The 139,003-nt window shown below is 45.6% G+C and overlaps 5 protein-coding genes, 1 long non-coding RNA gene, 1 other non-coding gene and 3 pseudogenes across 7 annotated transcripts; 6 read left to right on the top strand and 4 right to left on the bottom strand.

Annotated features, from left to right (window-relative positions):
- Window positions 1-20,838: 20,838 nt before the first annotated feature.
- LOC136518510 (WRKY transcription factor WRKY24-like) lies at window positions 20,839-23,814 on the bottom strand. Its single transcript, XM_066512175.1, has 3 exons — window positions 23,090-23,814; window positions 21,828-21,974; window positions 20,839-21,678 (listed from the first exon to the last, which is right to left on the bottom strand). The coding sequence occupies exons 1-3, from the start codon at window positions 23,575-23,577 to the stop codon at window positions 21,027-21,029; spliced, it is 1,287 nt and encodes a 428-aa protein (XP_066368272.1). The 5' UTR covers window positions 23,578-23,814; the 3' UTR covers window positions 20,839-21,026.
- A 36,188-nt stretch (window positions 23,815-60,002) lies between these two features.
- LOC136517294 (uncharacterized) lies at window positions 60,003-60,881 on the top strand. Its single transcript, XM_066510836.1, has one exon. It carries the CDS (start codon window positions 60,408-60,410, stop codon window positions 60,798-60,800), a length of 393 nt encoding a protein of 130 aa, XP_066366933.1. The 5' UTR covers window positions 60,003-60,407; the 3' UTR covers window positions 60,801-60,881.
- A 141-nt stretch (window positions 60,882-61,022) lies between these two features.
- Window positions 61,023-66,331, top strand: LOC136517295 (uncharacterized). The gene is made up of 10 exons (XM_066510837.1): window positions 61,023-62,128; window positions 62,469-62,772; window positions 62,964-63,029; window positions 63,691-63,765; window positions 63,884-63,946; window positions 64,046-64,105; window positions 64,212-64,301; window positions 65,367-65,474; window positions 65,563-65,685; window positions 65,773-66,331. Exons 1-10 carry the CDS (start codon window positions 61,182-61,184, stop codon window positions 65,899-65,901), a joined length of 1,965 nt encoding a protein of 654 aa, XP_066366934.1. The 5' UTR covers window positions 61,023-61,181; the 3' UTR covers window positions 65,902-66,331.
- Window positions 66,332-66,813: 482 nt separating this feature from the next.
- On the top strand, window positions 66,814-66,886 carry TRNAR-ACG (transfer RNA arginine (anticodon ACG)). The gene has a single exon. It is a non-coding gene; the product is annotated as a tRNA-Arg (tRNA).
- Window positions 66,887-67,781: 895 nt separating this feature from the next.
- On the bottom strand, window positions 67,782-70,693 carry LOC136516779 (urease accessory protein G-like). The gene is made up of 7 exons (XM_066510260.1): window positions 70,527-70,693; window positions 70,223-70,423; window positions 69,680-69,740; window positions 69,109-69,310; window positions 68,457-68,578; window positions 68,210-68,314; window positions 67,782-68,052 (listed from the first exon to the last, which is right to left on the bottom strand). The coding sequence occupies exons 1-7, from the start codon at window positions 70,592-70,594 to the stop codon at window positions 67,969-67,971; spliced, it is 843 nt and encodes a 280-aa protein (XP_066366357.1). The 5' UTR covers window positions 70,595-70,693; the 3' UTR covers window positions 67,782-67,968.
- An 88-nt stretch (window positions 70,694-70,781) lies between these two features.
- On the top strand, window positions 70,782-100,044 carry LOC136516778 (F-box/FBD/LRR-repeat protein At1g13570-like; annotated as a pseudogene).
- A 7,999-nt stretch (window positions 100,045-108,043) lies between these two features.
- On the top strand, window positions 108,044-111,159 carry LOC136518957 (F-box/FBD/LRR-repeat protein At1g13570-like; annotated as a pseudogene).
- Window positions 111,160-113,292: 2,133 nt separating this feature from the next.
- Window positions 113,293-116,429, bottom strand: LOC136518984 (uncharacterized). The gene is made up of 3 exons (XR_010774664.1): window positions 116,262-116,429; window positions 115,437-115,539; window positions 113,293-113,581 (listed from the first exon to the last, which is right to left on the bottom strand). It is a non-coding gene; the product is annotated as an uncharacterized lncRNA (long non-coding RNA).
- Window positions 116,430-117,099: 670 nt separating this feature from the next.
- Window positions 117,100-119,024, top strand: LOC136517483 (F-box/FBD/LRR-repeat protein At1g13570-like; annotated as a pseudogene).
- Window positions 119,025-123,481: 4,457 nt separating this feature from the next.
- Window positions 123,482-125,306, bottom strand: LOC136518818 (cytochrome b561 domain-containing protein At2g30890-like). The gene is made up of 3 exons (XM_066512505.1): window positions 124,619-125,306; window positions 124,308-124,469; window positions 123,482-124,226 (listed from the first exon to the last, which is right to left on the bottom strand). The coding sequence occupies exons 1-3, from the start codon at window positions 124,685-124,687 to the stop codon at window positions 123,765-123,767; spliced, it is 693 nt and encodes a 230-aa protein (XP_066368602.1). The 5' UTR covers window positions 124,688-125,306; the 3' UTR covers window positions 123,482-123,764.
- Window positions 125,307-139,003: the final 13,697 nt, after the last annotated feature.

Here is a 139,003-nt window from a genome sequence, read left to right as displayed (position 1 = left end):
CAGATCGGCCGCAATGTCAAAGCCTACATAGACGATGTGGTTGTCAAGACCAAGACAGCCGACAACCTTATCACCGACCTTGAAGAAACCTTCGCCAACCTGAACAAGTACCGATGGAAGCTGAACCCTTCAAAGTGCGTCTTTGGAGTTCCATCCGGTATACTGCTGGGCTACATCGTCAGTGCTCGAGGTATCGAACCTAACTCTGACAAGGTCTCCGCCATCACCAATATAAAACTGCCAACATGCGTCAAGGATATACAGAAGCTTACAGGCTGCATGGCTACTTTAAGTCGTTTCATATCATGCCTCGGCGAAAAAGGGCTACCATTCTTCAAACTCCTCAAGGCATCCGAGCGATTCTCCTGGTCGGAGGAAGCAGACTCAGCTTTTGAGCAGCTCAAGGTGTTCTTAACAAAGCCTCCGATCATGATGGCGCCACGTCTAGATGAGACTCTGCTAATATACATCGCCACCACTTCTCGCGTCGTGAGCACAGCTATTGTCGTCGAACGCAAGGAGGCCAGGCACACTTATAAAGTACAACATCCGGTTTACTTCATTGGCAAGGTACTTAATGAGCCCAAAACTCGTTATCCTTAGGTACAAAAGCTGTTATACGCCATTCTTATTACGTCACGCAAACTCCGACACTACTTCGAATACTACAAGATCGTCGTGGTCACTGAGTTCCCTCTAGGGGACATTCTCTGCAACAAAGAGTCCAATGGTCGCATCATTAAGTGGGCTATTGAGCTCAGCACATATTCCATCGAATTCAGAAGCAGACCTACCATTAAGTCATAGGCGCTCGCTGATTTCGTCGCTAAATGGACCGAGATCCAAGAGCCCATCGCCACTACTTGCCCCGAACACTGGGTGATGTACTTCGACGGTGCCCTTAACATCAATGGTGCTGGTGCAGGCATTCTGTTCATTACGCTGACCAAGGATAAGCTACGCTATGTTCTCCGGATACACTTTCCAGCCTCCAACAATGCCACGGAATACAAAGCGTGTCTCCATGGTCTCCGTATAGCCATCGATCTCGGCGTCAAATGCCTCATATTGTACGGGGACTCCGTGCTGGTTATCAACCAGCTCAACAAGGACTAGTCTTGTTCTAGTGAAAAGATGGATGCATACTGCGCCGAAATCAGGAAGCTCAAAGGAAAATTCTACGGCATCGAGTATCACCATGTGGTGCATGACCAAAATCAACTCGCCGATCACTTATCCAAGCTAGGCTCTTCTCGCGCCACGATCCCACCGGGGGTCTTTGTTCAAGATCTCCCGGTGCCATCCATCAAAGAAGATAAGGAAGTTGAAGAGGTTCCCCCTGCCGAGCAGTTGGTACTTATGGTACCTTCGCCGATCGCCGATTGGAGGGAGCAATTCATCAAGTACCTCACCAGCGCCGAGGTACCCGCCGATAAGACTGAAACTGAATGCCTAGTTCGTCGAAGCAAGCTTTACATGCTGGTGGATGGTAGCTTGATGAGGAAAAGTGCCAAGGAAGAGATACTGCAGAAATGCATCACCCAAGAGGAGGGAGTAAAGCTACTTCTCGAAATTCACTCTAGTTCCTGCGGCAACCACGCGGCCTTGAGAACACTGGTCGGCAAGGCTTTCTGAGCTGCTTTTTATTGGCCCACAGCCATCACTGATGCAGAAGACCTCGTTCGACGTTGTGAAAGATGCCAATTCTTTGCTAAGCAAATACACGTGCCTGCGCAAGAGCTACAAACCATCCCTGCTTCCTGGCCCTTCGCATGCTGGGGACTGGACATGATCGGGCCTTTCAAACCAGCACCAGGTGGTTTTTGGTATGTATATGTCGCCATAGACAAGTTCTCGAAGTGGATTGAATATAAACCGCTCGTCTCGGCTACTGCAAAGAAGGCAATCGAGCTCTTTGAAGATATCATCCACAGATTTGGTCTACCAAACAGCATCATCACCAATCTCAAAACTATGTTTACTAGCCATCACTTCTGGGACTTCTACGAAGACCGTTGCATCTCCATCAAATATGTCTCCGTTGCCCATCTAAGAGCCACCGGCCAGGTCGAATGGGTGAACGGCATGATCCTGATGCCCTCAAAAAGCGACTGTATCAGAAAGAAGAAAAGCACTCGGGCAGATGGCTCAAGGAGCTTTCAGCTGTAGTCTGGGGACTGCGTACTCAAGCTAGTCGTAGCACCAGCATGACTCCATACTTTTTGGTCTATGGCTCAGAAGCCATACTACTAGCGGATGTTACTTTCTGAGCACCTAGAGTGGAAAACTATGATGAAGAGCAGGTCGAGGCTGTTTGGTCTGAGGACATTGACAGGGCTGAGGAAGAATGCCTAATCACCTATGTCCATACAACTAAATATCTAGAAGGCTTGCAGAGGTACTACAACCGAAACATTAAAGGTCATTCATTTGCTGTCAGCGATCTTGTTCTCCATAGAAAACAAAAAACTGAAGGGATGCACAAGCTCTCTTCCCCTTGGGAAGGGCCTTATGTTGTCAAAGAGGTTACTCGACCAGGTTCTTATCGCCTAAGTGACTTAGAAGGAGTCGATGTTCCCAACTCGTGGCACATTGAACACCTTATACGTTTCTATCCTTGAAACACTCTAGATATGTACTCTCTAATTTTATATTCAGTTAAGTTTTGGTCTCCATAACTTGTCTCCGTTTTGTCTCTATTGTGTTTAACATCCACTTGCGGTCACCGAGCTCCATGCTACTTCATAACGAACTCCAATACGTAATCACCATAACTACGCCGACCACGTTTCTCCAAATCGCCGAACATGTTTTCTCCAAAATCGCCGAACATGTTTTCTCCAAAATCACCGGACTTGTTTTCTCCAAAATCGCCGAACACGATTTCTCCAAATCACCGGACATGTTTTCTCTAAAATCGCCGAACACGATTTCTCCAAATCGCCGAACATGTTTTCTCCAAAATCGCCGAACACGATTTCTCTAAACGTTATCACCGAACACGTTATCTCCAAATCGCCGAACACTTTTCTTGATCGGAGAGCAACATCCTTTCTTTTCTGTTCTCTTCAGAGATGACCCAGTCTCCGATCTCTCCCTACACGTGCTACGGGCTTCGCACTCTGTGATATGGGTGGTCGGCTGTGGTGCCTTGGTCACACCTATTTGTCCTACATGTCTACGGGCTCCGCGCTTGACGTTATAGACTATGGGTCAGCCAAGGCCAAGAGTTCAACATAGAATACATTGCTCAGACGCCGCTTATGCTACCTTTATCACCAAGTTCGTGCAACAACTGCCGAGCAGCACACTTTCTGCGCCATTTTTATGGAGAAGACCTAGTCACCGATCTCTCCCTACACGTGCCACGAGCTTCGCGCTCTGCGTTATGGGTGGTCGACTACGGTTCCTGGGTCACACCTGTTACTCTTACACATGCATGGGCTCCGCGCTCGACATTATGGACTATGGGCTGGCCAAGGCCATAGGGATCAGTAGCAGACCAACTGTTCGGACGTTATTTGAACTACGCATAATCGCGTCAGGATTGAAACTGCGAAGGTTTTTTCGTCGAAATACAAGCAAACTACAAATATTGCATATACATGCACCTTATGACATTTATTCGATAAATAATTGTTTCTTGCGCTTTCACGCTTTCTAATTACACTATCAAGGTTTTACAAATGATAATCTATGAGTAGATTACTGAGCTCCACCATTACCATCCATCTCACCAAACAGATCTATATCATCGGCCAGCATCTTTGCTGCATCCTCCACCTCATCCTCCAGCTACAGGGTCCCTGCGTTGCTCAGTCCTTCGGTGAACCCACCCCCTATTGACTGAAGGTCGATGGTCGGGTAATGGTATCGAACAACCGCGAGGACATGGGTAGCGACGATCGTAATGGTGTCGTGGTTGAAGGTCTTGAAGTTCTCCCATGCTGCCTTGCACCTCTGGATGACGGTGTTAGGACGTTGCCGCCTGCCATTGTGCTGAGTGGCTGGTTCCAGGTTGATGCAGTCAAGCACCGGCTTAATTGCGGCGATTACAACATCGAAGTTCTCCTTTTGAACCTTGGCCTCCTGCACCAGCACATCAAACTATGCTTTGGCTTTATGACGATAGCCTGCAAGCGTTATAATGATCCATTATACAAGGAAGCTACTTCAATAGTAATTCCGACCAGGAGGAATTCACCTTTTAGCTTCAAAGCAAGTTTGTCCGCCCGCTCTGTTTCCTTTGCCTTCTCCTAGCCAAGTTGATCGACAGCCTAGCGTATTTGGCCAAGCTCAGCGTCTTGCTCTACAAGCACAACAGTTGTCACTGAAATGTGGCTGTTTAGCAATACAAAAGTACATTCGTTGATATCCCATACCTGCTTTCTGTTTGGATACACTATTGAGTTGTTTGGTTTTCCTCTCCAGCTGCTCGGAAGCACTTTTCAGTTGGGTGGAGATGGTGGCCAGCTGCTCGGATTGGCTCCGCACTTGCTCGGACACCATAGCCAGCTTTTCGGTTAGGACCCCCTTCTGGTATTCCATGTCCCGCACGTTGGACTCTGCAAGGTCTCGTTCGCATTGGGCCCTCTGGATATTCTTCTTCGAGAGGTTCCTGGCCTCTTTGAGTTTTTTGTTCTCCTCAGCAAGGGGCTCCATTCGCTTTATCAGCTGGCGGCGCTGCTCGGCAACCAAAGATATTTGTTACAAATGAACGATGATAGTATCGTTATCCAATTCCAATAAACAACCAGGACCTTTCTAGATGCAGTATTAACCTTGATCTGTTTCATCACACCAGTAAGGGCAGTTGAAAGGTCCTAATGGCTAGAGGGGGGTGAATAGCCTAATAAAAATTTCTACAACAACACTTAACAAAATGGTTAGACAATTATGAGGCGAAGCAAGTGTTGCGCTAGCCTACTCAAAATGCAAGCCACCTACCACAATTCTAGTTTAGATAGTATCTATTCACATAATAGCTATGACACTACCCTATGTTAGTGTGCTCTCAAAGGCTAACTAAAGAGCCACACCAACCAACCAACCAAGCTCTCACAACTAGCTACACTTAAGAGCTTGACAACTAGTTTGCGGTAATGTAAAGAGAGTGATCAAGAAGGTTATACTACCGTGTAGATGATGGAACCAATCAATCACAAGGATGAATAACAATGAAGACCAATCACCTTGGAATCAAATGATGAACACAATGATTTTTTACCGAGGTTCACTTGCTAGCCGGCAAGCTACTCCACGTTGTGGCAATTCACTCACTTGGAGGTTCATGTGCTAATTGGCATCACACACCAAACCCTCAATAGGGTGCCACACAACCAACACAAGATGAGGATCACACAAGCCACGAGCAATCCACTAGAGTACCTTTTGGCTCTCCGCCGGGGAAAGGTCAAGACCCCTCACAATCACCATGATCGGAGCCAGAGACAATCACCACCCTCCGCTCAATGATCCTCGCTGCTCCAGCCATCTAGGTGGCGGCAACCACCAAGAGTAATAAGCAAATCTTGCAGTGAAACACGAACACCAAGTGCCTCTAGATGCAAACACTCAAGCAATGCACTTGGATTCTCTCCCAATCTCACAAAGATGATGAATCAATGATAGAGATGAGTGTGAGCACTTTGGCTAAGCTCACAAGGTTGCTATGTCAATGTAAATGGCCAAGAGAGTGAGCTTGAACTGGCCATGGGGCTTAAATAGAAGCCCCCACAAAATAGAGCTGTTGTACCCCTTCACTGGGTACAGCGCGGGGTGACCGGACGCTTCGGTCCGATCGACCGGACGCTGGCCCTCAGCGTCTGGTCACGTGATTCATGCCACGTGTCCCCTACTTCAAATACTATTTGTCAGAGTTCAACGGTCATCAGTTGACCAGACGCGTCAGTTAGAAAGTGACCGGACGCTGGACCTCAGCATCCGGTCATTTCTAGTAAGGTTCCAAACACGAATTTTCACGATCAGACATGTCCAGTCATGCTCGATAGGACTCACCCAGTGTCCGGTCATTCAACGTCTTCTCTGTGCGCCTCACATCAGTGTACGTCAGCACTGACCGGACACACCCTGCCAGCGTCCAGTCACAGAGTGACCCAGCGTCCGGTCGTTTGACCGACGCCAGCGTCTTCGCTGATACATCTGACCGGACGCGCCGGTCCAACCGTGGCCAGCATCCAGTCACTCCTAGTAACCTCCGTCTTTTCTGTCAAGGGCGCCGGTGGAACCGTCGAACTGTCCACACTCTATGGGCAGACACTCCTCCAGTGGAGTTTCTTACCCTTGCTCCCAAACTTCACCACCCTTGATCAAATGTGCCAACCACCAAGTGTATCACTGTGGTAGAACCTCCTGAGAAATCAAGCCCACGTGCATCTATCGTTGTCTCAATAGACCTTTGATAGCGTACACGAGTTCCCAATAACTTAACAGGTCTGTCGGGTGTCCTCGGGAAACCCGAATCATCCACGATTCTTTTTCGAACAGGATCCCAATCACAGATATTGCAGATTACAACAGTTTATTCAAATATATACATCAGAGTAAAAGATAGCGGAAGTCTTAAGATAACATATTTTACAAACTAGTTGTTTTCAAACTTACAATACCATAAGTGTCATACAACCATAGTAGGGGGATAATATTACATTAACATTATTTATCATACAAACTAGTGCCTTGTCCAAAGGCCATTCATCATTCCTTATCGTCATTGACTTCAAACACTGACATGCAGCAGGGACCAAAACAAGCATGCGCATGCGACTCACCTGCAACAAGGGTTAACAAACCCTGAGTATGAAAGTACTCAACAAGGCTAACCCGACGTAAAAGGGGGTGAAGGACTTTAGAGATGCAGGTGTTGGGTCAAGGTAAGGATGTAGCAAGATTCAAAAGTTCTTTGCTAAAAGCTTACTATTCTTGATTCTATTTTCAAGTTTTACCCCTAAGTACTTTAGTTCATTATCTCAAACTTAAGTGTTCACAACCCATATTCCAATCTTTCTCATTCCATTCCTTTTTCTCATGTTTTAGTAATTCACTAGTCCTATATTGCTTCTGTAATGAAACGAGTCTCCATATCCGCGGAGCACCGGCAATTCAAATTGATTCAAGTCCTAGCTGGGGATTTCTTATCACACGACATATGTAGAACTTAATCTTGCATATATCAACCTCGCTACCGGATCCTCCAATGCTAAGCCGTCTCCACGCCACCCAAGAGCACAACACACCTCAAATCCGGCCACATTCCAGCCATGAGGGTTCACGCTACTCCCGCCATCTCTCCACTCCCAGTGCGTGGGCATTTGTCTTAGTATCGGATTAGCCGAAGTAGGCTTACCGGAGTATGTGACCAATACTACAAAGTGTCTCGTTCAGAAGATCCACAATGAGTGGCCTTTAAGCGACATAGTCGGCAACATTACCCAACATTCAAGATAAGTCACCCGACTAGTCTCTAGTTCATTCTACCTTCTTTCTTTCTTTGGCCAGTATGCCATCTTTGATTGTATCGAAACTTTTACTTTGAAAGCCTACCATAAAGCATACTAAGCATTCTACGCCTTTGTAAATGAAATCATTTTCAAGGATGGTAAACAATTAACAAGGTAGGCAATGCATCAAGTAGGTAACATTTGAATTAATCAACTTAATGCAATAGGTAACATAGGTGATAAACTTTTCAAAGTAAACAAGGTAATGGTTTAATGCATAAACCGGGGCTTGCCTTCGTTGACGATCTCGGGTTCCGGATCAGTACCACAATTATCGAATCCCGTGACAACCGGAGATTCTTCCACAACTTGTTCAACTAGAATCGTTTCACTCTCAGATTCTACACGAAATAATAGCATATGCTTCAACATGATGATAATGTAAACATGATGCTTTCATGGTGCATGAAATGTAAAAACATCTTGAATACGACTTTCCTTCACGGTACAGTTGCAAGCCAACAAAACCAACTTGCAATTCTACCATCAAGGACCACATAAGTGACTTGACCAAATTGATCTTGAAACCCTACTGGTCACAAAACATGACCAAAATAAGATCAAACACTAATCTAACACTTAGGGTTTGCTTTTATTTATTTTTGAATTAATTTGGAAATAAGCCCAAAAATGAACTTGTTCCAAATGACCTCAAAATTTTATGTAAGCTTCCTCATGACAAAATAGTGTACCAAAACAAATTTCATAATTTTTGGAATTATACAGTGGCCTACAAAAATCATGGAAATTGCATTTATCAATTAATGGACTAAATTTTTGAACATTAAAAATTTATTCAAATTTCAAGTTTCATATTTTTAAATCACAATAGAACATGTACAAAAGCTACACATAAATTTTTAGAATTTTTAGAGCTGTAATTAATTTCCTATAAATTTCCAAATTGATGCACTATTCAAAAATAAAAAATAACAAAACTTCACTGTTCTCTCTCTTTCTCTCACTGACAGCCAGGCCCCGCTCGTCAGTGGCACAGAATAGGGATACGGCGGCGCTGCCATCACCGGTCGGCCAAAACGCGCCGACGATGATGCTCCGGCGAGGCAGACCGCACCTGCATGCTCTACACCACCCCACGGATCCATCCCAGCCCTCAGAACGGCAGCAGGCGCACCGGAGGGAGCTCCACGCCGGCCATGGCGGCGCGGGCACGATGGCGCACGGCGTAACCACGGCTACGAAGCAGTAGAGTCTAAAGCGAAGCGAGCATCACGCTCAGGAGCTCACCACGATCACGCCGGTGTGCTTGGTGAAGACGGAGACGAACTGGAATGACGTGGCCACGGTGAGGTCGACGGTGGCGGAGCTCCGGCCGGTCTCGGGGAAGAACGTGTTGCGCCGAGCGATTCCAGCCAACACAAGCGACGCGAGCAAGCCGAAGAGGAGCACAAGGTCAAGGCGATCACGCTGGCGTAGCTAGGCACGATGGACGCGGTTCGACGGTGGCTACGGCGAGTGGCGGAGCTACGTGGTGGCGGAGCAGAGCAGAGGGGAAAAACGGAGGACGACGGCGGCGGTGCTCCTATTTATAGCCGGGGAGAACGCGCCCGGCGTCGACAGCTCACGCACGAGCTCGCCACGGAGCTTGCTGCGTGTCACCGCACGAGAAAGCGGCGCAAAACGATCGGCGGCGGCAGCTGCGTGGCACCAGCGGCAAGCAGGGAGGTGGCGCTCGGCTGGATTTCAATTTTTGAAGTATTTACAGAATTGCCACTGTGTTTAATTTGCAAATTACTCACAAATATTCTAAAGAAGTTGAAAATCTCCAAAAATGAAAGTTGCTCAACTTTTCAAACTCTACAACTTTGCTTCAAGGAATATTTTCAAATTCTCCCTCCATTTTGAAATTTGAATTTGGGGTGCATTTGAGCATTTGAATCATTTCAAAATTACTCCAAATTTTATATGTAAACTTGAAAAACTTTGAATACCAAAGTTGATCCTTATAAAATAAGCTTCAACTTTGCTTTTTTGTCACAACCCCAAATTCCAAATGTATTTTGAATTAGACAAAAGGGCAAAAAGGACTTTTATGATTTGAATTTGAATTCAAATTTGATTTGTTTACCTTTTTACTTTAACTTTGATTTTTGACCAGTAACATGGCCCATTAGGGTTATTTGAGTCAATTGACACATGGTCTCACATGATCACATGAAATTTGACCCTTGTGGTCATTATCTTTATTTAGGGTTTTGAATCACATCACATAAAATAACAACATTATGAAATAAAGCTTATTTAGTGAATGCATTCAAAATTTTCTACATTATGAATGCTTTGCAATATATATGATGACATGTCAAGTTTTAGTGCTAGGTCAAAACACCAGAGGTGTTGCAATCGCCTTGTGCACATGTGTTAGCATATTTTCACAAACATTTTCAAGGGTGTTAGCATTCCACTAGATCCTAAATGCATATGCAATGAGTTAGAGAGCATCTAGTGGCACTTTGATAACCGCATTCTGATACGAGATTCACCCCTCTTAATAGTACGGCTATCAAACCTAAATGTGATCACACTCTCTAAGTGTCTTGATCACCAAAACAAAATAGCTCCTATGGTTTATACCTTTGCCTTGAGCTTTTTGTTTTTCTCTTTCTTCTTTCCAAGTCGAAGCACTTGATCATTACCATGGCAACATCTTCATCATGCTATGATCTTCATTTGCTTCATGACTTGGAGTGTGCTACCTATCTCATGATCACTTGATAAACTAGGTTAGCACTTAGGGTTTCATCAATTCACCAAAACCAAACTAGCGCTTTCAATCTCCCCCTTTTTGGTAATTGATGACAACCCTTATACAAAGATATGAATTAAAATTCAATTGAATCCATGTTGCTTGCCCAAGCATATTTACCATGTGTAAAAGAATATGGACAAGTTTCATGAACCCCATATGGTAGCAATTGCTCTCCCTACATATGTGCGAAGAGTTTGGATTGTAGCTTGCACATATGCTTAGATAGGAAATATAGGAGACAATGTCTACCAAATGATGCTAAGATATAAAAGATGGACCTTTGAAGCATGATACCAATCGGAGTGCACCATTATATCATCCTTAGCACCATGGTTAGTTCTATACCACTTGTAAACATACTTTGAAAAGATACCACTTGTAAAGACTTACTTGGAAATGAAAGTTATCTAGTGATTTCATTTCATCATTCAATCTTACAACTAGCATATATCACACAAGCATGGATATTTTGAATTTTAGAACTTATGCCATGCAAGCAAACATATGAAATGCACATTCAAATGCACCATACAAGTTCATGAGCTTGCTCCCCCTACTTGTGTGCTCAAAATTTTAATTTGTCCCTTTCCTTTGTCATATCTCTCCCCCTATGTCAAACTCTCCCCCTATTACTTATATCTTTGTTTCTCTCCCCCTTTGTCATCAATGACCACAAAGACTTAAATTATAGATAGGTTGAGATTTATTAATGTCAATCAATGGGGTGAGGATCATATTCTGAAATTGGGTCCAATCTAGATTATTTGCCAAAGATATTTAACTCGGTTTGATCCAAGGACATGCTTCTTCACACCTCCAAATAAGGGTTATCTTGTACCATGTTGAGTTAAACACTTAGAGCTCATATTCTAGATTAAACACTAGGTTTACAAGCCCATAAACATGTCATATGCTACCACTAGATCAAGTCAAGCATAGAAGCAATAGTGATACCATATAGACATCAAAATCATTTTATTTTCATGAATGAGCCTAATAAAATAGAACCACTTGAAAGGTCCTAATAAAATTGAAAATGTGACTAGATGCACTAATCATGTCCTTAGCAAAGATGTATGTCATGCCAATCAACTTTTACCTTGGATTGCTCGAAGGAGAGGCATGTCATATGAGTGGGGGGGTGCATCAACACATATTTGAGAAATCCAATATGTTCAACTCATTCCTTAGCTTGCAAAACCTTTTCTCATCCAATGGCTTGGTGAATATATCGGCAAGTTGATCTTCGGTGCCTACACTCTCAATGCAAATGTCCCCTTTTTGTTGGTGATCTCTTATGAAATGATGGCGGACATCAATGTGCTTTGTTCTTGCATGTTGAACCGGATTGTTTGCCAACTTGATTGCACTCTCATTGTCACATAGCAATGGCACTTTCTTGAACTTGATTCCAAAATCACTCAAAGTGGCCTTCATCCAAAGTATTTGTGCACAACAACTACCGGCGGATATGTATTCGGCTTCGATAGTTGATAATGCAACACTATTTTGCTTCTTTGATGACCATGAAACAAGTAATCTTCCCAACAAATGACATGTGCCTGAGGTGCTCTTCCTTTCAACCTTGCATCCCGCATAATCCGAGTCGGAGTAACCAACTAGCTCAAACTTTGCTCCTTTGGGATACCACAAACCAACATTTGGTGTATGCTTTAAGTACCTCAATATCCTTTTTGTAGCCTTCAAATGACTTTCTCTTGGTGAGGCTTGAAATCTTGCACACATGCATACACTAAACATGACATCCGGCCTTGATGCGGTCACATAGAGTAGACTTCCAATCATAGACCGATACAATTTTTGATCCACCATATTGCCACTTGCATCACTATCCAAGTTGCTATTTGTTCCCATTGGTGTACTAATGGCTTTGCTATCACTCATGCCAAACTTCTTGATCATATCCTTGATATACTTGCCTTGACTCACAAATATACCATTCTTTAATTGCTTGATTTGAAGACCAAGGAAGTAACTCAATTCTCCAATCATGGACATCTCAAACTCATTAGCCATCATCTTTCCAAATTCATCACAAAAGTCTTGATTGGTTGATCCAAATATGATGTCATCAACATATATTTGCAATACAAATAGATCTTTTCTAATCTTCTTGATGAAAAGAGTGGTGTCAACCTTGCCCATTGTGAACCCTTTAGAGAGTAGAAAATTCCTCAATCTCTCATACCATGCTCTAGGTGCTTACTTCAAGCCATACAATGCTTTCTTTAACTTGTACACATGGTTGGGCTTATTGTCATCTTCAAAACCGGGAGGTTGCTCAACATATACTTCTTCAATGATGTAGCCATTTAGAAATGCACTCTTAACATCTATTTGATAGAGCTTGATGTTGTGGGCAAAAGCATAGGCTAGCAAGATTCTTATTGCTTCCAATCTAGCAACCGGAGCATATGTTTCTCCAAAGTCAAGACCTTCAACTTGTGTATAGCCTTGTGCTACTAATCTTGCTTTGTTCCTTACTACTATCCCATCTTGATCTTGCTTGTTTCTAAAGACCCATTTGGTTCCAATCACATTGTGTCCCTTTGGTCTTTCTACCAACTCCCATACTTGATTTCTTATGAAGTTATTCAATTCTTCATGCATAGCATTTACCCAATCAACATCCTTCAATGCTTCATCTATCTTCTTTGGTTCAATGGATGACACAGATGAGAAATGCTCACAAAATGAAGCCAATCTTGATCTAGTTTGCACACCTCTTAAAATATCATCAATGATAGTGTCCAATGGACGATCCCTTGCAACATTGGTTGGTTGGAGGATTGGAACTTGATTGCTTGCACTTGCTTGATCATTGGGTTGAGATGATGTACTAGCCACTTGATCTTATTCATTATCATGAGATCCACTTGCACTAACTTGATTTGTATCATCTTGCACATTTGAGTTAGAGAGCACTTGTACATCTTCATCATCATTCACTTGCCTAGGCCTCAATTCACCAATATCCCTGTTCTTCATGGCATTTGAAAGTTGAATGCCTCTAACATCCTCCAAGTTCTCATTCTCTACTTGTGAACCCTTGGTTTCATCAAATTCAACATCATGAACTTCCTCAAGAGTACCACTATCCAAATTCCAAACTCTATATGTTTTGCTTGTAGTGGAGTAACCAAGTAGAAATCTTTCATCACATTTCTTGTCAAACTTACCCAATCTAGTGCCTTTCTTCAAGATATAGCATTTGCAACCAAAGACCTGAAAATATGCAATGTTGGGCTTTCTACCATTCAAGAGCTCATATGATGTCTTCTCTTTCAATGGGTGACAATAGAGGCGGTTGCTACAATAGCAAGCCGTGTTGATAGCTTCGGCCCAAAAAGATTGACTCACATTATACTCACTAAGCATAGACCTTGCCATATCAATGAGTGTTCTATTCTTCCTCTCAACAAGGCCATTTGATTGTGGAGTATACTTGGCCGAGAATTGATGTCTAATTCCAAATTCATCACACAACTCATCAATTTTAGTGTTGTTGAACTCACTACCATTGTCACTTCTAACTCTCTTGATGGTTGTTTCAAACTCATTGTGAATGCCTTTGACAAATGATTTGAATGTTGCAAACACATGACTTTTGTCCACTAGAAAGAATACCTATGTCCATGTGTATCTAGTGTAGTCATCCACTATCACAAATCCATATTTGTTTCCGCTAATTCTAGTGTATTGTGTTGGCCTAAACAAATCCATGTGCAATAACTCAAATGCTTTACTAGTGTTCATCATGCTTTTCTTAGGATGGGTGTTTCCAACTTATTTGCTGGCTTGACAAGAGCTACAAAGCTTATCTTTTTCAAACACAACATCTTTCAAGCCTTTAACTAAGTCATGCTTAACCAATCTATTTAATTGTTTCATTCCAACATGACCAAGCCTTCTATGCCATAACCAACCCATGCTAGACTTAGTGAACAAGTATGTAGATAATCTAGCTTCACTAGCATTGAAATCAACCAAGTATAGATTCTCATATCTAAAGCCTTTGAAGATCAAGTTAGAGCCATCTACACTTATGATCTCTACATCATCTACCCCAAATATGCATTTGAATCTAAGATCACACAATTGAGCCACGGATAGCAAGTTGAAATTCAAGCTCTCTACTAGCAACACATTGGATATGCTCATGTCATTGGATATTGCAATCTTACTAAGCCCTTTGACCTTGCCTTTGCCATTATCACCAAATGTGATACTATCATAACCATCATTGCCAATGGTGTTGATTGAGTTGAACATTCTTGCATCTCTGGTCATGTGTTGAGTGCACCCACTATCAAGAACCCAATGCCTTCCTCCGGCTTTGTAATTTACCTATAAAAGAAGATCAATTCCTTTTAGGTACCCAAACTTGCTTGGGTCCTTGAAGGTTAGTCACTAAGCTCTTTGGTACCCAAATGGCTTTCTTCTTTGAGCCCATCCATGGTTTACCAATGAACTTAGCCTTCACACCATTTGTACCCTTAGTAAGCATATAGCACGAATCAAGCTTTATGAAGGATACATTAGCTTGTGATTTCTTGTTCATGCATTTTTGCTCTACATGACCAACTTGCTTGCAACTAGTGCAAAACCGACCATTGTTCTTTACAAAACTAGTCTTATGAGGAGCAAAGGCCGCCTTGCCTTTCTTGGGGGTGTAGCCCAATCCCTCTTTATAGAGAGAAGCTCGTTGGCTACCCAAGCACATAAGCAAGCGGTCCTCACCACCATAAGCTTTAGCTAAGGTGTGAGTGAGCTTGTTGACCTCCTTCTTGAGGTTCTCATTCTCAACCACTAGTGAGGTGTCACAAGTGAGGCCATCACTACTAGATGAGGTAGAAATGGAAGTGCTACAAGAAGGGTTAGTGGGAGCAACAATGATAGGCATAGATAGTGATTCATCAATTATATCACAAGTTAAACCTATATTGCAAGTTTCAACATGCTTCTTCTTATTTTGTTCATCAAGCAAAGAGGAATGAGCCTTTTCAAGCTTTTTGTGAGCTTTGCCAAGTTTCTCATGGGCTTCCTCTAGCCTCTCATGAGTTGCTTTGAGCTCATCAAGGGCTTGCTTAAGGGCTTTTACCTCCTTATTCAAGCTCTTTCATTCTCTTCTCTTAATGTCAAAATGTTCTTTAGCATCTTCTAGCATGTCAAATAATTCATCTTTAGTAGGTTCATCATTATCACTATCACTATCATTTTCATTTTCATCATCATGTTCTTCATCACTTTCATCATCACAAGATTGTACCTTAGTGGCCTTAGCCATGAAGCATGATGAAGATTCAAAGAGAGAAGGCTTCTCATTGATAGCAATGCTTGCAAGAACCTTCTTCTTGGTGGTCTTGACATCATCACTATCATCATCATCATCATCACTTGATGAAGCATCGCTATCCCAAGTGACTACATATGAACCACCCTTCTTCTTCTTGAAGTCCATCTTATCCTTCTTCTCTTTCTTTTCCTTCTTGTCCTTCTTGTTCTTCTTGTTGTCATCATCATTGTCGCTATTGTATGGGCATTGAGCAACAAGATGATATTTGCTTCCACACTTGAAGCACCTTCTTGACTCTTCTTTGTTCTTGGATGAAGACTTCTTCCTTCTAGCATGGTAGCCCTTCTTCACCATGAACTTGCCAAATCTCTTGACAAAGAGAGCCGTCTTCTCATTATCATCATCATCCCATGAATCATCGTCTTCAATTGATGTTTCTTGCTTAGCTTTGCCCTTGGATGATGTGGCCTTGAATGTCACGCTCTTCTTCTTCTCATCCTTCTTTTCATCTTTCTTCTCCTTCTTTTCTTCCTTCTCATCTTCATCTCTATATGTATCATCGGTCATGATATCTTCCAACACTTGGTTTGGTGTCATGGTGTCCAAACCACTCCTCACTAGAATTGTGACCAATGTGCCAAATCTTGAAGGTAAGCATCTCAAGAACTTGTGGGAGAAGTCCTTATCCTTCACCTCTTCTCCAAGTACTTTGAGATCATTGATAAGCACTTGAAGCCTATGAAACATCTCTAGCACACTCTCATCCTCCTTTATCTTGAAGCTTGCAAACTTCTCTTTGAGGATGTATGCCTTTGCACCCTTTATGGCTTGAGTGCCCTCAAATGATTCTTCCAATTTCTTCCAAGTCTCATGAGCCATCTCAATATTCTTGATTTGCTCAAATGTTCTTTCATCAATTACATCATGAATAGCACTTAGAGCAATATCATTGTTTTGGAGAAGCACTTCTTCGGTGGCGGTGGGATTCTTTGGATCACCTATCTCAATTTTGGTTTCAACTACCTTCCACACTTTTCTATTGATTGACTTGATGTGTGTGGTCATCTTTGACTTCCAATAAGGATAATTTGTACCATCAAATTGGGGTGGCTTCTTGGTGTTGTTGATTTGAACCATTTTTACACCGAAGGTTGTTAAGCCTCAAATCACGGTGACCTCGGCTCCGATACCACTTGAAAGGTCCTAATGGCTAGAGGGGGTGAATAGCCTAATAAAAATTTCTACAACAACACTTAACAAAATGGTTAGACAATTATGAGGCGAAGCAAGTGTTGCGCTAGCCTACTCAAAATGCAAGCCACCTACCATAATTTTAGTTTAGATAGTATCTATTCACACAATAGCTATGACACTACCCTATGTTAGTGTGCTCTCAAAGGCTAACTAAAGAGCCACACCAACCAAGCAAGTAAGCTCTCACAACTAGCTACACTAAAGAGCTTGACAACTAGTTTATAGTAATGTAAAGAGAGCGATCAAGAAGGTTATACCGCTGTGTAGATGAAGGAACCAATCAATCACAAGGATGAATAACAATGAAGACCAATCACCTTGGAATCAAATGATGAACACAATGATTTTTTACCGAGGTTCACTTGCTAGCCGGCAAGCTACTCCTCGTTGTGGTGATTCACTCACTTGGAGGTTCGCGTGCTAATTGGCATCACACGCCAAACCCTCAATAGGGTGCTACACAACCAACACAAGATAAGGATCACACAAGCCATGAGCAATCCACTAGAGTACCTTTTGGCTCTTCGCTGGGGAAAGGTCAAGAACCCCTCACAATCACCACGATCAGAGCCAGAGACAATCACCACCCTCCGCTCAACGATCCTCGCTGCTCCAAGCTGTCTAGGTGGTGGCAACCACCAAGAGTAACAAGTGAATCCTGCAGCGAAACATGAACACCAAGTGCCTCTAGATGCAAACACTTAAGCAATGTCCCTCCGATGGGTGTCGGATCGTGAGCCTTCTCGTGGAGGTGGAGTATGCCGAGCCAGTCAGCGACAAAGTCTAGGCTTCCGAAGAGGAAGGCCTGGGATGGCTCGAAGACGGGTGGAACCCACATCCAGCGAGTGAGAGTGTGGGAAACTCCAATGAGCCGGGGCGAATCGTATTGCCCAAGCCCGCCACGGCGGGGGTGGCGGAAGTATGGGCCATCCGATGACCAAAAAAGTGTTGAACGTACAACGTCTTCCCCACAGATGGTGCCAACTGTCGGTGCAGAAAGTGACCAACTAGTGAATATTTGTAGTTTTGTTGTACGTTGTGATTGGAGGTGGCCTAGCACTCAATGACACAGAATTTATACTGGTTCAGGCAACGTGCCCTACGTCCAGTCGGGATCGGTCAATGACTTTATTCCTGAGCCCAGGTGCTCGAAGTTTGCTGTGGGGTTACAAACGAGAAGGAGAAAGATGGAGTGTACAAGAGGCCCGGTTAGCTCCGGTCGGAAGGGCCGAGAGCGATGGGGACTCCGCTATGAGCTAAGTGTTTAAGCGTGTGTTTGAGATCTGAACCTGGCGGTTCTATGGTTGTGAGCTATTGGACTAATGAATCTTAAAGGAACTGAGCTTGGATCGATCGGTCCGTCTTTGTTGGAGGAAGCACACCCCCTTTTATAGATGAAGGGGATGGCTTTAAAGTGAGAGGGTAAGGGTACGTATGCTGTCGAGCCTTGTTGCCCATGCCTACCGAGCCTTGTTGCCCACACCGACGGGTACAAGATAGTGGTAGGCGCCTACAACACTGTTGCTGTCACTGTAGAATGTCAGATGCATATGGGAGGTCGTGCTGCCTTTTTTAGGGATGGTGGACGTCAGTACTTGCAAATACTGTTTGATGCCTAGAGTCATATGAGGAGTCTCACTATGTTCACCCGGTACGGTAAATCCTGGTGCCCATACCGCTATCGATGTCCAGAGACACGCGGGAGGCCTTACCGTATGGGAGTTTTAGCGGCCCCTACAATATCGTAGAGGGAGATGTCGGCGCCTACAATACTGTTTGTGTCAGGGTGGTTGCAGAGTACTGTTCCGTGCAGGGTATGGTCCCTGGTACAGTGGTTTTGACTTGTGAGCCTTGCCTTGCCTTTCTCCGCACGTCTTCTGGTTCCTACCGAACGGACATCCCTAGTCGAATGGCTCTAGTCAGCTCTGAGTGCGTCGGTCGGAGAAGAGCGGTGAGCAGGGTTCCTACAAGCCCCGGTCGGAGGGACACGGGGTCAGAGTCAGAAGTAGGGCTTGGGGCAGGCCTTCCAATCGGAGAGGCCGTCCAGAGGCGGCTGAAGCCCGAATCGAGCGCTCCAGTCGGATAGGTGGGCCGAAGTAGCTGACGAGCGGGCGTTGCTCTTCTTGGGCCTGGCCTTCCGGTCGGTTGCTGGACCGTCCCTTTGCCCTGTTATTTTTAGACTCTTGGGCCAAGCCTTGGCGCAGAAGCCGGTCCCCGAGGGACCCCGGGTTTATGAACCCGACACCGAGTGTCCCCTATATGACACTCGGCAACTATTCTTTTCGTCGAGTGTCAGGTAAAAACACTCGGTAAAATAAATTGATATTTCATGCTCCCCCATCCTCCTTCTTCATAGCGTGTTCTACTAAATTTGTTACGATGTAATTTCAAAATACCTTGTCAATTCACTCAACAATGCATATTTGATTTTTCTACGAATATTAATCCATTATTTCATGCAATTATAGCTCAAATTCAATTTATATCAATTAAAATTCTATAATTGCAGTTAATAAGTTAAAATTATCAAACGGATCCGAAAATTTACCAAAATTTGACGTGAACCAATCTATGTTGTCTATTGCCTATACAAAAACTTTTGAAGTCAAACCTCAATTCAACCGTCACTTTGACTCCAAATCTTACCGGATCCTTCTCAACGCTACGATTTTTCTTCGGAGATGCTTCGGTTTGTAAAGGTCGTACGTGACAAATTATGCGAAACCTTCTCATTTTTTTTCCACAGTCTCCACGTATGATATCATGAGATTTTGACAAATCTCGTGATATTCAGACTTCGTTTGCTTTTTTTAGAATTTAAAAATCATTCGGCCACATGTTCGTGGTCGTGTTTCCTGAACAAAATGTTAGAAAATTCTTTTCATTTCCCTAGTAAGGCCCCAAAATGGACTCAATAACATGAATATGATTTCTTCACTCAATTTATTCCATTATTTGAATCACTTGCAGTTCAAATTTGACTTAAACCAAAAAATTCCTCTAAATGCAATAAATTAATTAAATATAGCAAACAGATCGAGAAATTTGCCAAATTTTAACATGTAGTACCACATGTTGTATGCAGAGAGTAGAAAAAATTTGGAGGGCAGGAGAGAAAAAAAATTATTATTTTACCGAGTGCCAATAAAAAACACTCGGTAACAACATCATTTTGCCGAGTGTAAAAAAACAACACTCGGCAAAAATATCAGTTTGCCGAGTGTCAATAAAAAACACTCGGCCAACCTTGGCTTTGCCGAGTGTCTCTAATGGACACTCGGCAAAGTTATAACGGCAGGACGGCGCACCCAACGGCTGTCACATGGCCAACGCACGCCCAGCGCACGTGCATCTACTTTACCGAGTGTCCATGTTTGTCGAGTGTTTCGTTGTAGTTTGCCGAGTGTTTTTTATTAGACACTCGGTAAAGTTGGGTTTTGCCGAATGCTGTAGGTTTGCCGAGTGTTGCATTGAAAACACTCAGTAAATCGTATGTTTGCCGAGTGCCCGATGAAATACACTCGGCAAACCGTCAGGCACTCCGCGATTCTACTGTTTGAATATAAGTTTCGTTCAGATTGAAGTGCGTGTGTAACCTATATTTCATGTCAAATACTCCATGTCGCACTGCTATACATGCATGGGAACTAATCGTCTTCGCATAGTCAAAGCGATAACGCCAATTAGTACTTTGGGTGCGCGCGCCTTACATGCATGGCTCCTTTTCGTTTTCTTTCTTCTTTCATTTTTAGCTCTTCACATTCACGACGACGCATGCCATGACGATATATATATATGCATGAACAACACATGCATGATCATATATGGCTGTCATGAGAATTAAAGGAACTAAATGGCATAATTAGAATAGACCGTAAGTACCAGAATACTGCGACTGCTCAACAGTACAGTACTACATGCATGCATGCCTCCAGCGGCCCAGCTTAATGAGTTCATTAGGAATCAGGTACATGTACAACAAACTCCTAGCTAGTACCGGATAGGTGCCCGTCCTATACTACTACTGATGCTACTACTACTAGCTACCTCAGATCACATCATCGTACAACGATACCACGAACCAAAAAGTTAACAGCAACCAAATCTCTAGCTAGCTCCCGATCGATCGGCCATCATCGTTTAAAGAGTAAAAAACTCTCAGTCATCAATGGTGGTTGTCATGGTGGCCATCGTCGTCGTTGTGAATGAAGGATGGAAACATGTCCTGCAGGAGCCCAGCATAGTCCTGCGCCATGAAGTGCTGCATCCGGAGCGGAGCGCTGGCGGTAGTAGTTGCCGCCGTAGTAGTACCAGCCGTACCTGCGATGGCAGCCAAGCCGTGCTGGTCGTCACCATCAGGCAGCGCCGCGTGGCTCGCCATGGCGGCGGCGGCGTTCACCTGCTCCACTCCGGCGGCGCCGCTAACGGCCAGCGGCTGCATGGCGGCGGCGCCGTGGTGGTGGCGGCCCTGCTGCTGCTGCTGCTGCTGCGGCGGCGGCGGCGGCTGCAGGAGTCCGAGCCCGAGCGCGTCGTCGAAGGCGTTGGCGCCGCCGGGCCTGAAGCCGCCGAGGCCCGCGGTGACGCCGCCGAGCGCCGTCGGCGGCGACAGCGCCATCCAGAAGTGCGGGTGCACGTGGTGGAGGCCGCTCATCGGGTGGTGCGAGGCGGCGAGGAGGTGCGAGCTCCCGCGCTGCGTGGCGGGGATGGGGTGCGTGTGCTTGCCCTCGTACGTGGTGATCACCACCGCCGCGTCCTGGTACGACCGCTCCACCCGCTTCTTCACCGGGCACTTCTGCGTCGTGCACCGGTAGTAGCTCCTGCCCATGCATTCCATTGCATCAGTCAGTACATCATCGTGCTCATTGCAATCCTTGCTCGTCGTGAGAACCCTAATTTGTCGACGCCTGACGCGGTGAATACTTAAAACAATGTACACACTACACACGTGACACATGTATATACTTACCTCGGAAATGGGCTGTTCTTGACGGCTTTCTGGCCGTACTTGCGCCACCGATAGCCGTCCTCGAGGTGGTCGACCTCGCTCTTGGTCATGAACGCGAAGCGTGGCTGCCGCGGCCGCTTCTCGCCCTTGCCCTTGCCCTTCGCCGCCCTGCACACGATCATACACAAATGCCAACTTGCATTATTGATCAATCTATTATTCAAACATGGCGGTAGTGTGCTACATGCCAGATCGAGCTGTGTTCATTTGAATGCATGCGTTTGGTGTGCTACATGCTGCGTTCATACTACCAGTACAAACTAGTACGTACACAAATTAAGATTATATATCAGTTATTAGCCCATTCAAACATGCATGGGTGTCGTGGAAGACTAGCTACGTATGTACGGTCCGGCGCACGCATATACGTGGCTTCAGATTGACAGGTTCACACTGCAACTCAGCTGCAGTAGTGTTCTTAACTTTCGCTCTGCTGGGATTTGGAGATCCGTCATCGTCACAGGTCGCAGCAAAAGGGGAAGTTGCAAAAGCAAGTCTCGACGAAATTTATGAATCGGTTGGGCAATTTATGGCCAACGCAGAGACTACTGATTGGACTGATTCGACTCATTCATCTGCTGATCTTAAATCCTTTCCGGGCGGGTGTGATTAACTACGAAAACGGCAGGCAGTTGGTGCAGTCAAACTGGAGGTAGATGCCAAGACAAGGAAGACGAAATCCAGGAGGAAAGCAAAGCCGATTTATTTGTGAGTGAAGCAAAAAGATGTTTGAAACAAACACCGATCAACTTTTGTATAGAACGTACCCTATACAAAGATCAAGTCCTTTTTTGTTTTCTTTTCTTGGGCGTGCAGCAAGCAGCGTATACTAAATGAGAAACCCTAGCAGGGTTCACACCTTGTCCAAATCAAAGATGGGGATGAAAAGGAACACTAGTATTATGCTATGCATGTGTGAGATGGGATTCACACAAGTGAACAAGCAAGATCGGCCCAGAGAGAAATTACTCCAGATAAACCTGCTCCAGATCTTGAATGATTCATGCAAGTTCTAAAAGATCAACGACGACAAATCCGATGAAAACTTTTCGCAGTGATGAAGCTAGAATCAAAAGCTTGGCGAATCGTCAAGCACCTTAACTAAATGGTATGAGGCTTATATATATAGATCTAAAATAAAAAGAGTCCAAGATCCGGGACAAATAGATTTTCTGATGATGAAGAGGTGATGGAAATCTGATCAGATGAACGAACTAACTCACCCTTTCTTGTTCTTCTCCTCTCCTTCCCCGTCTCCCTTGGCCGCGGCCGATCCGTCGTCCTTGCTCTCGTGCCCTTCCCCGTCGCCATCCTCCTTCTTGCACTTGCCGGCCGCCGACTCCTCGCCCGCTCCAGCCCCGGCGCCACAAGCCTCGCTGGACGTTGACGACATCGACATGCTGTTGGGCGTGAGCGGCACCGCCGACGTCGTCCCGACGCCGCTGCCGGCAGCCGCAGTGTCCACAACCACGAGCTCCCTCTTGACTACCTCGTCCGCGGCAGGCGGCACGTCCTCGAAGTCCCCCACGAAGGCGTCGTAGTCCAGCGGCGACGCCGCCGCCGCGGTCGCGTGCAGGTAGTCCATGAACCACGGCTGCTGCAGCTGCTGCGCCATCGGCGCGTCGGGCCGCTGATGCGCGAACAGCGACTCTAGCTCGTCGTGGAACTGGAAGTCCCCGGACAGGTGGTGCTCATGCCTCGCGCCCGACATGGATGGAGATGGATCGGCAGGAGCGGCTGCTGGCTACCTCAGATCAAACCTCCGATCGAGCTGCCGGTGACCTTGAGCGGCGCGCGGGTGCTGGTCTCTCTTCACATATAGATCGCTCCAGCTAGCGGCGGCCGCAGTAGAGAGAAGGTGAGGAAATTAAGGGAGAGGTGTGTAAGCAAGGGAGCTAGCTTTGTAGAGTGTGATCTTGTGTGCGCGGGGGAAAAGGATCAGGAGAAGGAGATGGAGACGGATGGATGGGTAGTTGGGTGAGAGGGCTGGGCTGGCTAATAAGGGCTCCGGTTGAATGACTAGTGGAGTTGATTAAATTGTGGGATCGCTTAAACCTAATGGATTGATTTGATTCGTCTTGTAACTTTTCTTTTAAGTTCTAGTAACATACCAGACACTCTTTTTTACCAATTCGCAAGAGAGCATAGTTGCCTATGCCAATTCTTTTATACTGGTAGACTTTATTACCACGCACATCTCTTATCAAATGGTTAGACTACATGGAACATGTCAAACTTCCTGTCTTTTGTGGATCACATACCACTAGTTGTACATATATTTGGGAACTCCATTTCCTAGGCTTCATTTCCCTCAAAAAAAAATAATCGTAGGCTTCATTTGAAGCGAACGTGGGATTTATTTGCGAGCGAATTTTGAGCCGAATTTGTCTCCCTTGGTGTGTTTCAGCAAATTAAAAGGGGCCCTTCTAGTAGTAGTATAATCTTGTCATGTGGTGTTCACTGCACCGGTTACCAATTGCGGAGCTGTTTGTTTCAGACAAAGGTTTGTCTTGTTTCTAAAAAGTCATTTATCAACAGTGAAGCAAGCAACACCACAGCAGCGGGGATTGCAACTGGGTCCACGGTCGCATACGAACGCATCTAGTGAGTCAGCGACGGCTACCGGGTGCACCCGGTCACGTAGGTCAAACCACCGCGCTGCGTCAAACCGTTCAAACGCAGGCTCACCGCCACGTGTCCGTGCCGCTTTGACCGTCCCCACTCCTCTGACCCAGCTGCGCGCACCGGCTGACGACAGCCTGACCCCGCTGGTGCCTCACCGAAGCCTTCTCCGCCCGATCCCGATCCGACGGCCACGGTGCGAGGCGACCACCGCCGGCGGCGAGAGATGCCTGGACTGGCTTGCTGGTCACTAGTCTGAACGAAAGCCAGCGGCCGGAGCCGGAGCCATCAGCCATGCCTCGGGCGGCGATCGAGCGAGCGAGGCCACTGTCCCGCTGTCCGGCAGGGACCGGGACAGCGGGACAGGTCACGAGGTTGGTCGCGGGCGGGCCGACCGCGGACCGCGCCGGGCATGCGACGGCGTACGTGTACACCCATCCATCCATCCATCCGTGATCCGTCGGACCACGGCCGCGGCCTCCGGTTTCGTGCGCGTTTCACCTGATTTGACGCGAGGGCTGCCTGGCTGGCTGCTTCTCGCGCGACTTTTGTTTGGCGCGATCGCGCGCGCGGCCGCCGCGACGACGACGGCAATGGCGGCGGCTGCGGCGAGATGGATAGTGAAACCTCTCGAGCCTATCGGTGCGCGAGTGTGTGGTGCTGCATCTCTCCGGCCACCGCACCGCAGCATTTGTCGAGGGTCGTCTGCTCAGGTTTCTTCGTGCTGCTCCTTGCAGATGTTCCATTCCATGCGCCCCACTCCCACCCACGGTTTATTAGCTTATTTGAGTTCACATTATGATTTTGACGCGAGTTTGACCAAATGACGCCTCGAGTTCAAGCAACAGGAGGACTACCGCTCGAATCGATAGATCAGGCAACAATCATGCAGCAGGGTCAGGGTTGGCACCGTTTAAAGATCGATCGTTTGTTTATTGTAATATATAATCGCGTGGACTAATCTAGTTTCCCGTGCTCGTGATGCAGATGCAGCGACCAAGCTAGGTCGTTGCCACGGCGTGCGCCGGCGAGGGGGTGCCACGGCGGCGCCATCTCCTGCGTCGCGCCAGTCCTGGAGTCGTTGGCTGCGGCGGCTGTGGTGTGCAGCGCGGCGAAAAGAGAAGCAGAGGAAGAGAGTGAGCTCTAGGGTTTTGGGGAGCGGCCGGGAGGGGGTTTTGTTCCTCCGATCCTCGTGCACGACCGTCGGATCACAATCGACGGCTCACATCGCTCGGGCCGAATTTGGTCCAGGCGGGAGAGCAGAATCCCGGCCCAGGCCCAGGTTGCAGCTTGGGACGCGGAAACGCGCAGCGCGCGAATAGGCCGTGGGTCGATTTAACTCCCGGACCAAATGAACAGTATATAACAGTTTTAAGTTTTTCTTTTTTCAATAGCATTTTGTCAACATGTTTTATCTAGTTTTTATCTCTATAAATTTGCACCAACGTGTTTAATTTTTAGAGAGTAGATAAGTACTCAAAATGCTCCTGAAAAGTATATAAATTATTTTTCATGTTTTCGCTGCAAAGTAGATGTTTATTATCTTCTAATTAAATTCGAACCAACGGGAGAATTTAATTTGAACAGCAGTTAATTTTATTCAGTAAATTATGATATTGTTATTTTTCTGACCAACGTTGATAATAGCAATATTATAATTTTGTATTCATGAGTTTTTTCATGCATTAATTTTATTTCTGCCCAACGGTGATGTAGAATAATGTTGTATGTTTTAATTTTGACCAACGTTAAATTAAGGCATGCAATTATTATGTCATATTTTTTCACTATATCTGACGCTGTTTTCAGGACTTAACCCTATGGCATTTGTCTCGCATATTCCACCTCTTGAAGGGGGTAACTATCGTGTATGGCGAGAGAAGTATGAATTAGCACTTGCGCTGTGCGGAAATGACCTAGCGCTTACCTCTCCGTGACCTACTGAGCCTGTGGACCCGGTGAGGAAAGAAAATAAAACTGATGCTGATTTCACTGCTCGACAGCGAGATCATACAGAAGTAAGAATGAAATACGATCTTGATCGTAAGAAATGAGACATTTCGAACCACAAGTGCTTGATGGTAGATAAGTCCACTATTTTAGATGCAATAAGGGGGTCAATTCCAGATTGTGACACCACCACTGAGTATCTCAAAAAAGTGGGGAGTCAATTTACTGGCTCTTCGAAGGCTTATGACAGAACCCTAATAAAGAAGTTATTCAATGAGAAATACTCTAGTGGAGAGATAAGAGAACATATATTAAAGATGAACAACACGGCTTCCAAGCTCAAGCCAATGGATTTGGGGCTCAAGGATAAGTTCCTGATTCATTTGGTTTTTGCTTCATTGTCTAAAGAGTATGAAACTTTTGTTGTTAATTACAACATGCAACCCGACAAATAAGACATTGAGAAGCTCATAGCAATATGTGTGCAAGAAAAGGAGAGGCTTTAAAAGCTCACATGGTGACTCTGCTAACCATGTGAAGGACAATAAAAAGATGAATTTTAACAAGAATGCCAAACCTCAAGGGAAAGCCCCTCAGAATGACCACCATCAGAAGAACAACAATACCCAAGTTGATAAGGATTAATGCAAATGGTGCAAGAAGTATGAACATTACCAAAGGGACTGTCCAGATTTCCTAAAGAGCCTTTTGAAGAGAGGTGATGACTTTATTACATTCATAGATGAGTCCTTGTATTTAAGTTATGCAAAATCTACTTTATGGATTGATTCAGGTGCAACTATTTATGTTGCAAATTCATTACAAGGATTCTATACAAGGAGGACCCTGCAAAGAGGAGAAAGAAGAATTAAAGTATCAAATGGAGTTGAACCTGAAGTTGAAGCCATTAGAGATCTCTCTCTAGAATTAGATGATTGTTTTGTACTTCAGCTTTCATATGTCCTTTATGTACCCTTTTTGCGTAGAAATTTGATAAGTGTTTCACGTTTAGACGATGATGGATATGATTGCTATTTTGATGATGGCAAATGTTAGATTGTGTTTAATAATAAGTGTGTTGGTGTTGCCTTCCGACAAGACAAGCTTTATTTGTTATCACTTTCTGAGAATGTGAATGTTGTGAGCACTGAGATTGAGAATATATCCTTGTCTACGAATGCAAAAAATAAGCGGAAGAGAGTTCATGATGTATCGTCGAAATTATGGCACTGTCATTTAGACCATATTTTGAGGGGGAGAATAGAGCGATTGATTAAGAAATCAATTCTTCTGCCATTAGATTTTTCAGATTTAGAACAATGCATTGATTGCATAAAAGGAAAGTTTGTTAAGAAAATAAAGAAAGATGCCAAACAAAGCGCATGAATTTTAGAAATAATTCACATAGACATCTGTATTTAAGTCTTGTTAGACATGCTTAGGGTTTTCAAGGACAATGTTAAGTGGGTTACAAGAGAGCAACCATTCAGATGCCAGCAGACCAGCTATGATGGGATAACATAGGGCACCATATCAATTAGTTGTGGATGTCCTAGTAGAATATTTGAATCTCTTTAAATCAAATTCGTTGTGGTATTTGAATTCCTTGTCTCTTGTTGCAAAAGGAACCCTGGTTGTCTGAATCTTCCCTTGCAATACTCCTCTGATTCTATGGTCTATGACCACACCACCTTCATTGCGTATAAGTTGGTAACAGTTGCCTGGTTAATAGCTTATGGTGCCGCGACGAAACCGAGGGCCCCTATGGAATAGCTGCCACATGGTGATGCTGTTTGGCACGCACTGGTATCGAGGTTGTTGACCAAGTACCTTTACCAAGTTACACCACCGTACCGATCTTGATACAAAATATTCTTCTTAGAAATATTCAGGTGTTCGGATAGAAAATCTATAACGGGTTGATGAAATAGTGTTCCCTCAAAGTAAACAAGAGAATGTGATTTTGGAGGAAGCATATATGTCGCGATGTTAGTTCATACAAAAGGTTGGCGCATATTGTGGACAAGGAAGGAAAGGAAAAGAAGAGAAACAAGGAAAAGTTAGCCTCGGTAGTTGGGAGTAATTGGAAAAGCCATAATGGATGTCATATCCCAAGCCCTATTGAAAGCTCTAGTTTTGTTTTGGTTAATTGATGAAACCCTAAGCGCTAACCTAGTTTATCAAAGTGATTATGAGATAGGTAGCACTATTCCAAGTGGTGGAGTAAATGAAGATCATGATATGATGATGGTGATGCCATGGTAATGATCGAGTGCTTGGACTTGAAAAGAAGAAAGAGAAAAACAAAAGGCTCAAGGTAAAGGTATAAATTATAGGAGCCATTTGTTTTAGTGATCGAGGCACTTAGTGAGTGTGATCACATTTAGGATCGATAGTTGTACTATTAAGAGGGGTGAAACTCGTATCGAAATGCAGTTATCAAAGTGCCACTAGATGCTCTAACTAATTGCATATGCATTTAGGATCTAGTGGAGTGCTAATACCCTTGAAAACATTTGTGAAAATAAGCTAACACATATGCACAAGGTGATACACTTGGTGGTTGGCACATTTGAGCAAGAGTTAGGGACTTCACCGGCGCTCTATACCGAAAAGACAGAGGTCACTATAAGTGACCGAACGCTGGTCTCGGTAGGACCGGCGCGTCCGGTCAATGGTAGCAGTGAGCATGCGGTTTCGGTCTCATGACCGGACACTGGGGCGAGAAATGACCAGACGCTCAGGGCCTGAGTCTGGTCAGTATGACGTATGATGACATATACAGCACACAGGGGAGACGTCAAGTGATCGGACACTGGGTGAGTCTGGTCGTTAATTTTCATTTCTGGTACCTTACTAGAAATGACCGAACGCTGGTGTTGGTGCGTCCGGTCACTTTGAGCAGCGTGTCCGGTCACTACTTAAATGTACTGATGACCATTGAGATCGGGCGATCAGCGTTTGAAACCGATGACACATGGCAAACATCGGGCGACCGGACGCTGGGGTCCTGCGTCTAGTCACAACAACTGGCGTGTCCGGTCGTCCCGTGTTCAGTGCAGTGAGGAGCCCAACGGCTCTATTTCGTGGGGGCTTCTATTTAGGCCCCTTGGCCGACTCAAGATCATTCCCTTGGCCATTTGCATTGACATAGCAACCTTATGAGCTTAGCCAAAGCCCTCCCACTTATCTCCATCATTGATTCATCATCTTTGTGAGATTGGGAGAGAATCCAAGTGCCTTGCTTGAGTGATTGCATCTAGAGGCACTTGGTATTCGTGTTTTGCTGCGGGATTCACTTGTTACTCTTGGTGGTTGCCGCCACCTAGATGGCTTGGAGTAGCGAGGATTGTTGAGCGGAGGTTGGTGATTGTCTCCGGCTCTGATCGTAATGATTGTGAGGGGTCTTGTGCCTTCCCTGGCGGAGCACCAAAAGGTAACTAGTGGATTGCTCGTGTCATTGAGTTACCTCACTTATGGGTAGGTTCTTACGGTATCCAATTGTGTGGATGAGGTTCATGCAACACCTCTTAGCCACCGAACCATCCAGTGTTGGTCGACACAACAGGGACTAGCATGCCGACAAGCACGTGAACCTCGGAAGAAAAATTGATTGTCTCTTGCCCTTTGATATTCTCTCAGTGATTGATTTAGTATTCATCTTGTGATTGGTTCACTCCTCTACATGGCAGCATAATCACCCTACTCACTCATTTATATTCTTGCAAACTACTTGTAGCAAGCTCTTTAGTGTAATTAGAATTGAGAGCTTGCCTTGTTGGTTTAAGTCCATCTAGTGGAGCTCTTTAGTGTAGCAAGTGTGAGAGCTCTTAGTGAATAGTGACATAGCAAATTGTGTGTCTAGAGATCATAACAACTAGAATTGTTGGATAGGTGGCTTGCAACCCTTATAGAGCTAGAGCAAGTTTGCATTTTGCTATTTGTTATACTAATCAAATTGCTCTAATTGATTTGTAGATTTTTAAATAGGCTATTCAACCCCCTCTAGCCATATTAGGACCTTTCAAGTGGTATCAGAGCCATGGTCACTATTTGATTGAAGGCTTAACAACCTCAGTGTCAAATTATGGCTCAAGTTGTGTTCAACCATATGGGGGGCAAACCACTATTCTTTGATGGCATATGCTATGATTATTAAAAGAGAAAGATAAGGATGTATCTTGGTTCAATCAATGATCAAGTGTGGGATGTGACCGAGAATGATTATGCTATCATTGATCCCGACAATCTCACCAATTAAGACATGACTAACAAGCAATGCAATATAATGGCTCTCAACACCATATACAATGCCATTGATTCCATAGTGTTTGAGCAAATCAAGGATTGTGAAAGAGCTAATGAGGTATGGAGGAGATTGGAGGAAACATATGAGGGCACACCGGCAGTGAAGAGTGCCGAGTTGTACATCCTCAAGGATAAGTTAACAAGCTTCAAGATGAAAGATGATGAGAGCATTCTAGAGATGTTCCGTCGGTTGCAAGTAATTGTCAATGACTTAATGACTTTGGGAGAAAAGATCAAGGATGATGATGTCTCTCATCGGTTCTTGATGTGCCTACCTCCAAGATTTGAGATGTTGAGATTGCTTATCATAAGAGGAGGATTGAAGGAGATTACCCCTAACCAAGTACTAGGTGATGTCATGACACAAGAGACATACCGAGTAGAAAGGGAAGTGGTTGACAAGGATGACAAGAAGGAAGAAGAAGACAAGAAGAAGAAGAGTGTAGCATTCAAGGCTAGCTCATCATCCAAGAACAAGGGCAAGTCCAAGAAAGAATCAAGTGATGATGAGGATCTTAGTGACATTGATGATGAGGCCATGGCTCTATTTATGTGCAAGATAGGAAAATTCATAAAAAAGAAGGGCTATGGTGCAAGAAAGAGAAGAGATCACACCAAAAGCAAAGAATATGTGAGAATATGCTACAATTGCAAGAGCCTCGATCACGTTGTAGCGGATTGTCCCTATAATAGTGACAATGATGAGGATGAGAAGAAGAAACACAAGAAGGACAAGAAAGAAAAGAAGGAAAAGAAGGAGAAGAGAATGACCTTTCAAAAGAAGAAGAAGGGTGGAGGCTATCTGGTCACTTGGGATAGTGATGGCTCTTCAGATAGTGATGACTCTAGTGATGATGGCAAAAAATCTATCAAGAAAGCACTAACAAGCATCGCCATCAACAACAACCCCTCCATCTTCGACACTCCATCGACATGCCTCATGGCAAAGCCTACCAATGTAAAATATAATGTGAGTGATGATGATGAATGTGAAAGTGATGCTTGTAGGAGTGATGATGAGGAGGAGTACACCAAGGAGGAGCTCTTGGACATGTGTGAGCAAATGCACACTTGCATTGAGATGAAGAGAAAGGAGTGCAAAGAATTACACAAGAAAGTCAAGTTTCTTGAGCATTCCTTTGATGAGCTCAATGCCACTCATGAGAGGCTAATAGAAGCCTATGAGAAGCTTAGCAAAGCTCACTCTAAGCTTGAAAAAGCTCACTCCTCTCTCATTGAGCATGTCAAGGAGGAAGCCAAGAAGGAGTAAGTGATTATGTCTTGTGATGTGGGACTAACATGTGATATTATTGATGAATCTTTTTATAAGCCCATTGTAGTTGCTCCCACTAACCCTTCTTGTAGCATTTCAACTTTAACTTCACCTTTGAGTGATGGTCTCACTTATGATGCCTCACTAATGGTGGAAAATGAGACCCTCAAGAAGGAGGTGAATGAGCTCACTCGCGCCTTAGGCAATGCCTATGGTGGAGATGCCCGCTTGCTAAAGTGCTTGGGTAGCCAAAGATTTTCTCTCAACAAAGAGAGATTAGGCTATACCCCCAAGAAATGCAATGCGGCCTTTGTCACTCCCAAAGCTAGCTTTGTGAAGGGCAATGGTCAGTTTTGCAATAGATGCAAGCAAGTTGGACATATAGAGCAATATTGCAAGATTAACAAGAATAAGCTACCTTATGTATCCTCAATTAAATTTGATTCTTGTTACATGCTTTTTAAGGGTGTCAATGGTGTGAATGCTAAGTTCATTGGTACACCAATTGTGGGCCCAAAGAAGAAAGCCATTTGGGTACCAAAGACCTTGGTAACTAACCTTCAAGGACCCAAGCAAGTTTGGGTACCTAAAAGGAATTGATCTTCTTTTGTAGGTCAATTATAAAGCCGGAGGAAGGCATTGGGTGCTTGATAGTGGGTGCACACAACACATGACCGGTGATTCAATAATGTTCAATTCAATCAATGAAAACAAGAGCAATGGGATTGATAGTATCACATTTGGTGATAATGGCAAAGGCAAGGTCAAAGGTCTTGGTAAGATTGTAATATCCAATGACTTGAGCATTTCCAATGTGCTACTTATAGAGAGCTTAAACTTCAACCTACTATCGGTAGCTCAATTGTGTGATCTTGGTTTCAAGTGCATATTTGGTGTGGATGATGTAGAGATTATAAGTGTAGATGGCTCTAACTTGATATTCAAAGGATTTAGATATGAGAATCTATACATAGTTGATTTCAATGCTAGAGAAGCTCAATTCTCAACATGTTTGATCACTAAGTCTAGCATGTGTTGATTATGGCATAGAAGGCTTGGTCATGTTGGAATAAAATAATTAAACAAGTTGATCAAGCATGATTTAGTTAGAGGCTTGAAAGATGTCACATTTGAAAAGGATAAGCTATGTAGTGCATGTCAAGCCAGAAAGCAAGTTGGTAACACACATCCTAAGAAGAGCATGATGAGCACATCTAAGGCATTTAAGTTGATGCACATGGACTTGTTTGGACCAACCACATACACTAGCATTGGTGAAAATAAATATGGATTTGTGATTGTGGATGATTTTCCTATATACACATGGGTATTCTTTCTTGTTGATAAAAGTGATGTGTTTGCAACATTTAAATCTTTTGTCAAGGGCATTCACAATGAGTTTGAAACTACTATCAAGAAAGTGAGAAGTGACAATGGAAGTGAGTTCAAGAACATAAGAATTGATGAGTTGTGTGATTAATTTGGAATTAGACATCAATTCTCGGCCAAGTACACTCCACAATCAAATGGCCTAGTTGAAAGAAAGAATAGAACTTTGATTGACATGGCAAGATTAATGTTAAGTGAGTACAATGTGAGTTATTCATTTTGGGCCGAAGCAATCAACACAGCTTGCTATTATAGCAACCGACTCTATTGTCACCCTATGATGGAGAAGACACCTTATGAGCTATTGAATAGAAGGAAGCCCAATATAGCATACTTTTGGGTTTTTGGTTGTAAATGCTACATATTGAAGAAAGGCACTAAATTAAGTAAGTTTAAAAAGAAATGTGATGAAGGTTTCTTGCTTGGTTACTCCACTACTAGCAAGGCATATAGAGTTTGGAATTTAGCTAGTGGTACTCTTGAGGAGGTTCATGATGTGGAATTTGAAGAAACAAATGGTTCCCAAGAGGAAGATGAGAATCTAGATGATATAAGAGGCACTCAATTAGTCAATGCAATAAAGAACATGGACAATGGTGATATAAGGCATAGAAAGGTGATTGATGTTAAAGATGACAAGAATCAAGTGCTCTCTAACTCAAATGTGCAAGCTAGTGGTTCTCATGATCAAGTTCAAGCAAGTACTAGTGATGACAAAGTGCAAGATCAACAACAAGTGGCTAGTTCATCATCTCAACCAAATGATCAATCAAAAGCAAGAAATCAAGTACAAGTGCTTCAACCAACCAATGTTGCAAGAGATCATTCATTGGACACTATAATTGGTGATATTTCAAAATATGTACAAACTAGATCAAGATTGACTTCATTTTGTGAGCATTTCTCATTTATGTCATCTATTGAACCTAAGAAGATAGATAAAGCTTTGAAGGATATTGATTGGATCAATACTATGCATGAAGAGCTAAACAACTTCCCAAGAAACTAAGTATGGGAGTTAGTTGAGAGGCCTAAGGATCATAATGTGATTGGAACTAAGTGGATCTTTCGGAACAAGTAAGATCAAGATGGGATAGTAATAAGGAACAAAGCAAGATTAGTGGCTCAAGGTTACACTCAAGTTGAAGGTCTTGACTTTGGATAAACATATGCCCCAGTTGCAAGATTGAAAACAATTAGGATCTTGTTAGCCTATGCTTGTGGCCACAACATCAAGTTGTACCAAATGGATGTGAAGAGTGCATTTCTTAATGGGTACATCAATGAGCTTGTGTATGTTAAGCAACCCTTCGGTTTTGAAGATGAAAAGAAACCCAACCATGTTTATAAGTTGAGAAAGGCTTTGTATGGATTGAAACAAGCACCAAGAGCATGTTATGAGAGATTGAGGGATTTTCTACTCTCTAAGGGATTTAAAATGAGAAAGGTTGACACCACTCTTTTCACCAAGAAGCTTAGAAATGACTTGTTTGTAATGCAAATCTATGTTGATGATATTATATTTGGATCAACAAATCAAGATTTTTATAAAGAGTTTGGCAAGATGATGGCAAGTGAGTTTGAGATTCTATGATTGGAGAGCTTAGTTACTTCCTTGGTCTTCAAATCAAGCAAATGAATAATAGAACATTTGTGAGTCAAGGCAAGTATATCAAGGACATGCTCAAGAAGTTTGGAAAGGATGATGCTAAAGCTATTAGTACATCAAGCAACGTGGGTTTAATTAAATCTCAATTCATATCTTTGTGTAAGGGTTGTCATCAATTACCAAAAAGGGAAGATTGAAAGCTCTAGTTTGGTTTTGGTTAATTGATGAAACCCTAAGCGCTAACCTAGTTTATCAAAGTAATTATGAGATAGATAGCACTATTCCAAGTGGTGGAGCAAATGAAGATCATGACATGATGATGGTGATTCTATGGTGATGATCAAGTGCTTGGACTTGAAAAGAAGAAAGAGAAAAATAAAAGACTCAAGGCAAAGGTATAAATTGTAGGAGCCATTTTGTTTTAGTGATTGAGACACTTAGTGAGTGTGATCACATTTAGGATCGATAGATGTACTATTAAGAGGGGTGAAACTCGTATCGAAATGCGGTTATCAAAGTGCCACTAGATGCTCTAACTCATTGCATATACATTTAGGATCTAGTGGAGTGCTAACACCCTTGAAAACATTTATGAAAATATGCTAACACATGTGCACAAGGTGATACACTTGGTGGTTGGCACATTTGAGCAAGGGTTAGGGACTTCACCTACGCTCTATATAGAAAAGATGGAGGTCACTATAAGTGACCGGACGCTGGTCTCGGTAGGACCGGCGCGTTCGGTCAGTGGTAGCAGTGAGCGTGTGGTTTCGGTCTCATGACCAGACGCTCAGGGCCTGAGTCCGGTCAGTATGATGTATGATGACATATGCAGCGCACAGGGGAGACGTCAAGTGATCGAACGCTAGGTGAGTCCAGCCGAGCATGACCGGACGCGTCTGGTCGTGAATTTTCGCTTCTGATACCTTACTAGAAATGACCGAACGCTGGTGTTGGTGCGTCCGGTCACTACTTAAATGTACTAATGACTGTTGAGATTGGGCGATTAGCGTTTGAAACCGATGACACATGGCAAACATCGGGCGATCGGACGCTGGGGTCCTACGCTCGGTCACATCGACTGGCGTGTCTGGTCACCCCGTGTTCAGTGCAGTGAGGGGCCCAATGGCTCTATTTCATGGGGACTTCTATTAAAGCCCTATGGCTGGCTCAAGCTCATTCTCTTGGCCATTTGCATTGACATAGCAACCTTGTGAGCTTAGCCAAAGCCCTCCCACTCATCTCCATCATTGATTCATCATCTTTGTGAGATTGGAAGAGAATCTAAGTGCATTGCTTGAGTGATTGCATCTAGAGGCACTTGGTATTCGTGTTTTGCTATGGGATTCACTTGTTACTCTTGGTGGTTGCCGCCACCTAGATGGCTTGGAGCAGCGAGGATCGTTGAGCGGAGATTGGTGATTGTCTCTGTCTCCAATCGTGGTGATTATGAGGGGTCTTGTGCCTTCCCTGGTGGAACGCTGAAAGGTAACTCTAGTGGATTGCTCGTGTCATTAAGTTACCTTACTTGTGGGTAGGTTCTTGCGGTATCCAATTGTGTGGACGAGGTTCGTGCAACACCTCTTAGCCGCGGAACCACCAAGTGTTGGTCGACACAACGAGGACTAGTGTGCCGGCAAGCACGTGAATCTTGGGAGAAAAATTGGTTGTCTCTTGCCCTTTGGTATTCTCCCAGTGATTTATTTAGTATTCATCTTGTGATTGGTTCACTCCTTTACACGGTGGTATAATCACCCTACTCACTCATTTATATTATTGCAACTAGTTGTAGCACGCTCTTTAGTGTAATTAGAATTGAGAGCTTGCCTTGTTGTTTTAAGTCCATCTAGTGGAGCTCTTTAGTGTAGCAAGTGTGAGAGCTCTTAGTGAATAGTGACATAACAAATTGTGTGTCTAGAGATCATAGCAACTAGAATTGTTGGATAGATGGCTTGCAACCCTTGTAGAGCTAAAGCAAGTTTGCATTTCGCTATTTGTTATATTAATCAAATTGCTCTAGTTGATTTGTAGATTTTTAAATAGGCTATTCATCCCCCTCCAGCGATATTAGGACCTTTTCACCTGTGTCCAGCTCGCCCGTACTACGCACGCCGGTCACTATTGCCACATGCCCTACAGACGTCGTCAGTGTCAGGGTCCACTAGTACCCTGTTCTTGTGTAACCACGACATTATTCCACATCCACCGTACTCGTGCACTGTGCACTTCCCCTTTTCCCGTCATCCGGTCAGCTCTCGATCCTCGCCCTCGTCCCCGTACCGGACCCCCCTCCTATTTTCCTCTTTTGGGGACACGGTCGCCCGCATGCCTCCTCGTCGAGCGAACCCCCTCTCCTCTCCTTTTTTTCTCCCTCCACTCAAGGTCACACAGGGAGCACACCATGGCTAACGCTCTCCCCACCTCGTGACCACCAGTGTTTCCCTTCCACGCCGTCTCCAATCCCGGTGCGCTGCGCCCCCACCTCCGTTTGCCACTATAAGATGCCCTTGATCTCTCCTTCATCCTCATCCCCTCGAATCCGAAGCAGAGATCGTAGAGAAGATCCTTCCATCCATGTAAGTTGGAGTAGTTCAGGAAGTAACTAAGGTGAGAAGAAGCAGTCGGAGACAGAGCTACAAGATCATGTCGTCGTTCGTGGAACTAGGGTCGCCAGTCAGAGGTGATTGTGTAATTTGAGAAGAAGAAGGGATCTAGTTTTTATCGAAGAAGTTCAAGTCCATCTCTGGTTAATTTGGTCTTAGGGTTCACGATGTTTTAGTTCTCAGTCTTTTGTTTCTGGATCTGTTAGACATACGCCACATTTTGGATAATCATTTTCTTGTTGTTTCTCCATTGTCCTCGTCTATCTCAACTTCTGGATTAAGCCTTGGTTGTACTAGGTTAAGTCTTAACCATGTATCTCTAAATCCCGGTGTGGTTTAGTGTTCGGTGTCGTGTAATCTTCTGTGTAATTTTAGATCTACGAAGTGTAATCGTATTTTCTCCTTTTTGCTTCTTGTTTCGAATCTCAGGACCAGATTCTTTTAAGGGGGAAAGATTGTAATACCCCTGGTGTGACGAGCTTGCTTAGCACTGATATTTTGGTCCGAGAGAGATTAGCCAAACAAGTTTTCGAGTTTTAAAAATTTATAACACACGTGAAATGATAAGCGAATGTGACTCACTTTTGTGGTTGAGAAAAATCAAAATAAATGTTGTTAACTAGTGTTCTTGAGAGCTCACAAATCAAATTTGACGTTAAGATAAGCTCTTTTTGTTAAAATATCATTTTTGGCGAATTATATTGAGCAAAATAGTTAAATGGTGCCTAAATATTTTGCTCCTATGGGTTAGTATAAGGTATGGACTATTGCATGAAGTATTTGTTGATTGAAGTTAACAAGGATTAGACCTATTAAAAATTGCGACAAAAGAGTTAATGGTTACTTAGCCCTAGCTAAAATCCTTAACTTTTCTAAGTATGAAAAATTAGTAAGACAATAATATTTTGATATTTAATTTCTAACAAAAATGTTTAAACGCTAGCTGCATGTTTTGGTATTGTTGATTGCATCAAAGTGAGTACGTGAGCATGTTGTACGTCGAAGTTGTGTTGGATGTAACATTGCTCTCGTAAAAATTGCCTAGACCTCCTTAGAACACGTTGTGACCGTGTTGTTGGCGCTCTGTTCGTGAACCGGCACTCCAGCGACGAACCCAAGTTAGCATCCTTTTATATCTCTCTGGTTGCTCTTGGGTCATGACGATTGCTCTGCTAGCTAGCTGGTAGTGTTGACTTTAGGTTAGTAGGATCGGCTGAACTTTGGTTGAGATGATCGACATTCTTTGCTTCGCTTTAAAATGTCAGTCTCATGCCATGGCCGGGTCGTGGCCATGGGTCGGCTATGTGCACGGATGGTACCTCGCAGCACCTTGGCCTGGCATTGGTCGGCCCCAGCTGGCCGCGGTCTAGCTCCCATTGTGCCGTGCGCTGGGCCGAGCTAAGCCTATGGCTACCGTCGCTTGGTCGACGTGGCGTCCGCCTCACCCCTCATATCACCTACCGCGTCATGCCCTTGGCGTATGCCGCTGCCGCCATGTCTAGTCGATGGCCTGGTCACGGTGGCGATGGGATGCTTTCCTGCCTCACTTGCCCTCGCTAGCTAGTCTTGTTACCTATGTGCATGAGCTTGCTCTACCACTGTCGACCAGAGTCCCGCTTTAACATGCCCTACCGCTCGAGCTCATTCGCATGCTTTTCTCCACGATATGACCACAACGTTTCCACCGCGCGCTCTGCCTCTCGATTTGCTTAGCTCGGAGCTTCGTAGTTCAATTCCTTGCACCAGCAAGTGGCCTAGGGAGTCGACTAGCCAAGAGACCCCTATCAAGGCTTTGCCGCGCCTCGGCGTGGACGAAATTGGTGTTTCTACGGCCGCTGGTCATCGCGCCCCTAAAACAGAGCATGACTTGGGGGTAAGGCCCTAACCCTCGGTAGGGGTTCAACTAGTTGTTCCCATGAGCTCACCTTGGTCCCCTCGTACTGTTGCTCATCTTCGTTTGACTAGGAATGACACGAGCGAGGACCTGACACATCGGTGTCAACCTTGGAGCGCCGCCGATATCACTGCGCGCACGTGGCCAGGCCACCTCAGCACTCCTCTGCCTCAACCGTCACCGCAGCGTGAATTCCAGTGAACCACTGATGCTTATCCGCCATTTATACTCTGCCGAGCGTACATAGGTTCGTCGGAACAGGCACGCCACCGCCGCGGATAGCCACTTGTTGCTGCAGCCCACGATAGTGTGCCTCCGAGTCCCTAACCGCCACCCATCCTTGCGTGTTTAGTTGTAGATGGTGGTCGGCCCCTTACTTCCGTCGTAGCACGCCTAGGTTGCTCGGCGTAACCACCTTATGCCATCGGCCGCTGCGCCGGCACGCGTGGGGATCCCTAGGGACCTCCCCGTGGTAAAGGTGAAAACATCCGAGGGTTTAGTTGTAAGATTACTGATAGTAGGAATAGCGCGCATAGAAGTCATGTTATTATCTAAAAGCACGGTGGCTTTTCTGCAAAGCCACCGTCGCGCGTGGGTGCCCCCAGCTTTGGGCCGTTGCTAGGGTGGCCTGCTATGCACACCCGTGTTCCACATTGGGTCAAGCTGGGATGCTGGGCCGAATGGTTGCCACAGGCCCTTTTTCTTTTCTAAGCATTTTCTAATTTAGTTTCTAAGGTAAATTTGTAAATTCAATATAAAATTGTGTAGTTAACTAAAAATTATGAAACCAATTTGGTTAGATGCCTAAAATTATGATATATCTGCTAGTATATTTTGTTCACATAGGTTTATAATATTTTTAGAAGTGATCTAATTAATTTGAGATGCTTAATATTGTTAAGATATAAACTTGAAGTAATTTTTGTGATAAATTGGTGATAGTGTTGGTTCTGAAATTTTCGCAATAAATTTCTAACATTATTAGGTGCTCACTGTAATTTTTGTAGCTCTATAATAATTAGTTTGCTAAGGTAGCTAAATGAGCCTTAGTTTGAAAAGATATAGTTAATCAATAAAATGTCGAAACACCTTGGGATTGTAGAACTAAAACACTTGTTGAGAAACAACGCCTTATTCGACAACATGGATACGTAGCCTAGCATGTTAGAGCTATCTCGTTAGCTTGCGAGGCATAATCATATATTTAAGAGTTGCGGTTACCATTGATTAATTGCGTCTCTGCGTTGTATCCACGCATATCATAATAGGAACAACGATGGATCATGGAGTCGACTGAAGTAGCGGAAAGGATAGTGCCTTGATGACCGTGTCACCATGATGGAATGCTAACTTTTGGTTATATCTTACCTAGACAAGCCCCGGTGCATAACCCCTATTATTCTACACTTTATTTTATACTTATGTATTAAGTTTTAAGGAGTTGAATGAAAACCCACTTGTATATATATCCTTATCCTATGAGTCCTACTAGTATGTCAGGATCGTGTAGATTGCTATGCTATAGGATTCGGTAAAAGTCGAGTGATTACCTGTCACTCGCGAGAGATAGGAAATATATTATTGTTGTTATTATATTAGCATCACATGGAATATATATGAAGGATGATTGGAGACCGGGTGGAATGTTACTTTGGATCAGAACTTGGTTAGGCATTCGAACGAGGCTCGGATTGCATTTGTTCCGCCTGTGTCGATTGAGGACCGTCCGTTGCTGTGGATGGTAGTAAGGTCACAGACTTATTATCCTGAGCACATACTTGCTTATGGGAACGGGAAGGCTCATTATGCTCTTGTCGCGGGTTCCGGCTCTTTTCGGACCGACTGATTGGAGGCGGAAAAAGGTGGAGGTCTAAGCACCATACTGAGACCGGGTCTCAAGTGTGGGGGCTTGGAGTCCAAGTTTGGACAGGGACCTAGATCCCATGACAGAAGTGGAATGGGTTGGTCTTGTTTGTGCCTGGGGTACAAACGAGACATGTGTTTCGGGGTACCCAGCTGGGATACATTGGTTCACGAATAGCCATTTCCGTGAGATGGTACGACTTTGCTATGGTCTAGCACCGTAGTAAGAACTGGAATATGAAAGGTGATAAAATGGTTCTGATTGCTTACCACTTGCTTGAAAAGTAGCATAGGTGCTTACATAGAATGGTTAGTTAATGAACTAAAGATGACTGCTAATAAAATTGAATATAAAGACCCATGTTTAGTAATGCTTCCTTGAGATGCAATAATCCACAAGCCAGCTAGCCTTGCATATTTTTGGAGTCTTTTATTTTTTTCCTGCCGCATAAGTCTTGCTGAGTACAAGCGAGTACTCAGGGTTTTATTCCCCCTGTTGCAGGTGATCGGATGATACTTAGAGCTGACTCATGTGTGTGGAAACCTCCTGGTGGGCTCAGAGAGGATTCCTTTTACGCTACGACCGTAGTGTTTATTTATAACTCTCACTAAATATTTTTATAAGAAAAGATGTAAAATCTACTAGCATCTCTTGTATATAAATGATCACTACGTTAATACTCCACCATGTCATTAAATTAATCTTTGCTCCCTCTGTAACTCTGATAACATTGTTATATTCCGTGGTTATAATTAATTGAGGTAATATTCTACTACTGTAATAAAGTGATGTAAGAAATAATTTCAGAACGTTGTAAGCTTTATTCTCTCATTTATGATCCTGATAAAAAAATATGGATTTTTAGTTTTTCCTGGGGGTGTGCTCGACGGAACTGCGTAGTTTAGTATCATCTCTTAAGTACTTAGTGTCTAATGAAAGATGAGTACTCCTAAGAAGCATTAGATGAGACGGTTCTGCCACAAGCTTAGACCAAGCGCACACAAGCTAGCCTCCTTAGTTCAGACTTTCAGACGGAGGGACAAAGATTGTATATATATAGTACTCCTATATTACTACACCAGTATATATATAAGAACACAGTGGAGTAGGAATCTTTGACACTGTTTGTTTTCTTAATAACAAAGTTTTTGGGCCATGTTCGACGCTTTCTGAGAGTCTTTGGCATATATTTATGTCATCATCGTCACTCAGTAGGAAGCGGCCGAACCAAAGTCAATTGCAAATCTGCAGTGTGTATGGAAAAGGACAACTGCTATCCACAAACAAGACGCTTTTGGGCCCAATAAGTTTTTATTTATTTACAAGCTGACAGCAAACAGTAGTAGGAGAGAGAGTACATACACAGCAACCAGGCACGTCAAATGCGAGGCGGCCAACTGCTAACCTACGTACCCAAACATCGCTACCCATTGTTAATACCCTGCGAGACACGGTGACTTTGCGATCATCTGCGTATCTGCCAGAGCTTTGACTTGCTCCAAAGTCCTGTGGGCTCGTCGTACTACGCGATTCCGGGGTAAAAAAAAAACCTGGTCCATCTCTTTGCTTAATCCGAGCAAAGACCTTGTCCTCACCTAACCCGCATCATTACGACAACAAGCATCATCGTCCTGTATGATGAGAAGATAGCTATTTCATCCCATTACTTGTCGTTGCATCCTACTCTACTAGCACTGGCGTGAATTCCCATGCATGCATCTGTGTTTGTACTCGAACTCGCAAAGATGCCCCTCTGCCTCTCAAACATATGCTTTGAGTTCACAGGATATATGTACTTGTAACATGAGATCAAACAAAAAAAAATAACTTAATCTTTTTTTTTTTTGCTCCGTTCGCTGGTCTGAATCTTGACTGAAACTGACTGAAAAACACTGTTCTGGCTGAATTGTTGTGAGAGAAAAACACTGTTTCGGCTGAAAAAATAAGCCGAACAAGCCGAATATGGGGTAACTTGGGTAGTACGTAATTATAGTGAGTAACTGAGTTTTCAATTTTGAGTGAAAGATGGAAAAGACGCATGGAGACTGTTGGAGCATGAGAATGTTGACCGGATCAAGTATCACTCGATGCTGCTACATGTACATAGAAGCGTGCATGCTTTGGCCGCTAATTCCGTCATGGAAAGGTTCGAAAGAAAGAGTGACTAGTGCAGCAGCTTCTTTCTCACCTTTGGAGTTTGAACGGCGAGGCAACTCGTGCTTTTGGACGTACTCCAGTCCACTGCCGTCTCTCTCGCCGGCCGCTCACATCACATCGATCCCCGCCGGCCGACGTGCCGCCGCCGCCGTTCCGGGCGACCAATGTGCAGCGGTAGAACAAATTAAACTGGCAAACTGGAACTGCCACCATCGGATCTCCGACTTGCATTTACATTATGTATTGGTATACTAATATACTAGCATCATTATGCTAGCCGCTAATGCAATTTGCAGCTCTATGCATGGGGAGGTTAGGCTGCATCGGAATGAGTAGCCTGCCAAAGCCCAAGGCCAAAAGGACAGCAAAGGAGTACTAGCTAGTGCTACTATCTTGCTTAACATCTTTGCCCTCTCTTTGCCCCTGAAAAGCATGTCTTTTTGCTTGATTCTTTTTAGAAACCTTTCTGCTTGATAGGTTTCTCACCTGCAGAAAGATGGATCGACATGTACTAGCTGCCTGCTTGTGCATCACATGGATCACAAGGCTGCCAAACACACCACTAGCTACGTACAACATCCAAAAACTAGTTGTAACAAATTTCCTAATCTCTCTCTGTATGGCATCAACAGTTTAAGAAAACAAAGATCCTGCAGTTGCAGGAGTAAATCATGAAAACACTGTATTATATGACAGGCTTGACTTGATCCGATTAAAAAGTGGACTAACCTCACCAAGTCAAGTTCAGCTCTTGGACTACTGCGTTCCAACATGTTGGACAGTGACCCTCGTGTCATTGTCTTCAGTGGTGCTAGTTGTAAATGTTGATTAATATATATCCAAGGAACGCTAAGCATTTCATATTACAGTAATCTGTTTCACCAAAATTTTACCTAAGTATTCGGGCGGTCGCTAATTGTGTTCTCTAATTCTATCAAAAAAAATTGTGTTCTCTAAACTTTAAAATCCTTTGTGCTTGTCAAAAAGAACTGTGGATAATATATTTATGTTCAGGCATCTTGGAATAATATTTGTTTCCACTCTTCTAGACCATATGGTTTATTCGACGTCTTGGTTATTCCTGGATGTCGTATAGGCTTATTTTCCAAACTAGTCCTTGCCTCAGGAAAGTAAAATGGTAGTGATTGGACGCCTCGCTATCCCTCTAGCCGGTTTCTCTAGAGCCACTCTTGTGGTGTTTGGATGCTCGACCAAGGATGTTAGCTGGTCCAACAAATATCGTCGTACACCCAAAACCTGTCTCCACATGGACACTCAAACTTGTCGTCCCCGCGGATCCAACACCGAGCTAGCCACGGTTGAGAGGGTATTTTGGACACTGAAGAATAGATTCAGGATTCTATACAACAAGCCCTTCCATCCCTACAAGACCCAAGTGAAACTACTCCTTGCCTAGTTCATTCTTAGGTTTGGGTTTAATGAGCATGCCCCCAATGAGGCTAGGTGGAATACACATGCATGTTGTTGACGCTGGTGTTAACATTGACAATGCCACTTGGGTTAGGATGAGGGACACTTTGCTGAGCAAATGCTGCTGATAGAGCCAATGTGAGCAGGGCGCAAGCAGTAACGGCACCGATCGAGTGATTTGGTGAGTAGAAACATGTCCCTTGTGGCAACCAAACATGCTATCTAGGCTCCTACTAGCTAGCATAGCTACCAAGGGGGCCATGGAAACCATCCAATGTGTCTTTGTCGGCCTTAGCTAAGCAACAAAACAACCCCACGAAAATGAGTCTGGTGTAGTCCAACTTGAGCCATTGTTGAATCCTAATTGGGCTAGAAATTAACCAGGCAACCAATGGTTATAATAAGGGTGTGCTTGGTTTGGTATCCTCCATGGACTAGGAGTGTTTTGTTCTGGGGCGACTTAGACAAGAATGTCTACTATTGCAGGAGAATATTCTCTATAGAAGTCTGTGCTAGTCAAGCTCGTCCATGTTTTCTAATATTTGTCATTAGTAAATAATAACGAATATTAGTATGTTATATTATTACTTAGTAATTATGATGGCAAGATTAATTTTGATAAGTGCTAATGTGTTGATTAGTGCATGTTTGGTGTGCCAATTAGGGTAGTATTGGTGCTAATTAACATATTTTATTTTAATTAGTGACTATTATGATAAAATTAGAGTTAGTGCATGTTTATTAGTGTCTAATTAGTGGTTATTATTTTTAAATAATAGATATCATTAGTCAGTTATTCTCATCTCATTCACTCTAATCCATCCAACCATATAAAAAATAGTTCGTTTCATCTATCCAACCAAACACATGAGATAGCCATATTCCAAAATCTCATGTGTTTTAAATAATAGATATCATTAGTCAGCATAGATAACTCTATCCCAAAATCAATGGATAGCCATATTCCATCAAACTTTGTGCACTAACCAAACAAACACACCCTAAGCATATTTGAAAAGTTCCTTCGATGAAAACAACATCCCGTTTGCCTCTCCTGCCAAACACATGAGATTCTCAATCAAGCGCATAGTTCCTCGTGGAAAAGGAAAACAGCTGGAATATTTTCCATGTTCAAACGGGCACAACTACTAGAAGCTAGTGCCTAGTACAGTTACTGTATGAATTCCACAGTCACAGCAGTGCAGCACGTTCTTGAATCCTGATCTTGTCAAAAGCGAGAAATGCCAAAGTTTTCATTGACTTGCTTATTCAGTCAGATTGCCTCCGGGAACGAACCATAACCAAGGCATCAACTTGACTGAGTCGCAAAGCCGGGCAGGTTACTGATGGCCATAGGCGAGACAGGCACGAGAAAAGTCTGCAGCTTTCTAGGGCTAGTTGATGGATAATGGGTAGGAAGATCTCGCAATTCAGTATCTTTCTCACCCCACTGAGGGACAGGAGGTAGAAAGGCTAAACTTTTCCAATCTGAAAATCTCACGGCTTTTGATCCTGCTTTTTGTAATCTGAAAACTCACGCCCTGTATACGCTGCAAGCGATTTGAGCTGGGAGTTGGATTTGATGCCAAGGCCACAATAAGGATTAAAGGACACAAAAAGCTTGGCATTTGGATGAAGAATTAGCCATCTGGTTGGCCTATTCTCGACGATCTTGGACCAGGAAAACTACAGTGGCTCTATTGTCGAGAAAAAAAAAACTGCAATGATTCTTCTGTGGCTGAGACAGCTATCCGGCATTACCTTTTTATTAATAACGGGAAAATAAGTAACAAGTACTGACCGGGTAAATAAAATTAGTCACAGAATCGTCCAGGCATCTGCACGAAGGACGGCCCTGGTACAAGCGGTAGAGTCTTACCGTCTGTGACTGGAAGGTCCCGAGTTCGAGTCGTGGTCTCCTCGCATTGCACAGGCGAGGATAAAGCTTACCACTAACATCCTTCTCCAGACCACACACAGAGCGAGGGCTCTCTAAACTTGGTACGCTCTTTCATCGTCCAAGCATCTGCATGTTTCGTTTGACCTGTGTCGCTGTGTCCTTTGATTAACTGTGACGTTCAAACTTTCAGAACGTCAGTTTCTCTGAACATTTGGTAAAAAACAAGTTCTTACTGAGGAAATACTTCCTGGTGAATGGTGATGCGATTAGTCAGCAGAGGCAGATATACTTATACTAGTAGTACATCTTGCAGACATGCATGCTGAACTTTGGTGGCAAAGTCAACCGAGGAGATGACCCCTGCTGTTCCAAAGGGCATTTCTGTGGAGATCCACTTCCCTATAGACCATAGTACTGTAGTTTATTGCTCTTATACTCTTTTGGACCATTCCCATGAGATCAGCCAATAAACATTGGAAACTTTCTCTTGCAGGATTTGCGTCATGCCGTCATGTGATCCACTCGTGAAGGGTTACTATTGTTAAAGGGCAGACCAGGAACCAGCAGGCAGGGCTGGGTTCTTGTTTATGTGGCAGGTGAATGGTTTTATTCCCAAATAAATTGTGTTTTATGCTTGCCCCTTTTGACTTGGTTCTTGTCATATCATTATGTTTCTTTTGTCATTTGTCTGCCTCTTTTTCTGGGGCTAGCTGCAGCTAGGGTTTTGCAGGGAATCTTTGTGCAGGAGCCCATCTCCTTCAAGGTTCACACTGCAATGCTGGGTGGCTTCAAATGATTTGCCTGGCCTAGCTAAAAATGGCTGGATGATGCAGCCCTTTTTTTCCCTCGAACATTGATGTTGCGACTTGAATCTGTGTATATATGCAGGCTTTGCTATCAGCTCTCAGTTCAGCAGAATGTTGATGAAACTGTTTTTTTAAATGGTCGGCAGGAGCTCTGCCGATTTTTTTTTATTTCTCAACTCTTCGAGTACAAGTTGTAGTATCTGAACGTACACACTAACTCACACACAGGGACGTAGCCAGCGGTGGGGCTAGGGGGGCTTCAGCCCCCCCTACCCATCCTGAGCACGTGGAGTTTTCCTAAGTCCTCCTTTAAAATTTTATGCATACATATATTAGGTAGGAGGAGCTAAGGTTAAGAGAAGATAAAAAAACCTCTATTCTTTTGTTCAGCCTCTCCTAAATTTTTTTCTGGCTTCGTCACTGCTCACACACACACCCTAGTGTGCACGCTAGGCCTACACCTACACGAAGAGGCTGCATGTGGCTGAGAGATATCCGAAGTCAACCAGACTTCGCACATGACGGGCACGTCACACTGACCATTGTAACATATCCACGCGTGCAGAGGACCTGCAAATTAATTAACGGGGAGGCAAGCAAGTCGAACCCACGAGCGGTCTCTTCACACCAAGCCAGACCACCCGAGCTATCGCTCGGTCCTCCTCTGCCGAACTTGTATTGATAAAGAAGGGAATGTTGATGAAACTATATAGCCTCCTTTTCTTATCCCCGTGGGTAAAACGAAACGGTTAAAGCTGTAAGATGCAGTGAGGAAAGTGGTTGGCCACCTTTCTCCAGTTTGACATAACTGGATCTTGGAGAATAACATTGGAATTTTTTTCATTTTGATAAAGAGCAACACTGAAAGTTAGTCGGTTAAAAAAAGAACAACGTTGGACGAAACGTACGGCTGGGGAAATTCGATCGTTGAGCTTTTAAATAAAAAGAATATATGAGTAACTGACGATTGAACAAGCAACGAGGAGTATGCAAATCCCACCAGGCTTTTTTTTAGTTCCTGGAGAGCCGGAGAGGCAGTACATTACTACAATTACCAACATTAAGAGGTGTTCTTTTTATATACAGAAACAATGTGTTTTTTGGAGGGATACAGCAGGTTTGGTGCTTAGACAGGCCTGAAGTGCTCACAGTCTGGAGTGGCTCGTGCATGATGTACACTCTGCACCACCATGTTGCCTATGCACGCTCCCGAGTCTACCACAGGTGGTCAGTTTCACACACGCGAACCGGTTTCAGAGATGAGAATGGAGCAAGAACGCAGAGGCCGATCCGTCCTGCGCGCACGCTGTCAGCACGCTGCACGCACAGCATCAGATCAGAGATCACCGGCCGGCACACACGGCCGCATGGCGCACGCAGCAGCAAAGACGCGTTCGCAGCCGCAGCCGCAGGCACGCGGCACGAGAACGGGCGGGGACAAGCGCGCCGCGTGCGTGCGCGCGCCACGGTGCACGGGCACATGCCCAGCCTGCACGCTCCGCCTCGCTGGGCTAGCTAGATTCTTCTCACGTCCGCGCCCCGGCTGCGGCTACCCATGTCCCATCCCATGCTGCTGCTGCTGCTGCGAGATCGATCGCCGAGGTCAACTCTTGCTCGCAAACTGTTCTCCGCCTGTCAGCGCGGTGACAGTGTTAAACAAATGCATGCATGCACACGAGTAGTGGTACTCCATCAAAACATCAACTAGTACTGTGTGTGCTTTCGCTTTTGGCTGTGCTCGTGGAACGAGCAGAATAATGTCATGACGAGAGATGAGACGAAACGAGAGAGATGTCTGGCCCTCCCTCCTCTGTGTTGGCGCCCCCGGCATGCATCGCCGTAATTCGTGAGCCTTGCAGAAGAAACGACAGTGCATTGCACTTGCACGCAACATCTTCGTCTCCCCAAGAGTCAGAGCTCCTCCTATGGCTTTCCAAGGGCCAAGGCACGGCACGGGACGGGAAGCTTTCTAGTTTACCGCCAGCAGTGGAATGGTAGTAAAAAAAAAAGCTACGGTCTCGGCCTAACTCCTGCTGCGGTGAACGGAGACAAATCCAGCGCCGGGGTCAAATGTGCGGCCATGGTGGCGACAGGCCGTTGTCGCTTCGGTCTCAGGGTCAGGGGAAGAAGAGGCATGGGCGCACCGGATTGGATTGGGAGACCAAGGCAGGCACACCGCAGTCAGGCAGCGGATCAACGATGGCCATGTAGTGTAGTCAGAGCGATTGACCGGATCGCTGATCCGCTCGGGCACAGGGTCAGGGCACCTCGCTCGCGCGCAGACTTTTCGCCGTGCCGGTGCGCGAGCGCGACCGATGACGCTGGAGGCTGGACCGCGACAAGCGAGGAGCCCCCGGCGCAGGGTGGAAAAACCCGGGCACGGCGGCTGCGTTCCGTGCGCTCGCTCGTGGCCGCCGTTGCCGAGTTGCCTTGCTGCAGCCGTGCTGCCCGTGCAGAGGCCGGGGGAGATCGTCTCGCGTCACGGCACACGTGTAGCGTCTCGCCGTGCCCACGTTGTCGCCGCGACGGCTTCCTGGGCGGCCTGCGTGCTGCAGCTGCACGAGTCGGGCTACTCTTTTTGTTTCGGTAAAAAAAGATCGGCTTTCAACGAACACAAGTGATGTCTTGTAGCACAGTAGCAGCCCAAGAGTAGGCTAAGGCCCATGACTGAAATAACAGGCTTGGCCCGTAATGTTGAGCGGGCTAACCCTCCTTCGTTGCCGACGTATTGGGCTGCTGGTTTAACTATTCCCTTTTCCAGGACGGAACAGGACCCAGGTGCTCTCATTGTCCACGAAATTAAATGGGCTTCAGGAACCACGAGGAAGTATTTTGTTCCTTCAAATTGGGCCCGCTTTCTGTTCAAACAAATTCCATGGTTTTGCTACCAAAAGGCAAATCTTTTTTTTTTATGTACAAAAAATTCTTCTATTCTGGCCTCTGCAATAGTTTTACACGCAACTATCCATCACTGACACGCCTGTGTTCAAATTGGGCTGGTCGGTCTTCTTCCGAAGTAGTATGATATGAACTAGAACACTTGCGTTGTTCAGGTTACATGCAGATCCATGCAACATCGTCTTCTCATGCCTGGGCGCCGTGTCATGGAACTAAAGAATCCATCTTCTTTCGGTGGCAAAGGCAGCGTCAAACGTGCAGGCTCCATGCCTTGATGCCGTGCGTAGTTTACCACCGGAGCTGGGCCGTATCATTACACAGCTCCATGCGCAGACGCAGTGGATTAATATTTGGTTATTAAGCAGACGGCTGCTGCTGGTTGTCCTAGCAACAACCATCATGATTCTTATCGTGATGCGTACAGGCAGGGAGACAGCACGACAGCGGTGGCCGAGTCAAGTGCAGTCTTTATAGTATTTTTCTCTCTATCTGTAATGAAAAAGTGCATGCATGCAGGGTTTATATATATATATGCCCCGTTTAGTTCCAACCCAAAAACCAAAAATTTTCAAGATTCCCTGTCACATCGAATCTTGCGGCACATGCATGAAGTACTAAATATAGACGGAAAAAAAAACTAATTGCACAGTTCGCCGAGAAATCGCGAGACGAATCTTTTAAGCCTAAATAGTTCATAATTGGACAATTTTTGCCAAATAACAACGAAAGTGCTACAGTAGCCAAAAGCCAAAAATTTTCGGAACTAAACGCGCCCATAGTTCTCGTGTCGTCTGCCGACTGCCGTCATCATTAAACGCAGTATTTCGCTTCGTGTTTGTGTGGGCCGCGTCCAAACTCCGGACCAATGTATACGTGTCTGCAGGAGAAAATCTGCTCACTTGAAGATTCTGAATGTGGCGCTCTGGTGAAAGCTGAGCTCATTTGAACTCTCAACTCTGGATCTGGATGTGCTGCATGTTCAGGTGTATAGAGTGGATGTCGCCGCCTGCGGCCTCTGGCCTAGCCTAGACGGCTCCCGGTCTCCACTCTCCACTCTCCACTCTCCACTCTCCACTCTCCACCACTACGTACTCTGAACTCTGAAGACACACCCAGAAAAGAAAGGAAAAAGGCAGCCTCCAGCTCCAGCGCTGCCACTCCACCACCACCATCCCGCGCTCCTTTTCGCGCCATCCTATGCATCGCCGCGCCGCGCAGCCGTTTCCGGGCCTCTCCCTCCGTGTTCCCGGGACCCGGAGAAAGGGAAGCAAAGGTGACCACTGACCCAGCGATTTTCTAGAGGCATCTAGACATGGCGCGATCGAGAAGCACGAGACGCCGCATGATTTTGAGCCCCCCCAGCACGCACTTTGGATCGAAAGGACGAAAGGTCCCGGCACCCGGAGGAGACAGGAGGGGAGATGGAAGCAACGACTAGTACGGTGTCTGAGTCTGATCGATGGTTCTTGCTACTAAAATTTAAAATTTAAGAGATACGTCGAGAGGATATTATATAGAGTGTTTGATACTAATAAAAAAACAAATTATATAATTCGTCAGTACTTCACGAGACGAATTTTTTAAGCCTAATCAATCTGCCATTAGCACATGTTTACTGTAGCAAACATTGTTGAATCATGGTCTAATTAGGCTCAAAAGATTCGTCTCGCAAATTAGTCACAAACTATGTAATTAGTTTCATAATTAGTCTATATTTAATACTCCATGCATGTGTCCAAATATCCGATGGGACAACGACTAAACTGCTAAGGTGGTGTTTGGATCCGGTGACTAAAATTTAGGAGGTATGTCGGAAGAATGTTGTATGGGGCGTTCGGATACTAATAAAAAAACAAATTACATAATCCGTCAGTACTCCACGAGACGAATTTTTTAAGCCTAATTAATCCGTCCATGTTTACTGTAGCACCACATTGTCAAATCATGGACTAATTAGGCTTAAAAGATTCGTCTCGTAAATTAGTCGCAAACTATATAATTAGTTTCATGATTATTCTATATTTAATACTATATATATATCCAAATATTTAATGAAACAGTGACTAAAATTTAAGATGGACAACCAAACACCATCTAAAGCAATGCAGTTTGCTCAGCGAACGCTCGGGCTCAGAACACCCTTTTTCTTCTTCTCTTTTCCTTTTCCTTTTTCTTTTCCAAAGGAATAATGATCTTTTGTTTTTGCTGTGTCTTTCAGTACGTGAAGCTGTTGAGGCAGCCAAGCAGGTGCACCACCGTGCATGGACAGAAGCAGAAACTGCTTCACTGGCACTGCCAAAAAATTTCAATCCGATGAATAGTATCACTTTCGTCTTATTTGACAAATATTGTCTAATCGTGGACCAACTAGGCTCAAAAGATTTATCTCGTGATTTTCAACTAAACTGTGTAATTAGTTATTTTTTTTACCTACATTTAATACTCCATGCAAGCGGTTAAAAATTGATGTGATGGAAAGAGAGTGAAAAAACTTGGAATTTTGATGGCATCTAAACAAGACCCCAGGTTCGATCAGTAGTAGTAGACGTCTGGTCTGGCACGCGTTATTCCTGCCGCCCCTGTTTTCGTGCAGCCAGCCCAGGCAGGGCCAGACTGTACAGCTTTCAGGTCCGTGCATGCGATCTGATTGATCGGCCTCGTTTAGTTGCCCGGAATCGGCGCCGCGCCGCTGAAACACTGTAGTTACGGTAGCATTTCGTTTGTATTTTGATGATAATTGTCTAATAATTGACTAATTAGGCTTAAAACGTTCGTCTCGCAAAGTACAACCAAACTGTGCAATTAGTTTTTGATTTCGTCAATATTTAGTACTCCATGCATGTACCGTAAGTTTGATATGGCGAGAATTTTTTTTTTTTTTGCATAGTGTGATTTTGGTGGGAGCTAAATACGGCATAGTAGGAGTACTGTGCATTTGATTTGAGAAAGATTAGCGGAACATATTCCTTCGGGAAAGACGGAAAGAGAGAGAGAAAAAGAAGCGAGGGAACCGTATACTCCCTCCTCCGTTCAGGAAAAAAAACATAATTCTAGACACGACGTACATGACCTTGATTGTTTCTGTTGGGTTTCAATTCTAGTCTACTTTAATTTGTTTGGGACTTAAAGGCTTTGTTATTGTTGTTGTTGTAGACACGACGTACATGCACTGCAGAGATGAACACACTGGCAAAAGAAGACGTGACTGCGACCATCACTCGTGATGGGAAATCAAATCAAATTAAATGAAAATCGATGTGGTTTTGCTAGGGGGCATATATTCTCCCCCGTGTAGGCCTTGTTTAGATTGAAAAAAAATTTTAAACCAATGAATAGTAGCACTTTCGTCTTATTTGATAAATATTATCTAATCGTGGACCAACTAAGCTCAAAAGATTCATCTCGTGATTTCCAACTAAACTGTGCAATTAATTATTTTTTTTTACCTACATTTAATGCTTCATGCAAACAGCTAAAAATTGATGTGATGGAGAGATAGTGAAAAAATTTAGAATTTTGAGGGTAAGTAAACAAGGCCCTAGTATACTCGAAAGAAAGTGATCTCCGCAGCTCGTTTTCCGCTTGTCAACCTCGCTTTCGCTCGCGAGGTAGTAGCCAGGGGTCACGCCTAACCAGGAATCCCCTTGCGTCCGTTGCCCAACCACTTGTCCGTCAGGCTTGCACTGAAACAATTCCAGATCCTGCACTTCTGCCTTCCCGCTCCCGACACATCTGAATTGAGAAGAAAGACGAGAAAATTTGAGAAGCTCACGACAGGGTTAGCCAACTATGGGTAGGTAGCTCATTGGTTCAGTCACGGCTTATCAGCCAGTCAATAATGTTTTTCTCCCACAACAAATTAGCATCAATCGGGCTTATCAGCTCAGAAACCAACCAGCGAACGGACCGAGAGATGGATATTTGTTAACGGCTACTGCCCTGTTCACTTGGTTGATAAGTCATGATTGAAAATACTGTTGGCTGATTTGTTATTAGAGAAAAATATTGTTCGTTAACTGAAAAAGTACGGCTTATAAGCCAAGCGAACAAGCCATACAACTTTCGTTTACTCTGGGCCTTGTTTAGTTCCCCATTTTACAGAATTTGGCACTATGCAAAAAGAAGATTCCCCGTCACATCAAACTTGCGGTACATGCATGGAGTACTAAATGTTGACGAAATCAAAAACTAATTGCATAGTTTGGTTGTACTTTGCGAGACGAACGTTTTGAACCTAATTAGTCAACAATTAGACAATTATTATCAAATAAAAACAAAATGCTACCGTGCACTACAGTCGCCGCTCTTTCCGGCGGCGCCAACTCTGGCAAGCAACTAAACGCGGCCCTGATGATTATTGGTGCACGGGCCGGGGTTGGTTTCTGCCTGCTGCCCTGCACGTCTGAATGCGATCGTAACTAGGAGTATAATACTACTATTATATTTGAGTTTCACAACGACTAACACATGTAACTGTAGCTAGCTGTAACCTTGAACTGTTCCTGATTGATCAGGCCCCGTTCAGTTCCAACCCCAAAACCAAAAATTTTTAAGATTTCTTGTCACATCGAATCTTGCGGCACATACATAGAGTACTAAATGTAGACGAAAAAAAAATTAATTGCACAGTTCATCGAGAAATCGCGAGACGAATCTTTTAAGCCTAAATAGTCCATAATTGGACAATTTTTACCAAATAACAACGAAAATGCTATAGTAGCCAAAAGCCAAAAATTTTCGAAACTAAACGCGCCCTCAGTTTGGATGCAGACTGAACTGTCCTGGGCTTTGGACTCGTGCTTGCATGTTCTTCAGAAAATTGTTGTCACGATGGGAGTGAACTCGATATTACTACAGTAGTATTCGATCGTCAGCGCTCCAACTCCAACGGTACTACGAATGTTAATTGGAGCTGAACGAAACTTCTAGAAGTCGCTAGCACAGTGGAGTCGTTCTCAGCAGCTGGCGCCCAGGCCCAGCTGAACCTGACCAGGTAGCGACTCCCAACCCTCCGTCTTAAAGAACCGAGACCGGTTTTTTTGCCGAGTGCCAGGTGATTTACCGAGTGTTTCTTTTTTTTTTTTTTAGAATTTTATTATATTGATGCTTTATCACATTGCCTTTTTTTTATGATGTAATTCATAGACCATACACATGGGAATCCTATATCTTTCTTATTCTTCTTCCTTCTATCTATCATCCCTCCTTTTATCCACATCCCTTTAGTTTTGCTTCACAGCCTAGAATCAGGTTTCTTTTGTAGAGAAAAAAATGCAGTTGCTACAACTATATGATAGATCTACTCATTTTTGATAGATGTATTTATTCTTTTTCGGGCACTTGGCAAAGACGTCTTTGTCGAGTGTTTTTTTACACTCGGTAAAGAAGCTATTTGCCGAGTGTTTTTTTTAACACTCGGCAAAGAGTCTCTTTGCTGGGTGTTTTTTTTTACACTCGGCAAAGAGCTTCTTTGCCGAGTGTTATTTTTTTAACACTCGATAAAGAAAAATTCAAAACACATTTTGAAGCAGTAAATTAATTCAAATGAAAAAGTTTTCAACTACAAAGTTGTATAACTCATCAAGATGTACAATATTTGTTTTGATCTTTTCTTCATACGACAAAGTGAAAATAAATTTGTTCACAAATCTAACATATCTCTCTTGTAGTTTATGAAACTATAAGAGAGATATTTAAGATTTATGAACAATGTTAGAACGACCATGTCGGATGAACAGATGATCAAACAACCAAAATAAACTTTGTAGATCTCGAAAAGTTATGAAACTTTGTAATTGACAACTTTTTGATTTGAAAACATCTTGTCATGCAAAACTGCGTTTGAATTTCAAAATTTTAAAATTCGAACTTTTCAAACGACCTCGGATGAAAAAACAACCAAAATAAACTCTGTAGATCTTGAAAAGTTATGAAACATTGTAGTTGACAACTTTTTGATTTGAAAACATCTTATCATGCAAAACTGTGTTTGAATTTCAAAATTTTAAAATTCAAATTTTGTAAATGACCTCGGATGGAAAAACTTCCTAAACTAAAAGTGTAGATCTCGAAAAGTTATGAAACTTTGTAGTTTACAACTTTTTGATTTGAAAACATCTTGTCATGCAAAACTGTGTTTGAATTTCAAAATTTTAAAATTCAAAATTTGTAAACGACCTCGGATGGAAAAACTTCCTAAACTAAAAATGTAGATCTCGAAAAGTTATAAAACTTTGTAGTTTACAACTTTTTTATTTGAATCCGTTTAGAGCCTCAAACATGTAATTTAGACTCGGTTTAGTATAATATATTGGAAACTAAAACAGAATTCAGACACAGTGTGGTGTAGCGGTAGAGGAGGTACGTGCACAGCGGGAGGTTTGAATCGCGTCGGCCGCGTAGCCATGAAATTCACACGAAAAATATCGTAGATGGGTGGGTGGGCGCTGGCCGGTGGGGGCCTTCATCGATAAAAAAATTCCATTTTTTTGGGTAAAAATTCCTATTTTTTCGGGTTTTTTCGGTTTCAACTTTGCCGAGTGTCGGGCACTTGCCGAGTGCCCGATAAAAGACACTCGGTAAAGTTGGCTTTGCCGTCACTGTTTTTGACAAGTACTGTTCGCCGAGTGTTACACTTGGCGAACCATTTATCGAGTGTTTTATGTCTTTTGCCGAGTGTTTCGGGCACTCTGTAAATTCAAGAGTCCGGTAGTGCTCCCCGTGATCAACATCTAGTTTCGAATAAATTTATTAAAAAAATATATCATGATTAATATAAGACGTTCCATTGTGTTTTAAAATTTGTACTACAATTGTCTAATGAATCGAATTTAATTTGACAGATTTAATGACATAAAATCTATCGACATATATCTAGACATTTACAGTAAATCTATCCGTCACTCGAGTGTTTTTCCTTCTCGGCTCACTCGATTCTGTGATCGTCGGATGAGGTGCTGTCAACGGATGCGATAAGCGCGCAAGCGGTTACGGAGCCCACACACCACACCGCGTTCCCTCCGACACAGGACGGGACGGCACGCTGCAGGTGCATACAGTGAGAGAGAGACGTGCGCTCGCTGCAGAGTGGACGGGAGGCAGGAGGCTTGGGAAGTGAACGTACGGCAGCATGCTGCAAGCCTATCAGAAGTCGATATTAGCCCGGGCTCGCTGAAACTTGCCTGAATCGAATGAAAACACTGTTCGGGCATTGCAAAAAATTTTAAACTGATGAATAGTAGCACTTTCGTCTTATTTGGTAAATATTGTCCAATCGTGGACCAACTAAGCTCAAAAGATTCATCTCGTGATTTCGAACTAAACTGTGCAATTAGTTATTTTTTTTACCAACATTTAATGCTCCATGCAAGCGGCTAAAAATTAATGTGATAGAGAGAGTGAAAAAACTTAGAATTTAGAGGTGATCTACATTGGTAAGCCTTCCACTGTCGTTGGGTGCACAGGCTCCAACTAGTATCGCTGGTACATGTCATACCAGTAATCCTACCTGGCTAGCAGTATCAGAGTTGGAGCAGATTATATTTTATTGGATCATATTTTACTATTTCTATTTAGACATAACTTATATATTTAATTGGTGTAAGTTTTGATCAATCAATTTATTGGCTTTTGATTTTCTATATGTTTTATTTGGTTCTTCTTTGAAATTTTCTAATTTGCCTTTCATAGAAATAATCTGGCTAATATTTTTTATTTTGTTTGTTTAATATTTTTTATATTATTTGGATATTTGTTTTGGTCCATCTGATCCGGATCCAATGGTGATAGCTATCGAGTGTTGGTCGGATTAAAATCACTCGATTATCTCCTTTTTTTTTTCCAAAATCGTGTGTCCGGTTGGCCTTCAACACTCGAGTGTCAGACTCCTCTGAAACACCCGACCGCCTCCTAGACACTCCCACTTATTACACGTTATAAATATTATTATTTTTAAATATAAAAATTTAACTCCTCGACAAACGAAGTGCTTATTTAAGGTCTTGTTTAGTTTCAGGCCGTAAAGTTTTGGAGTGTCACGTTGAGAATTCGTCAATAAATCGCGAGATGAATTTATTAAGCCTAATTAAGTCGTCATTAGCATATGTGTTATTGTAGTACTTTATTGTCAAATAATGAACTAATTAGACTTAAAAAATTCGTCTAGTAAAATAGTCGCAATCTGTGCAATTAGTTATTTTTTAGTCTATATTTAATACTCATGTCCAAATATTCGATGAGATAAGATATAAATTTTTAGGGAGGAACTAAATATGAGTCGGATAGAGTAGGCTCTACCCGGTTAACCAAGGCCTTGTTTAGTTCCAAAAAGTTTTTTTAAAAAGTGCTACAGTAGTCATCACATCGAATTTTGTGATATGTACATGGAGCATTAAATGTAGACAAAAAAAAAACACTAATTGTACAGTTTGGTTGAAAATCGCGAGACGAACGTTTTGAGCCTAATTAGTCCATAATTAAATACTAATTGTCAAATAAAAACGAAAATGCTACCGTAGCCAAATTTCCAAATTTCGTCCGCTAAACGCAGCCCAACTCATTTCGTCCGCTGGGTCTGCCGGCCGGCTGTGGCAGCCACCGCGTAGCCTCTCCGCTCTCTCAGCCGTGCAGCGGCTCGCTTGCGATCCTCGTGGGTCGTGGCTGGGCTACAGATTAGGGCGTGTTTAGATGCAAAATTTTTTAGGTTTTGGTTATTGTAGCACTTTCGTTTGTATTTGATAATTAATGTCTAATTATAGACTAATTAGGTTTGAAAGTTTCGTCTCGCGATTTCTCACTCAACTATACAATTAGTTTTTTTTCGTCTACATTTAGTACTCTATACATATGCCTCAAGATTCGATGCGCAAAAAATTTTAGGAACTAAACATGCCCTTACTCAAAAGTCAAGAACACACATGCCCTGATTCCTGGTCTGCGCGGGCGCGCGCTCTCTCGTAGTCTAGTGCCTCCGGCTGCACGGACTCCACGCGCGGCTCTCACGCATGCCGCGCCGCCTCACGGTCACGACACCTGCTAAATGAGCCATGAGCGCGACTCTTCTCGTGGAAGCGAAGCAAATAGGCGCGGAACAGAAGGCGACACGTCTGAACGTGAGAAATAAACAGCAAGTCGTCAGGAACAGCTGGGCATCGCCATCGCCATCGCCATCGGCTGAGCCGCTGAGGTACACATGAAAGCCACCGACCGAGGCTTGTAGCATTACGTAGCAGCAGGCGGCCGCCCGGGGCTGGCCGCGGCCGGGTGAGCCTGCCTGGCTGCACCGCTGCAGGCCTCTTTGAGCCGTTGTGCGTGCCATGCCATCATCCGCCAGCGCGGCTCCAGCCGCGCGGCGTCCGGTGCAAGCTTCGCGTTCCCTGGCCGTCCGTTAGCCTGCCTGCCTTCAATTCCCCTGGTGGTGCTGGTGCAGACCTGTAGCTGTATGGAGCCGACAGTTGTAAAGCGTCGCCACGGCTTGCAAATTGCAATTCCCACGCTAGTTTGGTTCCAGAAACCATCTAGTACCGCTGACCTGCTAGGCTGCTCGCTCTCTGTTGCATAGCTGTTGCCTTGTACACAAGCAAAGCCAAGGAGCGCGTCGCAAGGAAGCAGAAACTCAGAGGGGGCAAACCGTCACAAACCCTCCTCCGTCGCCTCCCCATATATCCCCCGGTCTTCTCGTCGCCCGCTCCCGGTCCCGGCAGCACGTCGCCTCGGCCGTCGCCCCCCACCCCCACGTCTCTCTCCCGTCCCTCCCCAGTCTTTCCAACCACCACCCACCCGATCATTTCCAGCCAAACCAACGCACACCCTCCCACGTCAGCAGAGCCGCGGCGGCCAATGGCCATCGAGGTGGACGCGGCGGCGACAGCGGCGAGGGCGGTTTCGGAGACGGCGCCCATGTCCCCGGCCGCGGCCGAGGCGGCGGCGGGCCCGGCGCGTCCGCGCGGGTGGCTGAGGAAGCTCATCCCGAGAGACTACCACCTGCCCCGGAGCAGCCGGCGCTGGAGGCTGGCCGCCCCGTCCGCGGTCGGCGCGTCCAGGCTCGCCTCGTCGCTCTCGCGCTCCCTCAGGTGGAAGCGCCTCCCGGGGCTGTCCTCCCTCACCCTGCGCAGCGGCTCCGCGGCGGCCGTCGTCGACGCCGTCGCGTTCCGCGTCATGTACGTCGTCGAGGCCGTCGTGCTGGGCCTCGCGCTCTCCTGCTTCTTCCTCTGCTGCGGCTGCCACCTCTGAGCAAAGCTGCCTTCACCACTACTTGGCTCGCCACTACTTGGCTTGGCCTCGGCGTGTAATGGAAGCCATCGTTTTGGTTCTTCTTTCGATCATCTTCCTGTAAATTTCCTACCTTTTGCTTTTGGTAAAAAAAGAATGAAAATTTGCGATGCCTATCGGGAGTTGATTAGTTTAATTTACGTGTTTTGGATGCTGTGGATGCACGAAATTGCGATCGTGGAGACTGGGACCCAATGAGTTCTTGTTTGTTTATGCATAGCATATTGTGTCGTTGTCCCGTTAAAAAAGCAATAGCGGGATATATTGCAATCCAACCAACCAACCAAAATCGAGGCGGCTTTGGGTAATCGGCAGCTAGCGAGCAGCTCCGGAACGGGGATCATGGAGGAGGGGCGGAAGCTGGAAGCGGCGGCGTTCGGTTTCCCGGCGCCGGTGCAGCCGGGGTCCACGCGCGTGGGGTGGATCGGCATCGGCGTCATGGGCGGCGCCATGGCCAAGCGCCTCCTCGCGGCCGGGTACGCGGTCACCGCGTACGCTCGCACGCCGTCCAAGGCCGACAGCCTTGTCGCCGCCGGCGCGAGCCTCGCGGACTCGCCGCGCGCCGTGGCCGCCGCGTGCGACGTGGTGTTCACGATGGTCGGGAACCCCGGCGACGTCCGCGCGGTGGTCCTGGACGCCGCCACGGGGGCGCTCGCGGGCCTTCGCCGCGGCGGCGTACTGGTGGACTGCACGAGCTCTTCCCCTTCCCTGGCGCGCGAGGTCGCCGCGGCCGCAGCCGCGGTGGGCTGCCACGCCGTCGACGCGCCGGTGTCCGGGGGCGACGTCGGCGCCCGGGACGGCACGCTGGCCATCTTCGCTGGTGGCGACGAGGCCGTGGTCGCCTGGCTCGACCCGCTTTTCGCTAACCTCGGCAAGGCGACCCACATGGGCGCGGCCGGCAGCGGGCAGAGCAGCAAGATCGCCAACCAGATCACGGTGGCCGGCGCCGTGGTGGGGCTCGGCGAGTCCGTGGCCTTCGCCCGCGCGGCCGGGCTCGACGCGCACCTGTTCCTCGGCGCCGTGTCCAAGGGCGCGGCCGGGTCGCGCATCATGGACATCTTCGGCGACCGCTTGCTCCGCCGCGAGTTCGCGTCCGGGGGCAGCGTGCGGTACATCGTCAAGGACCTCGGCATGGCGCTCGAGGTCGGGAACGGCGGGGAGGAGGCCAACGTGCTGCCTGGGGCGGCGCTGTACCGGCAGATGTTCTCGGCGATGGTGGCCAATGGCGACGGCGACTTGAGCTTGCAGGGACTGATCACCGTCGTTGAGCGCCTCAACGGCATTGTCAAGTAGCGCAGGCTGCAGGCAAGGTGTTCGCCGGAATGCAGCCTGGACTCGAAAACTTCTGTATTTTTTCCTGAATAAAATTTGGGGCCATGGTCAATACATGATGATGGGCTATGTCCACTGTGTATCGAGCTTTGATTTGTTGGTTTGCGTTTGTCATTTTGCTTGTGAATTGTGAAATAACGCCACAGCAACATCAAGCACCTCAACTGAAACCAACGTGATTATCTGACGGCCGAGGACTAATTTGCGAGGACTGTAAACACCAAGGGGCTTCCTGCTGAACCTTGCAAGATTTTTTACGTGTCAGACAGATATTTGCACCGTCCAAGATAAATACAGTGACATATACGCACTCTGCCGTTTCTGTGTAGTGTCATCTTATCTCTTTCGCCTTCACTCTCAAAATCTTCAGCAGAGGGGAGTAGAGGAGCAGCAGCAGCCAGCAGGACCAAGAATGGCAGCGCCAGGTTCCCTGGGACTTCTCCACGCGCCGTCCTTCGGCGCGGCCAGGTGCCAGCCTATGGCGAGCCGGGCATCCGCGCGGCGAGCGCCACGGGCACTGTTCGCCGTGCGCGCCTCGGCTGCTGACGCCGCCAACAAGGACGCCGTCCTCAGGGCCTTCCGCGAGAACAGGGCTCTCAAGGTTTATCTCCTTACACGTCTCCTTCACCGTATCAATCCATTGATGCCAGCGTAGTAGAAATTTGTGGATGTACTGCCGTATTTACAGTGGACAATTGAAGGAATTTTGTTTTGTTTTGTTTGGACGAGTTATCCTTGCTTAGTGATGATTAGCTGATAGCTACTGACTCTTTAACTGCTTTAACTGTGCAGATAATTTCCGGGCTTCAGAACTTTGACAGGAGCAGTGTTGCATCTGTTGTCACAGCTGCAGATAAGGTGTGGATAATGCATCTACCTGTCAATGCTTACTAGTAGTTACTATTTCGTTCTTGCAGACTTCTTTGAGACTAAATAATGTGAAAAATGAGCTAGACTTGTGTTATACTATTTTTCAGACATACTATTGTGCCCCGGAACTCCAAAAATATTACTTATGTCCCCGATGATTTTGTTTATTAGTTTCTTCTAGAGCTATGAATTATCTAAGATTGTGTCACTGATGATTTTGTCAAGATAGAAATCTAGAATCAGACGGCAGGTCGTTGCCCAGGATTCGATGTTCCGGAGCGGGCACTCATTATTCTTCATCCAGGATGTTAATTGAAGTCATTGTCAATGCAAGTTAGCTTTATAATCAACCTATTCTCTTCGCATACAATCAACATCTATGAAAACCAGGAAGCAACCTATACTAGCTATAATTTTCTAACACGTGTACTTTTTTAAGAAAAACAAGAATGCAACCTGTAGATTAGCTAAATTTGGAAAGTGTCTGTTAGAAGGGCTTTTTTCCGCACAAGTGTTAAACCAAAATTTGTTTGAATAGGTGGAAATAAAGCTGTTACTTGTCTACTCGACTTTATTCATGATCATGTTATGAGCCCATTACTTGTCAGTCATCATAACAAACTTGCTGTACTTTTGTTAATGGCTGCAGGGAGGCGCAACCCATGTTGACATAGCATGTGACAAGGACTTAGTAAAGGTTGCCATGGATCTTACCAACCTTCCGGTAATCTATCCATTCTTAGGGTGATTGGAACCTGTGGTTGTAATTGCGGTTTCGCCTAGCATCAGAGTTGGTTGTGCACTTGTGCTAAGTGCATTCTGGGAAAAATTGCATATTGCAGATCTGTGTCTCATCTGTAGATCCTTCAGCATTCCATTCTGCAGTAGAAGCAGGAGCTAAAATGGTCAGCCACTAAACTTCAGATGCTAACTATGCAAAAATTTGAAAAGAAAGTCATTTTTCTATAACAAATATTTGCCCCCTTAAACCTTGTTTCTTTCAGGTTGAGATTGGAAACTATGATTCTTTTTATGAGATGGGCATTGAGTTCTCCTCTGAGCAGGTTCTTACTAACCTGACCTATTCAGAGCTGCTAAATTTGCTATTTTATTGAAGCATACTCCAAAAGTTGAATATTGAGAGAAATTTACTGGTGTAACCAATTTCAGATACTGAAGCTGACAAGGGAAACAAGGAAGATGCTTCCAGACATCACATTATCAGTAACAGTTCCTCACACACTTAGTTTGCCAGACCAGGTATATCATCATCCCCAATCACTAACCTTAAGACAGCGTATAGCGGCACTTATTGGTGGCAGTTTTGTTAGAATCGTGGGAGTGTACCTCTGTGTGTAACCGTAGATCCGGGTAGACCTCTCCTTTAGGGTTTCTCTACTGGCCCTTGGACAGTAGCACCGCAGCAGCGTAGGACGCCGGTACCGCGGCGTTGTAGGCATCGTGGTGGCGATGCCACGAAGTCCAGTGGCGACCGTGGTGACCCTGCAGAGGCGACGGCGGTGGTGGGGCATCCCGTCGCTGGCAGGACGCTTTAGATCGGTTTAGGTTTACTGTGGGTGGGATGGCGGCTGCTCCGTTGAACTTCGTAGTGCGAGCCGTGATCCCCACCTCTCTTTTATATGTGCTGTGCGATAGGAGCCCACCAACCATGTTAGGGTTGGGCTCCCCGATCAGGGAGCAGAGACAAGGGCCCAATAGGCCGTTGGGCCTATTGGTGGAGATCAACTAACAAGTTTGACAATACATTTAGCGGTATAGTGGGATATATCATCAGACGATAAATGTCAAAATATATTTCTAATTTTCATTAATATTACCCTTTTTTCATTCCAACATGACAGGTTAACAGCACATCAAATCGAAGTCTTAAAAGTCACAACTCACAATTTGACCACCTCTGTCTCCTTTACTGCTTTTCAAGTAACCCCAATCATAGTTCATCAGATCTAGTCAACTTCTTGCAGTCGCAAAACATGTAACACGTGAGTGAACTATATCTTTGCCCATATACTCAGAACAAGAGGATGAGCATAGAGGAAATTTGTGAGTACCTTTGCTCGTTTTAGGTTCCTCATTTCTTCTAGCATGAGGCCTATAAGACTATGACCTGGGCTATACGCGCAACCAAAAATATATGTGGTCAGGTCCCTACTTTTGCCCTCAATAATGTTGCCAGCAAGCTTGGATTTCGGTGCTGTAAGGTCATATCGCCACTATTTACAACCATGCTTAAGGCACAACTTTTCGGTAACCACTATAACTGATACATGCTTTAGTCTTGCTAATTTTGACTCTTATTTGTAGATGAGACTTGCAGAGCTACTCGAAGAGGAAGGAGCTGATATAATCCAAACCGAGGGTGGAAAATGTTCTAGCCCGACAAAGCCTGGAGTTCTTGGATTGATTGAAAAGGTATAGTGAAACTAGGACAAAAAAAGAGGGCATGTTGCATTCGGTGGTTCCTTCATTGTATCAAATTACATAGTGTTTGTAATTGCAGGCAACACCAACACTCGCCGCAGCATACTCCATCTCTCGGGCTGTCAGCATTCCAGTGATGTGCTCATCAGGGTTAAGTTCGGTGACTGCACCAATGGCAGTAACTGCAGGAGCTGCTGGAGTTGTATGCACTATACTTGAAGTTTTTTTCTTTAAAAGATATAAGCAATGTGATTTTTAGAAGAACCGAGTTCTGTTCTTCTGACTGCAGGGAGTCGGTTCTGCTATTAACAAACTCAACGACGTTGTGGCAATGATTGCTGAGGTGAGAAGCATTGCACAAGCAATGGGGCTTTCGCCAAGAATTGTCTCTGAAAACTTGAGAACAGTTCGTCACTAGTGGCTAGGAATAGCGTCACTAGTAGCAGCTAGGAATACCTTGGCATTTCTGAGCAAACTTGAGCTGTCAATAAGAAAGCAAGAGATGCATCGACTCTTGCATTTTCTCTACGCTGTCTTTTGCCGTGGCAGTGAGTAGTGCGAAGCGAATGGCATCAAAGAAGTGTGACCTTAATCAATGGAAGTTGTAAGACCCCAATTTTCATGTGCTTCTTCATCTGCAAAGTGTTGTTATCTTGTCGAACTCACAATAAGCTTCAGATAGGTGCTGGGTTTGTGGGAACATCGTTTGTACAATACAAATGAGATCTTGCACTTGCAAATCCGACTCTTTCGTTTGTGTTGTGCTGAGGAAAATTATCTACCTAGAAAAGTTCACAGAGGTTCAAATGCTTTGTACAAAAACCAATTCATCTTTGGTATGTGCTGAGAAATAGGAATTGTTTGCGCCCCCCCCCCCCCCCCCCCCCCCCCAAAAAAAAAAAAAAATGTGCCTGCACCCTTTGGTCTAAGGGTGGCCTTTTAGCTCGAAAGCCTATGTAACATGTTTTACCCACCAAGAGGTGGAATGGAAATAAAAAGGACCTCCTATTTATACGATTCTAAGGGGAGCGGCAATCCCACCTCGGTCCTATTTGGATGCACTAGCAGGAATGATCTGGTTAATAGTTCACAACTAATATTAGCTTCCACCTAGGTCTCTTCTCTTATAATTTTTCCAAATTCTTCAATAAGCTTCGAAGTGAAATACCTTTTCTCTTGTATTCAGCAAATTATTTTAAATTTCCAAATACGCAGTGCTATATTCGATAGTTTCCATGATAAAGACAGGCTAGAACAACAACCTATCAATAGTGTTTTTTCTGAACAACGTTGCTAACAGCATCAGTGACTCCGAAGAAACAGCATTAATGACTCCGTGGCCCAATGGATAAGGCGCTGGTCTACGGAACCAGAGATTCTGGGTTCGATCCCCAGCGGAGTCGTTCCTTTTTTCATTTTTGTCTTCCAAATTCAGAATTTTCACTGAACGACCTTGCAGCATTCATATCCGGGTTCTTTTCTTCCAAATTTTTGTCTTCCAAATGAATTTTCACTGAACGACCTTGAAGCATTCATATCCGGGTTCTTTTCTTCCAAGCTTTTGTCTTCCAAATTAAGAATTTTCACAGAACGGCCTTGCTGCATTCGTATTCGTTCTTTTCTTCCAAATTCAGAAATTTCACTCAACGGCCTTGCAGCATTCATATCTTTCGATGCGCGACTTTGCAGCTATTGTCCCCAGCGGAGTCAATCGTATTTTTTCCTTTCCAAATTCAGAACTTTCACTGAACGGCCTTGCAACATGCCAGCATTCATAGCATTCACCGAGCGGCCTTGCAGGCTATTGAATCTCCCACTCGTAGTCCAGAACGCTACAGTAATACCGAATGCTCAAAGCTCACTCAGGCCCATAGGGTAGATTGTTGTGTGCATCCTCTGTGAACGTCGACGTCTGTATTGCGTTTAAAAAAACAGAAAAAGGAGATCTCGAATATGCCATTCAACTCAAGTATGGAATTTAAGCGAGCGTTTAGTTGCAGGAAGTTGAAATTTGAAGCTACTGTAGCACTTTTGTTTTTATTTGACAATTAGTGTTCAAACATGGACTAATTAGGCTCAAAACGTTCGTCTCGCAATTTCCCACAAAACTGTGCAATTAGTTTTTTTTTTTTCTACATTTAATGCTCCATACACAGGCCGCAAACATTCGATGTGATGGCTACTGTAGCACTTTTTTGGATTTTGGGTTGGAACTAAACATGAGCTAAGACTACATGACTCTACTTCTCAAGTACAATTTGCAACAAATGATGCAAAATTTATTGAGAGAAAAGGAGATCTCGAATACCCATTTAACCCAAGGATGGAATTTTAAGACTCCATGTCTCTACTTCTCAAGTACAATTAGCACCAAATGACGCAAAATTTTATTGAAAACTAACAGATGGTCTATGCATGTGGAATTGCCGAGTCAACCAGATCCACATCCAAATCTGCATCCAACATATGGCCAAGTCGCGAGATCTTATCGCCGCTTATTACCAGTCGCAATTTCCCACGCCTGCAAAATCTGATGCACGATCTCCTCAACGCCCACTCCATGTTTCACCTGCATAATAATAATTATTATTATATAAAGATGCCATCATCACTGGTTTCAGTGAAAGTAAAATGTCTTTGAACATGCAACCCTGTTCCTTGCAACTAGCATGAAGTCATGAGAAAAAAGGAAGAATACTAAAGATGTGCATAGTTTGATCTTGAACCTGCGCAAACACAAAAGGCCCTCCTTCCCGCATGCGAAGGGCGTCTCGTTCCATTACAGCCAGATCAGCTCCAACAGCAGGTGCTAGGTCTGTCTTGTTTATTACCTTTGTTCAGAAAAGTTGGAATTTTATGCCAGCCAAGTAAAATATGACCAGTGTGCCAAAAGTCAAAATAGGTTCACGTAGTTACAAATGATGCTAAGTGCACACGGTTACAAATGATGCTGGCAAGTACAGTATGACGCACCAAAAGATCAGCCTGTGTTATACCAGGGCCACCTTTTCTTGGTATCTTGTCCCCACCAGAGACATCAATAATGTAGATTATGTAGTCTGCTAATTCTCTGCTGAAGTTAGCTGCCAAGTTATCTGCATGGGAAATGCACAATGGCGCTCTTTAATGCTGGATTGTTAGAGTTTTGGAAAAGAAAGGTAACCCAGGACACTATTTTGGAAGAAAAAAAAACAGTAGAATAGAAATGCAAAATTTTCTTTTATGCACGAACTTGAAAGAAGCATATTCTCATGTCCAATATCAAACATGAGACAGCCAGAGAGGCAGCATGATCCCAGCGTGGCAGAGCTTGCACGTAAATTGAGCAGGGGCCAAAACAGCTAAGATAGATTAATCCAAAGCTTAACTAGCTGATAGTGTGTACATTTAGTGGAATTTGCAAAAAGAGAGGGAGGCCATGGCCAATGTTAGCCTCAGCAAAGCTCCGCCCCTGGATCCCAGTAGAAACTAACATTACTCTAGAATAACATTTAGATGGATAGGTACGTTTACATGGATATATCCAAGACAATAGGAATGACCTGAATTTAGTTTGGATCGATACGGATATATCCATAACAATAGGAATGACCTAAGCTTAGTTTGGATCCAGTAAAAAATATACCTCCCCCAGATTCACAGAGTAGCAAATCAGCTTTGTACAAGTTCGATAGCTCCTCAAGAGGACCAAGATTTATGCTGATATCTTCACGAATAGCCGCATGAGGGCAACCTCCAGTCTCTACTGCACGTATGCGCTCTTCAGGCAGAGCTCCATGTTTGATTAAGAATTCTCCATCTTCTTTTGTGAATATATCATTTGTGACCTGAATATGAAGGGAACAAATAGAAAAAAAACCCATTGTGTATATTCTATGCTTTGGAAAATGATGCAAGAAGAAAAGTGCAAAAATTTCTATATCAGTGCAGCGCACAGGTAATCACTGATTTAGACAGGGAAACATGCATTGGTTTAAGTTGAATTATCAGAAATGTGATAATAAGACCTACTTTTACAAGTGAAAAGTCTGAAGATCAGAAGCAGGGGCAAAACTGAAGCACTACATTATAGATGAATATCTTGAAATCATATGACCGGGCATGCAGAAAATCTTATGTAGCATTGCATTTTCAGTTTGGTGAGGAAACTAGATAACTTCTGTAAAAGAATCAGAGGGCAGAGTCATGCCACATACAGCTGCAAGACTATACTTGTCGCGTAGGAATCTGCATAATGCTAACATCAGGGCAGTTTTCCTGAATAAGGAAAAATGTTCATAGAAGTGTTAGGAACCATATAACTGTAAATGTAGCTGGTCAATGTATAGACAACGAAGTTTGTTGGTTTCAGCAGTAGAATGTTATTCAGGCTACAACATGAACGTGTGCTTACATGCAATGTTCCAAATTAATCACATCAACTAACCACTCCAAATGTCAGGATGGAGCTTCAGGAACAAAGTCAATGAAAGGGTATGAACACAGGCAAGCGCTTTATCGACAAAGATCCCAACGATGTCCAGCAGCTTCCATAAAAAACAAACCTAATCCCAGACTAATCTGAAATTTGCACCGGTGCTGCGGTGCAAGTAGGAATTAAGAAACAAGTTCAGCACGAATGCAGTGGAGACGCGTTTCTCACGTCGCAATTTCACAGCCTCCGCCAAATAACCGCGCCGGAATTATGAGATGTAGGCTACCAGCGATTGGAAGTAGTAGTAGAAAGCAGCCGAGCTCACCCGGTGCCGACGGGGCCTCCAATGCCGACGGTGAAGGCGCGGTCAGCGAAGTTGCGCGAGGTGAGCGGCGGCGCGCGCTTGGTGAAGTCGCCGGGCGAGTAGATGGGCTCGTGGGAGTGGGGCGCGAGGCCGTCGTGGGAGTGCCACACGCGGCCGTCCTCCCCTACCCACGACCCCCCCGCTGCATGGCCACCGCCGTCCCTGAAAGCGCAGCAAAACCACACCAAGCGTGCGTCGAGTCAGATGTGCAGACAGCGAGACCGAGATCGCGGAAGACTAAGAGTGATGGCACACGCGTGCGCACCCATGGGAATGGTGGTGGTCGTGGTCGTGGGAGTGGGAGTGGGAGTGGTGGTGATCGTGAGACGCCATGGATCGGAGCTTGGAGGTGGAATCGAGAGGGAGGCTGGAGACTTCGGATAAGGGAGGAGGCGGAGCGCAGATTTTTCTGAGGAGGTAGCAAGACTAGTCAGAAGATGCTCGTTGACTTCGGGATTCTTGTTGGCGGATCCAAGAGCGGAAGCGTTGAGACTGTTCAGGAGAAGTGGGCCAAATCCGAATGGGCTGGTCGCGGGCCTGCCAGCTACAGTTATTTCCGCACATAGAGAAATGGGCCATTAGCAGGCTAGTAGACCGTTGGAGGCGCCGACGCACGCTGGGAGGCCGAGTGGAGAGGGAGCCGTCGCCGGCGGCGGCCTCTGCCTGGAGTCGCTGCCTCGCGGAGAGAGAGTCTGGGACTGGAGGCGTGATGGAGCCGAAGCGGGCGGCGGCGGCGGCGGAAGACCGGCTCTCCTCCCTCCCGGCGGAGCTGCAGGATGAGATCCTTGTCCGCCTTGACCTCCGGGACGCCGTGCGCACCTCCGTGCTCTCCCGCGCCTGGCGGGACCTCTGGAAGTCGCTCTCGGTGATCTCCCTCTCCTTCCCCCTCGGCACGCACCCCTCCGTTGTCGACAGCGTCCTCCTCCCCTACATCGGCCCCCGGGTCTCCCTCTTCAACATCTGCGTCGACGACGCGTCTGCCGGCCGCATCGACGACTGGCTCGTCGCGCTCTCCCGCTGCAGCGTCGAGTCCATCCACATGCCTGGCCAACTCAGTTCAGACTATTTCAACCTCCACTCCTCCATCTTCTCCTTCGGTGGTCTCATACTCTCATGTCCCTGCGGCTGGTATGCTGCAACATCCCAACCCTCCCCGTAGGATTCGCCGGCTTCCCCGCGCTGCAGAAGCTAGACCTCAACTCTGTTGACTTCCCAGCCAATGGGGAGAACCAATTGGAAGCTATCATTCGTCGGTCACCCTTGCTTCATGCCCTGGATATATCTGATGTGTTCATGCCTGATGACTGCCCAGACTCAGTGATTGAGGCACCCAATCTCCGCAGCCTGACAATCTATTCAGCGTATGACCATGGCTGGCGAATTGGAGAGCTGCCATGCCTCGAAGATGCCGACATTAATGTGTCACTCTGTCCGCGGCATGAACATGACTATGGGGATTTCCTTGCTCGGTTTGCTCAAGTTCAAAAGCTCACCCTCTTCTTGCCGGTACGTTATTTTGACTTTGCTCTCCTTATTATGTGCTTTGGCATAAATCAAGGCTAAAACGCTAGCGCTTGGCTCAAACTCATTACATAGATCCGGAATTTAAACATGGTCCCCTATACTAATAAAATGACGTGAAAAACTACACTATTAATTAATAATAAAGGAAACCCTATACTGACCATGTTCGCTTCTCTTATAATCCATCTTTTCTAGCTTGTTTTTTTTAGCTGAAACAATGTTTTTCTCTTCCAACAAATCAGTCGTAACAGTGTTTCGGCTTATTTTTTCAGCGAAACGAACGGGCCGGTATGAAATGACGCGAAAAACTACACTATTAATTAATAATAAAGGAAACCATCGTTTCATTGGTGCCCTGCTTCCATGTGCCTGTAGTCCCTTGTTATACTAATGACACAAAAGTCACCCATATTTATAGACCCTGAATGACTTTATCCAGTTTCAATGTCCTTTTTCTTTGTCACAGGACGACGATTTTGAGATACCGTATATACTTTGTCGGGTTCATAAACCCGGGGTCCCTCGGGGACCGACTTCCACATCAAGGCTCAACCCAAGAGTCTAAAGCGACAGGCCAGAAGGACAGCCCAGTCATCGGCCGGAAGGTCTGGCCGAAGAGGAACAACGTCCGCTCATCGGCTACTTCGGCCCACCTCTCCGACCGGACCGTTCGCTTCGACTCCGGCCGCCTCCGGACGGCCCCTCCGATCGGAAGGCCTGGCCCAAAACACCACTTCCGACTCCGACCCCGCGTCTCCGATCCGGGTTCGCAGGAACCCTGCTCACCGCTCTTCTCCGACCGGCACACTTAGAGCCGACTGGAGCCATCCGACCGATGACGCCCGCTCGGTGGGAACCAGAAGACGTGCGGAGAAAAGCAAGGCAAGGCTCACAAGTCAAAACCACTATACTAGGGATCATGCCCTGCACGGAATAGTACTCTGCGGCTACCCTGACACAAACAGTATTGTAGGCGCTGATATCTCCCTCTATAGTATTATAGGGGCCGCTAAAACTCCCATACGGTAAGGCCCCCCACGTGCCTCTGGACATCGATAGCGGTATGGACGCTAGGATTTACCGTACCGGGTGAACATAGCGAGACTCCTCATATGCCTCTAGGCATCAAACAGCATTTGCAGGTACCGACGTCCACCATCCCTGAAAAAGACAGCACGACCTCCCGTATGCATCTGACATTTAACAATGACATCAACAATGTTGTAGGCACCTACTATTATCTTGTATCCACCGGCGTGGACAATAAGGCTTGGTAGGCGTGGGCAACAAGGCTCGGTAGCATACATACCCTCACCCTCTCACTTGTAAGGCCATCTCCTTTATCTATAAAAGGGGACGCGCCCCCTCTAAAAAAGGGAGGGCCCTTCTTGAAGATAACAAGCACCGATCGAGTTCACTAGCTCACGACCACAGAACCGCCGGATTTGGACTCCAAGCACACGCTTGAACACTTAACTCATAGCGTAGCTCCTATCGCTCTCGGTCCTTCCGACAGGAGCCAACCGGACCTCCTGTACACCCCTTCTTCCTCCTTCTCGTTTGTAACCCCACTACAAACTTCGAGCACCTGGGCTCAGGAATAAAGTCACTGACCAACCCAAACTGGACGTAGGGCACGTTGTCTGAACCAGTATAAATCCTGTGTCATTGAGTGCTAGGCCACCTTCGATCATAACGTACGACAAAACTACAAGTATTCACTAGTTGGTCACTTTCTGCACCGACAATTGGCGCCGTCCGTGGAGAGGACGCTGTACGTTCATCACTTTTTGGTCATCGGATGACCCACTTTTCCGCCACCCTCACCGTGGCAGGCTCGGGCGATACGATTCGCTTTGGCTCGCTGGAGTTTCCTGCACTCTCACTCGCTGGGATGCGTGTTCCACTCGTCTTCGAGCCATCCCAGGCCTTCCTCTTCGGAAGTCTGAACTTTGCCGCCGACCGGCTCGGCGTGCTACATCTCCGCGAGGAGGCTCATGTCTCGGCACCCGTCGGAGGAGCGCCCTCCATCAACTCCAGGACGCATGGCTTCGACAACACGGCATCTGCACTTCTTTCCAAGCAAACTCTCTGCTCAAACCCCGCTGTGAGTAATATACACGCTGTTATTTACTTACTATTCTCTATCTTCCGCCGATTACCTGGCGGAACCCCGTTGTCCCCAACACAACCGTCGTACGACCAGTAACCCTATGGCCTCGCGTCTTCCGCGGACGCATACGCCCGGAAGCTCCGAAGGATGCCTGCGTCGCCCCCTCTCACATCCGAATTCGTGGGAATGGCGAGCTATGCTCCCACCTGTTTCCTCGACCTCATGGATGATGATGGCGAGAGTGATGGCTCTAGCATCGGCAACATGGCACCTAGCCACCGTCCATCCTGGGAGTGCGCCATGGCGGACCCTCTGGGACACCCATCGATAGAAGCGGAGTCCTCACGGACTCACGCCTCTCCGACCCTCACATGGAGACGCCCGAGCTCACACTTGAGCACGGGGAGGAACTACGACAACGGTGGTTGCATCAGCCACCAACTGCACCGGCACGCCCAGCGCACCACACTACGCCCCGCGTGCATAGTCCGGCGAGTGGCGCCCGGGGGCGCACCCGTCAGGTCTAGCACAACACCATGGACAGGGGAACCGATCCCCCGCAGTTCGCTCGAGTCGGTCAGAACATCACCGCCGCGGCAATGCTTCTGCGCGGCCTGTCCGAGCCGAACGACCCTCATGAACAGGCGATCCACCGGAACCTTCGGGCACTAGTGGAGACCACCGCTGTTCAACAAGTGGAGTGCTCCATATCGTGACGCCGACTCACGTCCTCGCTCTCCGCCTAGGGAATGAGGACGTGGCAGATTGGTCGCTCCACCCGATCGTCGCTACAATTGCCGAGTGCTGCACAGGAGGCCGCACAGGCACCTCATCTTAACCCAGCGACCACTCCGTACCGACCACCTGTATTCACGTGGCTCAGACCAAACTGAGACACACGCAGCAGCGACCGGAGTCCCAGCCCTGATGGCCCGGGACCACGGACCTTTGTCCAAAACCCCCAACAAACGCCGCTCCCACCGCGCTCCGACGGAGGTCGGGGCAAGGCCAAGGCCAAGCGCTGGGATCAAGACGAAGGCCCCTCCACGCAGAGGGGAAAAAGAACAGAAAGAGTCACCGCCGACCGGCCAACTCCGCGTTGGTCACCACAGCTGATCATGCGGGCACGCAGCCCTAGCAGGGCCCTTCTGGCCAGTTCCACGAGCTCATGGAGAGCCCATGCACCAACCACGACTACCCCGTAATACACCTCTACAAGGACTGCTAGCTCCCCAAGCACCTTCTATGGCAGGCCGGTAGGCCGAAGGAAGAAAAAGGCAAGGAAGCAGCAACCAAGAAAAGGGGCGTAGCGGGCTAGGATCCGGGCGACTGAAGGACGAAGTGATCCGACCGAACGCATATCGACCGAAGGACGACAACGATGCCCATCTCTCCGAACTACTAGAACAGCTATGTTGTTTCTCCTAAGCTTCAATCTTACCATTATTTACTTAGTATATGCTCCTACAAAAGCACCCCGTCCTAAACACTTTTTGGCCCAAGGCGCTCGGGGGCTCCACTAGGGTACACTACTATCATTATGCTTAATGACTACCTCCCTGTTTTGTTTTCTATGGTGAAATTCCTTCCTACCCAACCAACGGGATAGTTTGTTCCTTAGTTTTGCTTTACGTAGCTTTGCTTTAAAAACATTCCAACCGATCGCATCCCGCCTTTCCCTACGGTTACGAGCAGCCGTGCCTCGCGAGCCACGCCCCGGGCTCCCAAGGTCGTGGCCTATGAGACAAACAGGCAGGTACGAGAAATAAAGAATAAAAAAAATAAAATTATGCTAAGGGAAAACTAAGGAACGAAAGGGAACATGCTTTCCCGAACGGAGCAATTCCATCACAGAAAACAAAACCAATGATAGTCATTAAGCACACAGTAATATTTACACGGGGGCTCCCCCACAAACTTGAACTTCTACCTTCACTAAACTACTTATATTTTGCAAACTATTGGACCAGCCCATCGGCATCTACTGTCGGAGCGATCGACGAGGGCGCGGACTGCTCATTCCCCGGTGGCACGACATTTGGCTCGGTCGAGGCCATGGCGACGTTCACCTCCGACCCAGGCTCCACGCCGTCTGCAGACTGGGCAGCGTCCTCCCCACACATGCTTCTGGCTATGTCTTCACAACAAACGTCCATCACCCACTAGGCAGAGACTTGCTCCGCCACCGACCTTGCATGCGACAGCAAGCTCTCCTCGATCGATTGGATGTCCTCCATGCTCAAGCCTTCGGCATACCCACTGTAGATGGCAGCGAAGTCCAGGTTTGGATGGTGCGTCGCCACTGAAGTCAGCACCCCCGACGCTTCGTAGAACAGCCCGCTCTGGATAAAGTCCTAAACCGCATCCGGGACCTCCGCCAGCTGGACCACGGGCGCGCTAGTGCTGGGCGTTGACCCAAAGACGTTCGAGACGACAAGCTGGGCAACACTGCGGAGCTGGTCAAGATCCCCCTCGAGAACACGTTGCTCTTCACGGGACTTGGCTAGTTCCTCCGCATTCTAGCTGAGGGTCGCCTTGATCGCCTCTAGGTCTCACTCCAGCGTCTTCACCTTTACACCCAGCTTTGAGAGAAGAGCGACAAGCTCATAAATAGGCTGAAGGAAAAAACCAACGACGAAGAACAGAAAAGGCACGTACAGACATGAAAGTTCTCAAGGATGGAGAGATCCTCTGCCCGTCGGGCCACCTGCTCGGGCAGCCGGGCACTCGCGTCCTCCGTCCCCATCACCCGGCCTCGGAGTGTGAGCACCTCCTGGTCCGCCTCCGACCGGGCCTTCCGCTCTGCCTCCAGGACCTTCCGTGCTGACTCCAGAGCATTTTGCGCCGACACCAAAGTGGCCTGCTCCGGCTCAAGGGCCACCAAGGACTCTCGCAACGCTGCCTCTGTGTTTGCTAGGGATGTCTGCAACCCTACCTCGGTCTCCGCCTGATGGGCCTTCGCCTTCTCGAGCCCTTGCTCAGCGGTAGTCGCCCGCTTGGCTGCACGCTGCTCCTCCGCCCGCGCTGCGATCACCTCGGCCACCCAGTCCTGGGACTCGCGACGGGCGGACGCTAGCTGACGCTCGGGCTCGGCAATCTGGGCGTGCTCCGTTCAGAGAAAGCAAGACTTACGGGACGATGTCCCCTTCAGTCTCTACGAAAAACAAATATGTTAAGGCAACCAACAAAATATTCAGATGTTAAAGACAAAGTCCATGAAACTCACCTCCGCAGCAAGCTGTAGGTCAACCTCAATCAATTGTTGGGTGGACTTAACCTGCTCCTGGGCATCTCCAAGCTTCGCGGATAGATTGGCGAGTTCAGACACCGCGGCGTGCCCCTTCTCTTCGAGGATGTCCCAGAGCTGACACTCCTGGGAATCCCGGAGGATGAACCGCGCCTTCGTCGGGTCCTCAGGGCAGGGCCACTCTAGGTCACCCCCGGCAGGCCACTAGAGGGCCTAGCCTCCGATCGGACCACCGCCAGCTCCTGCGATGATACCGGCGGCTCCGCCGTATCATCCGCCTCGTCATCGGACGGGATGTCCACCACCTTAGTTGCGTGGACCACCGTTGGATGTTCCGACACCGTCCCGACTGCGCTCTCCCTAGTGCCTTCGGCTCTGACCACGCAGGTGAGCCGTGTGGCCCTCCGCCTGATGAGGTAGGGAGCTCGGTCTCTCTCTCCTCTTCCACCGTGATCGGTGGAGGAGGGGCCGTGAGGGTTACTTCCAACACAGCCCCCGCCATTGGCACCGGAATCACCACCAACATCGATGCCGCCGCCGTCACTATGGCAGCAACCGCCCCTGAAAGGGAAGGGCTCGCCGCCGCCATCCTGCTCCCCACCGGAATACGCTATAGGGTGGGCCTCCATGCCTCCCGCACGAGAGTTGGGGCGATGCTCAACCCTGTCATCCCCCAGCCACTGACAGAGGGCGCAGGTAAATCACACTCTAAAGAAAAACTCAACGGCAAAAGATTGGAAAGAAATAAAAGAGAACAAATCGGGTGGTGAGCGATATGACTCTAAAGGCAAGACCCGGCGTCGACGGGCCTATAGGGCATGGACCGCTCCTGGGCGGTGACCCACGCCCCCTCGCTTCGGTCGGGGGTGGAGTCATCCCAACTGGCTCCTTCCTGACCTGCGGGTCGCCCCGGCCCTCGGCTCGGGACTCCCCGACCGCAGCAGGGGGCGGGGCATCCTCCGGCCACGAGTCGCGCGACGCACGGGCGCCAGTCTACTCCTCAGGCCACCCGACTTGCTCAACCACGTCCGCGATAGATGGGGCCACCCCTGGCTACGAGTCGCGCGCCGTTGTCAGTCCCAGCGACACACAAGTGCCAGTCCGCTCCAAGGACCGCCCAACTTGCTTGACCGTGTCTGCCACAGGCGGCAACGGGACCAACGACACCGCCAAAGGGCGTGGTAACTGCGTCTGCTTTACCGCCCGTTCACCGACAGCATCCGTGCTCGCCGCGTGCTTCCTCGGCGCGGAGGCCACCGCGCGCCGTGTGGCCTCTTGCTCATCACCGGCGGATGTCGCCGCAGGGTCGTGATGCTCCACCGAGGTCACAACAACCTCCTGACTTCCCTCCTCCTTGGAGAAAACCATGTCATCCACATCCGTGGGGTCCTTCGACTCGAGCTCGGCCTCGACGTCGCTCTTCCTCTCCCCGACCTTCACACGTCGGGCAACCTCCTTCTCCTTCTTGTGCTTCCGGTGGGCGACCTCGACCTTCTTCTTCTTCCTGGCATCCGCCACCTCCTTCTGAGCGGCCTGCTTGGCCACGCCCTCAGACCCTTGGGAAGGTGTGGTCGGGACTTGTAATTTCCATGCCCCTGTGGAACATGTGACTCCTAATCAAAAAAAGAAAAATACACATAGGAAAAGCAGAGGAAGACATGCGGGCTAAAAGAAGGAAGCATACCAGGGTGGACACAATCAAGGAGTTGAAAGGCACGGGCCTCCCTTCGACCTTGTCTCTGGGCTTCAACTGTAGCACCCGCCCAAGGCAACTCTAGACCTCGTCGTTTGGCAGATCCTCCGACGATGCGCGGTCCGGGTCCGATGGGCCGCTGTACAGCCACATCGACCGCGTCCTCTCCACCAACGGCGTGACCCAGTGATGGTACAGTGTGTGGAACACCCGCACCCCGTTAAGGCCGCGCTTTATGAGCTTCCAAAGCTCCTCCTTGATGACCCCCACCTTATGCTTCTCCTTTTTTGCACAACCCCACGTCCAACTATCCTGCTTCTCTGGCCTCCCACCGATGAACACCGGGAACGCCACCGCCGCTGGATTCCTGATGTAGAACCACTCCCCATGCCACCCCCGGTTGGAGTCACAGGGGAGGTACGCAGGATATGAGTCTCCCATGCTCGGTTTTCTCTGTAGGGTGAAACCCCCCACCGACGCGACCTCGGTCGGGTCCCCCACCATCAAGGCTCTCGGGGAGAAGAGCCGCCGAAAGAAATCCACGTGCGGCTCCATCCCAAGGAAAGCCTCGTAAATGGTGATTGAAACCGGTGATGTGCAGCACCCCCGTCGGATTAAGATGCTGCAACTCCAGACCCCACTCGTTGAGGAGGCCGTGCAGGAACTAGTGCGCGGGGTATCCTAGCTCGCGCTCATGGAAGGTGAGGAAGGAAACCACCTCATCGGGCCAAGGTTGCAGGGACTCCTCCCGCCCGAGAACCCTCTAGTGCGCCACCTCCTTCGGCAGCAGAAATCCCTTCGCAACAAAGGCCTTCAACATCGACTCCCTCATGGTGGATGACTTCCAGTCTGACATTTCGCTCTAGGATCGTAGAAGGATCGGTGAGTTCTTCTTCTTCTCCCTCGCTCTCTCCCCTTTCTTTCCTAGAAACCATCACGGCTCTCAGGAATGCTCACGACAAGAAGGAAGAGGAAAGACGGCGGCAGATGAGAAATAGGCAAAAGAACGGGTCGAAAACCCTTTCCCCTCTCCTACTTAAGGAAAAGGGAACAACAGTTAGGGAAGGGCACGCCGATCAAGAGAAGGCAAAACGGTGGAGCGAGGAACTCTCTCTCTCTTTCCTATTTAATGCAGATAAGACGCACCCTGACCGATGAGACGTGCCCTGCCCGACGGAATGACTCCTGATCAGACGGGACATGGCCTAGACCGGGCCCACCACTACCGCACGACCAACCACTACCACACGCCGGGCACGAAAACCAAAGCACCACCGCACGTGGGTGGCACCCCGCTTCCCCAGGCCAGGCCTCAAGAAACCCAAACAAGATCTTCGTCGGGGGAGATCACCGGCCCCCCTGAGTCGATCAAATCACTCAGGATAGACACCAAGAGATAGGTAAGGAAGTGAAGGGGCGCCCCATGTAGGCCATGCTGACTCCATCACGAACGACGAGCATGGGTCCCGGTCAGACATTTCTGACTAAAGCTCTCTGAACCCCGTCACTCAGGTCGTTAAGAGTCTCACCCACGAACGACGAGCGTGGGTCCTAGTCGGACATTTCCAATTGAAGCTCTCCAAACCCCATCACTCAAGTCATCAAGGTGAGCATTTGTTCATTAATACAAAAACTGTTCACACAAGGGCTCACCCACGATTGACGAGCGTAGGTCCTGGTCGGACATTTTTGACTGAAGCTCTCCGAACCCCATCACTCAACCCATCAAGGTGAGCACTACCAACCCCCTCTATTTCCTTACAATCATTTCATACATCCATACACGCATTCATTCCATACGCCCGAACCTCCCAAACGATTCGGGCCCTAAACCGCCCGGGGGCTCGGGAACTAAGCATCGTACGTGCAGCGAAATGCATCACAACGTTTCATGCTGCGTCACAAAGTGGCGGTTGCCTCATTCAACATGAGCAACCAACAGAGTCAGGGGAAAAATGTAGATGAGCCTCGTGCGGCCCTCGCCCAGCTAGGCAGACCGGGTCATCTCAACCTTCTCGTTCGATCCTGAACCTCTCGCCAAACCCACAGAATCTCCATCGAGGGGAGACCGTTTGGCCACCTAGGTCGATCTCTAGAATGACCCAGGCATCTACCAGGTTGTAGGTAAAGAAGTAGTGGAATGTCACAAGAGGGCTATGCCGACCCCGTCTGTAACACCTCGGGTGTTTAAATATTAAAATCTGACATGTCATCATATGCATTGCAAAGCATTTGGCATTTGGTGAAAACTTTGATATGCATTTACTAAAACAAGTTTACATTTGTGTAATGAGTGTTGAATTGTATTGTTTGACTCAAGTTCAAAGTTTGTTTGGGTTTTGAATTTTTTTCGAGAAAACCCCGCTTTTCAACATTTAAATCCTACCATGAAAATCCATTTCAAAATCTAAGCATATTTTGGGGTTGGGCCCAAAAGCAAAAGTGTAGAGCTTGGCAAGTTAAGCAAAGTTTATTTTTGGAGTTTTTCAAGTTGTTTAGAAAAATTTTGAGTAATTCAAAAAGGCGTAATTCGTTAAATATCCCCTATTTGAATTTAAAAGATCATTTCAAAATCTAGACCGAATTAGAAGATGGTTATAAAAGCAAAGTTGTACAACTTTTGATTTTGAACAACTTTTGTTTTTGGAGATTTTTGAGTTGTTATGAAAAATTGAGAGTAATTTGTGAATTTTGGCGAATGGCAATTCTGTAATTTGGATGAACAGTGTTCACCGCTTGCGCTACACCGCCGGTGAGCTTCGGCTTGCTTCCAGTCGTGCGCGTGGCCGTCTGGGCGTCGCGCTGGCGAGGGAAATGGTTTCGCCGTGGCTTCCTTGAGCTTCCTGGCCATCCTTTATAACCAGAGCCGTCGCCGTTTGCCCCCGCTCCTTTCCTCTGTTTTCCAGTCACCGCCGCCGCAGCTTCGTCGAGCTTTTGTCGTCGAACCAGCGTCTGCGCCGTCGCAGCGATGCATGTCCCAGCTCTGCTAGTTCCTTGCGCACCCAGCCAGCTAGCTCTAGTTGCTTGATTTCGCCGTGAACTCACCGTTCATCATTTTCTTCCTCACGGCCGGCAGCACCACCGTGGTGTGCGTGTCGCCGTGGCCAGCGTGTTACGGTGAGCCTCTGCTATTTCTGACTCTTGCTTCAGCTTCGCCTCAATGCCGTGGTGCTTTGTGCCCGGTTGATTGACCATTTTCTCCACCGTAGTCGCCGAAGCATCGTCGTCGTCGAAATTTGCTCCGCCGTGACCGCTGCGACCGTCGAACCGTGTCTCCGTTGCTTCTTAGGCTCGGCGAGCGACTCCAGTGTGTTCGGAGTGAGCTCCTGGTTCTACCCAAGTTGTTTGTTTCATCGTTACCGAGCTCCTATCGCCGACATAGCGCAGCCGCGCTGCTGTGTCCGCCATGGCCGTCGTCATGCTCATGTGTCGCTGTAATTGGTCCTGATTGTGCCACCAATCGACGCGTAGGGGTGTAGGGGTCATTTCAGTACCTTGGTCGTCGCCGTTGAGCTCGCCGTCGGCGAGTTTTCGCCGGTCAGCGCGCGTGTCGCCGTGGTCAAAGCGCGAGGTAGAAGATGACAAGTGGGACCAGGTTGTCAGTGACTCAGCGTTCAAATGGATTTTTCTATTTTCATATTTGAATGAATAGTGTCTGTTTTTGTTATTTTTGTGTAGATTTATTTAGAGCTCCAAAAATTATGAAAATTTTTGTGTGACTTCTCTGTGATGTAAAGCTTTTAAGAAAAATATGAAATAATGTTTTTCAGTATTTTTGAATGTGATAAAAATTGCTCAATTTATTAATAAATGGATTTCCATGATTTTTCTAGGCTTATTTACTTGTCCAAAAATTATGAAATTTGTTTTGCCACTTAGTTATCATGTAATGAACATTTACTAAAATTTTGAGCTCAATTAGAATAAGTTGATTTATTTCATAATTTTGAATTAAATAATTAATTCATAAAAGCAAATAGTAACCTTTAGTGATTTAGGTTTTGTTTGAAATTTTGGATTGAGTGATGACCTTGGGTCATTTGTTGATAATGATCCTTGGCAGTTGACGTATGTGTTACGAAAAAGATTTAGTTTGTTTGACTTGCAACTGTACCACGAAGAAAAGTTGTATTCAAATTGTTAATTTTTGTATCCATCATCGAGCATCATATTTCGTATTCCGCATCATGTTAAACATGGCATTGTTATTACGTGTAGTGAACGAAGGTGAACACGTGGTAGTTAATCAAGCTGTTGAGGAGGTTAATCTGTCTGTTGAGGTCGGATCGAATACTTGTGTGACGTCGTAGGAATCGGACTTTTCCGTCAACGAAGGCAAGCCCCGGATGCATACAACCCTACCTTGTGTTTTACAAATTAATTTTGCTTTTGCTTTCTGTTACTGCATTAAGTGATTAGGAGTTAAGTAAGAGCCTAATTGGTGCATTACCAACCTTGTTATTCCATATTTACCATATTACCAGTTTTAAATTCGTATATGCCTAGTCTTGCTTAGCTATGCGTAGAACGATGAAGTCGGGTGACTACCTGCCACCTGCAAGTTTTAAATGGAACCTTGGTTACTTATGTTATCATGTGATATGGGAATGTGGAGTAATAATTCTAGACCGGGCGGACTCGGTGTGTGTGAGCCACAAGACATGGAGGTCTTGTGAGCGGGTTCTTTCCGCCTGTGTCGATTAAGGCACGTCCGTTGTTGAATTGCATGAGGTGAGAATTTGTAGTACTAACCACATACTCCGGTAAGCCTAAACTCGGCTATTCTATTACGAGAATGGCTAATCGCGCACTGGGAGTGGAGAGATGGCGGGAATAGCGTGTACCCACGTGGCAATGGGCTGGATTGGTGGAGTACTGTATTCTCGGGTGGCGTGGACCCGTTCTTGCCTTAGAGGATCCGGGAGTAGGTTGATATATGTAGGTCAGGGACCTGCATATGTCGTGTGGTCTGGAATCCCCAGCTGGGTTTTAATCGGTTCGAATCGTCGTTGCTCCTCGATTATGGAGACTCAACTCACTGTTCATCATCGTAGTAATAATAACTGGAATTTGAGTAAGGTTTGAGAAAGTGTTGGTTATAAAGTTTCATGATCTCATTACGGATCATGTCAGCTTTGTATATGATCTTTTGAAGACAAATATGTTAATAAAAAGAATCTTGTTAAAGAGCTTTTACGCAAAAGAACTTTGATTATTGCTAAAGCCATACCTTGAATCCCGGAGCCTGCATTCCTAAGTTCTATCAGTTTTATTTTGGTTAAGTCTTGTTGAGTACTTTTGTACTCAGGGTTCATTGACCCTTATTACAGGTGAGCCTCATGAGCAGATCTGTTTTGGATCATGCTGCATGACTATCGTTCATTCTGATGATGAGAAGTAAATGTGTGATCCTTGGGCAGGATGTTTATTTTGTGTGTTATGTATATGTTAATGATGCCACTCCACTACTACTATGGTTTGTAATAATTATCGAACTTAGTTTGTAAGGTTTGAAACAACTGGTTTGTAAACTATGTTATCGTAAGACTTTCGCTGTTTTTACTCTGGTGCTAATATTTGAATAAATGTTGTAATACTGCAATGACTCTGTAACGTGATCCTGCTCGGAAATCGTGGATGATTCGGGGTTCCCCGAGGACACCCGACAAACTTCTTAAGTTACCAGGAACATATGCATTGTTGTCAAAGGTCATTGGACAGTGACAAGTGTATGTGGGTCCTATAATTTAGGAGGTTCTGCCACAGAATGGTATCAGAGCATCGTTACAAGGTTTTTGTTGTATTGTTTTACAAAAACTTCAAAATGATTTGGAATGACTAAATTTAACTTGCTAATTTAGTCTAAATTGCTTCTGACTTATCTTATTTCTTTCTCACCATTCCTTATTTGATTAAAAAGGTTTTGTGTGGTGGAGTAGTAATATTATTATGCCCTATATAAAAATAAATGTTATTTACGTGCAGTGTTAACGTTGATGTTTTTGTTCGTAAGAACGATTCATGCATCATGAATAATTTACTCGTTACTTCCTTCACCTCTTAGTCTGGAGTTGAGTAGTGAGTCTGGTTTGAGGAATGTAATCCATTTTAGCTACTTTTTGGATTTTGGTCAAATGGTCTCACTTGGATTAAATTGGTTTCCTACAGTATGGCTCGTGCCAAGATGACGCCCCATAAGTCCACCGGACCCAGAGGAGTTCCTCGTCACCAACTTGCCCCTAAAAATGATGGTGCTAGCAGTAGCAGTACTAGGCCTAATCCCCAGGCAGAGATACTGAGGGTTTCTATAGAGTTAGCACAATCTACTAGAGATAGGGCTTTGGATGTTATACAAATAGGAGAATTACAGGGTCAATTGAGGCATCTCACCACCGCGCATAGGAACTGTGAACGTATGTTGGTTCATATGGTGGAGGGAAGAAATGAAGCTTGGCAGAGGGAAAATGTAGCTAGAGCTAGAACTCATGAGCTAGAATTTTATGTAGAAGATTTAGAAGAACATAATACTTATCTACATGAGGAAGTTCATAGGCTTAGCAATCTACTAAATCCAAATCATGAGCCTCAAGCTGATGCCATGGACCCCGGTGTCATCCTTGCCGATGATGATGAATCGGGAGAGGAAGAGGAAGAAGATCCTGAAGAATTAGTAATGATCGATGAAAGTGATGATGAAGGCGGTAATAATTTCGGAATGGATACCGAGCCGGAAGTTTGAAGAAATTGAGGAAAAGAGTAGAGTTGTATAATAGTAGCTCTAGTTAAGTACGTAGTTTTGTTGTCGTACTCGTGGGTTTGTTTGTACATTAGTATACTCTATGTAATGTGTCTAGAGTAAGTTTTGGTACAATTCAATAAAGACGTGTGAATAAAGTTTGGTTTGTTATGAGCAGATGCGTCGTACGCGGGGTTCATATATTCCTGGAACTTCGCAAGATGAGGATGGTATTCCAGATCCGCCACCAGTTCCAATAAATTTAGCTGATGCTATAACCACACTTGTCAATGTGATGGCCAAAAATTCTCGTTTGCTTCATGAGATGGCTCAGAGTAATCAGAATCAGATGCACGGAAACCATGGACGCCACCATAACAGACAGGAGGCCACATATGTTGATTTCATAGACACAAGACCCTCGGTGTTCACCAAGGCAGATGAACCATTGGTGGCTGATGACTGGCTTCGAACCATGGAGCAGAAATTTGACCTTATTCCATGCATGGAGTATCAGAAACCTGCGTTTGCCGCCCAGCAACTTAGAGGAGCAGCAAGTGCTTGGTGGGCAAACTTAGTGGCTATGCAACCAGCTGGCATTCCAATAACTTGGGCTGAGTTCCGTGCTGCCTTTAGAGCCCATTATATCCCTAAAGGAGTGATGGCAATGAAGCTAGATGAATTCCTTGCTTTGAAACAAGGAGATCAAACAGTGATGCAGTATGTGGGAAGATTCAATCACCTGTCACAATATGCATCCAAACATGTTAATACTGATGCCAAGAAGAAGAGGTGGTTTATGAGAGGTTTGAATACCAAGCTGCAAACAATGATGACAACTTGCACCAATGTCACTTATCATGAGGCAGTAAATATTGCAATTGCTTCAGAGTCAAAGTATCGGCAGCATAAGGAGCTCAAAAAGAAAAAGAGTATGTCGTCTGGATCTTTTGGGGGAAATTAGAAGAGGCAGAGGGTGATTTATCATCCAGTACATCATAATCGTCCTCCTTATCGTCCGCCGTAGTTCCAAGCTGGGCAACAGTCAAATGTTTGTCCTGCTATCACCTATCCGAATTCACAGTCAACCAATGCTCCTGGTGGCAATGCTCCAACATCCCAGGGTCACAACTATCCGTGCTACAATTGTGGAAGGACTGGTCATTTTTCCAGGGAATGTCCATATCCTAGGCAGGCTAATCAAAATTATCAGAAGACCCCTGTCAATCAACAACAGAGTCAGGCACCAAACAAGAACCCCAATCAAAATGCTCAGAAGGGCAAAGATGAGAGGAAGACAGGATGGGTGTTCTATATTCAAGCTGGAGAAATTCCGGAAGGGGAGCCAGTGATGATGGGTATGTTTCCTGTTGCCAATCACCTTGTAGTTATACTTTTTGATTCTGGCGCATCACATTCATTCATCAATAGAACATTTGTCGTGAAGCATGAAATTTCAATTTGGGCAACAAAGGAAAGTTTCTTTATACAGTCGCCCGGGGGACGTCTGTGTACTAAGGAAATGGTATACCAGGTACCCGTAAACCTGGGTGGGCATATTTTTCCCACTACCATGATTATCCTTAAGGATCAGGATATAGATGTAATCTTGGGAATGAATTGGATGTATCAGCATAAGGCTATTATAGATGTTTTGAATAGGACCTTAAGAGTAAGTTTGCCTGATAGTAATTCTCAACTTCTCATCCAACTTCCAACCCTAAGAAGATCAGTGGGCAAGATTTGTGCAACTGCTGTCATAGAGATTAGAGATATTCTGGTAGTGTGTGAATTTCTGGATGTGTTTCCTGAAGATTTACCCGGTCTACCACCTGATAGGGAGGTACAGTTTAACATAGAGTTACAACCTGGAACAGCTCCGATTTCTCGAAGAGCTTATAGGATGCCACCTAAGGAATTGGCCGAGTTGAAGACTCAGTTACAAGAATTGATTGAGAAAGGGTTTATCCAACCTAGTTCCTCACCTTGGGGATGTCCGACAATTTTTGTGAAAAAGAAAGATGAGACCCTGAGGTTATGTGTTGACTATCGTCCCTTGAATGAAGTGACCATCAAGAATAAGTATCCATTACCTCGGATAGATCTGCTTTTTGATCAATTGGTCGGAGCCAAAGTTTTCTCCAAGATAGATTTGAGATCAGGATATCACCAAATCAAGATAAAGCCTGAAGATATTCCCAAAACGGCATTTACCACAAGATATGGATTATATGAATACTTGGTAATGTCTTTTGGTTTGACAAATGCTCCAGCTCATTTCATGTATCTAATGAACTCAGTATTCATGCCTGAGCTAGACAAGTTTGTAGTGGTGTTTATTGATGACATTTTAGTATATTCCAAGAATAAGAAAGAACATGCGGAACATCTCAGAATTATTCTGACCCGTTTGAGAGAACATCAGCTATATGCCAAGTTTAGCAAGTGTGATTTTTGGCTTAAGGAAGTGCAATTTCTTGGACATGTCTTGTCAGCCGAAGGAGTTGCAGTTGATCCTAGCAAAGTGAAGGATGTGCTTGATTGGAAACCGCCGGCCACAGTTCATCAAGTTCGGAGTTTTCTGGGATTGACGGGGTATTACCGTCGGTTTATTCTAGATTTCTCAAAAATATCAAAGTCCATAACTGAATTATTGAAGAACCAAGTTAAGTTTGTCTGGTCATCAGATTGTGAGGAGGCTTTCCAGACTTTGAAGAGACTGTTAACCACTGCACCAGTATTAGCCCAACCTGATATCGAGAAGCCGTTTGACGTCTACTGTGATGCTTCAGGTATTGGTATTGGATGTGTGTTGATGTAAGAAGGCCGAGTCATTGCCTATGCGTCCAGGCAACTTAAGCAACATGAAGAACACTATCCGACTCATGACTTAGAGTTAGCAGCTGTGGTTCATGCTCTGAAGATTTGGCAGCATTACCTGCTTGGTAATACGTGCCATATGTATACAGACCACAAGAGCTTAAAGTATATCTTTACTCAGTCAGAGTTGAACATGCGACAAACAAGATGGTTAGAACTAATTAAGGATTATGATTTGGAAGTACATTATCACCCTGGTAAAGCAAATGTAGTTGCAGATGCTCTCAGTCGCAAAAGTTATTGTAATTGTCTGGCAGTGAAAACAATGGGTTTGACTTTATGTTAAGAAATAGAAAAGTTGAATGTAGAAGTAATTCAACAGGGAAGTTTGACCAACATAATTGTAGAAGCCACTATTCGAGATCAAGTTATTGCTGCTCAGAAGGAAAACAAGGGTATAGCCCATATCAAGAAAAGAGTCAAGAATGGGAAAGCAAAATGCTTCAGCATAGATGATGAAGATGTGTTGTGGTTCAAGGATCGCCTGGTGGTACCAAAAGTTCCTGAGTTGCGGCAGTCAATTCTAGATGAGGCACATGCTACTAGGTTATCTATCCATCCAGGAAGTAACAAGATGTACCATGACTTAAAGCAAAGATTCTGGTGGACTAAAATGAAAATAGAGATTGCTAGATATATAGCAAAGTGTGATACTTGTCAAAAGGTGAAAGCTATACATTTGAGGTCTGTTGGTGAGTTACAACCATTACCTATTCTATCTTGGAAGTGGGAGGACATAAGTATGGACTTTATTGTTGGTCTACCCAGGACATCAAAGGGATTTGACTCAGTATGGGTTATTGTAGATCGACTCACTAAGTCAGCGCATTTTCTTCCAGTCAAGACAATATATCCTACGATCCAATATGCCAAAATGTACTTAGCAAGAATCATGAGTTTGCATGGTGTACCAAAGACCATAGTGTCAGATAGGGGTACACAGTTTATCTCCAATTTTTGGAAACAATTGCATTCTTCATTGGGTACCAAACTTCTATATAGTACAGCTTATCATCCATAGACTGATGGACAGACTGAAAGAGTTAATCAAGTACTTGAAGATATGTTAAGGTGTTGTGTCCTTAACTATTCCACTAAGTGGGATGAATGCTTACCTTTGGCCGAGTTCTCATATAACAATAGTTATCAGGAAAGCATTAGAATGGCTCCATTTGAAGCACTCTATGGTCGTAGATGCAGAACATCATTGAGTTGGTCTGAGCCGGGAGAGAGAAGATTCTTTGGAGTTAACCTTGTGAAAGAAACAGAAGACAAGGTTAGGCAAATACAGAGTAATCTAAAGATAGCTCAGTCCCGCCAAAAGAGTTATGCGGATAGACGATGGAGACCATTGGTATTCAACAAAGGAGATTTTGTATATCTAAAAGTATCACCAATGAAGGGAGTTAACCGTTTTGGTGTTAAAGGAAAGTTGGCACCCCGATACATTGGACCGTATCAAATTTTGGAGAGGTATGGAAAAGTAGCATATCGCTTGAAATTACCTGAACATCTCGCAGCTGTGCATGATGTGTTCCATGTTTCTCAATTGAAGAAGTGTCTCCGAGTGCCTAAACAGAATGTTGAAGTTGAAGGAGTGGAACTAGAACCGGATTTAACTTATTTCGAATATCATATCCGAGTGTTAGATCAGAAAGACCATGTTACTCGAAGATGGATAATCAAGTTCTATAAAATACAATGGAATCAACATTCAGAAGAGGAAGCTACTTGGGAATCAGAAGATTACTTGTTAGAAAAGTATCCAGAGTTTCTAGCGTCAATATAAAATAGAATAATGTTAGTTGAGCTCGGTTGTTACAAGTTGTGTTTTGTAAAGGAACCTCAGCTGTTTTATAAGCAAGTTTTGGATGTTTTTAGACTGACATATTTTCTTTTCCATTACTTACCCTATGGCTTTGAATCTCGGGGCGAGATTTCTTTTAGGGGGAAGGATTGTAACACATCGGGTGTTTAAATATTAAAATCTGACATGTCATCATATGCATTGCAAAGCATTTGGCATTTGGTGAAAACTTTGATATGCATTTACTAAAACAAGTTTACATTTGTATAATGAGTGTTGAATTGTATTGTTTGACTCAAGTTCAAAGTTTGTTTGGGTTTTGAATTTTTTCGAGAAAACCCCGCTTTTCAACATTTAAATCCTACCATGAAAATCCATTTCAAAATCTAAGCATATTTTGGGGTTGGGTCCAAAACCAAAAGTATAGAGCTTGGCAAGTTAAGCAAAGTTTATTTTTGGAGTTTTTCAAGTTGTTTAGAAAAATTTTGAGTAATTCAAAAAGGCGTAATTCGTTAAATATCCCCTATTTGAATTTAAAAGATCATTTCAAAATCTAGACCGAATTAGAAGATGGTTATAAAAGCAAAGTTGTAGAACTTTTGATTTTGAACAACTTTTGTTTTTGGAGATTTTTGAGTTGTTATGAAAAATTGAGAGTAATTTGTGAATTTTGGCAAATGGCAATTCTGTAATTTGGATGAACAGTGTTCACCGCTTGCGCTACACCGCCGACGAGCTTCGGCTTGCTTCCAGTCACGCACGTGGCCGTCTGGGCATCACGCTGGCGAGGGAAATGGTTTCGCCGTGGCTTCCTTGAGCTTCCTGGCCATCCTTTATAACCAGAGCCGTCGCCGTTTGCCCCCGCTCCTTTCCTCTGTTTTCCAGTCACCGCCACCGTAGCTCCGTCCAGCTTTTGCCGTCGAACCAGCGTCCGCGCCGTCGCAGCGATGTGTGTCCTAGCTCCGCTAGTTCCTTGCGCACCCAGCCAGCTAGCTCTAGTCGCTTGATTTCGCCGTGAACTCACCGTTCATCGTTTTCTTCTTCACGGCCGGCAGCACCACCATTGTGTGCGTGTCGCCGTGGCCAGCGCGTTACGGTGAGCCTCTGCTATTTCTGACTCTTGCTTCAGCTTCGCCTCGATGCCGTGGTGCTTTGTGCCCGGTTGATTGACCATTTTCTCCACCGCAGTCGCTGGAGCATCGTCGTCGTCGAAATTTGCTCCGCCGTGACCGCTGCGACCGTCGAACCGTGTCTCCATTGCTTCTCAGGCTCGGCTAGCGACTCCAGTGTGTTCGGGGTGAGCTCCTGGTTCTACCCAAGTTGTTTGTTTCATCATTACCGAGCTCCTATCGCTGGCGTAGTGCAGCCGCACTGCCGTGTCCGCCATGGCCGTCGTCATGCTCATGCGCCGCTGTAATTGGTCCCGATTGTGCCACCAATCGACGCGTAGGGGTGTAGGGGTCATTTCAGTACCTTGGTCGTCGCTGTTGAGCTCGCCGTCGGTGAGTTTTCACCGGTCAGCGCGCGTGTCGCCGTGGTCAAAGCGCGAGGTAGAAGATGACAAGTGGGACCAGGTTGTCAGTGACTCAGCGTTCAAATGGATTTTTCTATTTTCATATTTGAATGAATAGTGTCTGTTTTTGTTATTTTTGTGTCGATTTATTTAGAGCTCCAAAAATTATGAAAATTTTTGTGTGACTTCTCTGTGATGTAAAGCATTTAACAAAATATGAAATAATGTTTTTCAGTATTTTTGAATGTGATAAAAATTGCTCAATTTATTAATAAATGGATTTTCATGATTTTTCTAGGCTTATTTACTTGTCCAAAAATTATGAAATTTGTTTTGCCACTTAGTTATTATGTAATGAACATTTACTAAAATTTTGAGCTCAATTAGAATAAGTTGATTTATTTCATAATTTTGAATTAAATAATTAATTCATAAAAGCAAATAGTAACCTTTAGTGATTTAGGTTTTGTTTGAAATTTTGGATTGAGTGATGACCTTGGGTCATTTGTTGATAATGATCCTTGGCAGTTGACGTATGTGTTACGAAAAAGATTTAGTTTGTTTGACTTGCAACTGTACCACGAAGGAAAGTTGTATTCAAATTGTTAATTTTTGTATCCATCATCGAGCATCATATTTCGTATTCCGCATCATGTTAAACATGGCATTGTTATTACATGTAGTGAACGAAGGTGAACATGTGGTAGTTAATCAAGCTGTTGGGGAGGTTAATCCGTCTGTTGAGGTCGAATCGAATACTTGTGTGACGTCATAGGAATCGGACTTTTCCGTCAACGAAGGCAAGCCCCGGATGCATACAACCCTACCTTGTGTTTTACAAATTAATTTTGCTTTTGCTTTCCGTTACTACATTAAGTGATTAGGAGTTAAGTAAGAGCCTAATTGGTGCATTACCAACCTTGTTATTCCATATTTACCATATTACCAGTTTTAAATTTGTATATGCCTAGTCTTGCTTAGCTATGCGTAGAACGATGAAGTTGGGTGACTACCTGCCACCTGCAAGTTTTAAATGGAACCTTAGTTACTTATGTTATCATGTGATATGGGAATGTGGAGTAATAATTCTAGACCGGGCGGACTCGGTGTGTGTGAGCCACAAGACATGGAGGTCTTGTGAGCGGGTTCTTTCCGCCTGTGTCGATTAAGGCACGTCCGTTGTTGAATTGCATGAGGTGAGAATTTGTAGTACTAACCACATACTCCGGTAAGCCTAAACTCAGCTATTCTATTACGAGAATGGCTAATCGCGCACTAGGAGTGGAGAGATGGTGGGAATAGCGTGTACCCACGTGGCAATGGGCTGGATTGGTGGAGTACTGTATTCTCGGGTGGCGCGGACCCGTTCTTGCCTTAGAGGATCCGGGAGTAGGTTGATATATGTAGGTCGGGGACCTGCATATGTCGTGTGGTCTGGAATCCCCAGCTGGGTTTTAATCGGTTCGAATCGTCGTTGCTCCTCAATTATGGAGACTCAACTCACTGTTCATCATCGTAGTAATAATAACTGGAATTTGAGTAAGGTTTGAGAAAGTGTTGGTTATGAAGTTTCATGATCTCATTACGGATCATGTCAGCTTTGTATATGATCTTTTGAAGACAAATATGTTAATAAAAAGAATCTTGTTAAAGAGCTTTTACGTAAAAGAACTTTGATTATTGCTAAAGCCATACCTTGAATCCCGGAGCCTGCATTCCTAAGTTCTATCAGTTCTATTTCGGTTAAGTCTTGTTGAGTACTTTCGTACTCAGGGTTCGTTGACCCTTGTTGCAGGTGAGCCTCATGAGCAGATCTGTTTTGGATCGTGCTGCATGACTATCGTTCGTTCTGACGATGAGAAGTAAATGTGTGATCCTTGGGCAGGATGTTTATTTTGTGTGTTATGTATATGTTAATGATGCCACTCCACTACTACTATGGTTTATAATAATTATCGAACTTAGTTTGTAAGGTTTGAAACAACTGGTCTGTAAACTATGTTATCATAAGACTTCCGCTGTTTTTACTCTGGTGCTAATATTTGAATAAATGTTGTAATACTACAATGACTCTGTAACGTGATCCTGCTCAGAAATCGTGGATGATTCGGGGTTCCCTGAGGACACCCGACAGACTTCTTAAGTTACCAGGAACATATGCATTGTTGTCAAAGGTCGTTGGACAGTGACAAGTGTATGTGGGTCCTATAATTTAGGAGGTTCTGCCACACCATCATGAACGACGGACCCGGATTCCACTCGATCACACTTGTTAGCGAACTCACCGAGCACGTCACTCGAGCCCGAGCGATCGGGACAAGCGATAAAACTCAGCCCCTCCGGTTGTGAGGAACCGAGGATGGGGTAATGCACACAACTCACACCGACCCCTACTAAGGCCCAACAGGGCTCGGGGGCTCAAGACAAAAAGCCTGGGACTACGACCCCAAACTCGCCCCTTCCGACTGCGCTCCAAAAAACCTGGGTTTGCGACCCCGATCTCGCCCCATCTGGCTACACTTCTGACTGCACTCCAAAAACCTAGGTTTGCGACTCCGATCTCGCCCCATCCGGTTACGCTTCTGACTGTGCTCCAAAAACCTAGGTTTGCCACCCCGATCTCGCCCCATCTGGCTACGCTTCCGACTGCGCTCCAAACATCTGGGCCTGCGACCCCGATCTCGCCCCACAACTCCGACTCGCTCGATCCCATGGCACACATCAATGCCAGCATCAGTGAGCTCTATCTCATCCAAGACCGACTCCCTCGCTCAATCCCACGGCGCGCATCGACACTAGGATCAGTGAGCTCTGTCTCGTCCAAAACATGACTCCAACTCGCTCGATCCCACGGTGCGCATCGACGCCAGCATCAGTGAGCTCTGTCTCATTCAAGACTGACTCCCTCGCTCGATCCCACGATGCGCATCGACGCCAGGATCAGTGAGCTCTGTCTCGTCCAAAACATGACTCTGACTCGCTCAATCCCATGGTGCGCATCGACGCCAGGATCAGTGAGCTCTGTCTCATCCAAAACACAACTCCAACTCACTCGATCCCATAACGCGCATCGACGCCAGCATCAGTGAGCTTTGTCTCGTCCAAGACTAACTCCCTCGCTCGATCCCATGGCACGCATCGACGCCAGGATCAGTGAGCTCTGTCTCGTCCAAAACACAACTTCGACTCGCTCGATCCCACGGCGCGCATCGACGCCAGCATCAGTGAGCTCTGTCTCATCCAAGACTAACTCCCTCGCTCGATCCCACGGCGCGCATCGATGCCAGGATCAGTGAGCTCTATTTTGTCCAAAACACGACTTCGACTCGCTCGATCCCACGGCATGCATCGACGCCAGCATCAGTGAGCTATGTCTCGTCCAAGACTAACTCCCTCGCTCGATCCCATGGCGTGCATTGACGCCAGGATCAGTGAGCTCTGTCTCATCCAAAACACGCCTCTGACTCGCTCGATCCCACGGCACACATCGACGCCAGCATCAGTGAGCTCTGTCTCATCCAAGATTGACTCCCTCGCTCGATCCCACGGCACGCATCGACGCCAAGATCAGTGAGCTCTGTCTTGTCCAAAACACGACTCCGACTCGCTCGATCCCACGGCGCGCATCGACGCCAGCATCAGTGAGCTCTGTCTCATCCAAGACTGATCGACTCGCTCGATCCCATGGCGTGCATCGATGCCAACATCAGTGAGCTCTATCTCCTCCAAGACTGACTCCCTTGCTTGATCCCACGGCGTGCATCGACACCAGGATTAGTGAGCTTTGTCTCATCCAAAACACGACTCTGACTCGCTCGATCCCACGGCACGCATCAACGCCAAGGTCAATGAGCTCTGTCTCGTCCAAAACACGACTCCAACTCGCTCGATCCCACAGCATGCATCGACGCTAGCATCAGTGAGCTGTCTCGTCTAAGACTGACTCCCTCGCTCGATCCCATGGCGCGGATCGACACTAGGATTAGTGAGCTCTGTCTCATCCAAAACACGACTCTAACTCGCTCAATCCCATGGCGTGTATTGATGCCAGCATCAGTGAGCTCTGTCTTATCCAAAACTAACTACCTCACCTGATCCCACGACGCGCATCGACACTAGGATCAGTGAGCCCTGTCTCATATGAAACTAACTACCTCACCCGATCCCATGGTGCGCATCGATGCCAGGATCAGTGAAGCTCTGTCTCATCCAAAAACCCTTGATTGACTCCCTTGCTCGATCCATGGCGCGCACCGACGCCAGGATCCACAAGCTCCCTCTCACCCAATCTCTAAAAAACAACTAAAAACCGCCTCGGCTGCACAATGATGCCTTGGACCACAAAACTCCGTCTCAAAATAAAAAACTCCCCCACTAAACAACACAAGAAACCCCTAGACGGTTCTGCCTGAACCGCCTGGGGGCTACACCCGCTGGTGCGCTCGCGCGCACCCACCGGCAAAAATCCCACTGGCGATTCTACCCGAATCACCCGGGGGCTCGGGGGCTCCTGTCGGGTTCATAAACCCAGGATCCCTCGGGGACCGACTTCCACACCAAGGCTCAACCCAAGAGTCTAAAGTGACAGGCCGGAAGGGCAGCCCAGTCACCGACCGGAAGGTCTGGCCGAAGAGGAACATCGCCCGCTCATCGGCTACTTCGGCCCACCTCTCCGACCAGAGCGTTCGCTTCGACTCCGGTCACCTCCGGATGGACCCTCCGATCGGAAGGCCTGGCCCAAAACACCACTTCCGACTCCGACCTTGCGTCTCCAACCTGGGTTCATAGGAACCCTGCTCACCGCTCTTCTCCGACCGGCACACTCAGAGCCGACTAGAGCTATCCAACCGGGGACGCCCGCTCGGTGGGAACCAGAAGACGTGCGGAGAAAAGCAAGGCAAGGCTCACAAGTCAAAACCACTGTACCAGGGACCATACCCTACATAGAACAGTACTCTGTAGCTACCCTGACACAAATAGTATTGTAGGCGCCAACATCTCCCTCTACAGTATTGTAGGGGCCGCTAAAACTCCCATACGGTAAGGCCCCCCACGTGCCTATGGGCATCGATAGCGGTATGGATGCCAGGATTTACCATACCAGGTGAACATAGCGAGACTCCTCACATGCCTCTAGGCATCAAATAGTATTTGCAGGTACCAACGTCCACCATCCCTAAAAAAGGCAGCACGACCACCCGTATGCATCTGACATTCAACAGTGACATCAATAGTGTTGTAGGCGCCTACTATTATCTTGTATCCACCGGCGTGGGCAACAAGGCTCGGTAGGCGTGGGCAACAAGGCTCAGAAGCATACGTACCCTCACCCTCTCACTTGTAAGGACATCCCCTTTATCTATAAAAGGGGACGCGCCCTCTCCAAAAAAGGGAGGGCCCTTCTTGAAGATAATAAGCACCGATCAAGTTCACTAGCTCACGACCACTGAACCATCGGGTTCGGACTCCAAGCACATGCTTGAACACTTAGCTCTTAGCGTAGCTCCTGTCGCTCTCGGCCCTTCTGACTGGAGCCGACCGGACCTCCTGTACACCCCTTCTTCCTCCATCTCGTTTGTAACCCCATTGCAAACTTCGAGCACCTGGGCTCAGGAATAAAGTTACTGACCGACCCAAACTGGACGTAGGGTACGTTGCCTAAACCAGTATAAATCATGTGTCATTGAGTGCTAGGCCACCTCCGATCACAACATATGGCAAAACTACAAGTATTCACTAGTTGGTCACTTTCTGCACCGACACACTTCCATTCAGCTTTTATAACGTGAAGAACTTGGAAATTGGAATTATCTATGGACTTTACTGAAATGCACCCTGTTTTGTTCATGTTTACCTTGCTAAGGAGTTGTCACAACCTTCAAAACCTAGAAATAGAGGTAATGCTGGATGTTGCCTTTTGGATATCTCTATTTACACTGTTTGAAGGTCAATTTGTTGATTACAACTGATTTTTTTGGTGAAGTTGCGGGGCGGTATTGATCAGAGTTTTGAGGCAGATTGGGAATTCTTAAATGCTCTATGGACGGATGGCATGTGTGCCAAACTTCAAGTTGTTCGAATGATTGATATTGCTTGGCTTCTAAATGAAATTTCATTTATGAAGCTTATGCTCTCTAAAGCAAGGCTTCTTCGCACATTGTATGTTGATGGACACCCATATTATTTTGATGATTCACTAACTGACTTACTAAAATGTAAAAGAGCTTCAGCTCAAGCTCATGTCCTGTTTGAAGGTAAAGAAACTTGATGTGCGGTCTCAAATTTACATATATTTATTATTTGAAGCGATGGATCTCTGTACCTCATTTTTTTTCATGTCAAAGTTAGTGGTATATTTCACATGATGTACTTTTGTCTATTGTACAAGTTAAGTCTGACCGAAGAAAGGTGAACATAAGATTTATGCTGACATATTGTGAAGTTTTCTGTGGCCTCCTCAAGATTTTAGAGCTTGACCCAATTGTCATCCAAGAGGTAGACATTGTCTCCAATGCATGAGATCCTTTTTTCAAAAGTGTTCAGAACCTCCTTTTTCCTCTGCATTTCTTATGAATCTTCTAGATTCTATTAGAATAGAACCAAATTTATTAGTATTTCAGCCAACGTTCTAAACCTTAAGATTCTTCCCCAGCCCTTTTACGTAACGGTAGCACCAAGCAACCTACATCCAAAACAATTAGGTTAAAGATATAAAAAATAGCTAAGTGACATCTGCTAGCTGAAGTATTACAATTGGAACCATCATAGAACTACCATCTAGCTCAAAGATACAACGATGCTAGCTACTTTATTTTCTTTTACATGATTTTATTTAGTACTCCTTTTCCTTTCCACTTCGACATAATTCATTTTCATGGTAGAATTCAAACTTAATTCTAGTCAAAGCCTGCCCCGTTAATGTTCACTAATTTCTTTGTTTCATATTGGGGCACGTTATTGAGTTTTCATATTAATTAAAGCTTGTTGGATCTTGGAGGAATAAAGAGCCTCTTTGGCAGGGCTCCTACAGTGGTTTCAGCTCCGGCTCCTGCAGGAGCTGTGCCAAACACCTGTTTTGGAAAGGGTTTTGCATGGGGAGCCGGTCAAGAGCTGAAGCTATTTTTTGCCTGCGTAGGAGAAGCCTAAAAATGAGCTTCGCGCGGCTCCTTACTGTGGGTTCACGTCATCTAGTGCGAAGGAGCCGTTTTACCAAACGTTTTCTAGAACGGCTTTAGCTCCTCCAGAGGAGCCAGAGCCGGAGCCATTTTTAGAGGAGCCAGAGCCCTGCCAAACAGGCCCAAAATATGGAAGCATATGGAAGAAGGGAACAGAGCATTTCTGTGTACACAATATGTCGTTTAATCCATTTTAGTAGCTAAAGCATTTCATTACAGGAATCCAATGGTAGTCTGATGTTTGCCTAGTCAGTACTACACAAATGTTTCCACTGACCGTTTAAGGGTTTCTTTTTTATGGAACCCTTTAAGAGTTTCTTCTTGATAAGACCTTTTTAAGAGTTTCTAGTAGAAAAGTATCATTATACATAAATGCAATAGTTTCTGTGTATTTTGTTTGATCTGCTTTTATGTCCGCTTTGCTGTAATTTTACAAACTGTTTTCCTTGTGCAGGTTTGGTGCAACAATATTAGATGAGGTGGCATCTTCTGTGTATTGCTGAGTGCAAGATTGGCTGCTTGAATGGGACAGGACCTGCTTTCTCCGCTAAATAGTTTTTCTTTCTCTCTTTCATCATGTGATCATATGAACTCATGCATAGAACCAGCGTGATTTCTGTGTGTTGTTCAAAGGAAGCTGACGTGGTATTGGTTGTCCACTAGTTTAGTAGGGTTTTCCTGATATCCCCTAGTGTCGTTTGGTTAATGAAGCATACCTCCAAACTTGCCTGAGTCGGTGATTCATTTCGCTGAAATTTGGCTTATGCTGATACTTATGCAGATTTGTTGTGAGAGGAAAACACTATTCATTTGCTGAAAAGTACTGCTGAAGTAGTGCTGCAGAACAGGGCAGAAATACAGTTATCCTTTCCCTAAGCTGTCCTCTGGTCCTCCAGAACTTGTTGCTTGCCTAGCTGAGCTCATGCAATAGCCGATCAATGGAGTGTTGTTTCTCGCTATGTTTCTTTACATTTTAGTGAAAGCCGCTCCCTATTTCATACTCCTGTTTGTTTCTTCCCGTTCCTGTTAATGAGCAGAATCTATGTTATGATTAATTTCCCTATTTTTCCTGGTTAATTGGTCATTTATGTTGCTGCATCAACAATGTTGCTGCTTGGACTCTGAAACTGCTCATAGCCGCGGCGCTGCATTGTGCCACTTAATGCTGGCGCCATTACATGTCCTCGGCAGAAAACGATGGTCGGTGACTGGCGTTTGTAGTTCTGCGCCCAAAAAAAACAATGCTCGAATTCCAGGTGATGATCCATTCAGTTCTACAACGATGGAGAGATCACACAAGATTGGGGATATGCGAACTATTTGCTCTATAATCTGTTACAGATGAAAGCCCAACTCAGCTTCTTTCAAACACGTCACCTCTGGTAAGTGTTGTTGAAGGTGTTCTCTAAGTTGCTTTTGTTAGACCTAAAGCAGGATCTCTAGGCATAAATCTAGCGAGTTCTCTTATAAATGGGTAACACGTCCTAGTACGTCCACTAGATAGAGATTAGAGAGAGGAGTAGTGCTAGGTTACCAACCATCATAGGGCTTCGATCCAGCGGCGTCGGCCATGGTCGTTGTGTCAATGTCTATGCGAGGGCAACGACGGTCGATGAAGACGGTGACGGTGATGGGCGGTGGTGACCGGTGGTGAAGACCGATGGCGGCGCAGTGCAGTGGTGGAGGTGCATCTCGTCACTGGCTACGCCCCTCACTAGATTGGGTTAGGGTTTATCGGTGGGGAGCTCAGCTCAGGCGAACCTCATACCCAGAGCCGCCGGCCCCCACCTCTATTTATTGCGTAGTGTGACAGGGGCCCTCCAGCTATAGTGGGCTGGGCATCCCCAATCAGGGCACGGATCAAAGGCCCAACTAGGCCATTGGGCCCAGTTTGGGATTAGAGATCAATCTAACAATCTCTCCCTTGATCTCCTACCCTCTTTCAATTTCATATCATTTATTTTTGTTCATTCCATTACATATTAGCGCATAAAGTATGTTTCATTGTCATGGTCAATTGCCGATAGATTTAACAACTACAACACACCAGTCTATTCTGAAATAGATACTTAACTTTGGGCCTTCTTTTGTCCAGAAATTATAGGCTTTCCCTTAAACCCATGATGGCTACATGTTCTCTGAACACGTTGGGTGGTAAGCCTTTTGTAAGCGGATCCACGAGCATCTTTTTGGTACTTATATGCTCAAGACTTATGACATGATCCCGGACTTTATCTTTCACAACATAATACTTTATGTTAATGTGTTTGGCAGCACCACTTGACTTATTGTTGTGAGCATACTGTACTGTTGAATTATTATCGCAGTATAACTTAAGTGGTCTATAGATGTCGTCAACCATCTTCAAACCGGCTATGAACTTCTTTAGCCAGTTCACCTGCCCTGTTGCCTCATAACGCGCTACAAACTCGGCATACATTGTGGACGATGTAGTGACGGTTTGCTTTGAGCTTTTCCATAAAATAGCTCCCCCTGCGAGAGTGAATACATATCCAGACGTGGATTTTCTATCATCTCCCACATAATTAGAATATGAATATCCCACTATATGGAGTGAATCTAATTTTCTATACGTCATCATGAGGCTTTTCGTTCCTTGCAAATAACATAAGACTTTCTTTACTAATTTCTAGTGTTCTGTTCTAGGATTGCTCTAGAATCTGCCAAGTAACCTGGTAATAAATGCCGAGTCAGGGCACGTACATACTTGAGCATATCGCAAGCTTCCGATAGCTGAAGCATATGGAACCGTTTCATTTGATCGATCTCATACTGATTCCTGTGGCATTGAAAATCCCCATATCTGTCGCCCTTGACTATAGGAGCAGGTGAGGGACTACATTTGTGCATACTGATTTTCTTTAAGATCTTTTCTATGTATGCCTTTTGTGACAGTCCTAATACCCCTTTACTTCTATCTCAATGAATCTCGATCCCTTGAACGAACAAAGCTTCACCAAGATCTTTCATATCAAATTTTGAGGACAAAAACTTCTTTGTCTCCAGTAGTAGACTAACACCACTACTAGCAAGTAAGATACCATCCACATACAGGACAAGGAAGATAAACTTCCCATTCTTAAACTTTGCATACACACAATTGTCCTCTACATTCCCTTTAAACCAAAAATTCCTTATTGTCTGATCAAACTTCAAGTACTACTGTCTTGAAGCTTGTTTTAATCCATAAATAGATTTCTTTAGGCGGCATCCCATTCATTCTTTTCTTTCCATGACAAAACCTTTTGGTTGTGCCATGTAAACATTTTCCTCCAAGTCCCCGTTGAGAAATGTCATCTTTATATCCATCTGATGTAATTCTAAATCGTAATGTGCCACTAATGCCATTATGATTCTGAATGAATCCTTATATGAGACTAGAGAAAAGGTCTCATTATAATCAATCCCTTCTCTTTGCGTAAAGCTTTTTGCCATAAGTCACGCTTTATATCTCTCTATATTCCCTTGAGAGTCAAGTTTTGTTTTGTAGACCCATTTACAGCCTACTGTTTTGTCTCCTTTAGGAATTATTTCCAAGTCCCAAACTTTATTGACATTCATAGATTTTATTTCATCTTCTATGGCCTCAAGCCACTTTGATGAATGATCACTTCTCATGTCTTCTTTAAATGAGGTGGGATCATCCTTCATTTGAAATTCCTCAGTGTTGTATACTTCATAGTCAGCAGGAATAGCTGATTGTCTAACTCTTTGAGACCTTCTAGGGGCCTCCACATTTGGCACATCTTCTATTTGAGGCTGTTGTTGCTCCCCCTCATATGTGACAATAGGTTCTACAGGATCCTGAAGAACAGGTTCCTCATCGTCATTCATTGTTGCCACAGGCGGAATAACAATAGGTGCTGGCACCACAGTATCTTGCACTGTCGGTACAGCGGCAGCAGGTAGTGAGAAAAATGGCTCATGAATCATTGGAGTGGGTGCATACACCTGCTTCGCTTCAAGATTAATTTCTTGAGCTACCATGCTCCCCCTCATCATTTCATCCTCTAGGAAGACAGCGTGTCTCATTTTCACAAACTTTGTATGTCTGTCTAGACAGTAGAAACAAAAACCTTTTGACTTTTCTAGGTAGCCAATGAAATGGCAACTTACTGTTTTGGGATCTAGCTTTCCAATATTTGGGTTAAATACTTTAGCCTCAGCAGGGCTCCCCCACACACGTAAGTGGTTTAGTGAGGGTACTCTTCCTGTCCACAACTCATACGGTGTTTTGGGCACTGACTTACTTGGTACTCTATTGAGAATATGAATGGTTGTTTTTAACGCCTCCATCCACAGGCTCAACGGTAAGGTGGACTAACTCATCATACTGCGCACCATATCCATCGGGGTACGATTGTGTCTTTCAACTACTCCATTCTGTTGAGGTTTGCTCGGTGTAGAATACTGGGCTACTATGCTATTCTCCTATAAGAACCTTACAAAAGGTCCAGGAACTTGGCCATATAGGGTATGTCGACCATAGTACTCCTCCCACGGTCGGACCTAACTATCTTAATCTTTAAATTGTGTTGGTTTTCAACTTCTGCCTTAAATATCTTAAACTTATCCAATGCTTCTGTTCTTTCTTTGAATGGATAAATGTAGCCATAACAGGAATAATTATTTGTGAATGTTATGAACGAATCATAACCATCCACACTCTTTATAGGAAACGGACCACAGATGTCTGTGTGAATAATATGTATAAATCTCACGCTTTATTTGGCATCTTTCTTAATTTTCTTTACATATTTTTCTTTTATGCATTCTCTGCATTGTTCTAAATCTGAGAACTCTAATGGAGGAAGAATATCATTCTTAACTAGTCTTTCTATTCTTTCCCTCAAAATATGGCCTAAACGGCAGTACCATAATTTCTACGACGCATCGTGGGCTCTCTTTTGTTTTCTGTTTACATCTGCAGATGAGGATACATTCTCATTGTCGCACGCAACGTTCCCATCATCGCATACAATATTCACATCATCACATAGTGATAACAAATAAAGCTCATTTTGTAAGATAGCAAGACCAACACATGCATTATTAAATGTTATCTTACATTTGTCATTTCCAAAATAGCAATCATATCCATCATTGTCCAAGCATGAAACACTAATCAAGTTTCTCTGTAAAGAGAGAACATAAAGTACATCTCTAAGTAAAAGTGTGAAGCCATCAGCAAGCTCTAGAGAATGATCGCCAACGGCTTCAACATCTGCTCGGACTCTATTTGCAACTTTAACGTGTCTTTCTCTTTTTTACGTAGTCCTCGTCGAACGGAATCCCTATAAGGAATTAGCAACATGAACAGTTGCACCTGAGTCAATCCACTAAGTAGATTTCAAATACTGCATACAGGGATTCATTTATGAATATAATAATATTCTCACCTTTCTTTGCCATGATTATTTTTAAGTAATCGGAACAATCTTTCTTATAATGTCCTGTCTTCTTGCAATAGAGACACTTGTCTTTCTCTACTGTGAACTTGTTCTGCTGAGGCTGATGCAGCATGGGGCTCTTTCCCTTTGACTTTGAGGAGGAGTTAGCATTATTATTCTTTTTCTTGTTGTCTTTCACATAATTGATAGTGCCACCATTGACAACTTTTATTCTCTCCTCTTGCACACACATAGCCATGAGCCTCTCTAAGTCCCACTTCTCGGGCTATATGTTGTAGTTGACAACAAAAGTGTCAAATTTCTTTGGTAAGAAAGCAAAAATTAGATGGATAAGGAACTCTTCCTTTAGAGCCAAATCCATTGATTTTAGCTTGGATGTCAAATTACTCATCCTTAGTATGTGCTCTCTTATACCACCATTTTTAGAGTACATCTCTATCACCAGCTGCTTTATCAGCTGGGTAGCATGTATTTGAAGAGCCAGTGAACTGACTCTTTATTCTATCGAGGTAATCGGTGATTGTGTCACACTCTAGGATTGAGCCCACAATAGCAGGCTCAATCATGTTCTTTATCACAGCCAAACATTTCTTGTTGGTAGTGATCCACTTCCTATGCTCAAGGTCATAGAACATCTTTTAGGATGCAAAATCCTTCTCTCTAGTTGCCCAAGCGACATCAGCCTCATTTGTCTCCCTCACCGGTGTCATAAGCTCAGTGGGACACGGTGAGGTGACTATCCAGTCCACCTCAGCCAAGATGAAGGCCAGGTCAATCTTTTTCTTCCACTCCGTGTAGTTGTCACCTTTGACAGTGGAGATCTCTTTAATACAACCCATCAAGTTGTATCTGCCTGAAAACACAATTCATATAGAGTGAGAACATAAATAATAACAATAATTGCATGTCTTAATTCCAACGTTGGTCAAAATTAAAACATACAACTGTTCTTTACAATAATTCTACATCATTGTTGGGCATAAATAGAATTAATGCATGAAAAACTTATGATTAAACCTTATAATATTGTTATTATCAACGTTGGTAAAAAAATAACAATATTGTAATTTATAGATTGAAATTGACTACTCTTCAAATTAAATTCTTCCGTTGGTTCGAATTTAATTAGAAAATCATTAACTTTAACATTGCAGCGGAAAAATAATTCAATTTAATGAATTTTAACCATAGAAAAATTCTCTTTTCTATTTACTTTAAGCCATTTATCTATTTTCCAGGAAATAAATATTTACTGGAAAAAGAAAAACAAAAAATTGATTCAAAATGAACACTGTTCTTCAGCCCAGCCGGCAAAACGGCCCGGCCCACTCTGCTTGCACGCGCGCTGTGCCTCCTAGGCCATAACCTGGGCCTGGGACGCCAAAGTCGCGCGGCCGCGCGCGCCCGCCTGGGCCGATCGTTGGCCCGATCGATCTGCACCGTCCATCTTTATCCGATGGCCACGCACGCGTTTCGCTTGAAATAAAAGCCGACGCCACGGTGCCTCCGGGGAAACCCTAATCCATTCTCTGCTGCTGCTCTCTCTCTCTCTCTCTCTCTCTTCGCCTCGCTCCGTTCTCTCCTCAGCGCAGCAGCCGCGAGCACCAGAGTGAAAGCAAGCGCGAAGATGGCTCCGTCGCCAGTCCCCTCACCGATGTGCGTGCTCCCCAGCGGGTGAGCACGCCGCCGTCGAGCGGTCTGGACGGCGGTGCCCTGATCCCCTCCAAAACCATAGATCTGACCTGGCCACTTCTCCTCCTCCTCTGTCTCGGTCCCGCGACGGCACGGAGACGAAGATGGCACTGTCGCCGGCCCTCTCACCGGTGCGCGCGCTCCCCAGCGGGTGAGCACGCCGCCGTCGAGCAGCCTGGCCACGACGCCCTTTGCCCGAGCACCCGCCCGTGCGCCGACGAGGCGGCAGCACGGTGCGACGGCGAGGTATGCCTCTTCCCCTTCCCCTTTTCTTTTCTTTGATTTTTCCTTTCTACTCTCCTCGGATCTATCCGATTTAGGGTTGGGAATGGGGTTAGGATCGAGATTAAGGTTTGGTTAGGGTTAGGGTTTCGTTCACTATTCTTCTTCCCCGAGTTTGATTCGTGGGTTAGGGTTCGGCTTCGCGTGCCGAGAGCCCTTTCTTTTCTCTGTTCTTCACCCGATTAGGGTTAGGGTTCGGTGACCCTCTTCTCTTCCCAGATCCGGACGGATCTGATCTCTTTCTTTCCCCCTGACATGATCTACATCTAAACAGAGGGTTCCGATAGGCTAGATCTACATCTAGTTAGGCTCCGGTACCATTGTTAGACCTAAAGCAGGATCTCTAGGCATAAATCTAGCGAGTTCTCTTGTAAATGGGTAACATGTCCTAGTACGTCCACTAGACAGAGATTAGAGGGAGGAGTAGTGCTAGGTTACCAACCATCGTAGGGCTTCGATCCGGCGACGTCGGCCATGATCGTTGTGTCGGTGTCTGCGCGAGGGCAGCGACGGTTGGTGAAGACGGTGATGGTGATGGGCGGTGGCGACCAACGGTGAAGACCGATGGCGGCGCAGTGCAGTGGTGGAGGTGCTTCCCGTCACTGGCTGCGCCCCTCACTAGATCGAGTTAGGGTTTATCGGTGGGGAGCTCGGCTCAGGCGAACCTCGTACCTAGAGCCGCCGGCCCCCACCTCTATTTATTGCGTAGTATGACAGAGGCCCTCCAGCCATAGTGGGTTGGGCGCCTCCGATCAGGACACAGATCAAATGCCCAACTAGACCGTTGGGCCCAGTTTGAGATTAGAGATTATCCACGTGACTGCATCGGCAGTGGCGAGAACGACGATGACAATCTGATGGAGATTGCAGGAAATGGAGTTTCTGTCACAGACCTGGGAAGCGATATGGCAGTTGAAGAGAAGCTTGAGCCTATCTGGCGTTTTTGAAATTGCTTTAGAGTTTATATAGTTTTATACCCTGATCAGCAGCACTCTTTCGGCATGAGGAAACCAACTAAAGACCAGCGCAGGAAAGCATGGAGCTTGAGCTCCAACGAGAGCTTGTGCGCTACAAAATTAATCCAAGTGTTGCAGACGGTAATACAGCTTCCACTTCCAGACGTTCAAATTTAGTAAAGTTGAACAGGGTCAGGAAAATATAGCTAGAAGGTTCTGGAGTAGCTTTGCTCTGAATTTGACTCACCATCCGTTGGTCAGTTAGTGTGAGAAGCATAAGAATCAAACAACATGCAGATGCAAGGAGCAGTCTTTTTTTCCTCTTCAACAGTGTATCATTGGTGCCTGTCAATTCAGTCTCCTTGGCACAAACGAACAACAAAAACAAAAAGGCTCCTGAAATAAAACATAAAAAATACAGCCAAAATGATGTGCCTACAATACACTAACAATGCCAGAGCTTCCACCATCCTTCCCTCTCACACAATATCACCTCAAGTCCTTCCTTTCTTCCAAGCCTTCCCAGTCTTTAAGTAGTGGCATCGCAAGAAGAACTAAAGAAACCTATCTACTCTAAAGAATGAACAAAAACGAAAGCAGAAAACCTAGTCCTTCCTCCAATTCTCTCCACAATGCAGCAGCACCATGGTCTTCTCTTATGATGATATATAGGCGCCTAATTCAGAAACGATTGCTTATACCATACCTTACCGGGGAGGAAGCCTTAGAGGTGGACAGCTCAGATCAAGCGGAGGGAGACAGGACGAAACGGGCCGTCAGTATGGGCCGATCCTGGGCCTTTAGGCTACAGTAATTATTTTCCGCTCATCGAGACATGGACCTTTAGTAACCTGGACCGTTGGAGGCGCCGACGCACGGAGAGGGTGGATAACTGTAGATAGATGGAGCCCTCGCCGGCGGCGGCCTCTGCCTCAGGGAGAAGCGGAGAGGCTGGGACTGGAGGCGTGATGGAGCCGAAGCAGGCGGAGGCGGCCGACCGGCTCTCCTCCCTCCCGGCGGAGCTGCGGGACGAGATCCTCGTCCGCCTCGACCTCCGGGACGCCGTGCGCACCTCCGTGCTCTCCCGCACCTGGCGCCACCTCTGGAAGGAAAAAATTGTAAAAATGACACTCCAAAGATCGACTCTCGACCGTTTGCAAATCGCCTCCTCCCCTACATCGGCCCCCGGGTCTCCCTCTTCAACATCTGCGTCGACGACGCGTCTGCCGGCCGCATCGACGACTGGCTCGTCGCGCTTTCCCGCTGCAGCGTCGAGTCCATCCACATGTCTGGCCTACTCAGATCAGTCTTATACTTCAACCTCCACTCCTCCATCTTCTCCTTCGGTGATCTCGATTCCCTGTGGCTGCAACGCTGCGACATCCCACCCCTCCCCGTTGGATTCGCCGGCTTCCCCGCGCTCCAGGAGCTAGACCTCAGCTCTGTTCGCTTCCCAGCCAATGTCCTGAGGCTGTTTGACGTGTTCCTCCCTGATGACTGCCCAGAGTCGGTGATTGAGGCGCCCAATCTCCGTAGCCTAAAAATCCTTTCAGACACGGACTGTGGCTGGCGAGTTGGAGAGCTGCCATGCCTCGAAGATGCCGACATTCAGGTGTTCCTCTGTACGCGGCATGGACATGGTTTTAGAGATTTCCTTGCTTGGTTTGCTCATGTGCTTTGGCCTAAATCAAGGCTGAAACGGTAGTGCTTGTCTCAAGCCCATTCATAGATCAGGAACGTAAACATCGTCTCCTATACTAATGAAATAGCGTGAAAAGTTGCACTAATAATTAATAATAATGGAAACAATTGTTTCATTCATGCCCTGCTTCCATGTGCCTGTGGTCCTTTGTTTCAAAATAACACAGAAATCTCATACATATTGCTAGACCCTGTATGACCGTATCCAGTTTGAATGTTCTTTTTTTTGTCACAGGTCAACAATGTTGAGATACCGTATACACTTCCATTGACCTTTTCTAACTTGAAGAACTTGAAATTATCTATGGACTTTACTGAAATGCACCCAATTTTGTTCATGTTTACCTTGCTAAGGAGTTGTCACAACCTTGAAAACCTAGAAATGAAGGTAATGCTGGATATTGCCTTTGGGACATCTCTATTTACACTGTTCGAAGGTCATCTTGTTGTTTACAACTGATTTTTTTATTTATTGGTGAAGTTTCTTGAATCTGTTGATCAGAGTTTTGAGGGAAATTGGGAGTTCTTAAATGCTCTGTGGAGTGATGACATGTGTGCCAATCTTCAGACTGTGAGGATGATTTATGTTCACTGGCTTCCAAAACAAATTTCATTTATGAAGCTTATTCTCTCTAAAGCAAGGCTTCTTCACACATTATATGTTGATAAGTGCCCAGATGTTTTTGATGATCCAAAAATTGACTTACTACAATGCAAAAGAGCTTCAGTTCAAGCTCATGTCCTGTTTGAAGGTAAAGAAATTTGATTATGGGTCTAAAAGTTAATGTCGTATATTTATTGTTTGAACAATGGATCTCTGTACCTCATTTTTTCCCGGTCAAAGTTAGTGGTATGTTACTCATGATGTACTTTTGCGAGTTTTTCTATTGTACAAGTGAGAGTGGATTATATTTCATCCAAAAGTTTGACATCCTGAGGAAAGGTGATCAACATAAGACCTATGTTGAATACATTGCTGAAGTTTTCTGTGGCCCATTAAGACTTTAGAGCTTGACCCTATTATTGTTGTTGAAGAGACAGCCATGGTCTCCAAGACTCCATTGCATGATATCTTATCTTTCCAGCAATATTCAAGGCATTTTTCCTTTGCTTCGCATATGGATCATCTAGATTCTGTTACAAATAGCAACCAAATTACAGTAGTTTTTCAGCCATAGTTCTAAATCTTAATGGAGTGTTTGGTTTGTAGAATCAATCCATTCTAGATGAGGTGATGCTGATGCATCATGAGTCCATTTTCCTCAAATTTAGTGGAATGACTTCATTTCTCATACTAGTACTAATTATTAGCTTGTGAATAAGGTGGTGATGGATTAACTCACAATTCCACAAACCAAACAAAAAAAATAAAGATTGAGATGATGATGGACTACCCCCATTCCACAAACCAAACACCCCATTATATTGTTTCTTCCAATTTAGTAGCTAAAACCCTAAAACATTTCAATGAAGGAACCCAATGGCAGTCTGATGTTTGCCTAGTCAGCACTATGCATATGTTTCCACAAACCTTTGAAGTGTTTCTTTTTTATGGAACCTTTTAAGAGTTTCTTCTTGATAAGGCCTTTCTAAGAGTTTGTGGTAGAATATTATTGGTCTACATAAATGCTACGGTCTCTGTATATTTTGTTTGATCTGCTTTATGTCTGCTTTGATGTAATTTCACAAACTGTTTTCCTTGTGCAGGTTTGGTGCAGCAGTATTGATGAGGTGGCATCTTCTATGTATTGCTGAGTGCAAGATTGGTTCACTTGAATGAGACAGGACCCGCTTTCTCTGCTGAAGTGTTTTTGTTTTTCTCCTTCATGATATGATATATGAAGCATGTAGAAAATGGCTTATCCAAGGAACCAGCATGATTTGTTTGTCTTGTTCAGAAGAAGCTGATGTGCTATTGGTTGTTCACTAGTTCAGTAGGATATTGGTGGTAGTAGCTAGAGTCGTTTGGTTAATGAAGCATACCTCCAAACTTGCCTGAGTAGGTGAAAATACGGTTATCCTTTCGCTAAGTTGTCCTCTGGACCTCCAGAACTTGTTGCTTGCCAAATGCCAAGCCGGGCTCATGCAATAGCCAATCCATGGTGTGTTGTTTCTCGCTAAATTTCTTCACTGCTTAGTGAAAGCTGCTCCCCTTTATTTCATACTCTTCTTTGTTTGGTCCGGTTCCAGTTAATGAGGTGCATCTATTTCCAACATTAGTTTCCCTACTTTTGCCTGGCTAATTGGTCTTTAACGTTGCTGCATCAACATTGTTGCTGCTAGTGTTGCTTCGACTCTGAAACAGTGCAACGCCCGCGGGTGCTGCATTGTGCAGTTCAATGCATGCGCCGTTCCATGCCCTGGGCATAACGATGGTTGGTGACGGGTGTTTGTAGTTCTGCGCCAAAAAAATGCTAGCATTTCCAGGTGACGATCCAGTTCAGTTCTGTAATGATGGAGAGATGACAAAGATTGGGGATGTGCGAACTGCTCAGTCTATAATCTGTGATAGTTGGAAACGAGAAATAACCCAACTTGGGTTCTTCTTTCAAAAACATCACCTCTGTTGATTGTTGTTGAATGCGTTCTGCAAGTGGCAAGAGAAACGGCGGCAATCTGATTGTGATTACATGAAATGTTTCGGTTATATGGCTTACTTTCGCTTAACAGTTCGGGATGGAATGCCATTCCTAATGCTGTAAACGGTTTAAACCGTCTTTTGGTTAATACTAAAAGACTGGGCCTCCTCCCTAAAACTCTAAAAAAAGGATTACAGGAAATGGAGTTCGTGTCACAGACCTGGGAAGCGACATGGCAGTAGAAGAGAAGCTCGAGTCTTTTGGCATTTTTGACATTGCTTTAGAGTTTAGACCCTGATCAGCAGCACTCTGTCGGCATAATAAGAAAGCCAACTAAATACCAGACCAGAGCAGGAAAGCATGGAGCTTGAGCTGCAACGAGAGCTTTGGTGTGAGCTGCAAGATCAATCCAAGTGTTGCAGACGGTAATACAGCTTCCACTTCCAGATGTTTATATTTTAGTAAAGTTGAACAGAGCCAGGGAAATTTTGCTACCAGTTTCTGGATTAGAGGACATGGAAATTACCTCCAAAAGCTAAGCGACCTGGTAGCTTTGCTCCGAATTTGGATCACCATCCGTTGGTCCATTGGTATGAGAGAAGCATAAGAACCAAACAACATGCAGATGCAAGGAGCAGTATTTTTTTCTCTTGAACAAAAATCATTGATGCTTGTCAATTCAGTCTCCTCGACACAAACGAACACCATAAGGTGGCAAGCAACAACAAAAACAATGGCTCCTGAAACAAAACAAAAATTATGTGCCTACAGTACCCTAACAATGCCAGAGCTTTCACAATCCCTTCCTCACACACACTATCACCTCAAGTTCTTACTTTCTTCCAAGCCTTCCAGGTCTTTACGTAGTGGCATTGCCAGAAGAACTGAAGAAGCCTATCTACCTACCCTAAAGAATGACAAAAAAGAAAACCAGAAAACCTCGTCCTTCCTCTAGTTCTCCGCACAATGCGGCAACACCATGGTCTTGTGTTGTGAACTTGTGATATCTAGTGCAGAAGTGATTGCTTAGATCTATCTAAAGATACTTATAGGAGATCAGACATCACATCAGAGACTCATGGGATTCTCAAGCACAATCTTTATTTAGAGCTCGTGCGCCATTTAAAGTTCCTAATACACGATTTCTAATTGGACTCTTCCAACTAATTAGCTGATTGAACTTTTTTCCTCCCATGAATATCTTTTCTTTTGTTGCACGTCAGCTTTTTAATCTCTCTTTCCTTACATCACCACTGGAAACTGAAATAAAATAGCAAATACCGACATAAAAAGTAGAAAACTAATTTCCCTATCGGTATACCAACAGAACAAAAGCGACAGAAATAGAAAAATTTTCTGCCGATTAACTAATTTTCTTGTCAGTACACCGTTGACAGGAGAATTAACGACCATTAGGTCTAGAATTGTATCCTTGTCGGACAAAGACGACAGAAAAAATCATTTTACCGTCAAGAAATGAATTTCCCTATTGGTTTTAAACCGTCAAAAATGGTTATCGTTAGCAGGAAAATTGCATTCACACCGACAGAAAAATTGCACTCACACCGACAGGAAATTGTGAATGGCGAGATCTCATTTATTTATAAATCCATACAATGCCTTCAAATATATCATACATAATTCATCTCATTTATTTAGAATTCATAGAGCTTGCCACGTCTCAGTCTCACACATGATTCCAATCACAGGACTCATTCTTTTTTAATAACTCATGAATGAATTTATGTATCAAGGTCCAATGGGCGAATATAATATTCAGCACTAAGCTATCTATGCACAGCAATGATAAACATTTTTTTAAAATAAAAGCATGATTATAGAACGACACTTGCTGTATCAACAATATCTTTAATCAGCTTTAGCTCTCAAAGCATATCAATTGCCTCCTTGTCGCTGCTCGGTACCTGCTCCTTGGCCTGAGTGATTACCTCCCTGCTCCTTACCTGAATGATTAGCTCATCTCTTTGGCCTCCATGTTCAGAAAAGTGATTACAATGCAGGCAAAATGATTAACTGTTGTGGTGAGTCTGACTTTCAGAAATATTATCAAAGGAAATAGATGTATTGATCTTTTCTACATGGCTACATGAATGACCGGAACCATCCCTGCCCATCCTATCTTCTTTATCTAGATCGTCTGTGTGGCATTTATTCTCCTCTGATCCACAGGTTTGTGTTTCATGTATATGTATGGATTATTGTTTTTTTTATGAACCTAAGCCATATATTTCATAAGCTACCATGTGAGATGCAGTTAGAACTGACCTAGATAATGCTAGGTGTTGTTGCTGGCTTAGATCCATTAATTTTGTTGATGTACGATAGAATAGCAAATGAGAAAAAAATGGATTCGCTATGAAATCGAGATGTCGTCTCATCTCTGGGTGGTTTATTTTTCTAAATGACACAAACATGCAGTGCATATGCAGGTTGTAGAAATGGGAATTTTTCTAAGTTAATCCTCTTGAAACTGAACCTGGAAGACTACCGTTGCAAGTTGAATTTTTCTATGAGGTAATTTAAAATAGTAGCTATGCATGCTGTCAAATGATTCTCAATCAGTTCAAAGGCAAAATTGATTATATTATATGGACATGGTGTTTCCAGCTTGTTCTGACTCCTGGGTAGGTTAGACGTTAGAGATGCACTGCCTAGTAATAGGGCCAAATGGTTCCGTCACATACCTCAGTTACATAATTTTTCCTTCTTCCATAGTCTTACACGATTTTTCTTATTAAATTCCTGATATTTCCTTGTGATTACTATGAGTTTTAGTTATCTTTTTTGAACTTGTGCAGACAAAGGTAAATCTTCTAAATTTCGTACTGTGATTCTGTGATATACAACTATGAGCTATGAGGTGACTGAAGAACAGATCTAGCAAGGAAAGGGTATCCCTTCTTCAAGTATATATGGTTTGTGTTTGATTCAGGCCGTCATTAGTATATACTTGCGGACTAATCTCTAGTTTAATATTGTTTCTAGCTTTTGCTTTAAATTCCACGTACAAAAATTCTTTGGCTATCTAAAAATTTTCCGACTTGTTTCTGATAACAAGTCAGCCCCATGTACAGGAGATGGATATCAGGCATGACCCAAGACATGTGGACATTATTCTTCTATATATTTTAATATACATATATGTATGTTACATGAGGTCTGATGCACCCTCCATGCTTATGCTATACAAAACTAAATAGAAGTATTGTACCATGCTAAAAATATATTTGATACTCTAATGTATAGTGTAGATATCCAAAGGAAGACTCTTGGCTTTATCTACACTGCTAGTTCTAATTTGAGAGAACTTCCAGTAAAAAAATTAGAGCCCATCCACCAGTTTCATTTTTTTTTTTGCGTGGCTTTAGTGGTTCTAATTTAGCTCAGCTTCTTTTATTTCAGGGTTTCTGTGTCACTGTAGACAAAGCGTTTTTAGTGAACTTTAATTCTAGAAAGAGCTTCCAGGAACAGGTATATATACATTGGCTCAGCTATTTTCCTTCACCGAGATTTATAAATTCATGGGAAAATCACATATAGGAATTAATTAACTATGGAAACAATCATAGGAAATAATTATAGCAAATAGGAAGTGCGGCAAGTCCAATGACAAAGGTAATACAGATTGCATTTTGCAAAAAGAAGGGAATACGCATAAGCCATAGGCATGATACACATGGAAGGACATAAACTTCATTGAATGATCAGTTTATAGTATTCCCATAAGCCATATAACAATAGGTGGAAGTTAGTGTGGATGCTTAGACATTAGATATGCCCAACATTTGTTAATTGATTAATCTACTCAAAGGCAGTTCATGTACCTTAAATTGCGGAGATAGATAATTCTTTATGAAACAAAACTTCACTGGCCTCTACGTCTACTTCAGAACACTCAAAATCATTATTTTGACGACATGCTCATACCTGCGACAGTTGGGTTTGTATTGTTCAATACGGGAATGGCATGACCACAGAACGAAATACAACCTGAATCATGTTCTAGAAACCACACTAAGGTCCTCTAAATAGCTAGCTAAACAGCATTGAACAATCTGCAGTTCTAGAAAAGATGCATAACTGCACAATCTGCAGTTCTAGATTAGCTACCCAAACAATACTATGATCCCTTGCATGAAGTCTAACTCTGAAAATTAATAATAACTGGGAAAACATCTATAGAAAAATTGCACGATTTATATAGTAGATAGCTACAATATAAAATTATCTAAAAAAATAAAAATATTCTTTGGTCAGGCAAGCACATTTGACAGAACAAACAAGCTGCAAAACAAGATACTACATCTTACTGCTAATTGTCAGAGAGAGAGGGAGAGATGATCAGAAACTGGATAGCTGAATATTCCAAGAACTCAATACATAGCAGCACCAATGGATAACCTAATAGTCTGCAATATCATCACAAGAAAGCTGCAATAAACTTGAACCTTAAATGATCATATTGAAAAATCACCAGCAAGCGTCCAGCAGATATACCCTTACTACTGTCAATCATGTTTTTTTCCTCGCTACTTTGCACTAAATCAACACTTATACTACGAGATCTACCAAAACAAACAAAAGTTATATATCAGCACAATACTTGAGTGTATAAAGAGAGAGGATTTTGGTTCCATATGGTTGCTCACCAGAGAGACAAGGAAGTGGCTTGAAGACCGAATCAACCTCCCCCCTTAGCTGCAGCCCCCATCGATCTTCCATGTGCAGTTGTGCACTCTCCAGTGACCTTCCGAAGCAGTGAGCCTGTTCGGGAGGGGTGGGCAAATCAGATCAAGAGGAGGGAGACAGAACGAAACGGGCCGTCAGTATGGTCCAAACCTGGGCCTCTAGGCTGCAGTGATCCCTTTGCATAGACAGAGAGTCTTTTACTGTACAATTATAAAAGTTGGTAATTATCCGTAAGTGATTAAAAACGTTAAGCTCTTTTACCCTTCACGTCACTCTTATCAGATTTAGCTTTAACGGTGTCAAACTACGGGTGTGAAAAGTAAAAAATACCCCCAGTCTAGATATGTAATTAATTTTTTTAGCATCTTAATGATCTCAAATGAAAAAAAACCCAAAACTAGAAAGTTGTAGATCTCATCAAGATCTACAATATTTTTATAAAAATTATCTTTATTTGATTCCGTACAAAAAATATGATTTTTCTAAGACATTAATAATATCAAATTATATTTTTTATAGAATTAAATAAAGATAATTTTTATATAAAAATTGTAGATATTATCGAGATCTACAACTTTTTAGTTTTGAATTTTTTTTCATTTGAGGTTATTAAGATGTCAAAAAAAATTAATTGCATGTTCCGAGGAAATTTTGGACTTTTGACAACCACGGTTTAACACTGTTATACTCAAATCTGATAAAAGTGACGTGGAGAAAAAAAAACCGGCGGTAGCACGAGAATAATTATCGACTTTTACAGTGGCACACGGTTAAAGCCTCGCAGACAGATGGGCCTTTAGTAGGCTGGACCGATGGAGGCCGACGTACGGAAGGAGGGAGGCGAATTGGAGAAGTGGAGACGGAGTCACGGAGCCCTCGCCGGCGGCGGCCTCTGCCTAGTACGCTGAAGTCGCTGCCTCACGGAGACGGAGAGGCGGAGAGTCTGGGGCTGGAGGCGTGATGGAGCCGAAGCGGGCGGTGGCAGGGGCCGACCGGCTGTCCTCCCTCCCGGCGGAGCTGCAGGACAAGATCCTCGTCCGCCTCGACCTCCGGACGCCGTGCGCACCTCCGCGCTCTCCCGCGCCTGGCGGGACCTCTGGAAGTCCCTCTCGGTGCTTTCCCTCTCCTTCCCCTTCGCCACGCACCCCTTGGTCATCGACAGCGTCCTCCTCCCCTACATCGGCCCCCGCATCTCCCTCTTCGACATCTGCGTCGACGAGGACCATGAAGACGCTGGCCGCATTGACGACTGGCTCGTCGCGCTCTCCCGCTGCCGCGTCGAGTCCATCCACATGTATGGCCGACTCAGACCACCCTTTTACTTCAACCTCCACTCCTCCATCTTCACCTTCGGTGATCTCGTGTCCCTGCGGCTGGTAGGCTGCAACTTCCGACCCCTCCCCGTAGGATTCGCCGGCTTCCCCGCGCTCCAGGAGCTAGACCTCAACTCTGTTGCCTTCCCAGACAATGGGGAGAACCAATTGGAAGCTATCATTCGTCGATCACCCTTGCTTCATACCCTGAATATATCTCATGTGTCCATCCTTGATGACTGCCCAGACTCAGTGATTGAGGCGCCCAATCTTCGTGGCCTAACAATCTATTCAGGGTATGACTATGGCTGGCGAATTGGAGAGCTGCCGTGCCTCGAATATGCCAACATTGATGTGTTCTTCTATCCGCAGCATGAACATAATTTTGGAGATTTCCTTGCTCGGTTTGCTCATGTTCAAAAGCTCAGGCTCTTCTCACCGGTACATTATTTTCACTTTGTTCTCCTTATTTATATGTGCTTTGTTATAGATCAAGACTGAAACGCTAGTGTTTGGCTCAAGCTCATTGCATAGATCATTAATAATAATGGAAACAATCGTTTCATTCCTGCCCTGCTTCCATGTGCCTGTGGCCCCTTGTTTCAAAGTAACGCAGAAATCGTCCGTATTTCTAGACCCTGTATGACTTTTATCCAGTTTCAATGTTCTTATATTTGTTTTGTGACAGGCTAATGATGATGTTAAGATGCCGTATACACTTCCATTCACCTTTTATAACTTGAAGAACTTGGTCTTATCTATGGACTTTACTAAAATGCACTCCATTTTGTTCATGTTTACCTTGCTAAGGAGTTGCCACATCCTTCAAAACCTAGAGGTAATGCTGGATATTGCCTTCGGGATATCTCTATTGCACTGTTTGAAGGCCATCTTGTTGTTTACAACTGATTTCCTTTTATAAGTGAAGTCGCGAGACGCCATTGGCCAGAGTTTTGAGGCAGATTGGGAGTTCTTAAGTGCTCTGTGGACTGATGGCATGTGTGCCAATCTTCAAATTGTGCAGATGAGTCTTATCATTTGGCTTCCAAATGAAATTTCATTTATGAAGCTTATGCTCTCTAAAGCAAGGCTTCTTCGCACATTATGATACACACCCAGATGATTTTGATGATCCAATAATTGACTTACTAAAATGCAAAAGAGCTTCAGCTCAAGCTCATGTCCTGTTTGAAGGTAAAGAAATTTGATTATGGGTCTAAAAGTTAATATCGTATATTTATGATTTGAACAATGGATCTCTGTACCTCATATTTTTCCCGGTCATAGTGGATATTACTCATGATGTACTTTTGCAAGTTTGTCTATTGTACAAGTGAAAAAAAAGGGGCAGACCCAGTGCCGGAGGCTCCCACATGAGTGGGGTCTGGGGAAGGGAAAAACCGAGGCAAGCCTTCCCCCCGCAAAATCTGCGGAGAGGCTGCTTCGAACCCACGACCTGGTGACTGGGTTCGAAGCAGCCTCTCCGCAGAGAGTGGATTATATTTCATCCAAAAGTTTGACCTGCTGAGGAAAGGTGATCAACATAAGACCTATGTTGAATACTTTGCTGAAGTTTTCTGTGGCCTCATTAAGACTTTAGAGCTTGACCCTATTATTGTTGGTGAAGAGGCAGCCATTGTCTCCAGGACTCCATTGCATGATATCTTATCTTTCCAGCAATATTCAAGACCTTTTTCCTTTGCTTCCCATATGGATCATCTGGATTCCATTACAAATAGCAACCAAATTACATTAGTTTCTCAACCGAAGTTCTAAACTTTAATAGGGTGTTTATTTGTAGAATCAATCCATTCTAGATGAGGTGATGCATCATGAGTTCATTCCTCAAATTTAGTGGAATGACTTCATTCCTCATACTAGTACTAATTATTAGCTTTGAGGAATAAGGTGGTGATGGATCAACTCACAGTTCCAATTAAAGATTGAGATGATGATGGACTATCCCATTCCACAAACCAAACACCCCATAAGATTCTTGCCCAACCCTTTTGCGTAATGGGAGCACCAAGCAATCCACATGCAAAAGAACTAGGTTAAGGATATAAAAGAACAGCCGAGAGACAATACTATCTGAAGTATTACTACTTGAATCATCACGGAATTCCCATCCAGCACAGAGATAAAAGGATGCTAGCTACTTTTTTTCTTTTACGCAATTATATTTGAGTACTCCTTTTCCTTTCCATGTCGATGTAATTCATTTTCATGAGGTGGCTGCAGATATCTATGGAGTATATGAAGGCAGCCCTCAGAATTAATTCTAGGCAAAGTTTGTTCCATTAATGTTCACTGCTTTCTCTGTTTCATATTGGGATATGTTATTGAGTTTTCATATTAATTTTTTTTGGGGATATGTTATTGAGCCCGTGTTTAGTTACACCCCAACTTCCAAAAAGTTGCTACATTACCTGTCACATCGAATGTTTGCGGCCCGTGCATGGAGCATTAAATGTAGACGAAAAGAAAAACTAATTGCACAGTTTGGTGGGAAATTGCGAGACGAACGTTTTGAGCCTAATTAGTCCATGTTTGAACACTATTTGCCAAATAAAAACGAACGTGCTACAGTAGCCCCAAAATCCAAATTTCTCCAACTAAACAAGGGCTGAGTTTTCATATTAATTTTTTTTGGATCTTAGAGGATTTGAAGAAAATCATGGCAGGAACAGGGAACAAAATATTGAAGCATGAAAAGGATGGGAAGACAACAAAGTTCTTTTGTACTCATTATATTGTTTCTTCCAGTTTAGTAGCTAAAACATTTCAATGAAGGAACCCAATGGCAGTCTGATGTTTGCCTAGTCAGCACTACGCATATGTTTCCACAAACCTTTCAAGTGTTTCTTTAGTATGGAGCCTTTTAAGAGCTTCTTCTTGATAAGACCTTTCTAAGAGTTTGTGATAGAAGATTATTGGTCTACATAAATGCTACGGTCTTTGTATATTTTGTTTTTTCTGCTTTATGTCTGCTTTGATGTAATTTCACAAACTGTTTCCCTTGTGCAGGTTTGGTGCAGCAGTATTAGATGAGGCGGCATCTTCTATGTATTGCTGAGTGCAAGATTGGTTCAGTTGATGAGACAGGACCCGCTTTCTCTACTGAAGCATTTTTCGCTTTCATCATATAATCATACAAAGCATGCTGAACATGGCTCATCCAAGGAACCGGCGTGATTTCTGTCTTGTTCGGAAGAAACTGATGTGCTATTGGTTCAATAATTTGCCCTGTTCGCTTGGCTCATAAGTCGTACTTTTTCAGCCAACGAACAATATTTTTCTCTCACAACAAATTAGCCAACAGTACTTTCAGTCATGGCTTATCAGTCAAGCGAACAGGGCAAATTATTGTTGGTAGTACCCAGAGTCGTCTGGTTAATGATGAAACATACCTCCAAACTTGCCTGAATAGGTGAAATACGCTTATCCTTTCCTTTCGCTAAGCTGTCCTCCGGACCTCCAGAACTCGTTGCTTGCCAAGCCGGGCTTATGCAATAGCCAATACAATGGAGTGTTGTTTCTGGTTAAATTTCTTCACTGTGTAGTGAAAGCTGCTACCCTTTATTTCATACTCCTGTTTGTTTGGTCCTGTTCCAGTTAATGGGCTGAATCAATTTTCAACATTAGTGCCCCTATAATTTTGCCGGGATAATTGGCGTTTTTACGTTTCTGCATCAACATTGTTGCTTTTTTAAGCCTCTCATCTGGTTACGGTTGTAGTATCTGTTCAAACACACACGCACGCATCCACACACACCATACGTGCACGACCAAATCTACATCTGTACACAGAGTAGAAGACCGCGTCCTTCTAGAGATCATTGAAACCATCGTAGCTTCGTAGGCGGAGGAAACGTCGTAGTCCATTTGTAGTACCACGCGAGACGAGGTTGTAGATTTTATTCTGAGAGCTGGTCCCGGTCTACGTGTCCACTGCTGTCGCTAGCCACTCGAGCCGAGGCTTGGTCTCGCGCATCAACAAACATTGTTGTTGTTGGTGTCAGGACCGGCCCTGGGGGTGGGCAAACGGGGCCGTCGCCCCGGGCCCTCCAATTCCAAGGGGCTCCACCCCAAGTATGTGCACTATAGGTATATCATATATTCGTATATGTATATGACCTGTCAAACTGTCAAGGCCCAATGGCCCAGCAGCGAAGAGTAGCTGGCCTATCCAAGGGCCGAGGTCTAAGCAGTTCTGCATTTGGCATCCACGTGAAGCCATCCCCAGCCGGCAAGTCCGCGGGCACACAAGGACACGTGAATCGTGACTCCTTAAACCTCGAGTCCTCTCGTGGCGGCGACGTGAGATGCAATCGTGCGGCGGGCTGGCGGTGACGCAAGACGCGATCACCCGAGACGCAAGACGCAAGCTTCTGTATCTGCTCCGTATGAGTGTGATCCAGTCATCCAGTATGCCTCAAAACCCCAATGTCGATGATTTAATTAGATAAAATATGTGTGTCCTTTGCTGGCCGGTGATGGAATTTGACCGCTGTAGCACTGAAGCTTGCTGATTCCTTGCTGGCTAGCTCGTGCTCCCTTGAAGGTAGGGCATTGACAGTAGCTTGAAGGTAATTTAATATAATAAATTATTTTTTATGAATATTGTTTTTTATATAAAATTAAGTGTTTATCAGTAACATTTCGTATATACTTAAGGTATGTTTGGCATGTACCTACACGCACCGAGCCGCAGCAGGGGTGGCGCCAAAAGTGCGGCGTATGATTTCGTCGCCGGACTTTTAGCAGGATGAGACGCAAAAATTGAACTACGGAGCCATGGTCACGCGACAAGTACGGATACGAAAGGTGCGGCGCAGTGCGGTGAACCAAACATACCCTTACACGTAGTATCGTGACTAGCATGTATGTAGAAGGGCTCCTGATTTTTTTGTCTCGCCCCGGGCAAAAAAAAAACTAAGGGCCGGCCCTGGTTGGTGTTGCTTGGACTCTGAAACAGCCCGATGCGGCGCCACTGCCACTCAACGCCGGCGCCGTTCCATGTCCATGGTCGTTGGCTTGTGTTCGGCGTCGCGCACGGGTGTCGGCCGCCAGAACGATTGTTGGTCGCCGGTGTTTGCATCTCTGCGCACACAAATAAATCTTGTGTGCATTCCCAGGTGACGTGCCGTTTGCACTCCACCCAGTCGGCACTCTCTTCCGGGTAATCTCCAATCTCCTTATTCATTCAGTTCTGCAATGATCAAAGATCGCAGAAGATTGGGGATAGGCAAATCTCTTTATTCACCCAAGAGAAACGTGACGCAAGCATCACACTGCTGTACAAGGACCGCTTTGAAACGAAGAAAAAATGTAGGAATTCTAGAGGATTGGAAATTTGGAATCCTATAGATAATTTTCTATCAAGCCCTTTGGAACAAAGGATTGGGTTGCAAAAATCCTATTAATTTTTTTTCGAAAAATAAATCCTATCAAATTTCTATGGAATTACTTGTTTCATAGAGATTTTAAGAATTCTATCGAGAAGTTGAACCTCATGAAAACCTTTATGTTGGTCTGTCTTATCGAATTCTTTTTTTTTTGTGAATTACACGTACGCACACTCATCCTTATGAACACACGTACGCAAACCTTACCTCTATGAGCACCTTCAAAAGACCGTGCCGGTAAATCTCAAGATTAACGAAGTCACCACAGACGTTTCGCTGTCGACGAGAACGTCGCCTACCACTAAAAGAATAACGCCGTTAAATCCTAAAATAAATCTATGAAAATACAAACACATGTATGTGAAGTCCAGGACTTAACCCGGGTGGACAGTTCCACCGCAACCAACTGAGCTAAGCCTCCCGTGCCTCGTCCAAACATTCGATCTTGCAGTTTTCTGTATTTGTTCGATCTATAGGATTCAAGATACTAGGGCATTTAATTCCTGTCTCTCCAGAATCCTGATTTCCAAAGAGACTCTTATCTTTCAGAGACTGAGTTGAAATGAAAAACAACCGAACTCAGGTTGTTCTTCGTTCAAACTCATCATCTCCTTTCTATGAACCTGTACAAATGCAAGCTCCCAAAGACGGCATCCATGGAATTCCAACCCATCCGCTCGACGGGTCGTCGGCTAAACTAGCGTAATCTGGGGTGGGGACCTGTCACGAGTCAGCAAGGCGACTACGGCACCACGACGACCTCCTTGTAATCGTTCGCCGGGTACATGGTGGACCCTTCCCTCCGCTCGTCGCCGAGGGCGGCGGCGTCCTCCTCCTGCTGCCGCACCACGTAGCTCCACCGGTCCTGGACGAGGTACACGAACGCCAAGGCCGCCACCTCGACGGTGAGGAGCAGTGTCCACGGCCGCGCGCTCCGGCCGGTCCGCTCCTGGTACGTGTGCAGGCCGATGTAGACGTTGGCGACGCCGACGACGCAGACGCCGACGCCCAGGAGCCAGTGCGCCAGGTACCACGCGCTCCGCGTCCTCACCCCCCTGTCCGGCCTCAGGAAGCCGACGAGCGGCTGGAGCCAGATGAAGCCGTACAGCGCCAGCCCGATCCTCTGGTGCGTGTTGTTGAAGGCGTTCTCGAAGTTGCTTATAGACAGGACTGCACCGGCGGTGGCGAGAGCGACGGCGACGATCTGCGAGGATTGCATTGCATGTGAATATCTGATGGCGATTGCAGTTGCAGGAAATGGAGCTCATGTCACAGTCTCACAGACCTGGGAAGCGACGTGGCAGTAGAAGAGGAACCTGACGCCTTTGGTGCTTTTGACATTGCTGGAAGCTCTGATGAGCAGCACCCCGATCGGCATCAGGAAGCCAACTGAAGACCAGAGCAGGAAGGCATGGAGCTTGAGCTGCAGCGAGAGCTTGGGTGTGAGCTGCAAGATCAATCCAGGTGTCGCGGTCAGTAATACAACACAACTTCTACTGTCTGTCAGATATTCAGATTCTGGTAAAGTTGAACAGAGTGAGGAAAAATTTGGTGGCAGTTTCAGCTTTCAGGAGTAGTAGAGGGCATGGAAATTACCTCCAAAGGCTGAGCCATCTTGTAGCTCTGCTCTGGATTTGAGCTACCATGGGTTGGTGTGAGAAGCATGAGAATCACACAACCTGCAGATGCAAGGAGCAGTCTTTTCTCCTGAACAGTAGCATTGCTGCTTCTCAATGCAGTCTCTCCTCGGCAGAAACGAACGCCAAAAGGTGGCAAGAAACAACGAAAACAGAGCTCCAGAACAGCCCTCAAAAAGGGGGAAAAAACAATGGCAGAGGAAGAACAAGAGGAGCTCTCAGCCTTTCACAATCCCTCTCTCTGTCACACACACTATCACCTCAAGTCATTCCTTTCTTCCAAGCCCTTCCGGCCTTTATGTACAGGCATTACAAGAACTCAAGGACAGCTGAAGAAACCTATCTTCACTGAAGAATGAACAAAAAGAACAGCACAAAACCGAGGCTTTCTTCCAATTCTCCGCGCAATGCGGCGACGCCGCGGTCTTGGTCTTCCGAGATGACTTGCAGACGAATGAAAGAATCCTCCAAGGAATTCAAGAAACAGAATGTGATCGGCCAGTCTCAGGGAATAACTTGGGAGGGCTGTCCAGTGAATGATTTGGATATGAGCAGCTGCTGCTGCTTTTGCGGCCTAGCGATAATATAGTGCGGTGGACTTTTGTGCTGTTGGGACTTGGGAGGGGATGGAATCGGAGATAGATGAATGGGCGCTCTTTAGCTCCTTTGAGCTTTGAGGGTACGGTTTGACAGCTCTGCGGTATGATGGTGTGAAAGGACGGCTTTGTGTTGCGGTGGTGCAGCAGGAAGCACCAAGATGTTGTTGGCTGCTCCTGTATGTATCAGCATCCAGGAAAATTTCCAAAAGCACAAGACTGAAAGTAGGGTATCAACTGTTGAAGTTTGTAGGCAAGGTTTCAGAAAAGCAAAAGGCATTGTAGGCAAGTTGTCTAGCGAGCTCCAGTGGCTAGGCTAACTAAACCTTCTAGAACAATTTTTTTTAACATTTTTTTAAATTAATTTTAAATCTAACATTGTTTTTTTAACCAACACTTTTGACCGCGCCTATTTCCCTGGCGCGCCGAAACGCCTGTGCCGCGCCATGCATAGTGGCGCAGCGAGGGGATGACATGGCGACGACCGAGACGCTGACCGGTGACGTGGCAGGTTCTGCCGCGCCATCCCTCACGGCGCGGCAGTCCTAGTTAAATATCGCCCGCGAGCTGCCCTCCCTCTGTCTGCCTGCCAGCCGCGCCTGCCGCTGGCCGCGGCCGCCCGCCGGCCGCGCCCGCACGTGTCGCCGTGCCACGAACGTCGGCGCGCCACGGCCGCCGGCCGCCCGTCGCGCCCTCTGGCCACGCACATAGGTATTTGTAAAACTCAGCTAGCTTTTGTAAAATTCATATAGGTATTTGTTAGGGATATCACCAGTCTCGTGTACAATAAATTCTACGTGTATGTTTCGTTAAATTTCTTTTGTAAAATATATTCATCACCTTTCGTTTTAGAGTTGACAAAGAAGCTTCTAGTATATATATTATTATCATGGGGTTATGTTTTTATCTTTCTATATTATATGTATCTATTTTTATTTTAAAGTTAGCAAAGAAGCTTTTAGCATACTCAGCGGTACGAAACCATAGCTTTGTCTTCCTAAATTGTCCATAGATACGTTCACCCGCCCATAAATACATTCATTCGTTTTCGTATAGCAGTTAGTAACGGAACCTCTAGCATACTCATTAGTGCGGTGTTGTGAATAGCTTTCTGTATTATCCGTATTCGTTTTTATTTTAAAGTTGGCAAAGAAGGTTTTGGCGTACTCGCTAGCGCGAAGTCGGGGCTTTAATTTGTCTTTTCAAGTTGGGCGTAAATGCTTAAATGTGGGGAGCGAGTGGGGAAAGGTCGTCGCCTCTGGTGGATGGAAACGGGCTATCATAAGAGAAAAGAAAAGAAAATTATATAGCAAATGCAGTTATGGCATCTCCCCAATTATAGACTGTGTAAATTATATACTTTAAATCAACAGTGCAACGAAAAAGAAAGAAAAGCTATATAGCAAATGCAGTTATAGCATCTTCTAGTTGTCTTGTGTCTAAATAGCTATACATAGAAGTCGCTTATTTTTCTAGTGAAGTTGTCTAATATGTCTGTTAATGTTACTTTGAATATATACATGTGCTTTCATATTGTTTTCGTATTGCATAACAAGTAGTTTAAATTTTGCAATGCTACATAATGTTAATTTGAATATTGTTAATTTAAATATTCTAACCCTTTGTTTATTAATTTTTAACGGGATGTTCCCTTCCACGCAGCACCCGTTGTACCCCGTTCTTGAGATAGAGTACGACGACCCGCACCGAGCACACTTCTTTACTAACACCGACGCAGAGGTGCCCTTGCCTCCTTTGAGGCCCCGCACGCACACCAGGCACACCAGTGGGACGAGCGTTACGCGCCGTACATATGGCGTGCCAACTTCCTCGAGCTTGTCCGTGTTATCAACTACGGTCTTCCGCCCCTTGACCCAGCACTACTTACTGCAGCAGTAGACAGGTGCGAGTGCCTTCATTGCACGTAAATATTCTTATAACAAATTTGAGGTAACTAATAGACGTTCTTGTCGATAGAATATCGTCGGCAGTCCACCGAGGGGTATCCCGCGATAGTAGATTGATCGGCAGAGGAGCGTGTAATCAAGAACAAGAAGGCAATAGAGACACACGAGTTATACAGGTTTAGGCCGTCAGTATGACGTAATACCTTACTCCTGTGGTCTGTTGGTTTGTATTAGCTATCGTATGATTTGTCGTGATTTTGTAGGGGGTCCCTGCCCGCCTTATATAGTCCGGGGGGCAAGGTTACAAGTTGGTTAGATTTGAGAGATAACCGGAAAGTAATAACAGATTACAAGAATCATGGGATCGTACGTATCCTAACAGATCTCGTAACATCTTCAGGATATCCTCACCATGCCTTGCGGAAGGCGCTGAGCAGAATCGTGCCCCGCAAGGCTCCTTCTCGCGAGCTGGGCTGCCCCTAGAGGCATAGCCCATGTGGCCTGCCGTGGGTATCCAGGGTCGTACCCCCACAGCTAGTCCCCGAGTGCCTTGTACCTGTTGTGCAATGCCATCTTGAACTTTTCTGAGCAGGTGCGAACCAAAACCGAGCTGTCCAAATCATGGTCCGACCACCATAATGAATCGCCGAGCAGTTGTGAGCATCTACCGAGCAGCGTGCAACATCGCCGAGCAGTGTGTTCCGAGCACGGCTTGACATAAGGGTGTAAGGAGCTCAAGTCCAAAATTGAAAATTCCTGCGCGGTAAAATGAAGTGTGCCCACTTAGAGTCCGACCACAAGATTAAAGATACCTTGTTTTATCTTTTAGAGGCTCGGAGTCTTTCAAAAGAAACAAACACATTCACCGCAAGGTAAAGTGTGCCCACTTAGTTCCCGAGCCTGACAGTAGGTGACGTAGTCACGTGGTGCCAGGCTCAGAAAATAGTAAACCAGCCGAGCAGGTAGCCAGTCCCCGAGCGTAGCCTCGAGATGAAAAACAAACACATTCACCGCAAGGTGAAGTGTGCCCATTTAGTCCCCGAGCCTGACAGTAGGTGACGTAGTCACGTGATGCCACGCTCAGAAAATAATAAACCAGCCGAGCAAGTAGCCAGTCCCTATGTTTCGGGCAAAGATATCGGATAAATCAAACCGTGGAGAAAAAATCGGAGTAATGGTTGTGCAGTATCGGGTACTGAGCCTCATTAAATTGCAGAGAAATCGGTGAATATTTGGCAGCGATAAATGAGCGATGTGGGCTACTGTTACGTGATAGCCCAATTTGCGGCCCATTAAACCACGTTGGTGGAGTCGAAGTAGCGCTGATCGCGAGAATGGTTTCCCAAAAACCCTCAGATGCAAGGAAAGGTGGGGGAAGTGCTTTATAACCGCGCCACCACATACATCGCCTCCTACCTCACTCAATCTGCCTTTCTTCCTTCCTTCGCAATCCCTACGCTCCACATTCCGCACCAACGCGAGCACTCGCCTCCAATCTAGTACTAATCCAGAGAGAATGGCGCCGAAAAAAAGAGCCGCAAAGCCGAGGAAGGCGGCCACCGGAGCCAGCCGCGACGAGGAGTGGGTGCCGTCGAAGACGGGGGCGGCAGATCTCAACAGGATGGTGGCGGCGGGCGTTCTCCCAGACCACCTCACTGCCGGATGGCGGCCGGCTAGTGGTGAGCCCTTCCCAACACCTCATACTGATGAGGCTGTAGTATTTGAAGATTATTTCTGGCGAGGATTAGGGTTTCCTATCCACCCCTTTCTAAGGGATCTTATGGAGTTTTGGGCGATTAGCCTCTATAACCTACACCCCAACACCATACTGCACGTGTCGATCTTTATCCATTTCTATGAGGCGTTTCTCGGTGTTCTTCCACACTTCAACCTGTTCAGGCACCTGTTCTGTCTGAAGAAGAAGGGGGGTAGCGGTTCCAAGGTGGTCGACGGCATGTACCTACAGCTCAGGGATGGGATGGCTAGCGAATACATCAGTGTACCGCTAAATACCTCCCTGAAAGGTTGGAATGCTAGATGGTTCTATATCAAACAAAGTCACCCACTGATTCGATGCGACGTCCACCACATCCCGGTTAACCATAGTAACTGGTTGGAGAGACCCAACAATGCTGACATGGAGCAAGTAATGGAACTTCTGTACTTGATTAAGGGCATGGAGCTTAGGGGTGAACTAGTTACAGCTAGCTTCATAGTGCGGCGCATCCAGCCCTACAAAGAGAGGGCCCACCCGATGTTCGACTATAAAGGTGACAACGATGGTATCCAGGAAAACACAGACTGTCTGACGAAGAAAGAGGTAATAGACCATGCCATGGACCTATTTACTTCCAATGTCTCATTCAGTTGGCCAAAAGGAACGAAGGCTTTCAACTGCACCAATCCACCTCCTCAGGTAACCCTTTCACTTTGCATTATTCAGGCATCAGTTTCTGAGCAAAGGACTGACTTACTTATGTAAAGATCCATTCGCAGGATAGGGCAATATACTTTTCAAACATGCTGAGAGCTGATTGGCCAAAAGGAGTAGACATTCGGTGGTCGCTACAGCCCGAAGAGGAGGAGCCAAGCACCTCGTCGAATAGTCCATCCCCAATATCGGAGAAGATCCACGGGCAAAGACCGCAGTAGATGAGCCGATCCAAAAAAGGAGAAAAACCGCAAGCTCTACTGCACACAAATCGGGCGGCATCTCGCTTGGTGAAGGCCGAACCGCTCGACCACGAAGAACCATTGTGCTGGAGTGGTCGGACGATGACGAGGACCAGGTAGCGCATCCGCTGAGCACGAAGGAGCCATCGACGGATGCTGAAGCTCCCGAGCAGCAAGTAAGGAGAAGTTATGTGCAAGCAACGACGAAAGTCCCGGCAGCATAGACGACCAAGGTCCTTGAGCAACAAGAGGGGATAACCGCATAGCAGCACACAGAGGGGGCACTGGGGCACCAAGCAGAGCGGCACCCTGTTGTAGAGGAGCAGGAGTCCTCCCATCAGGCAGACCAAGCAGCAGCACCTAGGGGATCAGGCAGGCATCGCCGGTTCAAGAAATTTAATCGAAAGACCAAACCGTAAGTATATTGGCCTTAGAGTAATAATATTGTTCATTGAATTCTCTTGGTTACTGACAAGCCGATATAACACAGGGCAACACCGAGGCCCGTAACCTCGGTAGAAAAAATGCGAACTGCTCCCATCCGGGAGTCCTTGAGTGCTCGGTAAATAGAGGACGGACCAGCTACCGCTACCAGCGGTCCTGGTGACGGTGAATCATTGGCACACACGATAGGCGCGTCGGCGACCGCGACTGAGGCTACGACTAAAAAAGTTGATACTTTGGAAGCGAAAACTGCAGCTGTTGTTGATGCACCGGAGGCTAAGGATGCAACTCCGTCAACAGCCGAGGAGCAACCGTCACCACCCGCAGTGATGCCAGGAGTGGTCGGAGCAGCTGTCCGACCATAGAGTCCCCCAGTGGTGCCTCAAGCGACGGTGGAGGAGGACAAGGTTGTGGAGATCGAGCGTGCCGCACCTAAACCCCAGTCCGTCCGGATTCTCCGAAAACGTGGAGAAGAGGTGGTAGTTGTCGAGGAAGAAAACACCACTAGGGAAATAAAGAGGTTAAAATCCGCCGTTGCTGGAGTTATGAGTCAAATCGAGGTGAGTACCGCATCTGAAACACTGATATATGTTGTTGGAGACCAAGGTTTATCTCTAGCATTGTTCATCCACAGGGGATAGCTCGAACAGCCAAGCAATGGCACCAACTGATAAAGAGGATGGAGCCCCTCGCCGAGGAAACAAGAAACTCCAGGAGGCGTTAAATCTTTCAGAAAAGAATATTAAGAGGGCCCAGCACGAGTGGGACCTTTTAGAGTCTAACTCCTGGGACCTTGAACATCAGAAGGGGGTTCTGTCCAAACAACTAACGGATGCATCCGAGTAGCTGAAGAAGAAATCCGAGCAACTGGCGATTGTATCTGAGGAGCTAAAAAATATGTCCGAGCAATTGGGCAAGAAAACCGGAGAACTCAAAAATAAATCCGAGCAGCTCGATCGGAAGTGCCAGCAGTTTGAGGATGTATCCAAGCAGAAATCTAGTATGCTTTATCACATAATGTACTTTGCAATAGTTGGCCAATCTGCTGTTTTGATAACTGTTGTGCTTGCAGAGCAAGATGCAGAACTCAGCCAGCTTCGCCAGACCATCGAGCAAATTCGACAAGAGAAAGCGAAAGAGTCGGAGCGAGCAGATAAACTGGCCGAAGAACTGAAAGGTAGATACCCCCTGATCGGAAGTAATGTTGTAGTACTTTTCTGGTCTGACAAACCATTGTAATTTTTGTAGATTATCGCCATAAAACCAAGGCACAGTTCGATGTGCTGGTGCAGGAAGCCAAAGTCCAGAAAGACAACTTCAACACTATAACCACCGCAATAAAACCAGTACTCGACTGCGTCGACATTGAACCGGCACCCCATCATGACAGCAGGCAGCAAGGGCCAGACACCATTATTCAGAGATGCAAGGCAGCATGGGAGAATTTCAAAATTTTCAACCGCGATGTCGTTTTGACCACCGCTACTCATGCCCTTGCAGTGGTTCGGTCCCACTATCCGTCTATCGACATCCAGTCGATAGGTGGTGGGTTCGCCGATGGGCTGAGCGACGTGCAAACCCAGCAGCTGGAGGACGATGTTGAAGATGCAGCAAAAATGCTTGTCGGTGATATAGACCTGTTTGGCGAAACATAAGATGTTGGCGAAGCTTAAAGAACTGCTCGGATATTATCGCCTGTTCCACTTACTTTATTTGGCGATGAAGAATCGTTTGTATTAACAACCCGATGCAGTTATGCATAATATAAGCAGTGTTCAATCAGTTAGTTTGCACTAAACCTGAAACTTTAGTTAGCCCGTAATCCGTAACGTAGAGCACGGAGCCCGTGCGCATGTTGGGAAAACAAGCGTTATCATAGGACCGTAGCCTACCGCCCAACATGTAGAGCATGAAGCCCATAGCACGTGTGGTGGGATATTCGAGCCTTGGTGTCCTCCATAATTATCAAAGCAAAACACATGCTGCCCAGCGTTCAATTTGAGTAACTTGGCGAGAAAAATAGTTAAAGTGGCGTCCGAACAGTTAGTTTATGCCTAAAATCTAGGCCTTGACTAGCCCATAGTCCATAACATCGAGCGTCGAGACCCTGACACGTGTAGGATGAACAGGCATGACCAAGGAACCGCAGCCGACCAACCGTAACACAGAGCGCGGAGCCCCTAAGCACGTGTAGGAAGTAATCAGAGACTGGGCCTTCTCCATAGAAAACAGAAAAGAAAAACGTGTGCTGCTCGACGATCGGCGAGCTATGTTATGAAATTTGGAGCGCAAAATCGTCGTCGTTTTTAGGAGGAAAAACCTATGTGATCCGGAGAAGACATAGTAGGCGATTTTTGGAGAAATCGTGTTCGTCGATTTTTGGAGTTAACGTGTTCGGCGATTTGGAGGAATCGTGTTTGGCGATTTGGAGTTAACGTGTTCGGTGATTTTTGGAGTTAACGTGTTTGGCGATTTGGAGGAATCGTGTTTGGCGATTTGGAGTTAACGTGTTCGGCGATTTTTGGAGTTAACGTGTTCGGCGATTTGGAGGAATCGTGTTTGGCGATTTGGGCGAATCGTGTTCGGTGATTTGGGCGTACTTGGCGAGCGTACTGGAGATCGTCACGGAGTGGTGTATAGCCCGATAACGATAAGTGAAACTTATAATGGAGGAAAATAATGGAGACCAGAACTTTATTAATTTGAAGGTAAAGAATACATATCTGTGTTGTTTCAGGGATAGAAACGTATAAGGTACTCTATGTGCTAGGAGTTAGGAACATCGAGTCCATCTAAGTCACATAAGCGATAAGACCCTAGTCGAGTAACACCTTTGATGACGTAAGGGCCCTCCTAGGGGGAAGACAGCTTGTGAAGCCCTTCGGTTTTTGTTTCCTACGTAAGACAAGGTCGCCGATCGTGAATGAACGACCTTTGACGTTGCGGTTGTAATACCTCCGCAGACCTTCGAGGTACTTGGCTGTGCGAACGCAAGTAATCAGACATTCTTCCTCAGCCCGATCAACGTCTTCTGTCCGAACAGCTGAGGCTTGCTCTTCATCATAATTTTCTACTCTAGGTGCTCGGAAAGCAATATCCGCTGGGAGTATGGCTTCTGAGTCGTAGACCATAAAATATGGAGATACGCCGGTACTGCGACTAGCTTGAGTGCATAGTCCCTAGACCACAGCTGGTAGTTCTTTGAGCCATCTGCCCGGATGCTTTTCTTCTTTCTGATATAGCCTTTTTTGAGGGCATCGAGGATCATACCATTAGCCCGCTTGACCTGACCGTTAGCTCTAGGATGAGCAACAGAAATGTATTTAACAGAGATGCACCAGTCTTCGTAGAAGTCCCAAAAATGATGGCCAGTAAAAGTCGTCCCAAGGTCGGTGATGATGCTGTTCGGGAGACCGAATCTGTGTATGATGTCTTCAAAGAGCTCGACTGCTTTCTTTGCAGTAGCTGAGATGAGTGGTTTGTACTCAATCCACTTGGAGAACTTATCAATGGTGACGTACACATACCTAAAACCTCCTAGCGTTGGTTTGAAAGGCCCGATCATATCCAGTCCCTAGCATGTGAATGGACAGGAAGCTGGAATGGTCTACAGTTCTTATGCCGGTACATGTATTTGCTTGGCAAAAAACTAACAACCCTCACATCGTCGAATGAGATCTTCTGCATCAGAGATGGCCGTGGGCCAGTAAAAACCTGCTCGGAAAGCTTTGCCGACCAGTGTTCTCGAAGCCACGTGATTGCCATAGGAACTAGAGTGAATTTCGGAAAGTAGCTTCACACCGTCGTCTTGGATGATGCACTTCTGTAGTATCCCTTCCTTGGCACTTTTCCTCATCAGGCTATCGTCTACCAGCACGTAATGCTTACTTCGGTGAATTAGTTGTCCGGTTTTGATTTTGTCGGCGGGTACTTCGTCGCTGGAGAGGTATTTGATGAACTGTTCCCTCCAATCGGCGACCGGCGAAGGTACCGCGAGTACCAACTGCTCGGCAGGGGGTACTTCTACAACTTCCTTCTCTTCTTTAATGGATGGTGTCAGGAGGTCTTGAACGAAAACCCCCGGCTTAACCGCGGCACGAGAAGATCCTATCTTTGATAGCTGGTCGGCTGGTTGGTTTTGATCCCGTATCACGTGGTGGTACTCGATACCATAGAATTTCCCTTCAAGCTTCCTGATTTCGGCGCAATATGCATCCATTTTCTCACTGGAACATGACCCATCTTTATTGAGCTGGTTGATAACCAGCGTAGAATCCCCGTATACCATGAGGCGTTTGACGCCGAGCTCGACAGCTATACGGAGACCATGGAGACATGCTTCGTATTCCACGGCATTGTTGGAGGCTAGAAAATGTATGCGAAGAATATATCGGAGTTTATCCTTTGTCGGCGTGATGAACAGAATGCCCGCACCAGCACCATTGATGTTAAGGGCACCATCGAAGTACATCACCCAGTGCTCAGGGCAAGTGGTGGCAATGGGTTCTTGGATCTCGGTCCACTCAGTGATGAAATCAGCAAGCGCCTGTGACTTAACGGTTGGTCTGCTTCTGAAGTTAATGGAGTAAGTGTCGAGCTCAATAGCCCACTTGATGATACGACCATTGGCCTCTTTATTGCGGAGAATATCCCCCAGAGGGAACTCGGTGACCACGGCAATCTTGTAGTATTTGAAGTAATGTCAGAGCTTGCATGAGGTAATCAAAATTGCATATAACAACTTTTGCACCTGAGGATAATGAGTTTTGGGCTCATTAAGTACCTCGCTGATGAAATAGACCGGACGTTGTACCTTGTAGGCGTGTCCAGTTTCCTCACGTTCGACGATAATAGCCGTACTGACAACTCGAGAAGTGGCGGCGATGTAAACCAGCAGAGTTTCATCTGGTCATGGCGCTATCATGATTGGAGGTTTTGTTAAAAACAACCTGAGCTGCTCGAAAGCTATGTCTGCCTCCTCTGACCAAGAAAAAAGCTCGGAGGCCTTGAGGAGCTTGAAGAAAGGTAGCCCTTTCTCACCGAGGCGCGAGATAAAATGGCTTAACGTAGCCATGCAGCCTGTAAGCTTCTGTATATCCTTAACACACGTCGGTCGTTTCATGTTGGTGATGGCAGAGACCTTATTAGGGTTTGGTTTGATGCCCCGAGCGCTGACGATGTAGCCCAGCAGGATACCAGATGGAACTCTAAAGATGCACTTTGAAGGGTTCAGCTTCCATCGGTATTTGCTCAGGTTGGAGAAAGTTTCTTCAAGGTCGGCGATAAGATTGTTGATGGTTTTAGTCTTGACGACCACGTCGTCGATGTAGGCTTCGACATTGCGGCCGATCTACTGGTCGAGGCACATCTAGATAGCCCTTTGGTAGGTCGCTCCAGCATTCTTTAGTCCGAAGGACATAGTGGTGTAGCAGTATGCACCGAAAGGCATGATGAATGACGTTTTGACCTGGTCTTCTTTCTTGAGGGAGATCTGATGGTAGCCGGAGTAACAGTCAAGAAAGGAGAGCAACTCGTAGCCGGCGGTGGAGTCTACAACCTCGTCTATCCGAGGCAGGCCGAAGGGGTCTTTAGGGCAGTGTTTGTTAAGATCAGTATAATCAACACACATTCTCCATTCTTTATTCTTTTTCTTAACAAGAATAGGATTAGCTAACCAATCTGGATGATACACTTCTTTTATAAATCCGGCAGCTAAGAGCCATTTTATTTCTACCCTAATGGCCTCCTTTTTGTTCGACGCGAATCAATGAAGTTTTTGCTTGATCGGTTTAGCAGTCGGCGAGACATTCAAGGAGTGCTCGATCTTCTCCCACGGTACCCCCGGTATGTCTGCAGGTTTCCAAGCGAACACATCGACGTTGGCACGTAGGAAGGAGATGAGCGCGCTTTTCTATTTTGGGTCAAGGTGAGCCCCAATTTTCACCGTCTTGGAAGGGTCGTCAAGGCCGAGGCCGATCTCCTTGACTTCCTTGGACTTGGTGGAGGCACGAGGAGGCTTTGGGATCTCCATGTTATCAGCAGACGACATCTTAGCTTCAGCGACCACGCTAGCCATCTAGATGGAGAGGTCGATGGCTTCGGCAAGGGCGAGACTTTCTGTCTCGCAGGCATAGGCGACGGAGAGGTTGGCCCACAAAGACAGGACTCCTACAGGTGAAGGCATCTTCAACACCAAATACGCATAGTGCAGAACGGCCATGAACTTGGCCAGAGCCGGACGCCCTAGTATGGCATGGTAGGTGTGTCGAAGTTGGCGACGTAGAAGTTGATATGCTCTACTCGGTAGTTGGTTGCCGTGTCGAACTGTACTAGTAGGGTAATTTCCCCAAGCGGTCTAGATGCCCTGCCAGGTACCACGCCCCAGAAGGAGGAGTCTGAGGGTGTGAGATCTATTGGCCCCGGTGAAGAGTAGATTCAAAGCGCTCCCATCGTCGACAAGGACTTTTCTAAAGAGCACCTTCTGGATAGTCACATCAAGGACGAGGGGAAAATGCCCTGTGTAGGGTATGTCCGCCCACTAGTCGGCCCTGCTGAAGGTGATGGAGACTTCAGACCACGGGCGATAGCTGGGGTTGGTGGTAGTTTCCTTTGAAACGACAGCGAGCACTCGTCGGGCGGTGAGCTTCCGTTCCCTTCTGCTCTCGTTGGAGGCGAAACCCCCGAAGATGGTGGCGACCACCTTGTCATGGTCCTAGAAGGCATTATTATTATCCCCAGGTGGTCGGCGTCCTCCGTTCACTCCATTGTCGTCGTTGTATTTTTTCTCCTAGAACTCCTTAGCCAAACCAAGGCAGTCATTTATCTTGTGTTTGGCGTTCTTGTGCAAGGGGCACGGTCCGTCGAGGATCTTCTTGTACTGCTCATCGTAGTTACGCTTGGCGTGCGGCTCATTGACGTTGGCAACAAAGTGGTCTAGTCGGTGGCGGCGATTCTGACCAGGTTTGAATCCATCTGGCCGATCACGTTCGTTGTCCCGATGGAAACTGCGGTCATCATAGCGGCGATCGTTGTGCTATCGGTCGTCATAGCGGCGATCGTTGTGCTGTCGGTCGTCATAGCAGCGATCGTTGTGATGTCGGTCGTCGGTGCGGTCGTCGTGGCGGCGAGGTGGGCGATTAGTGCACGTATCTTCGTTAAAACGCACCTCCACTTCCTCGGCGTCGGCGTACTGGTTGGCGGTTGTGATCATCTCACCGATGCCGGTAGGTGGCTTTCTGTTGAACTTAGAATGGAGTTCGCGGTGATGAAGTCCTCGGACAAAGGCGGTGATGACTTCGGCTTTCGTGATGTTGGGAATAGAATTCCTCATCTCGGAGAAGCGTCTGATGTAGCTGCAGAGTAGTTCGGATGGCTTTTGGGTGATGCGGTTGAGATCGTGCTTGGTGCACGGCCGCCTACATGTGGCCATATAGTTGTTGGTGAAGACTTTCTTCAGCTCTTCCCAAGATCCGATGGAGTCCAAGGCAAGGCTTGTGAACCAGCTCATGGCGATCGACGTGAGCATGACTGGGAGATAATTCGCCATGACGTTGGTGTCTCCTCCGGCGGTGCGGACGGCGGTGGCGTAAGCCTGCAACCACTGAGTTGGGTTCATCCTTCCTTCATAGGGCTCGACTCCGGTGATTTTGAAACCACAGGGCCACTGGAGTGTTCAGAGCGCCCTGGTGAACGCTGGGGGCCCTTCTGGGTTGTTGGGGCCGATATCAGCGTTATTGCCGGCGACGATCGACTCCAGAGCTACGTCCGGATTATCGTACTCTTGCTCGTACTCCTGGCGGCGTCGTACTTCATCTTCATGGCGCCCGAAGCGACGTTGATCGATACACCATCGTGCATCCCAAAGGTTACTGAGGTGCACTCAGGCGTCCTATTTGACCTCTTGGTCGTGCTGGCGATGATGCTCGGCATGGTGGCCTCCAACCCCCCCCTAGGGAGGTAGTGATTGGTCGGCGAAATGGCTTTAACTGGGGCGGCGATTGGATCTAGGATCGGCTGATCGGCGAATCATGCTTGTGGAGCATGAAGGTCTCTGAACCTCTCGGATCTCATTAACTTGATAGTGTGCCGCTTTGAGCATAGCGGCAACCTTGGCGAGCTCGGGCGTCTGCGGGAGGTGTGCAAGTTCGTTGGTGGCCACCGCTAGATTGGCGCTCGGAGTTTTGAAGACGTCGTGGCCATCAACGTGGAGGAATTCTTCATCGAGGTTGCGATGGAGGGGCCTTCCTTGCGAGTCGAACTGGTTATCACGAGCAGCCTCAGCCATCGCAAGGGCGTGTTCGTTATCACAGCATTGCATGCGGTTGACGTTCCTATTTTCATGGGCGGCGCATTCCTCATCTGTTTCGCCGTTCCGGGGGGGCTATCGATGCTGACATTGAAGATTGCGCCACCCCGGAAAGGCAGGAGAGGGGGTTGCTCGGTGAAGGTCTCGGCGAGGGGTTCCGTGGAGCCTTGAGACTCAGAGCCTGGATTCTCCTCCAGGATAGTTTGGAGGGATGTTCCGAGACCTCGGCTGGCGTGCAGCATGTTGACGATTGGTGGGAGCTGGTCGGCGATCTAGTCGGCGAATTTGCCCCTCAGGGCGTTCTGATATGTAGCGACGGCGTTGGCAAGCCCGAAGGGTAGGGTGGCGAGCCTCGAAGTTTGCCGAGCACTGGACACCGATAGATCAGGATCGGTAGGTGGTCGGTGCTGAACAAGGGT

This window comes from Miscanthus floridulus, chromosome 17 (assembly GCF_019320115.1).
Source record: "Miscanthus floridulus cultivar M001 chromosome 17, ASM1932011v1, whole genome shotgun sequence".
NCBI lineage: Eukaryota > Viridiplantae > Streptophyta > Magnoliopsida > Poales > Poaceae > Miscanthus > Miscanthus floridulus.
The sequence above is the reverse complement of the archived record's forward strand: the minus strand, read 5'-3'. Positions and strand labels throughout refer to the sequence as shown.

Coding starts and splice junctions, on each gene's coding strand:
- LOC136517294 (XM_066510836.1), top strand. CDS start 60,408: ATGGCCATCGAGGTGGACGCGGCGGCGACAGCGGCGAGGGCGGTTTCG.
- LOC136518510 (XM_066512175.1), bottom strand. CDS start 23,577: ATGTCGGGCGCGAGGCATGAGCACCACCTGTCCGGGGACTTCCAGTTC. Junction 21,975..23,089: donor GAGGAGAAGAACAAGAAAGG/GTGAGTTAGTTC, acceptor GATCGTGTGCAG/GGCGGCGAAGGGCAAGGGCA. Junction 21,679..21,827: donor AAGAACAGCCCATTTCCGAG/GTAAGTATATAC, acceptor ATGCATGGGCAG/GAGCTACTACCGGTGCACGA.
- LOC136517295 (XM_066510837.1), top strand. CDS start 61,182: ATGGAGGAGGGGCGGAAGCTGGAAGCGGCGGCGTTCGGTTTCCCGGCG. Junction 64,302..65,366: donor CACTTAGTTTGCCAGACCAG/GTATATCATCAT, acceptor TCTTATTTGTAG/ATGAGACTTGCAGAGCTACT. Junction 65,475..65,562: donor TTCTTGGATTGATTGAAAAG/GTATAGTGAAAC, acceptor TTGTAATTGCAG/GCAACACCAACACTCGCCGC.
- LOC136516779 (XM_066510260.1), bottom strand. CDS start 70,594: ATGGCGTCTCACGATCACCACCACTCCCACTCCCACTCCCACGACCAC. Junction 69,741..70,222: donor GGAGGCCCCGTCGGCACCGG/GTGAGCTCGGCT, acceptor TTCCTTATTCAG/GAAAACTGCCCTGATGTTAG. Junction 68,579..69,108: donor ACTCTGTGAATCTGGGGGAG/GTATATTTTTTA, acceptor TTTCCCATGCAG/ATAACTTGGCAGCTAACTTC.
- LOC136518818 (XM_066512505.1), bottom strand. CDS start 124,687: ATGCTTCTCACACCAACCCATGGTAGCTCAAATCCAGAGCAGAGCTAC. Junction 124,470..124,618: donor AGATGGCTCAGCCTTTGGAG/GTAATTTCCATG, acceptor TTGATCTTGCAG/CTCACACCCAAGCTCTCGCT. Junction 124,227..124,307: donor ACTGCCACGTCGCTTCCCAG/GTCTGTGAGACT, acceptor CAATCCTCGCAG/ATCGTCGCCGTCGCTCTCGC.